Here is a 115,827-nt window from a genome sequence, read left to right on the forward strand (position 1 = left end):
TGACTCCACGTCGTCTCCGGGCGTCCATTGATCTCCCGTAGACACGCAGTATCAGCAATTAGCGAGCTCCAGAAATAGCTTGCCACATTCCAGAGCCGTGCACGCTCTATCAGCAGATAAAGCACACAGCGAAAGATGCACTCAGGAGAGCATTATTTACAAGTTTATTCAGCGTTGGTCAGAACAAAGAGAAAACATGACTGCCTGCTTCAGTGTCTCCGGCAGAGAGAGAGACGAAAACAAAGACACAACAGAAACATCCTGTGAAAACAGGAAATACGCAGACTCTGTGACTCAAAGCCTGCTCCCTTTTAAGGTGGAACGGAAATATCCTAACATAAACAACAAGGAATTCAACCCATTAATCACTTGTAGAATAATGGATTGAATTTATAGCCTACCTTCTTTCATCCAAGGAACTCAAGGTGGCACAGAAAGGTCTCTCCTCATTTAATCCCTACAGCAACCCTATAAGGTAGGTAAGGCTGGGAGGCAGTGACTGGCTTCCCAACTTCGTGGTGGAGTGGGGGATTTGAACCCTGGTCTCCCAAGTCCTAGTCCGACACTCTAACCATCACACCACACTGGCTCTCAATACAGAGGGAGTGATTATTTGACTCATTACCCATTAGCAGCTTCGTGTGTTTACATGGCCACTGAAACTTCCTGAAGGCTGTTTTTGGCGTGTGCATTGTTTTTTAAAAAAGTTCAAGAAAACAAATGTCCACACCCTGCGAATCCCTGGCCTGCCTTCATCATCTGTAGTATTTCTACAGCATTTCTTCTTTTAACTCTCTAGTTAAGAGGAAGCGGAGATAGAAAAGGAGGAACCTGCTGCTTTCTAAATTGTTCACAAGGTTTTGCTCTCGAATCAGCCACAGAAAACAGACTCCAATGCAGACCCATGGAGGATGGCTTTGGATTGTGCTGCTATTTCCCCTGACAGGTGAGTTCCGAAGTCAGAAACTTCACAGGATTGTAGGACATGTGCTTTCCAAAAGGCAACCAGCTCAATTCTTTTATCTGGCTGAGCTCTGTCTCCACACTCAGCTGCAGAACAGGAAGAGACAGGGACAGTCGTGGTGGTTTAAGAACATCTGACCGGCAGGAGGACTTCTATCATGGATCAGCACTTTGGGGTCTTATACCACTTCCCCCAAAGAATCCTGGGAAATACGCTGCGCAGTGGTTCAACACCCACACATCAGAGGGGAAGTGGAGGCAGCTGTGGAGGGAAGTGGAGGCAATGGAGGATCTTTGGGTTCACTGACTCTCAAAGGGAGGGAGCTGTCCAATCAGAAGGTCCAGAAAACACAGTCATGGGACAGGCGGGCAGTGTGATGACCTGTTCACTGGGCAAATCACCTGATTTGCTTGCAATGAAGGATAAAAAAGGCCTGCTTTCTCATGAGCACTCATTCTGGGGTTGGTGGGGAGGTTATGTATCTGAGCATCCTTCCTCACTTGCATACACAGAGATTATATGTCCTATTATTTACTTACAATGTTTATATGGTGCTTTTCAGGCAGACCTCACAAAGTGGTTTACCTAAGGTTGTTACAACTACAAGCACAGATTTTTTTATTATTATTCTTTTAAGTTGCACCAGAATGGAAGAGACAACTCCCACTTATGGGAGCTGGATGGCAACACTTCTGGTTAAAGTTGCTTTGGGTTCCCACAAAAGCGGATTTGTTGCAACAGAGTCCACTTTAGTTGTGCAAACCTAACTCGGATTCCCAGAGCAAGTAGCCATCTGAGAGAGTGCAAAGTGCTTTATGTGTAGCTGTTCATGTGGGAGTGGTTGATTAAACACCAAAATCACTTTGAGCAGAAGGGGGTAATTCTTTCAAAATTTCCCAGCTGGAATCTGCTTGCAAATTTAATTGTTTGTCTTTTAAAGATTTGCACCTTAAAAATGAAATAAGGTATAAAAAGCACTCAGCTTCACAACCTGATATTTCAAATATTGCACGTTTTCTCTCCTTTCCTTTAAAATGCCATGTGGTGTGTCTAGTTTTGATTTGATTGTCCACTGCTCAGGCCAGAGATTCCTCTGGAAAACCTGCTGCTTGGGGTTGGTTGTTTTTTTTGTTTGTTTGTTTGTTTTAAATTACATTCCATTTCATGCTATAAGCTACAATTTAAGAAAGGAGGGGGTAAAATAGGGCTACATTTAATGCACATTTAACAATGCACATCTAAAGCACATGCCTTCCACCAAACAATTATGGGAACTGTATTTTCTCTTCTCGCAGAACTATAATTCCTGGCAATCTACAGTTCCCAACGTTCTTTGGTGGACGCCATGTGCTTTAAACACTGGTCGTGCTTTAAATGTAAGGTGTGGCTCTGCCCGAAGACTGAAGATGATGGTTTTTCAACATGCCCTCTTCAGCCTCTTCCATATGCCTGGCTGGAATGAGATAGCAAACAATCCCAAACAAAAACGTTTGTGGTTTTGTGGGACTTCTGTTTTGTAACGGCAACGAACTGCAAGAAGCCCAGGCATGCAGGCCGGAGGAGATCGGTGCAAGAATAAAGGAAGCAACCCAAAGCCACATTGCTGCTCTGTCGCTGGTTCATGACATGCAGATGGAGCCAAATGGGAGCTGCCTTCGAATTTCCAGTTTTCCAGTATGACCCCCTGTGGCGTTTGCCCTCCTAGGTGGGTCATAAGGAAAGGGTTAAATGAGTGTGAAGTGATTGGCCAGTGGGAACCCAAGGGGAGGAGTTAGAGTTAGAGTTGGAGTTGTTGGAAAGTTGGTTAGGAGTTGGAGAAGGAAGAGGGAGGATAATTCTGTGGGTTGGTCAAGTTTTGATGTGAGAGAGTGAGAGAAACTGATAGGAGGAGTCAGATAGACAGTTGGGATAATCAATTAACAGTTATTAGGAAGGTATAGGCTGGAATAGAAACTAAGGATAAGAAACTGACAAGAAAAATTAACTGAAACCATAAACTTGTTCATGCTTATAAAATAAACTTGATTATTTGTTTTAATGTTAACAACTGTCTGGACTCCGTGTGTACCCGACGGGTTGGTGGCAGCAGGGAAGTGATCATAGTGGTGGCACAGGGATCAATAGACCATCAAATGTCCGGGGACCCGGTGTGATCGCCATACCCCCTTCCCCACACACTTAACAAGCACTTGCTAGAAATTTGCAAGTGGGGAGAAGAAAGGGGTCTTGTGCTCGGATCCTGCTTGCAGACCTCCCAGTAGAGGCATTTGGAAGGCCATTGTGAGAACAGGATGCCGGACTAGATGGGTCTGATCCAGCCATCTTCTAACACCCTTATACGGCTCACAAACTTGCAAACATATCTTCATTCAAACCCTAATGTGTAGAAATCTGCTGGTTTTTCCTTTTTTCAAATCCGAACTTCTCAAGAACTTTTCAAGAGCAATGGGGTCAATGGACCGCTGCTGCTGTAGTATTAGTGCTGAGGACAATGTCCTGCTTTTAGGTCTCTGTGTGTCGATTTGTTCCAGGGAAATTTCAAACAAATTTCAAACAAAGAAGCTTTAGAAAGCTGCATGTTCTCCGTGCAGCCCTCTTAGGAGTACTGGGTTATCTCTGCTTTGCATATGGGGAAGAGGCGAGGCTTTGCAAAGAACAAGAGTTGCCCTCCAAGTACGGAAATGTGGGCCCCCAAGTGGCCTCAGGATCCCAGGGGTGCTGCTCAAAGCAGGAACATTAAAGAGAAGTTAATGAGCCAGCTGGCAAAGCTGCCAGCTTTCGCTCTGCAAATCCCCGCCAATCCCACCTCCTTGCATTAAGATAGTTTTAATTGAGGTGAGAATATTCACACAGCTAATGTTCCAGGGGCTCCCCAGCACTCATTGTTTTCAGAAATAGCTGACTTGCGTTCTTGTAACAAAAGAGAATTGGGTACCAAAGAGATCCTGCCCACTTGGATACCCAGGAGAAAGATCTTGCCATCCCACTTTTGCAGGGACTGTTGCTTTAGGAAAATGGTCGCTTCATCCCCTTGAATTGTACAAGGATGGGCAGCCAGAGAGGGATGGTCTTCCTTGCCTGAAAAAGAGGGGGGCCGGCAAGCTAACTCTAGGGGGTCAAAGGCACCTTGGCCCCCTCAATATTTGTTTTAAGGGGGACCCCAGTCTTGAGGCAGTCCTGCACACAACACACATTGAGTGTTGCAGCTCCAATGTCCAGCTCCTCCAGAATCACAGGCACTTTGCACACACGCAATGCACATGAGGTAACATGTGCATGATGTGTGATGTGGGTGGATTCTCATGCACACAACGTGCGCCCAGCCCCCTCAATCTTGGGGGCAAACTGGCATCTCTGGCGGGGGGAGGCAGTCCCCTTGTTAGATCCCTACTCAGCCCATGCAGATGGCCAAACTGCCAACCAGCTCCCTCATTTTGGGATAGCTGAAGTGGATAGTATCATCCCTCCATGTGGTGAGGAGAATTTTTGCTGCACATCCAGTATGGTCGATCCGTAGAGAACCTTTTGATCATCTTCCTTGAGGACTCTAATTAATCTATTACCAAACAGGCAGTAACATATCTAGACGTTGTCACAAGTCTCAGATCTGCTATGACTATTAGTGTCTAGCTTGTCAAGTTTAATAATTAATATTTGGTTCTCCCGAGGTTGTGTTACTTTATATTTTGTACTTTGTTTAATGATCGGCCAGCCGTTTGGTTGGTGGATTGACTGGTTTCTACCACTGGTATAAACTCAGATGGAAACTCTCCCATATTCTCAGCTTTCAAAACATGGCTGAAGTTTAACATATGGGGCGCTGCCCAAATGTGTCTTGGGAATGCTGTGTGTTGTTATGGATCCAGTTATAAGAATTCTAAGATCTCAAACGTGGAATAAATGTTCATAAACCACATGTCTGAAATAGTACAGGAGTGCAATCCTGAAGCCATTTTGACTCTTCCAACTTGACCTCAAATATTTCTCTGCAAGGAGGAAGGAAATGGGAAAAGTTTTCCAATTATCTTTGGACTGTTGGAGCTCACTCTCTCTGCAAATACAGTCTGGCAAGTATATGTTAAGCTGGGCAAAGGATCAATATGTGTAAGAGATTCAGGACCAAAAGTATTTACCATCTCAAAGGAATGGCCAGGCTACCCAGAAAAGGCAATCAGATAAGGCATTATCAGGTATCCTGGCAGACAGGAGAGAAGCAACACTTAAATTTCTGCTGGAGACCACCTCCATCTGTGCTGTATGTATGATGTTTTGGGGGGTGGTCTTGGGGTACAGGGTGGGCAATTTCAAAAGCTTGCGCACTGTTGTTCGGGGTCTCTCCTACCTCAGGAGGGAACTCTGTTGCAACAGAAAAATAAACATCTGCTTTGCTGGGAGCTGGGGGCACTGCTATACAGTGGTTCCGTTCCTTCCTCCTGGGCCGTGTTCAGAGAGTGGTGTTGGAGGATGAGTGTTCAGACCCCTGGGCTCTCACTTGTGGGTGCCTCAGGGTTCCATCTTCTCCCCCATGCTTTTTAACATCTACATGAAGCCGCTGGGAGAGATCATCAGGGGGGTTGGGCTGGGTGTTCATCAATATGCAGCTGGTACCCAGCTCTACCTCTCTTTCAAATCGAAACCAGTGAAGGTCCTGTGTGAGTGTCTGGAGGCGGTTGGAGGATGGATGGTGGCTGACAGATTGAGGTTGAATCCTGACAAGACAGAAGTACTATTTTCGGGGGACAGGGGGCGAGCAGGTGTGGGGGACTCCCTGGTTCTGAATGGGGCAACTGTGCCCTTGAAGGACCAGGTGTGCAGCCTGGGAGTCATTTGGGACTCACAGCTGTCAATGGAGGCACAGGGCAGCTGTTTATCAGCTCCATCTGGTACGCAGGCTGAGACCCTACCTCCTCGCAGACTGTCTCACCAGAGTGGTGCATGCTCTAGTTATCTCCTGCTTGGACTACTGCAATGTGCTCTGTGTGGGGCTACCTTTGAAGGTAGCCCCACAATTAATCCAGAAACTACAATTAATCCAGTCTGCGGCAGCTAGACTGGAGACTGGGAGTGGCCACCAAGACCATATAACACCGGTCCTGAAAGACCTACATTGGCTCCCAGTACGTTTCCAAGCACAATTCAAAGTGTTTGTGCTGACCTTGAATGCCTTTGGACCAGTATACCTGAAGGAGTGTCTCCACCCCCATCGTTCAGCCCAAACACTTAGGTCCAGCTCCAAGGGCCTTCTGGCGGTTCCTTCACTGTGAGATGTGAGGTTACAGGGAACCAGGCAGAGGGCCTTCTCGGTAGTGGCGCCCACCCTGTGGAATGCCCTCCCATCAGATGTCAAGGAAATAAACAACTACCTGACTTTTAGGGAACTGTTTAGGGAGGTTTTTAATGACTAATCTTTTAATGTATTTTTGATATTTTATTGGAAGCCGCCCAGAGTGGGGTGGGGGTATGAATAATTTATTATTATTATTATTATTATTATTATTATTATCATCATCATCATCATCATCATCAAATCTGTTTTTAGTTTATTGCTGGTTTTTCTGTGTTTTGGACATTGTTGTTTTGGACAGTTTTTTCTGATAATTTTATTTGTTTTATTATTGTTGTAAACCACTCTGAGAGTTTTGGTTCTGTTTGCAATCAAGCAATGTTCTAATTTTATGAAACAAACGAACAATCAAACATTCTGCTTCATCAGAAGGCATATTCGAGACATCCCCATCGTTAACATTCCTTCCTTTCTTAATCTAGCTCAACAAGTAGAGGAATCAGAACATCCCTCCAAAGATGGCCAAACAAAACATCTCCAAGCTGAGTTTGTCAACACGACACAGCAACAAAACGAGTCCTTCACGTTGTGGCCAACTTATAATAGAACAGACCCCTCCAAGGGAGTCTTGGGTATCATCACTACGCTGCCTGACCCTACTGTAAAGAGCGAAACAGAATATCAAGGCAGTAAGTGCCAGATGTGTGTGTTGGAGACCCCTGATTCCCCTCCAAGAGCTACAATTCGCAGAGTGGTTTCACAGTAAATCCCTCTTCACAGGGAACTTGGGGGAACTGTCACTCCAAGAGGTTTATAGGGGCCTCCTAACAACTGTCAGTGCCCTTAACAACACTTGCCATAATTATTTGGGGGAAGCTCTGACTGTTTATAGAGTGGTACCATAGCAGTTCGAAAGCACATCAGAGTGCAAGTAGAGAAATAGGTGTACCGCTCTGGCGGGAAGGTAAACGGTGTTTCCGTGCGCTGCTCTGGTTCGCCAGAAGCGGCTTAGTTATGCTGGCCACATGACCTGCAAGCTGTATGCTGGCTCCCTCAGCCAGTAAAGTGAGATGAGCACCAAAACCCCAGAGTCGTTTGTGACTGGACCTAACAGTCAGGGGTCCCTTTACCTTTACCATAGTGTTTTAAATGTATGATGTGAATGTGGCCTATAGGTTGATGAGCACAAAGCTAATAATCTATCTCATCATACAGGAGAGTCTTATCAGTCACTAAATATTAGGCATTATAGCTAAACAGAACCTCCATTTTCGGAAGCAGTATATCCCTGCCTACCAGGTGCTGAGGGCATAATAACAATAATTTATTATTTATACCCCGCACATCATATCAGTTTTACCACAGTGCCCCAAGCATACATTGGGCATGGGCTGTTTAGAGGATTTCATGAAGTCTGCCCACTGTCCTATGTTGACATTTGGTCTGCTCCAGCATATCAGTTTTACCACAATGCCCCAAGTATGAAATGGATTCGTTATTCAAAAACAGCTCATATGATTTTGTCCAGCAGATAAAGTGACTGAATCTCCTTAATTTTCTCTCCCGAAGGAAGGCTGCTGAAGCCAGTCATCACCATCCACTCAGTGAATGGGACCTGCAATGTCACCTTGAACTGTGTGGGAACTGGAGTGGAAGGAGAGGACGTGACTTACGCCTGGTCGACTTCTGAAATGGGGACGGTTCTCTCTGAGGAGCCATCTCTACACATCACTCAGAAGCCCCCAGATCAAACCTGGGATTACACCTGCACTGTGCGCAACAAGCAGAGTCAAAACTCCAGCACCGTTTCCCTGAGAGATCACTGCCATGGTGAGGCAAGCTGCCATATTGAATTTCCACAAGGGAGAAGCACAGAAGCCCACATCAACACTGTGTTGTAAAGTGGGGGTGGGGTGGGGGCGGCAGTCTATTCCCAAGAAACTTAAAATCTGACTGTTAGTGGTTATATCCTGCCTGGCTACAGGAAATGCCACTCTTCCCTGCATCTCTTACTATTGGCTTAGTGGGCATGATGTCATGGAATGTTCACACCTGAGTGACATCAGGCACCTCAAAACCCTACCCCACTTGCCCCAAAACACAAACCCATATTTTGTTTCTGGATAGCGGGGTGGTATTTTAAAAATCCTAAAATTATCCTAGACAAGCTCAGGCTACCAGAAAGTATAGAGACTGCTTTCGCACTGCTTCTTTTCCAGCTCAAAATGGCCCTTCCCAATGAGGAGGCGACAATTCTGGATTTCTGTAGCTTCCTCATGTATTTCATCTGTGGATGAAAAAGCGGATTGGGGAGGGCGATTCTGAGCTGGGAAATGACCAGCAGGGACGAGGTTAAGCAGTCTCTTCCTTCCATCCAGCCAGCCAGCCAGCCAGCCTTCCTCTGTGGGAAGGGCTTCTTCTGCCTCCCGATAAATGTGCAACCAGAATTTGCCATTACAGTGGAGCCTTGGTTGTCGAATGTCTCCGTCAACAAACCATTTGGAACCCAAACACCATAAAGCCAGAAGTAAATGCTTCTGTTTTCGAATGCACCTCGGAAGTCAAACTTCTGAAGTCAAACACCCAGCAAATTTTGGTTGCCATATGTACCGTATTTTTCGCTCTATAACACACACCCGACCATAACACGCACATAGTTTTTAGAGGAGGAAAACAAGAAAAAAAATATTCTAAACGAAACAGTGGATGTATGATTTTTGTGGTTCATGCTGTGGCCACAGACATGTGATCTGACGGTGAGTTTGGGGTAGCCCAATGCAAAAATCCTGAGTATCCATGTGGATCCATGCTTTCTAACCACATTTTTGCACCACTGCGGCCCCAGGCAACAGTGGGTGCGTGATTTTTTTGGTGCAAGCTGTAGCCATGGACATGCTATGTGATCTGATGGTGAATTTGGGGTGACCCAGTGCAAAAATCCTGACGATCCATGTGGATCCGTGCTTTGTAACCAGGCTCTCTGTCCCTCTCTTCTCTCCACTCAGTGGCTCTTCTCCCGCTTTGCTGTAGGCATTCGCTCCATAACACGCACAGACATTTCCCCTTACTTTCTAGGAGGAAAAAAGTGAGTGTTATGGAGCAAAAAATATGGTAATCTGAAATTCACTCTTATTCACTCCATCTGTTACTCCAGATCCTTCAACTCTTGATCAAGGAGCACCGACATTCTTGTATGTTAAGTACTTAGTTCCACTTTTGCTCGTTCTGGTCCTGTTGCTGATCCTGTTCCTCATGTACAGAAGGAAGAGAGGAAGAGGTGAGACTTTCGCTTCATTTGCTCAGGAAAGAAACTTCATGACTTCCTGTCAATTTGTTTGTTAAGGGCCCTGAGAGTCGTTAGGAGGGCCCCTCATTTTCCTCCCAGAGCTGCAATTCTCAGAGTTTTCTCAAATTTCAGCAACACCCTGTGCAACACAAAAATTTGGTGCCCCCCCCTCCACCGCTCATCTTCAATTCTAGCTTATAGCTGCGGAGCCCCCTTTGATGCCCCGAAGGCTCTGCCTTAAGTCCACGACGTGGGTGGTGCTGTGGGCCTAGGCCACAGAGCCTAGGACTTGCCGATCAGAAGGTTGGTGGTTTGAATCCCCGCGACGGGGTGCGCTCCTATTGCTCGGTCCCTGCTCCTGCCAACCTAGCAGTTCAAAGCACATCAAAGTGCAAGTAGATAAATAGGTACCGCTCCAGCGGGAAGGTAAATGGTGTTTCTGTGAGCTGCTCTGGTTCACCAGAAGCGGCTTAGTCATGCTGGCCACATGACCCGGAAGCTGTACGCTGGCTCCCTCGGCCAACAAAGCGAGATGAGCGCCGCAAACCCAGAGTCGGTCACAACTGGACCCAGTGGTCAGGGGTCCCTTTACCTAACAACTCTTATTGCCCTTATCAAATTTCAGCTCCCAGAATTCTTGGTGTGATTGTGGCCAAAATGACCATCCTTAGGAAGGGTGGAGGTAGAAGGAGAGCCTTTGAGTTACAGAGCCCCCTGGTGGGTGGACATGAGCGTGTGCCACAACTCTGCTTCCTCCACACTACAACTTCCATTAGTCCCAACTAGCACAAGAACCACACTGGGTGAAGCCAACAGTTGCCAGCAAAAACATCTGGTGGGCATCAGGTTGACAGATATGCTGTGCTGCGCCTCCCAGGGTCAGAGAGTTCATCCTTCTTTGCAAATTCACAATGCCTTGGCGTGATCAGTCAAGGAATATCCTGCCCACCGCGCTATGAAACTTTCTGGCAGGTGAATAACTAAATTGATTCTCTTAAATTCTTCAAGGATTTAAAAATAGATACAGTCTATTTTTAGATCTTGCACTTCATCTTCCCTGTGCAGAAAATACTGCTGTGCACACACACAAGATTTATTCTCAGTATTACTAAATGAATATACACTCTCTCTCTCTCTCTCTCTCTCCATAGGAAGCCATAGCAGGACAGTATCTATCATTGAATCATCAGGTATGAAAATATCCATGCAGAGCTTTTTTAACAAGTCCAGTAGAGCCATGTTTTATTACATTGCTAAGCCTCTACAGAGCACCTTGAAATTTGTTCTGCCTACATTACCTCAACAACCTTGACAACAGGCTCCAAAGGCAGCCAGTATTTATATCCCATCACTGGAGATGGGAGATGCTCAGAGCTGAGGGTTGACTGCAGATCAGGTGTGGGGAAGCTTTGGGCTTTCAAGTGCCACTGAACTACAGCTCCCATCATCCCATGCCCTTGGCCATACTTGCTGGGGCTGGTGGGAGTTGTAGTTCAGTGACACCTGGAAGGCCAAAACTTACCCACAGCTGCTGTAGATAATTGTCAATCTTTAAATTTTGATTTGCAGATTCCGACTTTCCTACTGCAGAGGAGGCCACGCAGCTGAATCCTGAGGTAATTTGGCTTGATATTACCCCCTGGCAAGGAGGGACCCAACCACTGCTTCTTTTCAAAATATGGTAGGAAGGCATCCTAGCACTTTGTGAAAAAGAGCCATGTAGAAAAGGAGTAACGACACGAGGGGTGTTTGTTCATTTTCAAAACCCTTCTGTTCCAGTTTTCAAGCAAGACTGCCTCAAGAAGTGGTTCAAATCCATAATTATATATTTACGGACCATTTGTGTTCCAACATAGCCACAAGTGCCTCCCATGTTTCTAGGAAGGGGAATTTTATTGTTTCTGCTTTTGCATTCCTTTGTTCTCCTCCCCCCACAGGCCTTCAAGCCAATTCCCGAGGAGCCTCTGGAAATGGTGAAAATACCAACTATAAATGATAACGAAGAGGCTTCAAGCGCACAGGGCCACCAGCCAGATGCTCAGGCAAAATGTGGACTTCCCTAACCCAGGAGGCCCATCCAAGTTCCTTTTATACAGGGCAGCTGAAAAGCTCTTCTTTCCAACGCATTTTACCAACATATGGGAGCCTTGAAGCAGTTGCTTCAATTCATACTATTGATTTTAATTATGGCATGTGTTTGGCTTAAAGTAGGATTGGAGCCCCGCATGAGATCACACACACACGATTGAGGGGTCAATCCATGAGTGCAAGAGGAAGCATTTATTGAATTTTTGAATGATCTTTTTTAAAAAAGCCAGATATTTATAAACTAGCCAATGTGCCCACATTTTTCAACAAGTGCTCTTTCTTCAGGGACAAAAACACTAATTTATTTCCCCCAGCTACTGAATATTCTTCTTCATTCTAGCACACCTTCTCCACTTCTTCCTGAGGAGACGCAGCCCTGCTTTTGCCTTGGCTCAGAAAAGGTTGGCTCGTGGGAGTTGTCATTGGTCTCGATGATTGTACTCTCTTACCTGGCAGTTAGGTCTGCAGACAGCCGGTGTTTCTTTTTTATTGTTGCATTTTTATTATACACGAACACAAACTAAACAAATGCAAGTGTAACAACATCACTGGGGTGGCAATATTAAAATAAAAATTTAAATACAGTGGAACCTTGGTTCTCGAATGGCTTAGTTAACGAACAAATTGGCTCCCGAACTCCAAAAACCCAGAAGTGTTCCAGTTTTTGAACGTTCTTCAGAAGCTGAACGTCTAGTGTGGCTGTTGGCTATTGTTTCCGGGGCACCTGCGCCAACTGAAGCCCCAACTTGGTTTTTGATCATTTCGGGAGTCGAATGGACTTCTGAACCGGATTAAGTTCGAGAACCAAGGTACCACTGTATTAAATCCTGCTTTGCAGGGATAGATGATTCTCAGGGTCCCTTCCAACTCTGATTCTATGATACACTTTGGTAATAAGAATTAGGGATGGGACGGTGCCCCTCTGTACATGTATGTTTGGTGATATTTTTCTTATTGTGTTGATATTTGCAAAAACTTGTCCTTTTGAGTTGCATATGGAAGTGAGAAGGGGGACAAACTAAACATCTCCCTCTACCACTTCTACCCAACCTAAGTGCATAGGTCGGACCTAAACGATAATAGTAAAGTTTGTATAAGAGTGTCCAAACATTGATGTCAATATAAAGATTTTTTCCCCCCTGTGCAACTGACATGTACATAAATGCATATATATGAGCTTGAGATTCCACATGTTCACTATGAGCTGCAGCTAAGTGGGGTTCAGTTAATCCATAAATCCCATAAACACCTTAAAACTATTTGTGAGGAATTTGCAGCCAGCCCCAACTCCCACTGCACCTGGTAGCCAGCCCCCCACTGGCCACATCTGGCACACTTGAGAAGGGGTTCTGTATGCATATAGATGTACATGTGGGATTTCAAAATTCATCCTCGTGTAGGGCCCCCTCTCCCACTTGCTGAGCGCAGGGCTGGTGTAGTCCTAGGCATCAGAAACAACCGCCAAACCAGCCTTCAGGGCACAGTATGCCTCTGAATCCCAGTTGCAGGAAACCACAGGAGTGTTCTTGTGCTCATGTCCTGCTTGCAAAGCTTCCCAGAGGCGTGTGGCTGGCCCCTGGGAGAACAGGCTGCTGGCCTAGATGGGCCATTGACCAGATCCAGCAAGGCTCCTCTTAAGGTTCTTCAAATATTTAGCCAACAGAATAGAAGCCCTCTTGGATTTAAAAAAAATCTGTATGAGACATGCTCTTGCAGAGCAAGCAAACCAGTGAGTTCAGTAACATGGCATTCAAGGCTGCTCGGAGATCCTTGCAATTGCAATCAAGCTATTGTAAGCAGTCACTGGAGGGTGTAAAGATGTGTAGAAGCAGGAATTAATTGAATTTCCATTGTTTCGTGTGATAAGCAATAGATAAAAAGACTACTTTGACAACAGCCTTTTAAGGCTGATCCTAAATTCCTCTGGGGATATCTTTTTTCCAGCTTCAGTAAATCTGCCAGCATGGATGAGAGCTCTTTTCTTTTTCAACTCCTCCCCTCGTGCTTTTGGGTTTTGTATTATAAACCCTTTATTGCTGATATTATCACCAAAATTACAGTTTATTTAGCTGAAAATTAATTCCTTTCTGCGGGGCAAAACACCCCTGTTAAGTATTAGGCAAAAACCCCACAATTGAGCACTCATCTTTCAGAGCACAGGGCAGAGTAGGACTGGTTTGCACACTATTAGTATGCAGTGCACAACACCCTCAATTGCCACATTTTCAGTGCGCAGCCTTCGTCAGCCCTCCAAGATGTTTTAGACTCCCAGAACTCCCGGGCATGATGGCCAGTTTGTATTAACAGCTAGGGCAGACAGGAGTTGGGAGTCCAGACTATCTTCAGGGCTCCAGGTCAGCAAAGATTGATGTACCGTACTCTTGTGCTTGGCTTCAACTGCTGGAAGAGGAGAGAGCCAAATGCTAACACTTGAGACCAGTTTTACCTGTGAGATCACCTTACCATATGCACATTTGACTACTTTAATCTGTGGAACGGGAAATGATACGGGTGCCTAGGAATACCCATTACACATTTATAAGATGTTGATTTTGTTATAGGAATCCTAAACTTTGGAACTCCCTGCCTATTGACATCAGGCAGATCCTTTTACTGTGTTCTTTTCAGCGCTTGCAAAACACACCTTTGTTTAGACAAGCCAACCCAGATACAGTGGTACCTCGGGTTAAGTACTTAATTCGTTCTGGAGGTCCGTTCTTAACCTGAAACTGTTCTTAACCTGAAGCACCACTTTAGCTAATGGGGCCTCCTGCTGCCGCCATGCCTCTGGAGCTCAATTTCTGTTCTCATCCTGAAGCAAAGTTCTTAACCCGAGGTACTATTTCTGGGTTAATGGAGTCTGTAACCTGAAGTGTATGTAACCCCTGAAGCGTATGTAACCCGAGGTACCACTGTACATAGAACGTTTAAATGAGCTTCAATTTGTTTTTAATTAGTACTTGACTGTTTTATGTAGTTGTTTTCACTGATAATTTTGTTTTCTTCCTCTTTTAAACCACTTTGAGGTTTGTCGTTTTTTCTTTCTTTTTTTTTGCAAGCAAGCAGTATATCCATTTTATAAAATAAAACATCCCTTTTTTAAAAAAAGGGAATTCACCCAGCATTCTGTCTCAGATAGCAAAGAGACAGCGGACTGAACAGCGTACTCTGACAGCAGCAATTGCAGCGCAGCCACTGTGCTCAGTGAAGCGACCTTCCAGTCAATTGCTTTCCTGCTCCACCACCTCATCCCAGAGAGATGCACTCTGCCCATAATGGCATTTAATTAAGCCATTAATGTGCTGCATTTTGCCCTGAGTGACGGCAACAAGAGCAGTCAGCAGAAGCATTCAGAGCAGCCTGTGGCTTGGGGGAAAGAGTCATAGTTTGCTGTTGTGGATTTTAAGAAGCAGTAGGAACAGCTGTAACCAAATCAAACAAGGGCAAAATGGCAAAGGAGACTTCCACTCCCAGCCACTTGCTACCTAAGATTCAGGCCCACTCAGAACCCCATTTCTATCACAGTGATTTTAATGATGAACGAATCAATCAGAGACACCAGTATGTGTTGTGAATGGGGAACCTGAAATGCCAGTTCCACAACTAAACTCTTTGGATGTCTCTAGGCAGGTTATCACCTGCCAGCCTCTTATCTGTGAAAGTTGATTTGCGGTGCTGCAGTTATCATCCACTCTGAACAGTCCTTGATATTTATCAGGGGTCAGATTGGAGTTTCCACATTTAACTTGCAAAGGGGACTTCGGCTGAGCCAGAAACACATTTCAAACTCACACCTCTCCTGTAAATATTGGAAAGAGGGGGTGGGGAAAAAGGAATTTCAAAAGTTCCAAAAGGTGTTTATTTTATTTTTTTTAAAAAATGTACAGTTTTACTTCCTAGATTTATGAAAAAAAACCTTACTAACATTGCAATAATGCTTAGTACCACTGCAAACTGTAAAAACAAAATTTTATATATTAAAAAACAATTTTACATTTTACAATTTTCTACACGCATGCACAAGGTTTTTCCAACTCTGTCTTTAAAAAAGAAACAAAAAAGTATTTTCCTAAATTCAGTGTGTGTTTGAGGCAGGGGGAAAGAAGTTTCTATTTTACATTTTCAATACGAGAGGGGGAATGGGTGGTATTTCTGCCACTGAAACTATGTCCTCTTGCCAAACCACTACTTGCGATCAAGCAGGAAGGGTTTTGTCTGTGACAATGTGAAATGGCAGTGAAGTCACACCTGGAAGGCCAAGATCAGAGATACAAGCAGGGACAGGTTAAATCCGCTTTCCCCAGCTCGGCCAGCTGCTCTGGACTACAATTCCCATCAGCCCTAGCCATCACAGCTGTGCAATGTGAGCAGGACCGCAGAACGGCAGCCTGGGAGTGACAGGAATGGCAGGCCAAACCAGCAAGGGAGCACCAGGTTGGAAAGCCTAAATTAAATGTTCTCAACTAGGTAAACAAAGAGGAGAGGAAAGACCACCGTATGTGCAAGAACTCTCCACCTTAGTGGAAGAGAAACACCAAAGATGTGTTGCCACAAACTTGGTGCTTGCCTGGGCTTGTGAGCATTTTGTGACTTTCAGCAGCTCGCTTTGAGCTTTTGCCACGAAGCGGCAACCATCCCTAGGAGGATGCGACCAGCCACAGGCCAGAGAAAGCACATCACCCATGACAAGAGAATTATTACTACACAAATGGATCACTACATAACATGCCTGAAGCCTCTTAAGAAATGGGCTCACCTGCACACATGTACATACAGAACCAGCACTTGCTTCCTCTAAGACAGTGTTTCCCAAACTTGGGCCTTCAGCTGTTGATAGACTACAGTTCCCATCATCCCTGACCACTGGTCTTGCTAGTTAGGGATGGTGGGAGATGGAGACCCAAGTTTGGTAACCACTGCTCTAAGAGTAAACTAAGACTTCCCAAACTCATTAAACAGGTGCAGGACCCAACCCAGCCAGAGGCTACAGAGAACCCACCAGACTTGACCAATCTAGTGCCTGCCAAATGTTTAGGACTACAACTCCCATCAGCCCCAGTCCAAACCATCTGAAGGGCATCAGATTGATAAAGGCTGCAGTTGGGGTCCAAGAGGCTGCTATGTGGCTCTCGGGTCACCTTTTGGCTGCTCTGGTAGTGTTAGCACCCACCAGTGCCAGATCAAGGAGATCTGCATGTATCATAGGCTAAGCCATGGTTGGGGGGGGGGAGATGTTGCCATTAGTTTAAAGCAGGTTTATGGCGGAAGTGAAGCAGATATCATAGGTAGAAAAATGAAGGCCAAAAAAGGGGCAGGAGATGGCGCAACCAGAGGCACCATCTGCAGAGAAAAGAGGGGCAAATCTTCACCAGTACAACATGGGAGGGGGGAAAATGTCCCACTGATTCAGGTAAGGCCCCATTTTCAGGTTTCTGAAGGCCATTTCACAACCAGCAAGGCTGGGCTTCCCAATGGGCAGCGAGCTACAGCTGGCCCCAGCAAAGCCCCCCCCCCCCCCGGTTGCGACTGTAGGCAACAGATCACGTTTGCACTTCACATTTTCAGATGTGCCCTTTAAACCAAGATGTGCCGAAGAGGTCCTAAGCAGCCTCTATCAGGAAGTCTCCTGTTTCGTCATGTGGAATTCCACAGCAGGGAAAGAAGGTTCTAGAATGCTTACTCCCCTCACCCCCTGGCCCCACATGAAACAGATCCAACTTAAGGAAACATCTTTTCAAAGTCCTCTTTTAATAATTAAAATTTAAAAAGGCAGAATCCAGCCATAGCGTTGCACATTGGTTTCAACAGGAGAGATGCTGTAATCAAAGGGAATTATAATTGAGAAAGTGCTTCACCTTCTGGCTGGATCGTGCTCCAAATATATATATAAAAATGAAACAATAAAAAAAAAATCACAGTGAAATAAAATTTAAACATCACAGTGATACAATCTGACAGCCCTAGCCAGGCTGTGGCCCTCCAGTTGTTTTGGACTACAACACCCATCATCCACAACTAGCATAACTGCATGGGCTGAGGCTGATGGGAGTTGTAGTCTAAAATGGCTGGAGGGGAGGAGCCTGGCAGAAGATGCCATTTGAGATTTCTCACCCCAACATCCTTACCAAACCCCCCCCCAAGAAGAACCACCCACAAAGAGAGAAGGCTTGAGCGGCTCTCACACTGCAATTAGTCTGAGAGCAACCCGACACCTACTTTTAATAATAATTAATTTTATTTTAAAAAAACAACCCTAGGTAAGTTGAAACTGCAGCGCAGCTATGGAAAGAACCTCGGCAGAAAAACTCCTGAGGTATATTCCTTGTAGCAAAGGTGGGATGGGGGGGGGGGAGGAATTTCTTCCAGAAGAAATAGCCAGACAGAACAATAAACATTTAAAGCACAAAGAGGACAATGGGAGTTACGGCCCACTGTGACCTCATTAGGCTCTCGTGGGGGGGGGGGAGCCAATCAACATCTTTGTTCTTGGATTTCCCAAAAGGCATTGAGGCGGCTGGCGGAGATGCATGAAAGCTCAAGGCAGGGTGGATGGTTGTATGGGGAAACTAACAGGGGAGGAGGGGGCTCCTTTCTGGGATGATAAGATAACAGCTTCACCAAGATGTTCTGTCTCTCCACCAAAGCTGTTCAAGGTGGAATGGAGGCAAACCACCCCACAACACAGACAGAAAGCAGGCCTGCTTGAAGAGCAAAGCTACAAATTGCCCATTTCTCACACTGGAGAATTTTCTTCAGTGCAGCTGTTATAAGGGGAGAACCTGCTTTTTTAAAATAAAAAATAAAAAAACGTAACAGTGAGGATCTGGGGGAAAATACCCCAATGTGGAGGGAGCAAGGTTGCTCCAGAACTCTGAAATTCACGGCATTTTGCTGTGGTTTTCAAAGGTGGCAGGGTACGCTGGGCAGTTTCCCTGCAGAAGCCTTGTCAAAATGAACAGGAACGCGCCCCCCCCCCGCTCGTGGGGGCTGCCGTTCATTTCAAAGGGGCTTGTGCAAAAGAAGAAGCCTCTCACACTCCAGAAAGGGGAGGGGGGCAGTTTCTCAGCTTATACCCAAGTCCTACAGAATGTAACAGCCTTCTTTCAAGTCAAACCAAGGGTCAAACCACAGGAAGAGTCAAGGAGACAAGACCCAGCCAGGAGACAGTTTGGGTCACCCTAGAGAAGTCAACTATTTACAACACACAGGATGTCCTTTAAAAGAGAACAGCATCTTTAAAAAAAAAAAGTCACCATTTTAAAAACCTCACCCCATCTCCCCCCAAAATGTGTCTTTGTGTGTTTAAAAACTTGAGTCAGAGAAAGAGCCCAGAGGAAGTCGAAACAGGATGATTTTAGATCGGACTTGCAAAAATTCGGGAGAGCTGGCTGGGTTGGGGTTTGGCGGGGGTTTTTTGCATGTGCCACGGAATGATGGAAGATTACAAAAAATAGCAGCCACACAAGCCTACCATCCACAGGCATTTGCTTTCGTGGGACTCCTCAAAAGTCTTGTGCAAGCATAGAGAACGAGGGAAGATGGACGGCAACCACTACAACAGCATCAGGTGATATTTCCAAGGCCAGAACTGTGAGGTTAGAGTTGGTTTGTGTTCTTTTTTTAAAAAAAAAACCAAACAAACATTCAAGAAGGTTCCTCAGACCCACAACCGTGTTTGGAGATGCTGGTGAAGACAGTGAACGGAATTAGCCCTTAAAATTTGGCACCATAAATTTCAATCACTTCACTCGGGACCAGGCCAGGGGTTGGGGGAGGGTGGGGAAGATACCATCTTTTCCACTTTTGCACAGCTTCTGGGCTCCTGGGAGTTTTGCTACCAAAAAAATATGAAAAAGGGGGTACGAGAAAAAGGGGGCACATCCACCCACCCCACCCCTCCACTGGCATTGTGTAGAAAAGTCCATCGATGGCGGCATCAGAAGATGTAAGGTCTTAGGTGCAAACTCCCAACTCCAGGAAGGAAAACTTGGTGGAAATGCCTCTTTCCAAACCCCGAGCTTGGAAATCTCCTCTAAATTCCTACGAGGCAGGTGTTGTGCACCAGGGCTGCTCCCCGTCGCAAATCGCTCCTCTGGCATCCAAGCCCCTAAACCCCAGATTCAGTTCACACGGAGGTCTCTGACTGAAGCCGCATCACAAACTTGTGCGACTTGGGGTCCACAAACTCCTCCGAGAGCTTGAAGAAGGGGATCTTCTTCGTGCTCACCACCAGACTGAAGTCCTGGCGCTTCAGGACAAAGACCACACCGTCCTTCAAGCCGTTGGTCACTGGCTCCTCGCTGACGAGAGTCCACTGCTTAGCCAGCCAGCGGTCCTTGTGGTACTGGATGGTGGGCCCAGCCGTCAGGTATCGCTCGAGGAAGGCCTGCCGGGAGGAAAGAGAGAAGGGACAAGTCTTTAAGAACAGAGGAAGAGCCCAGCTGGATCCGGCCAATGGCCCGTCGAGTCCAGCATCCTGTTATCCCAGTGGCCAAACAGAAGCCCCCCGAGCAAGATCCGAGCACAACAACACTCTCCCCTCCTCTGGTTCCCAAGAACCGGAATTCAGAAGCATTGCTGCCTCCAACTATCATGGCTCATAGCCATCGATAGCCCTCTCCCTCCATGAATCTTGTCCAACCCTCTTTTAAAGCCATCAAAGTTGGTGGTCATCACTGCCTCCTGTGGGAGAGAGTTCCACAGTTTAAGTGTGAACTCCATGAAGAAGTACTTTTAAAACGTTTGACGTTATGTTTTTATATGTGCTGGAAGCTGCCCAGGGCGGCTGGGGAAACCCAGCCAGATGGGCAGGGTATAAATAATAGAATTATGATTAATACTACTATCTGTCCCAAATCTTCAGCTTCACTGAGGGTCCACAAGTGTTTCAAGAGAGGGGAGAAATATGTTTCCCTTGTCCTCTCTTTATATGCCCTGCATAATTTTGCAAACTTCCATTGTGTCATTAATAGACTTCTATCATGTCAAGGAACCTGTAATCTGGCTCTGAATGTAAGGGCAATATCCTACAATCCAGTATCCAATGAATGAAGCTTTACTTGAAGTTGAAATATGTAACCCCCACCCTCCAACTCCAGTTCAACTGCACTGCCTAACACATGGCAAAAACTAAAATCCTGCTTGAAAGAGCTTAGTGCTTGTTTGCAGGCTGCAAAAGCTGGGGAGACAGTCACCAAGAAGCCGCGTAGGCCAACTTTAACAGTACGTGCAATCATGCTTCATGCTGCTAGGGGGCGCCATTGGTGTGTTTTTTTTTTTTTTAACCCAACAGTCTCTGGAGCAGGTATCTTTAGCACTTTCAGACTTATAGCCCAAACAAGCATTTGGGAACCTGTTCCTTGACCCTTTACCATATATTTGAATGGTGGTAGTGCTAGGGCAAGCAGGAAGCTACTGCCCTCACTGAGACTTGACCCCATGACAGCACCCCTGTTAGGCAGGCCATCTGAATGAGGGCAAAGCGCTTTGGGCTCCTCTATAGCTCCGACACCTGAAGTCAAGTTCCGCACAGATACACAAGAGCCTGGAATGACTAAAAATATTTATATCCCACCGTTCTGCTGCACTTCAAAAGGTGGCTACCACATTAATTAACAAAGAATAAAAATCAAAATATAAACCCAGCCTTTCCCCAAGCCATCTGTCCCAGCCAGCAACAGCCAGTGATGATGAGAGAAAATAGTCCAAACAGACATTTGAAGGCCCCATAAGTTGGGGGAGGTTGCCTCTGCTCTTGGGCTTCAAAGCCTGAATGCCTAGGGTCTGGGTTTCCTCAGTGTTGAAGGGCACTTTGGAAAATTGCTGAGTATTATTATTTAAGCAGAAGAAAAGCCATTTTTTAAAGAGCTAAATTTGAACCTTCAACTTCAGAGGCAGTCTATCTCCGAATGCTGGCTGATAGGGATATGCAACTATGAGATGGGCTGCTGCTGTCAGGACACCGGACCAGGTCCAAGCCTTGTTATGATCCAGAAGAGCTCTACTTAACTATGCCAGAATGGCATAGCAACAACAGTGACTCTTGGACACATAGGTAAAGGCAAAGAGACCCCTGACCATAGGTCCAGTCATGACCGACTCTGGGGTTGCGGTGCTCATCTCGCTTTATTGGCTGAGGGAGCCGGTGTACAGCTTCCGGGTCATGTGGCCAGCATGACTGAGCCGCTTCTGGTGAACCAGAGCAGCGCACGGAAACGCCGTTTACCTTCCCACTGGAGTGGTATCTATTTATCTACTTGCACTTTGATGTGCTTTTGAACTGCTACGTTGGCAGGAGCTGGGACAGAGCAATGGGAGCTCACTGCATCACAGGATTCAAACCGCCAACCTTCTGATCGGCAAGTCCTGGGCTCCCACAGTGCCACCCGCGTCCCTCTTGGACACATACCCAACACCCGAATATTCTAGGTTGCATGCCATTATTAATCCTAATCAAGGGCCATTAAAATTAATGGGCATGACTCTCTTGGGCCCATTAATTTCAGTAGGTCTGCCCCACATATAATTTAGTGGGATACGATGCAGTTTCTGTAGAAGAATCCTATATAACATTAAGAGGACAGCCATTTATCTCGGCTGGCCCTCTGATCTCCCTTTGCTACCTTAGGCGTCATGTCGTGTGTGATGCAGAACTCCAGGTGCTGCAGGATGCTCTCCATCGTGTGGTACGGCTGCTGCTTCGTGGTCCTCAGGTACTTCTGCATGGCCCGGGCCATGGAGGCAAAGATGGCCTGCGCCGCCTCTCGCGGGTCCATGATCTCCCGCGGGTTTTTCTGGTCCTCCTCCTGGAGCCGTTTGATATGAGTGAAGGCCTCCTCAACAGCCACCACCAGCCTGTCAGGACAAGAGGGGCCCTGGGATATAGTAAGCCATGGACTGCAGACCCCTTCGCATGCTCACCTCTCAAAGCCACAGCGAGGGGAGAGGAGGGAGTGGAGGGAAGGCAAAGGACCAAAATGTATCAGAATGTTTGCAGAAGGAAGGAAAGGTTGCCGTGTGAATTTCATAAATGTGCAAAAACTGCACAATTTCACAAGCCATTATAAAACGAATGCATTTTAAACCGATGAAACAAGTTTAGGTTTGCTAGGGAAGTCAGCACTGCACTCCCAGAATTTCCATAGATTTCACAACTGTGCCTCGAGGAGTTTACAGCGCATAATGTCAACCTTAAGGACTTGGCAAGCCGAGCTCAGTTTCTTCTCTGCTGTGGGACAAACAGGAACACACAGCCACCCCTCTTTTGCGCATACCTTGCACGTCTCTTGCGCACCCTGCGCTCATGCTCAGCCTCCTCGTAGTAATACTCGTTGTGGCTGTTGTCCCTCCGCCGGGCCGCTGCAGCAATGACAGCCCGCGACTGGCTTGTTGAGTTGTTGGTTGTGTTTTCTGGAGGACGGGAAGAGAGAGGGGAGGTCAAGAAGGCTTGAAATTCTGGCCACCACCTTTTGCAATCACACATAGAGCGCTGAGAGTTTGTTAGGAGATCCCAATTCCCCTCCTACAATTCCCGGAGTGGCTTAACGATCAACCCCTCTTTTCCCAGGAAACTTTGAGAAATTTTACTCGGGGAGAATAATGGGGGTGGAAGACTCCTAACAACTCCCAGTAGTCTTAACAAACTACAGCTCCCAGGATTCTTTGGGGGAAGCCATGACGGTTGAAAGTTGTATCATAGTGCTTTAAATGTATGGTGTGAACGTGGCCAAAGAGGAGAGAGGAAACAGCAGTGAAGAGGCAAGCCTGTACAGGATGGTGGTGGGGGCGGGAACTCAATGGAAGAGCAGCCACTGCATGCTCAGCAGGGGTACCAACTTGAATAAAATATGCGGGGGGACAGGTAAGCCCCACCTCACATAATAAATGACATGACATGATGCAGGCACACCATTTGAATGGCAATGTCCATCAACGTGTGTGTGTGTGTGTGTGTTGGCTCCTATGATGCTGGGTTCAAACCCCAGCCCTCCCATTCAGAAGACTGAAGGGAACAGGCTAGAGCCCTAGGAAAGAGACTGTCAGGCTGAGTGGGTCAACGGTCTGACTATTTGCAAGACTGCTCGGCTGGTTAGAGCACAGTGCTGATAATGCCCAGGTGGCAGGTTCAATCCCCATATGGGAAAGCTGCATACTCCTGCATTGCAGGGGGTTGGACTAAGCGAGCCTCAGGGTCCCTTTCCAAGTCTACAGTTTTATGATTCAGAGAGCCAGGAACGCTCACCCTCGCCAAGGGAGTACACCTTGAAGCCAGACATCTTCTTGGAGAGAACAGACTTTGGGAGGTTGAGGAGGGCTGGGTTGTAGACCGGGAAGTCGTGGTAGTAGTTCTCCAGGATCCAGACTGCAACTCGCTGGATGCTGCAAGGAGACAGAGAAAGAAAAGGGGATCCTCAGATGAAGGGAAGCATAACTGATGGACTGATTGATTAATGGAGCCTCCAGTGCCCGTGGCCTGTTACTTATTTCATTCATTTTAATAATATAACAATATCAATGATTTCATTATTTATATGCCACCCATCTGGCTGGGTTGCCCCAGAGCCACTCTGGGCGGCTCCGAACAAAGTATTTAAAGCACAATAAAACATCAGCCATTAAAAACTCCCCTGGAACCATCCATTTTTCCATATTCCTTCACCACATTATAACTAATAATAATGAAAATTAAATAAAATAAAATAATAAATAATAAAAGATGAAAAACTAAAGGTATAATATACTAAGATAAAGATAAGGATAAGGTAGAGGGAAGGGATTTGCTGATTAAATAATTGAACTGGAACACAGAGAGGGGAGGTGTGGGGAAGTCCGGGAAACAAGCAAATGCAAGAAATATTATGAAAATTGAATTGTTTTTATTTGTTTTTATTGTTTGTATTTTCCTTTTTCTTCTTTTATGTGAAAATCTTAATAAAAATTATATATATATATATATATATATATATATATATATATATATATAAAAACTCCCCTGGAAAGGGCTGCCTTCACATGTCAACAACAAATAGTTGTTTACCTGTCAGATGGGAGATGTATTTTTTATTTATTTTTTAATCTTACTGAAGCCAATCAAACAAATCAATCCTGGCCTTCAGGACCCCAAGATGTGTGTTTTCATGCTCCACTCTATTCTCGTGAATGTAACGTGGCTGAACCTTTTTTTAAAATTTTAAATTGTTGTAACCCGTCCTAGGACGTGCTGGCGAAGGGCAGGTCATTGTCATCATCATCACCATCAAAACATGCTGTACTGGCAACTGTGCACCCTCCACTGCAGCCCTTCCTCACCTGAGGTGGCCGACGTTATAAAACCGGCTCGCCCCGTCGGTGGAACGGACAACCTTAAGGGTGAAGTGGGGCTGGAGCTGCCGCAGCTCGAGGAGAACCACGGCCAGGTAGTGGACGAAGAGAAGGGCGTCCACCAGGGAAACAGCGTACTGGACGATGCCCTGGTAGTTGGTGTCGTGAGAGTCCAAGATCCGGACGCCGTAGAAGAGCCAGTAGGAGACGACCAGGAGGAAGACGAGCACCATGAGGAGTGCGCGGAAGACGAAGATCCGCGGGAAGAAGGCCTTGGGGCGGCGGAAGAAGAGGGCCCAGCTGCCCAGCAGGAGGATGAGGAGCTTGAAGGCCACCGAGATGAAGAGCCCCTCGCAAGGCGTCCCACACGGCTCCAGCCGCTCCCCCCACAGCAGCTGGGGCAGCAGCATGAAGGCCAAGGGCGTGAGGAAGGAGAGGAGGGCCAGGGCCCCGCCCAGCGAGACGCCCAGGTGGCGGGAGCAGTCCAGGTGGGCGCTGTCCTCCATGTCCTTGGTGATGCGCGTGATGTCATCGTGGGAGATGCTGTGCTCAGACGTGCCCGTCACCACCGTGGTGGTCTCTCCCCAGTTGTCGTCCTGCAAAAGAAGGGAAAGGGCCAAGCAGGGGCAGGTGAGGGAGCAGGCAGACACCTCATGGTAGGACACCTTCTTGCACCAAGAAGGGTCAAGTCTTGGGGTCCTGAGCATGGCTTTCCTCTGCTACAAACAGGTGCCAGTAATGGCAGAGAGGAACAGGCCAGGTGGACGGACTCTGCCTTAAAGCTTCTTCATGTGTACTTCAGCAGACGGGTGCTGCTCCTCCCTTGTCTAGTCACACACCTGTGAGAGCCTGCAGGATCAGGTCAATAACTCATCTAGTCCATCGTCCTGTTCTCACAGGGGCCAACCAGATGCCTGGATGGGAAACCCGCAAGCGGGAGCTGAGCACAAAGAACAACTCTTCACGCCTGCAGTTTTCCAGCAACTGGGATTCAGAAGCATTTGCTGCCTCTGACCATGGAGGCAAACAGAGCAGAGCCATCGTGGCCAGTAGCCGTTGATAGCCTTAACATCCACAGATTTGTCCATCCCTCTTTTTAAAGCCATCCCTGCCTCCCGTGAGAGTGAGTTGAATAGTTTATGCGCCATGTGAAGGACTTTCTTCCATCTGCCCTGAACCTTCCAACATTCCACTTCGTGGGATGTCCCAGAGTTCTAGTATTATGAGAGAAGGAGAAAAACTTTTCTCTATGCATCTTCTGCATGCCATGCAAAATTTCATAAAGTTCTTTTGTGTCACACCTTACTCACATTTCCTCTAAAGTTGCAGATGCTGCAAAACCTTAGGAGCATCGCTCCAGCCCCTTGATCATTTTGGCCGGGCCAGATGGGACTATCTCTGTATTAAGTGTTTCATGTGCACCTCTGTCCTAATATTTTTGATTCCCAATAAGCCTATTGCCAAGGGCATTTTGATACATTTCTTGCTAACAGGTGCTTTTAACTTCAGTCGGAGCATGACGAAAGTATCTTATTGATACTAGGGCTAAACTAGAACCGTGGCCCTCATCCATGGGTGGCAAATTGGGGGGGGGGGGGCAACTCCTCATCCTGGCACTGTCAAACCGATCTCCCTCCTCTAAGTCTTCCCCAACACTTCCCCTTCCTTTGTTTTTCAGTTTATAAGCACAAGAATATGGCCCATATCCAACTTCCATAATAAATAAATGACTGACCACATAAAGAACATTTCCATTTGTTTATAGGATCCAGCAGCAGCATGGCACACAGAATTTCCCTGTCTGCAAGTCACTTTGGGTAGGAAACCTGTATCCAATTAGGAGACTCGCCAAATACAGAGCTCCACAGAATTTTAGAGTTGGAAGGGACCCTGAGGATCATTCTAGCTAGACTCCCTGCAATGCAGGAATATGCAGCTGTCCCATACGGGGATCGAACCAGCAGCCTTGGCGTTATCAGCACCATGTTCTAACCAACTGAGCTATCCAGGCTGACATGCAGGTTTGCCTGCCGCTGCTTCTCTCCATTACCGAACAAAGCACATGAAAGTTCCCTGGAACATTTGCCAGCCCAACCTCAGAATAAATCACTCACTGTTTGGGTGTTAGCTGGTTGGGAAAGCCAGCCAGGAAAAGGCGGGCAGGAGGTGTCGGCTACTGGCCCTCGCAGGGGGGCTTCCCTCTTTACTTGGCCACAAGCCACTCACCCTTTCGTCGCCTCGAGTTGACTCGTTGTCCAGCAGGGGCTCCCCAGGGGCCTGGATGGTCACCGACTTGTCCCCTCGACTCCCATCTCGACTCTTGGAACGGTGCCGCTCCCGTCGATCTCTGCAATGGGCAAAGGGGAGGAAGAGATGCACATTAAGAACCATGGAATGAAATAGGACACTCTCCTGCTCAGCACCTCAGGGCAGCTACAGCCCACCAAGTCCTCCATCTGGTCTTCACAGTCGCCTACAGACACAGCCCCACATGTTCTGCAATATATTGCCTGGTCAAAAACTATAAAACTGATGTCACGATATGAGCTTCAAACCGGTTTTGGACAATATATCAATATACTGCCCAGCCCTACTGTCATGTTTGCTCATTAAACATTTCCAATCCTTATTTACTCGAATGTAACACACATCTTTCTTGGTCAAATTCACTCACGAAAACTAGGGTGTGCATTAGATTTGATGGTGCTTTTGGTTTCAAGGTTTTGAAAATTGAGGTGCGCAGTGGATTCGATATGGTAATGTATAATTAAAGCTTATTGTCATCGTTTTGTAACATTGCAGCAATGGACAAATTTATATTATAACTTAATTTTGTTTGGCATTTATTATTATGACTTGTTTTAAATTTAAATTTAATAATAATAATAATAAGGCAGAGTGTACGAAGAACAGAGCTGTGTGCAAGAGTACTTCATGTTCCTCTTCCTAGACACAAGGTGGGCAGAGACAAGGGAACCCCCTGAATCCAAGTTGCTCAGAGCTTTGTACATTAATGCAGTCTCCCAGGGCATCCCCATACTGAGAGCTCACTACAACAATTTAAACCACGGTTTCCCAAACTTGGGTCTCCAGCTGGTTTTGGACTACAATTCCCATCATCCCTGACCACTGGTCCTGCTAGCTAGGGATGATGGGAGTTGTAGTCCAACAACAACTGGAGGCCCAATTTTGGGAAACCCTGGTTTAAACCAACTGCTCCCCCTGACTCACCTGTGCTTCCGGGAGCTGCGGGAATGCCCGGACTTGTAGGAGTACCCGGAATACTGAGACTCGTTGTCCATGTTGTCAGAGCGCCGCGCCTTGTAGCGGTCCACGTTGATGGACTTGGGTCTCCCAGGCCCCGGGACAGCCGCCAAGGCAGCCGCTGCCTCTTTCAGAGTGGGCTTCTTCAGGCCGAGGGGCACCTTCAGAAAGTCAACTTTCACCTTGAGGGACTCTATTTTGATTGGCTAGCTGGGCTCGTCTTAGAAGAAAAAAAGGGGGCACCTGCAGAAGGAGGGAGGCAGAAACTGCTTAATCATGCTCATCACGTCCAGCCCTCGAGACAAGTCGGGAGAGAGCATATGGTATGATCTGTAGCTGAAGGACTGGCATGCTTAATACATATTTATTAAGAAAAGACAAAGAAAACAGGACCCCGCATGTAGAAAAGCAGCACTTCAAGCTAGAACTTTTCTACCTGATATGCTAGCATTCCACCTGCAGGGTTTTGTTTTGTTTTTAATTGTGTTTGTGCAGAGGAGGGCGGGGAAGCTGGATATACCAGGAGGTCTGTGTCACACCTAAACTGACAATAAATCCAGGTGCTTCCTTCCTCCTTCCCCTCCACCCCCATCCCAAAGAGATAAAACACCAGGATCAGGGAGAAACGAGGCTTATCTCCAAATGTGAAGGAAGTCACCCCACTAACCTTTTTGGGGCAGCCCTCGGGGGCCCAAATGCCAGCGGTAGGTGCAATGAACTCACATTCACACATGCACACACAGCCCTGCCCAGTATTTAATCTGTGTAGATCAGCTGAGGAGAGTTTATCATTGCTTCCCCCTCCTTCCCCCTGAAATTATCGATCTGAACATTGGGGAAGGGGACAATGTGCATTCCCTTCAGGGTGCTGCTGAACAGAAAGATTTGCACCCAGTGCTGTGTCTACTTTAACTTTTTGTGTAAGGTATTGGAGGGGGGTTAGAAAATTTTGCTTTACAGTGGTACCTTGGTTTATGAACTTAATCCATTCCAGAAGTCCATTCTTAAACCAAGGCATTCTTAAACCAAGGCGTGCTTTCCCATAGAAGTGGGGGACTCAATTTACACTCAACAGGAAGCGAAACATGTTCTGCTTCCAAGGCAAAGCTCACAAACCGAAACACCTACTTCGGGGTTTGCAGTGTTCTTAATCCTAGTTGTTCATAAACTAAGCTGTTCTTAAGCCAAGGCACCACAGTATTGGGGTCAACAGCCCCCCATGACAGTGGTCAGCCATTCCCTGCCACCAATTCTAGTCTAACCCCCTGCAACATACAAATCTCAACTAAATCATTCTGTCCACTAGCTACTGGACTTCTTTCAAGGCATCTGCCCCAGTAAGAAACCAGCCCCTCCCCAGCCCAAACCACCAACTCTTACTTTTGAAGCCATTGTCTCAGAAATAGGAACTGTGGACCCAGAGATCCCGATTCAAAAAAGAGTGACACCCCCCATAATTTTCCTCAATACATTCAAGGCTTTTCTCCTATCCCCCCCTCAAAAAAGCTCTCTCCCCATCAGTGGCGTAGCGTGGGTTGTCAGCACCCGGGGCAAAGCAAGTAATTTGCGCCCCCCCCCCGCTGCACTGTCCCTCCCCCAGATAGTCCCTCGCTCTCTCTCCGCACCGCACCGCACGCCTGGCACCCCCCCCACACAGTGGGCGGCGACCCGGCGGCTCGGATCGGATTCGCACAGCCAGCACTGCAGTGAGAGAGAGTGAGTGAGCCAGGTAGGGGCAGAGAGCTGCGAGTGCGAGTGCCCCCCCCCCAGATGTTGCGCCCGGTGCGGCCGGCCCCCTCTGCACCCCCCACGCTACGCCACTGCTCCCCATCTTCATGCACACACAAAAACGCTCAGTTGCGTAGGCCAGATCTCAGTTTCATGAACAAGATTCCCTTGATACCGAAAGCCCTCGCCAGCACCACGTGATTAGACAGACCCGGTTATTAGGAGAATTAAAATGGGCCTGGGCCTCTAAATCCGACCGTCTGGGTTACAAAGAAGCTTCTCCTGGAAGCGGGAACATCTTACCCCAAACAAGAAAGGACCTTACTGTGCTTGCTCAGTTATTTCAAACAGCCCTGGGGAAGGGAGGCCGAGGCAACCAGAAGTCAACACATACACACAAATGCACAGTGCCACTTGATTATTACCAATGTTGCAAAATGACGAGCGTTTCACATGACTTATGCTCGCATTAATGTTCTGCTCCAGATATCGCTTGCCTCAGAGCAAGCCCAGGGTTGGAGCCAAGGCAAGGAATCAGCCATCCAAGGGAAAGGCGCCCACCGCAGGGCTTCGGGACTCTTGTCCGGGCAAGTCTGGCGCTCTGGGAGGAATCCCAGCCGGCTCGGCAAAGGGGCCTTCCAAAAAAAACCCAACCTGCCGGATCAGGTTCTTCCCCTCTCCCAGGGGAGGGGCCAGAACAGCAGAAATAGAGGCACCTCTGAGTCGCACCTCCAGATAAAAGGTCCACAGGGTGGCAGGAATGGGGCAAGGCCCCTCGCATGGCCTGAAGCCCTGCTGCCAGCCAGAGTGGGCAATGCTGGGCCAGCGAAGCAAACAGTCCAAGCTGGTAGAAGGTAGCTTTTCTGATCTTCTCCGCCTCAGATTTCAGAGACCCACTGCAGCCAGCAGGGTGAGGGTGAGAGGTCCTCGAAGCCTGGGGGCTTTGGGGCTCACGAGGAAATATAAGAGACGGTCGTGGGCTCCACAAAACAATCATAGAACTGTGGAGCTGGAAGGAACCGCGAGGACTATCTTGGCCAACCCCCTGCAATGAATGAATCTTTCACTGCCCTTGAAGACGACTCAGAAACTTCAACTGCCCAGAACTGGGGCTCTGTTTAGTTCTCATATAACCCTTATTTTTAAACACCTGCACTGGTTAATTTCTGGATGTTCATGTGTTTAAAGCCTTAGATTCAGGCCTCCTTTCCCTATGGACCCCCTCGGGTGTTAAGATCAGCAGAGGGAGGCCCTCCTGGTTCGGGTCCACAGAAGCTCAGGGGGGTGACAGCTAGGGAGAGGGCCTTCTCTGTGTCACCCCCTAAGTTGTAGAATTCCCTCTGCACAGAGATGCATCCAGCACCTTCATTATTCAGCTTCTGTCAAATGCTGAATTTGCATCTCTTTACCCTGGCTTTTGACACTTGAGATGCATATTTATTTATTTTTTTCTGTGGTTGTGAGTTGTCTTAAACTGTTTTTAATATTGCATTTTAATAGCTGTCACCTGCCCTGCAACCTTAGGGTGAAGGGAATTAATTATTATTATTATTATTAGCACCCAGTCAAGATCTGCATACCACATGCTGGGGACAATCAACAGATGGGGGTTGCTGCCTCCACCTGCAGCCTCCCTCAGGAGTGTCCTGGAAAACACCTGGCTGGCCCTTGCATCCTGGAGGAAATACAGGTTCCCATTACGACCAAGGAAGGCAGAGGCGAGATGCAAGCATGCCATTACAAACTCTGGCCTTTATTACACACAAGAGGATCTGAGGCAGCCTTCTTGTGTGCTCTGTTTATTATCTTATCCACATCCCTCCAGTGTCTTGAGGGAGAAGCCTGTTCTCCTTCTATCTCATTCCAGTTTGTGGGCAATCTCACCACCCTGGGGCCATCACAAGTACTTCTGTCAGCTCTTCACAGTCCAAATATGTGCAGTTTAGGAGGTGGGGGGGGGATACATTCATTCTGGCCTGAGCTAGTAAAGCCCTGCGAAGAGGAAGCAAGCAGGCCAAACAGGAGGGCTCTGCCACCTCCATTCCACGCAAGCCAAACAGCCCACCTCCTACCAGTAGCTGGTCTAGGAAAATCCCAAATGATGTCACAGGATGCTGGTCAACCTAAGCTACACCATTTTTCGTCACCAACCCTGTAACCTATTTAAACCAAATTTATCAACGCAAAAAAGGGGGACTTGCTCCAAAAACAAGCTGTACAGAGGCAGGTTTTTTAAAAAAGGGAAATGCAAAAAGCTGCATTCCTGTAGCCAAAGGTGAGGATTTCTCCTTCGCCCCACAAGGCAGCTAATCTGTGCAGATGTCTTGTTGCTATTTGTTTCTGCACTGTTTTATTTGGTGTTTTAATGTGTTGTAAACCGCTTTGAGATCCCCCCCCCCTAAAATATAAAGCGGTATAGAAATGAATTTTTTTGTTGTTTCATCGTTTAAAAAAGGTGACTAGACAATCCGTTGTGGAGACCGTAACTTAAGATTTAAGGTGCCATTTGGCAATTGGCTTATATATCTTGAGTTTCTAATTCTGCTACCAGTCTTGGGAGTAAGGAGTAAGATGTGGACCTGGCTGCCAAAACAAGCAGGAAACCTACATGGGCTTTCAGTGTTGTTCCTCAAATGGGTCACATGCCTCAGTGCAGGGTGCGGGTCCCTAAAGCAGGGGTGGGGAGCAGCTCCACCAGCGATGCTTTGATGGTGCCCAGCTGCTGTTTAATTACTAGGCCTTCCACTTCTCTCCTCTCAGGGCCTCCAGGTATGACTTACCTGCACCATTCCAGACTCAAAAGTGCAGACGTGTGCATGGTAGAGGGGGAGAGAAGGGAAGGGGGGAGCAACTGCAGGAACGAACAAGGCGTGTCCCACCACCCTCCCTCCCCGCAGGCCAGGCCCCAAAGGGAGATGGATTCAGCCACTTCTCTCCAGATTTTCCGAGAATCTGAATCACAGGTCGACCACCCCAGCGCACCTTGCCAGCTCACGCCCAAAACCACTGCCAAGGAGTCCCCCAGTTCAAAAGGAAGATAAGGGAGTATTACGTGCTCTGCGCAATGCCAGGGGATTAGAGCAAAGGCCTATTAAGTTTTCTGTCGGAGGAGCGCAAAAGGGGTTTTGCCTGTGGCAGGTGGAGAACTGGATCTACCTGCAGCGGGGCAAGTCAACAGCCCAATCCGGGTTTTGATCCAAAAACGCCCCTTTTACATGCAACACACCCCAGCACACAAAGGCAAGGGGGAAGGCCATGGACCAATTAAAGATGGCGGCTACGGAATGGATCCACGCCAAGTCAGCAGCACCTGCAGCTAGTTAAGATAAAGGCAGCACACCAGTGCTTCTTTGGAAATCAAAATGAGAAAGCCAGAGACAAGGGGTTGAGGAGAGACCTGCCACTAATACCTGATGGAGCCTTGGGCAAGCCACTCAATGCAAGACACACTACAGCAGCCACCCCCAGCCTGGGGCCTTCCAGATGTTCTTGATCACAACTCCCCATCAGCCCTTGTCGCTTGGGACTACAACACCTATCAGACTGATCTAGTTGAGACTGGATTAGATGACCCTTGAGGGTCCCCTTCCAACTCTTCAATTCTGTTTCTGTGATGGATCTGGTCATCCAAAACACCTGGAAGGCACCAGTTGGCAAAGACTATGTTCCTTTAAGGATGTCAGAAGTTACCGTATTTTTTGCACCATAACACTCACTTTTTTCCTCCTAGAAAGTAAGGGGAAATGTCTGTGCGTGTTATGGAGTGAATGCCTACGGATGGCGGGGGGATCTGCTGCAGTCGTGAGCAGAGGACCCATGGTTCCCCTTCCTTCCCTCCTCCGTGGCTCACTTTGAAACAGCAAAGCGGGAGAAGAGCCGCTGAGTGGGGAGGAGAGAGGGACAGAGAGCCTGCTTGCTTTAAAGGAGCAAAGCAGGAGAGGAGAGGAGCCGCTTACACGAGTGTAAGCGGCTCCTGTCCCTCTCTCCTCCCCACTCAGCTGGCTAAGTAGCAGCAAAGTTTTTCAGCAAGCCGGGGAGGAGGGAGAGAAGGAGAGCCTCTTCAGCATTATTAGCAGCATCCTTCTCCACCCACCCCACGCGTGCTCCTTGTCCCTTGAGTGCTTTTCCTTCCCTCCCCACTTAAAACGTGGTTACAAAGCACGGATCCACATGGATCCTCAGGATTTTTGCACTGGGTCACCCCAAATTCACCATCAGATCACATAGCATGTCCATGGTTACACCTTGCACCAAAAAAAATCACACACACACTGTTGCCCGGGGCCGTAGTGGTGCAAAAACGTGGTTACAAAGCATGGATCCTCAGGATTTTTGCATTGGGCTACCCCAAACTCACCATCAGATCACATATCTGTGGCCACAGCATGAACCACAAAAATCATACATCCACTGTTTCGTTTAGAATATTTTTTTCTTGTTTTCTTCCTCTAAAAACTATGTGCGTGTTATGGTCGGGTGCGTGTTATAGAGCGAAAAATACAGTACCTTTTACAAAGTCTGCCTTTTATTATCCCTTTCATAAAATTTATATGCCACTTGATTGGAGGGGGAAAAACCTCAAAGTGATTTATTAATCCATCTAGCTCAGTGCTGTTCTACACTGACTGCAGCAGCTGTCCAGGGTTTCAGCCTGGAGTCTTTCCCCGACCTCCCTGGAGATGTCACCTGGAATTTCTGCATACAGAGCAGATGTTCTACTTCCAAAGTACAGTCCCTTCTTCCCCTGGCTTGCCCAGAGCTCAGCAAACCCCAAAAACCCGAACACTGATTCAGAAGCTTTTTAAAAAAATCAACAAAAACAGCATCCCCAATTATTTGGGCAGCCCTTTATAATTTTACCTTTGATTTTAATCATTATTTGAATGCTTTAAACTGCTGCTTTTTAACTGATTTCATTGATATTTTATTCTTTTTTGAAACCACTTTGGAGGTTGTTTCTTGCAATGAAGAGGGGTACATAAATTTTACAAGATAAATGACTTTTTATTTTTAAAAATGACTTGTATTAAAAAAATTGGTTTTAAAAAACTGCAGACAGGCTTTTCCTTAGAAGAGGCCTTCCCCATTCACAGAGGTGCTGTGCTGCCACGTGTGCGAATCACCCAGAAGCAGGATACTCCTCCCCGCCTGCCTGTTTCAAAAATAATTGTTTTAACTGCATGCAAAGTCATGCAACTAACAGAACAGCTCAAGCCAATTCCCATTGCTCAACCAACACTGTGCTGATCGTGCATTCCCTCAGCTGAGTCCTCCTGACTACCACCAGCCCTTTTTTATTGATCTCTTCCTCCTCACGGTCTTCAGCTTCCCCCTCCACAAAATGGACCTCCATCCTCCATCCCCGAGTCTGGCCGGGCCAAAACACAACAGCAGCAGCAACAGCAGCAATAACAGACCATGCTGAGCCACCTCAGCAAAACAGAGCCCAAACACAAAGCGCCAGAGGCCCCCCTCTGGAACAGCAGGACTGCAAGAGGCTTCAGCTGGAAGAGTTGCCCCCCCCCTTTCCCCAGATTACAAGGGTTCCTTGGCAATAGTTTTATGGGAAACCGGGGGGGGGGGGGGAGGAGTGTGTGTGTGTGTGTGGAAAGAAAGGGAAAGCTAAGAGGAGAATGAAAGGAGAAATGTCCTCAATGTGCAATCAACCGTATGGCTAAGAAATAAGACCGCGGCGCTTCTGCTTTGGGCTTAAAGGCAGCAAAGGGACAGGCCAGCTCAGAGCAGGGATGAGGAACCACCAGATGTTGTGGGACTCCGACTCCCATCGGCCACAGGCAGCCTGGCCAATGGGAGTTGTAGTCCCACAACATCTGGAGAGTCCCCATGGGTTGTATAAACAGCCTGTTCTCAGCATGCTGAAGTTTCCAGGTCCTCCTCAGCTAAATGGAATCTGACATTTTTCTGCCTGATACCTCAGGAAGCTGCTAGGTGGGCAAATCACCTGGCTTGGTCTAAGGCCGGCTTAAACTGCAAACAAGACTGTCTACATGAGAAGGGTCTTCTCCCAACCAGGTCAGGCTAACTGGCAACCATGCAGAGCGTCTTCTTTGACAAGAGGTGGCTGTGTTTCACCAAGGACTCAGCCAGTTCTACTCCCCGATATCCTGTTAGCTGGAAATGGCAGGGGTTGAACATGGGGTCTTCAGCACACAGAGACATGGATGTAATTGATCACAGAGTCATGGGTGCTCCTAGCATGAGGGGTAAAAGCAGGCAGAGCACAGCATGGGCCAGCGACACCATACATTCACATGTATTTTCCAGAGACAATCCTGGATTTACGGAAGCCATCCCAGTTTCTGATTTGATCCCAGAATGTCCTGCTTTTCCTTAGGACATCCCTATTTTCATCGGAGAAATGTTGCAGAGTAGGGAGCTATGCAACCTCAGAGCCAAGGAGATAAGTAACTACAGTGGTACCTCAGGTTACGGATGCTTCAGGTTACAAGCTCCACTAACCCAGAAACAGTACCTCGGGTTAAGAACTTTGCTTCAGGATGAGAACAGAAATCGTGCTCTGGCAGTGTGGCGGCAGCAGGAGACCCCATTAGCTAAAATGGTGCTTCAGGTTAAGAAGAGTTTCAGGTTAAGAACAGACCTCCGGAACGAATTAAGTACTTAACCCGAGATACCACTGTATACAACCTTTAGAAGACATCCGAAGACAACTCTACATAGTTTTATTATGTTTTTTATATGTTGGAAGTTGCCCAGAGTGGCTAGGACAACCCAGCCAGATGGGTGGGGTGGGTATGTATGTATGTATGCATGCACATTATTATTATTATTATTATTATTATTATTATTATTATTATTATATAATATGAACCTATTTTCAACAGAGAAATGTTGGAGGGTATGCATTTAAAGAACTATGATACCACTATCAAGTCATGGCTTCTCCCAAAGAATTCTGGGAGGGGAGCCATTGTTTGTTAAGGGTGCTGAGAGTTGTTACGAGACCCCTGTTCCCCTCACAGAGCTACAATTCACAAGGTTCCCTGTGAGGAGGGAATTGATAAACCACTCTGGGAATTGTTGCTCCAGAAGAGGAATTAGGGGGGTGCAGCGTCTCATCACAACTCTCAGTACCCTCAGTACACAACGGTATGGTGGGGTTGTGGCACATGGGCAGGCCTTATCCCGCTCTGTTGCTGTGGGGTTCCCAATCGTGGGGAGGGCCTACGTGCAATCAGCAGACCTCCCCCTTCACAGAGCAGCCTCCAAAGTACAGGCAGGGAATAGGACTCATGTCACTGAAGGAAGTGGGGTGTGTGCTTAGTGAGGAGAAGAGATGGAATTTTTGCTCTTGTCCAAACTCTTTCACCTCGAAGAGACGAAATGGGGAATATGGGGAGAGGGGAAAGAAAGAGGACGAAGAACGGGCGGCGGCGGGGAGAGAGTGGCCTTTTGTGCAAGATGCCAGGAGGTTTTCTTGCACATTTATCACAAGAGGAAACAAAAGCTCGCCCCGCAAACATGCACACCCTGGTTGCCTAGGCGATGGCAACAAGGCCTGAGAGCTTGCAGGCCAGCATCCAAAGCGAACTAAATCAGAAGCGGGGGAGGAACTGGGGGGGGGGGAGTGTTCCCTTGCCTCCCCGCCTTCTCCCCACCCCCCTTCCAAGGTTTGTTTGGAGGGATTCAGAGGGTTTTCTTAAGAAACAATGCAGCAGAAGATGCGGGGAGGAGGAGGATGAAAAATTTAGAACAGGCCAAAGGACGAGGGGCCTCTTTGGAAAGAACCAGGGGTCGGGCATTGCATTTTCTCAATTTTATTCACAGTGTTATGCGGTGTCTCTGGGGGAGATTTATGGAAAAGAGGAAGGCATGGCAGTGGAAAAGCCAAAAATAAAAAACCAAAGACGCCCTCTCTTGTTCTCAGCACCCAGCTGGGATTGGGGAGGGCTCTGATTAGGAATCAGTCCCAAAGGATGTGCGGTGGAAAATTAAGCTACATTAACGTGATTCCTGTGAGGCCCCGGACTTTGGGGTGCAGCTCAGTGGCACTGTAACCGCTCTGCGTACAGAAGGTCACTGGGAAAATATCACTTGGTGAAGCCCTGGCATGCCACCGCCAGTCAGCATAAGCAATACTAAACCATTAATTTGATTCTGAATTGATTTTAGAATGCAGTGTTACTTTTACTGTTGTTAGCCACTCTGAGCCTGGCTTCGGCTGGGGAGGGCGGGATATAAATAAAATTTTATTTTTATTATTATTATTTATGGCTTATTCAAGGCAGCTTCCTAGTTTCCTAGACATGGGAGGAGGTTTCCCACTGCATCTCTGAATGAGCTGTTGTTCTGGTCCAGCCCTCTCCTGACACTGGGGAGCAGGCAGCTTCAGCTGCACAGGGTGTGCCTGCATGGTGCAGTCTGTCCTGAAGGAGGATTACCCAGACTTGGAGGAGGCTGCCTCTCTCCACGGGTCATTCTCTGGCCTAATTTCCTTCCAGCCAGCCTCCAGGTGGGGTGAGGAATTAATGGGTCATACTACCAGACCTCAACAATGCGCTACTGGAAGCAACCTAATAATCCTCTGTAGCAATGTGGCAGGATTACTTGCCCTCAGGAGATGTGTGCCCGGAACAGTGACTCATCCAGAAGCACAGTTCTTCACCCTACAATGCTTAACTTTCACCAGATGCATCAGAGTAGATACTACCTGCCCTCAGAGAAGGCCACACTGTGGTTTTGCATGAGCTGCTGATCTGGGTGTAAAGCTCCTGCAAGGCCCGGGGACTTAATTACACATGCTCTGCAACTGCAGAAAGTTGCCAGTTCCAATTCCCAGCGTCTCCCGTCAAATGGAGGAGAACCAGTTTTATTTAGCCAAGGACAGGAGATTATTTTAAGTAAACCTTTCAAGCCATGAATTGGCATACCTCTGCCTTGAAGTCAGAAAACAAACATGCTTCAGCAACCGGAAGCAGCAGTGGGGAGTGGGAGGGGAGAAACCTTTTCTGCAGAGCATCATCCAAAGAGAAAAAACGCCCATGACTAGTGCAGAAAATTGGGGCAGAAAACCCACTTTTAAGAAATACATCGTTTTTAAAAAAATATGAATTAGTGGCATAAAACAAGTGCAATGGAGAAACCTAGTCAAGTCTAAAATCACATTTGTAACCAACTGTTTTTCCAGCTAAACTTCCATGGAAAGTAGATATATTTTATGTGCATAGCTCTTAAGAACTGCTAAAATAAACATGTTAAATAGTTTTGAGTGACATTTTTACTTTAAAAACTATGAAAGGAAACATATACACTATTTAACAGTCACACTTTAAAATATATACAAGGAATGTAATAAAAATAATTTTGAAGTCAGGATTTCAATATGTTTGTAACATTTAAAAACCTGCTGTGCAGTCCTGCACATGTCAACTCAGAAGTAAGTTCCATTACACTCAGTGGGAGTAACCTTAAGCGTTTATAGGATTGTAGATTCAGGTAGGTAGTCGTGTTGGTCTGACGCAGTTGAAATAAAAAATAAAATAAAATAATTGTCCAGTAACACCTTGGAGACCAACTAAGTCTGTTCTGAGTATAAGTTTTCATGTGTATCTGAAGAAGTTGCATACACACAAAAGCTTATACCCAGAACAAACTTAGCTGGTCTCTAAGGTGCTACTGGACAATTATTTATTTATTTATTTATTTATTTATTTATTTGATTGATTGATTGATTGTAGCCTAAGTGAACTTTATGCTTTTCCTCTAACCCATGCAAACATTTGATCTTGGGTACTTTGGGTGAATGAAAAAACTTTGCAAATCTTTACATGAAACATGAAATTAATGTACATGCATGTTAGCAAACAAAAGCAAAATAAGTCAAATAAACAACTTCCGTCAGGTATCCACTGATTTTGAACAGTGGAAATTTTTTGTTTCTTTTTTTAAACCATATCACAGATTGGAAGTTTAGGAAACATTGAGCTAGGGCTGGCAATAGAACAAGCATTTTCGTTGGTGCCCCCCCTCCACACCCTGGCACACACAGCCCACTGAGTGTTAAGTAAACAAGGGAGGGAGGGTCACTGTCACCATGTCTGGAGGGTACATATTTACTAATGATGGCTGTACATTACTCCAGTATCAGAGGTGGTACCCTCTGAATACCAGTTGCTGGGAATCTCAAGTGGGAAGAGTCTTGTTGTCCTCATGCCCTGTTTGAGCTGTCCTTCCCAGAGGACTAGACAGACCTTTGGTCTGATGCAAGCACCAGGTTCTTCTTTTCTCATGCCCTCACAGCCCATCAGCCTCTCAACTCAACTCTGAAGCTAGGAGTCTCCTGCAGCTCCAGGAGTCTCCCCGCAAGGAAAAACCACATTCAGCTGAATATGAAAGTACAGTCATACATTGGTTCTTGAATTTAATCCATTCCGGGAGTCCATTCAACTCCCAAAATGATTCGAAAACCAAGGCGCGGCTTCCAATTGGCTGCAGGAGCTTCCTGCACTCAATCAGAAGTTGCGGAGCCGCGTTGGACATTTGGCTTCCAAAAAACGTCCGCAAACCGTAACACTCACTTCCAGGTTTGCGACGTTTGGGAGACGATTTGTTTGACAACTAAGCCGTTCAACTATCAAGGTACCACTGTATTCCCCTTCAGACTTTCCTGTTCAACATGCAAAGGTGTGAAGCTTAGGGAGCCCAGCACCACCCCTCTTGTCCATAGCACCGAAAGATTGCTTGAAGAGGGCTACAGCCAAGGAGCAGATAAAGGATGAACACAACTTGCAATCTTAGGCTCATGAGCTCAGCGCCTCATTCTGGGCAGAGACGTGTAATCAAGATTTATTTGGTCCTAGAGACATCCTCTCACTAACTGCCACGAGGTTCATCCTGACTAGCAGGACAAACCACAGCAAGCTGAAGACCAAACTCTCTTCCTGGTTCATGAACTCACTATTGACTTAAAAAACAAACAAACCAAAAACAGTAGCTAAGACAAAATGCACATCACACACACACTTCTCTGCCCTTACTATTCTTTTTAATCTTTCTAGGTTTTGGTTTTAATCAAAACTACTGTGAACAATAAATAATAATTGCTAATAAAAAATCCTCCTACCATAAGGATTTCTAGACCCTCCCAAGAAGGGCAAATAATATTTTAAGCCCAAGGGCCACAAAATCACATAATTGTAGAAATGGAAGGGACCCTGTAATGCATGAATCTTTTGCCCAACGTGGGGCTTGAACCCACAACCCTGAGATTAAGAGTCACATGCTCTACCGCCTGAGCTATCCACAGTCCCTTCTACATAGGCTTCCAAGAGCAAAATGCCAGTAGAGGGTAGGTCAGAGGTGTACGTGGTGCAGAGCAACTAATGCAGATTTCATCTCTGTATAATAGGCTAGTTTCTAAACACACTCAAATGCCTCTTCATCCTCCATGCAGGCAAGCAAGAGCATTATCTATCGGCATTTTAGAACACATTCAAACCAACCAGAAACGCCCAGGATGAGAGGTGTGTTCTGAGGGAGAGATCAGAGGGCCAGAAAGAGATGCCTGGAGGGCTACATTTAGCTCCCAGGCCTGTGAGTCTTCAACCTCCCACCTTCAAGATTTCAGCAGGTAGACACTTCTCTCAGACAGAAATGCACTTAAAAAAAAAAAAGAAAAGCAAATTCAGGACAGGGCAGAGACCATGAGGTCTACACTCCAAATGTGCAACCCCCCCAACCCCCGTCTTGCATTAAGCAATACTCACCAACTTGGTGGCACACCAAGGCGCAGTCACGGCTGAGGGTCCAGTGCCTTCCCCCACCATCCACTTAGTCCTGCAAGTGGCTGGGCATCATGGAGCCTTCAAAGCAGTCAGCAGCTGGGGTCAGACCCCCCGCCCCGTCCCACTCCGTGGGGAGAGCCCCAGCTTTCAACATCTACAACGGCTGCAATGCAGGGATTCCGGAAGCGAGCTGTGGAAAGACCAAACCCCAAATGAGAGATCAGCAAGCAAGAAAACAACCTCCACTGCGCCTGGGATAAGGAGGGTCACTCAGTGATTATCTTATTGCTGTTCAAGCCACTGGCCGTAAACAACCATCGTAAGTACACTAGACATGAGGAACGGAACACAAGGTGGGAGACAAACAAGCCCCCATTCGTGCATTATTGTGCTGCACTCTCAATTCGCGCCATGTTGACCCCAGGACTTCAGGGTACCTCAATTACCGCCTCTCCCCATAAAAACCGACCCTGGACTCTGCATTCATCATCCGACACCCTTCTTTGTGTGCCTCCTCCATGAGAGGTCCGGAGGGTAGCAACATGAGAATGGGCCTTTTCTGCAGTGGCACCCCTTTTGTGGAATGTTCTGCATTCTGTTTTTTGTCACCAGGTTAAGCAGCATTATTTTTGTCTAATACTTTACAGAGGTGGCTCAGTCTCACTCCTGGCCTGGAGGGGCAGAGTATAACCCAGCGTTTCTCAAACTTCTGGTCTGCAGCTGTTGTTTGACTACAACTCCCAGCATCCCTGACCACGGGGTCTTGCTGGCTAGGTATGATGGGAGTTGTAGTCCAACTACAGCTGTGGACCAGCGTTTCAGAAACACTGGTATGAACCCATCCATGCCACAGCACAGAAACTAAGGCACCAACCCTAGTACACTCCAGAGGAACTTGCCTATCCAGTGGACACGCAACAAGGGCTTCACTGCAAGGCAGGCGTAGTCAAATATAGCACATAAAGGTTTCCCTCCAGGGAACCAGCCGAAGAAATAGTTGTGAACTTGGAGGAGTCATTTCTCCTCCTCCCTTCCTTCTCTACCCCTCCAGGCCATCAATGCACAACAACAAAGAACCAGCCTTGGAAGTTGCTGGCTCCAGACACTTTATAGCCTAGCAATGTCTCTGGACTTATCTGCAAGACAAGGCGTGTCCAGACTGTTCCAAAAGGCAGGGAATCAAGTGTTTTGGCCCTTTGGCCCTTCCAAGTCACTGGTATATGAAAGACAGGGGGTGTCCACCAGGCCCCGCCCACCCACAACATCAGCTGAAAAGGAGGGGCCTGTAGCCCTGTGGACGATATGTCTCATTGCGCCGCTGTGGACTGATGAGATGTTTTTGAAACCTCAGAGTGGTTTACAAAAAGAACAAACAATGAAATCATTAGTAAACAACAGCTGAAAACAACTACAGTGGTACCTTGGTTTAAGAACAGCTTAGTTTATGAACAACTTGGATTAAGAACACTGCAAACCGGGAAGTAGTTGTTTCGGTTTGTGAACTTTGCCTTGGAAGCAGAACATGTTCCACTTCCTGTTGAGTGTGTTCCATTTGTAAATTGAGTCCCCCACTGCTATGGGAAAGCACGCCTTGGTTTAAGAACACTTTGGTTTAAGAACGGACTTCTGGAACGGATTAAGTTCATAAACCAAGGTACCACTGTACTTAAAACATTCAAAGAGTAATTAAAATTGGTAAGCTTAAAACACAGATTAAAACACCCGCCAGAGTTCTACATATCTGGGTATGTTTGCCTCAACAAAAATTTTTTTAACAGGGATCAAAAAGAGTAAACATGAAGCTGCCTTCCTGACATCAATAGGCAGGGAGTTCCAAAGTTCAATTTCTTACAAACACAGAATGGATATTGTGTGTCACTTGTAACATGGCATTCTGCAAATCAAAACAGTCAAACAGGCATATATGGGGTAAACTTGCAAGTTATTGTGGGTTAAGCTCAGTGTTTCTCAGACTTGGGTCTGTTTTTGGACTAAAACTCCCATCATCTGTAGCTATCACAACCAGTGGTCAGGAATGATGGGAATTGTAGTCCATCAACAGCTGGGGACCCAAGTTTGACAAACACTGTGAAGGTGTAGTCCAAACACCTGGAGAGCCCCAGGTTGGCGAAGGCTCACTTAAGATGTGATCCCCATTTGACTCAGCTTCCTTCTGCTGCCAAATAGGAATGAGTTCATCCAAATTGGTTTCTAAAGTAAGAGTAGATGGTTGGGGCTGGTTTCTTATTGGGGTGGTTGGGCGGGTGCCTTGAAAGAAGTAGATAGTGGGCAGGATGCTTTAGCTGCATTGCACGGGGTTGGTCTAGATATTCCTCAGGGTCCCATCCAATTCTATGATTCTATCACAGCAGTCTGGCAGCCAGCATATTCCACTATACCTTGTTACTCAGTTTCACAGCTCAACTATGAACAACTTCACACTTGATTCTTCTTGCAGAGCTAGTAAATGTGAAAGGCAAGACAGCCCAAGGGTCTATAGAGCTGGGACGATGGACAATTGACCTGCTAATTACTGTCAATTGACTGCCTTGCATTCGATGATAGCTGCCCTATAGCTGAATATTGCACAGTGCCGAATATGTCAAGCCTTAGAGTTGTACTGACCAGCTAATTGCTATGATAGTCAAGTTGAACCTCCACACTCAGGAGGCCAGACACCTCTATGAACCAGATACTCGGGATTGCTAATGCATAGGGATTGCTAAGACTGTCACTTGGCAGGCTGCAACACACATCTGGCAGGCAGCAAATGTCCTACTGGGGTTGCACAGCTATACCGTTACAATAAGCTGGCGGCCACTTGGCTTAAGAGATCCAACCGCTATGTCCCAAGAGCACTAAAATGGAACCTCCATGTACAGTGGTACTGTACCTCTGAAGGTCTAATGCCGAGGACACTCAGGTAAGGGCCATCATCTTCCATGTCCTGCTTGGGAGCATCATCCCAGAGGGGCCAGACTAGCCATGACCAAAAACAGAACAATTTACCTGATCCAACATGGTAATTACATTAAGGAACACAGGGATTCCAGGAATACCAAGTCTGACCATTGACTAGGTCAGTGCTGACTAAACTCCAGGGTTTCAGGCAGGGGGCATTCCCAGCTTTATCGGGAGATGCCACTGAGCCGCAGCCCCTTCCCTGCCAGTGCTCCAATTGGCACCCCAAGTGCCATCTAAAAACAAAAAATAGCTGGAGAGGTACTCTCTGGTTCTGTAGGAGTCTGGCCATTTAAGGAGACTGTTGCTCAGCAGCACAGCACATACATGATTTGCATGCAAAAGGTCCCAGGTTCAAGCCCCAGCATCTCTAATTAAATCTAATTAAAGGATCAGGTTGCCAGTTGACAGAGGAGACTTCCTTCTGCCCAAGACCCTCCCAATTGAAACGGATAGTCTTGCGCTGAATGGATGAGATGCCGAATCGAATACAAAGCATCTTCCGGTGCTCTGGGTAGCGGCACCACAACTGCATTTCAAAAACTAAGAATCATCCATATTTGTTTTTTTAAGAGCCACTGAGCTTGTCTCTTTGCTTCAATTCAAAGCAGTAATTTGCCACTGTTTTGGGGCTCTTCCCTGGTGCTCCAGAACCAGGAAGCTCAGACGAAGCATCTGGTCCCTCGCCCTTGGTTGCCGTCTGTTTGTGTCTGCAGAACACGGCTGGCTGTAAATAATTGATTGCAAGCAATAGTTTGGAATTTAATTACATGGTTTTATAATGGTAGACTAACTAACTTGGGGGTTTTCTTGGTTGCAATTAGCAGCCGCTTCGTCACCGTTCTACTAATTCGTCGATTTAAAGACCTGACAGTTATTGGTGCAACAGTTACCCAAAGAGGCGTAATTATTGTAGATCTGGGGGCGGGGGTGAGAGAAGCGGGTGGGCTCTTCCCCAGCTTACAAAGTGAAGCGGATCAGAACAGCTTCCCTTTCCGCCCACTTCCAAATCTTCCAGGAAGGCGAGAATCAGTGCAGACCCAGCCAAGGCAAAGAGGAGCTCCCCCGGGTGAGTGGGCGGGTTAGGAAACCCACATTAATACGACAGATGAACCAAACCCTTCCTGCATTTGCTGCACACACAGCGCAACTCTTGGGAACAATTTCAGATATTCTGCGCTCCAGGGGCTCTCGCCTGAATGCGACCACATCAGCAGGACATATCAACACAGGAGCCGCCCCTGCGGGGGTCTTTCCTCTGCATTCGGAACCCCACAGGGCCGAAGCTGAGCCAGCATGTGGGCAATTGATTAAATGTTTGGGGTTTAATGCAGGAAACCCACTTGAAAACCCCCATTTTGCAGAAGAAGGGAGAGAGAGGGTGGGCCCCAGCGGGATAGGATTACTACTACTGAGCAACTTCTCACATTGAGCAAGACCAATTCAGCCTTGCGAAGGCCAAAAAGAGAGAGCAGGTCCTCCAACAAAAGGATTTGACTCTGTGGCAGAGTGTCTGCTCTGACTGCAGAAGGCCTCAGGTTCAATCCCAAGCATCTCCAGTGATGGGAAAGATTTCTTCCTGCTCAAGTCCTGGCTAGCTAGGAATAGATAATGGTGAATACAGGTGAGCGGTTGATCAGTGTTAGAAACTCAGATATCAAAGCTAGGCACCAAATGGCTCCTAAAACCAGGGTTACACAGTCACCAAAATTGAATACAGTGGTACCTCAGGTTACATATGCTTCAGGTTACATACGCTTCAGGTTACAGACTCCACTAACCCAGAAATAGTACCTCAGGTTAAGAACTTTGCTTCAGGATGAGAATAGAAATCATGCTCCGGCGGTGCGGCAGCAGGAGTAGTCCCCATTAGATAAAGTGGTGCTTCAGGTTAAGAACAGTTTCAGGTTAAGAACGGACCTCCGGAACGAATTAAGTACTTAACCTGAGGTACCGCTGTACCTAGTTGCCATTTTGGGGCCAGCTTTTTGGTTCCTGAAATTCGTTCTGATTGTGCCGATAAAATATAATGGAAAGAATTCTACAGAATGTGTTGCTAGCGTGTGAAAACAGGCAAGATCCAAGGCATACAACTCCAGATGGTGGAGACATCTGGCACTATCCTGACACCTGGGCATCTTCACTTGGTTGCAAAATGTGCCTGGTGGATTTTGAACACGGCCAGGAGTAGATAGTGGCAAGGCAGGTGGGCTGTTCATCCAAGGAGTTTCCTAGGTTCAGCAGTGGAAAGAGGTTTCTCTGAAGGTGCAAAAGAAGGAACCATGGTACAGTCGTACCTTGGAAGTCGAACACCTTGCAAGTCGAACGTCTTGGCTCCCAAACGCCACAAACCCAGAAGTGAGTGTTGCGGTGCCTGCAGCCAATCGGAAGCCACGCCTTGGTTTCTGAACATTTTGGAAGTTGAAAGGGCTTTGGGAATGGATTCCGTTCAACATTTGAGGTACGACTGTATGGGGCATAAATTTTCATGGAATTCAACATTGCGCGATATAGCAACAAGTCTGATAGTTTCTTTCTTTTAAAGGAGTGGACAAACTCATGGAAAGAGGATGAACGCACCCAGGAAAATTAGGAGTGCTAACTAAATAGAATGCTTGGAGGGAGCTCTGAGTACAAGGTACAGAGGGCAAACAAGGAGGGAAGATGGCAGCCCTCACAGCCTGCCTTGGTTGACAGCATCTGCTAGGCCACTGCTGGACTAGACAGACGTGACTGAGAAGGCCTCTCCTTGCATCCTTGTGAAACAAAGGCATTCCTCCGCCTGCACCGTGAAGACAAACCAGAGCAAGACAACGCATCCCACAGCTCAACTAGGGCAGCATTTGACAACCTGGCTCCCACCAGGCATCTTAGACTATGACTCCCATCAGCCCCAGTCAGGAGCTATGATGGTCCTACAAGACTTTCTGGGCTAACTAGCCACGATGGCTATGTTCTGCCCTCCACGGTCGGAAGCAGCAATGCTTTGAATGCCAGTTGCTGGAAACAGCAGGAGGGGAAGAGTTGCTTCTGTGCTGGGGTCCTGCTTGTTAGTTTCCCACAGACATCAAGTTGGCCTCTGTGAGAACTGGATGCTATATTATTATAATAAAATTCATATGTGGCCCCTCACCCAAGGACCACAGGGTGGTTTACATTACAAAAATACATAACGTAAGAACTAGACTGGATGGGCCCATTGGACTGATCCAGCTGTCTCTTTGTGTTCTTATCTGTTAAGCAAAAGAGTTTTTTAAAAAATCTATTGTAGCATTAAGAAGAGAGGCAAGTCCACTGTGCACCTGCTGATGGGAGAAACAGGTGGGAGCCGTTTACAAAATCTGCAGCAACGCAGGAGCTCAGCACCTGCCTCCGCAGCTGAGGTGCTCATGGCTACACCCCAAACATGCGCGCACACACACTCTCCATCCTCTGCTTGCCGCCATCTGTAGCCATCAGGCAGGAGTGCTAAACGGCGCTCCCAAGCAGGATTTTCTCTGGCTTAAAGGAAATGAGCATGCCTAGCTGGGTTTGCACAATAGGGTCATCTTCGCCTCCCGTCCATCACTTTGCAACCAGCCCCACCCCCTGTGGAGAACGTGCAACACCAGGCCGGCCCCCCTTGCCACCAACCACAGGGGCAAAGATGTTGTTAGAGCAGTAGCAGGCGGGGAGAGAGAGATGGAGAAGAGAAGGAGAAAGTCTGAGGACTCCCAGACCTCTGCAGATAAGGCGAAAGCAAACTGCTCCCCTATGTCTCTCTCTCTCTCTCCCACCCCCAGCACATTCACAAACCACAACAAAGCTATTCCAAAAGGACAGGCCACCTCTTCTCTCTCCCTTAGGATGACACCACATGTTTTTAAGTGTATAAATATCTCTCCATATAAATGTCTCACCTTTTTCTTGCCCCTACAAGTGTGCGGCAAAGCACAACTCTGTTCAAGTATTACTCACAACATGGGAGCCTTTAGAGAGAAAGGTGTCAATTTTCCATTAGAAACTAAATTAATTAGACCAGAAACTGCTCGCCGGGAGGGTCTGGACTGTTTTCATAGACTAATAACCCACGCTGTAAGATTCGCTCAGTTATATTTTATCTGCACAATCAGAATGAAGTTCAGGAACCAAATTGCTTTTTCTGTGCAGCCTGAGCAGGAGCAGTTGCCGTTAAGAAAAAGAGGTTGGAATTGGCCAATATATATGTGGATTGTCCCTGGTTCAAGTGACTCGTCTTCATAAAGCTCTCTCAAAACTCAACCTAGCTCAAGGTAGTCATCTGAACTAGCCAGATGTGTAACTGAGAATCAAGCACAGAGAGTCTATCATTTGAAAAATAAGACTTACAGCCATCTTGCCCCCCAAATGGCAACTAGACATTCAGTTTTAGTGACTGTAACCTTGGTTTAAGGAGGCATTTGTTGCCTAACATATATCCCAGTTTCTAACACTGGCCACACATCACTGGTGGGCAGGCCAAAAGACAAAATTGGGCACAGCCAGAGCAAGAGGCAAGAGCCTCCCCTTTGTACAGAAAGTTACATACCAGCCACACAAAAGGCAGTTTCCCCATACATCCCCAACCCACTCATCTCTCGGTCGTCCGTCCAGTCAAAAAACACATCACAGCTGAAAGATGCATTAAAACCAAAGCAAGAACTCCTGGACGTGAGTGCAGAACAGGGCTGGTGAGAGGGATATGGCCTGAGTCCCACAGGTACACCAAAGGGGAGGTAAAGGCAGCAATTTTATAATTACAGCCAGTTCTAGAAGGGTAGCCTTGATGCAGCAGGGGGAGAAAAATAGTATTGTGGAACCTAAACGCCCAAGGGATTCAATAGTGCCTCAGCTTTTATGGAGGCATATGTGACCAAGTTGGTTCCAGTGTTTTTCTGCCACAATAAAAACTGTCTGTCTTTTAAAACGGCGCCGCAAGACTCTTGTTTTGCGATTAAAACAGAGAATAGTACAGATTAGCAAGCTGGCGTCGTGGGACCAAAAATTTCCTACTACTTTTGTTTCTCTGTAACCACGCATTGCAAAAATATCAGGCAGGCACGGCAGCTGCAAAGTTTTTAGCTTTGCTTACTAAATGTGAAATAAAATAAACAGGCTAAGCAGGATTGCTTTGGGGGGGGGGGGGATTGGACATTACAGTTAAAAGTTTTCCAGAAAACACACATTCACAGCAGCCAGCGATAAAAGCTAGTACCTTACATTCAGAAATGTCAAGTCCTGGAATTCCTCCTCCTCCCCTAATGCAGGCAGAATTCCATACTCCCCAACGACCATTATCTCCATTTCCAAGAGGAAAACACAAGAGCAGTTTTTGCCAGTGCAGCAGCAGCAGCGAGGGGGATCAGTTGCCCCCCTCCCCTGCCTCACGGTCATTTGCAGGCTGATCACCACAACAGGACACACCATCTGCAGCTCTGAGGTCTCCCACACAGAGCCAGCCCCCCCCCCAACCGCCCTCATTCCAACAGGCCATCCTAGCAAATGAAAACACTTGACTGAGGGGCTGCCGGCAACCACCTCATTATCTCCAGATCAAAAACCCCACACAAAACCCTTAAAATGGAAGGCCTGAAATGTGGCATGGCAGGCTCCCTGCTAGACAACAGAGACTGCATTCACACCGATATCATCACCCTAAAATGCCTGCCACAGAAACCAGGAATACAGCACATCTGCAAACCAAAGGGCCATTTCTCCCACAAGAGGTGGTTGCCTCACTTCATGACTGAAGGGGACCAGCTCACATGATGGAACGTTCTTTCCTGCAATAAAATGAAAATTCCAACACTCTGGGTTTTTTATTTTTTTTAAAAACAAAACATTGACCACAGGAAACTAGCAGATCAAGAAGAAAGGTTATTGCTTAGCTTTCTCCCTGACATCTTTCACGTGGGATTTTAAAAACAAACCTGGGGAGGAAGGCATTCCATGAGGTGACGCCTCAGCTTAGTGGTACAGCCCATACAAAAGTCAACCACCTCAATGAAAACCAGGCCAAAGTGGCTGCTATTTCCTCATAAATTACAGTGTCACACATAAATGTGCTGTGGTGTTCAGATCCTGCATTTGGGCTCCCCACAAAGCAGTGTTAGAAACTCAGATATATAAGCTAGGTGCCAAATGGCTCCTTAAAACCAGGGTTACAATTGCCAAAACAGAATGTCTAGTTGCCATTTTGGGGCCAGATGGCTCGAAAGGTCGTATTTTTCGATACAGCTTTTTGGTCCTTGAAATTTATTCCGATTGTGAAGATAAAATATCACAGTCAGAATTCTACAGGATGTGTTGTTGCTGTGTGAAAACAGGTAAGATCTAAGACACGCACCTCCAGAAGGTGGAGACGTCAGGTGCAATCCTGACACCTGGGCATCTTCACTTGGTCGCAAGTGGCCGATAGCCAGGTGCAAAATGCACCTGCCGAATTTCAAACACTGCCCCAAAGACATATGGGGCAGGCCACTGTGAGAACAGGATGCTGGACTCGGTGGGCCGTTGGCTTGGGCCAACACCCAGACTCTTTTAGACACTCTTATGGCAACTCTTACCAATAAAGAAGCACGGACTATTCTAGAGAGCAAATATAAACAGCCTGTAGCCTACAAAGTGTGGCTGGCCCAGAAGGCATAAGATGAGCCTGCTGGATCATGGCCATGGCCCTTCTAGTCACGAATCCTCTTCTCAGAATGGACAACCAGATGCCGCAACGGGAAGCCCACACACAGGTCCCAAGATTCCCACCAACTGGTATTCAGAAGTATAGTGATCACGGCTAAAAGGTAAAGGTAAATGTACCCCTGCCCGTATGGGCCAGTCTTGCCAGACTCTAGGGTTGTGCGCTCATCTCACTCTATAGGCCGGGAGCCAGCGCTGTCCGCAGACACTTCCGGGTCACGTGGCCAGCGTGACAAGCTGCATCTGGAGAGCCAGCGCAGCACACGGAACGCCGTTTAGCTTCCCGCTGGTAAGCGGTCCCTATTTATCTACTTGCACCCAGGGGTGCTTTCGAACTGCTAGGTTGGCAGGCGCTGGGACCGAACGACAGGAGCGCACCCCGCCGCGGGGATTCAAACCGCCGACCATGCGATCGGCAAGTCCTAGGCGCTGAGGTTTTACCCACAGCACCACCCGCGTCCCACTAGTGATCACAGCTAGTAGTCATCAATAGCCTTCTCCCACATGAATCTGTCCAATACTCTTTTAAAGCTATCCAAGTTGGTGGCCATCATTGCCTCCTGGGTGAGGGAGTTCCATAGTTTTAACTATGTGCTGTGTGAAAAGTATTTCATCTGTCCTGACGTTCACCTCCAACATTCAGCTCCATTCAACGTCCACAAATTCTAGTGTTACGATATGGGGAGAAAAACTTCTCTCTATTCGCTTTCTCTGTGCCATGCAAATTATATAAATTCCTATCATGTTGCCTTTTACCTGCCTTTCCCCCTAAACTATAAAGTCCCAAACGTTGCAAGCTTTCTTCACAGGGGAGTAGCGCTCCATCCTCTTTGGAATTTTGTTCACACTTTTCTGCACTGTTTCCAACTCAACCATCTTCTAATTGAGGGGAGAAGTTGCTGCCACTTCCCATGGCAGTAAAATTGGGGCTGGCAGGGGCACCGGCAGGGCCCCTGCACCACCCCGACCCTTGACCTCATCTCACCCCCCTGCCTCTTCCCAGTACACAGCTGTGGCAACACTCCCTCTCCGAGGCTGCTGCTGCAGTGCCACTCCTGCACAGAAGAGCTCAATGAGGTGCCCTCCAATTCTCGCTGAAACTATTAACTCCCATGGTGCCTTTGCCTGCGCTGGCAGGGGCTGATGGTACTTGGTGTGCAACAACATCTGGAGGGGAGCCATGCTGTCTTCTCCTATAGCAAGGTGCCTACGATGGGCAACATCTCTCATGAGCCTCAGCTACGAAGCACTGAAATGCCAGCTGCCTTGGGACTGGGCCTTTATCATGACAGGGCTTCAGTTTCACCTCTGCAGCCCAGCTCTCCAAGAGACCACAGTCATTATTTCAGGCATGTCCAACAGGTAGATCATGATCTACCAGTAGATCACTGGATGTCTGTGGTAGATCACTGGCTCCCCCCAAAGAAGCTCAACATGTTTGCCCTGCACCCCCCAAAAAACTCAACAACTTTGACCTGAACTCCCCAGATCGCAGTCTCTTGGGAGTTGGCCACCCTGATCTAGATAGAGGAGAAGAGCCATAGATCGGTACACCTGCCTTGCATGCAGAAGGTCCAAGGCTCAATCCCCAACAGGGTGGATTCATGTAGCATTCAGAATTTCAAGATTCTGATCAGCAGCATGTAGAATAATCAATCAACATTCCATCCCCTATAAGCAAGCAGAGCCCCCGCCCCCACTTTGCGCTTCCAGGGCTGGGAAATGGGGATTTCAGGCAAAGTAGAGACCCCACATCTCTCCCTGCTTAAAGACACCACTCCAGACAGCAGGGGGCAGAGAAACCGCAGCTCCCCCAATCGCCACCTAAATTAAAAAATCCAGATGGGTTTCAAGCAAGTCTTCTGCCTGAAGCTAAGTCACGGCTTAATTAAAAAACTCAAGAGAGCAGGATCCTGCACACTGACACACATCCTCAATGCAGGCACAGGTGCCAAGTCAGGCGAGAGCAGGATCAGCCCCAGAGCCAAATAAAAGAGTCCCAGCGCAATCAGCCAGGGCTCCTTGATTAAGCAGTTCTCCCTGTGCACCTTCTCAGCAATTACTATGTTCACGCCTGAAGGGGGAACCAAATAAAAAGCTCCAATGTGCACTCGGGAGAGCATTTTCCCATCGCAGAGAGCGCCAAGGCTGATCTTTGAATACAGAGAAGAACAAAAAACCCAGAAGGGCAACAAAATGCAACCCAGGTGTGAGGACCCATCAGCAATTCAATATTTCTCCGGGAGGAAAAGGGAAGGAGATACGTAAACACAAGTGATTTATGGTTCCATTCGCATGGAACACCAAGCCAAACCATGGCTTCAGGCAAACCCACAAGCTCCCGGAAAGGAGATTGCAAACTTTGCTCCTCCTTGGTTCCTGCTGTGTTGCTGCAAGCTAAGCCATGGTTTGGACTTAGCGTGTTATCCATAGCTGGGCTCATGGATTGTCTTCTCCAGACAAACTATCAGCCAATAAGAAACCTTACAGAAGGATATGAAAAGGCGATGGCAATCTCCTCCCTGGGAAGTTGCAGCGCCAGGGGTCACTAGTGCACTCAGGTCCTGCTTGTGGGCTTCCCATCTGCTTGAACACTGGGAGAACAGAATGCTAGCCTAGATAGACCTTTGGTGTGAACCAACAACTGGGCTAGTATATTCTTAAAAAACACTCTACAGCAATAAGAAAAAGGTAAGGGGTGGAAAAATAAGAGTTCTCCAGTTGTAAGAGTGCCATGTAGGAAGTGCACACAAAACAGACCATTTTCCTATTGCACACAGATGAAGCAAGAAGTGACCACAGCAGGAGAGTGCCATTTTTATTTTCGGTAAAGACACACACCTTGTCCTTGCTTGTGCAACAGAGCAACCAAGAGTCTAGGTTTCCCCTTGGATGTGTAAAAGGGTTTCTGCCTTATCCAGGGCGGGGAGGTTCTGGAATCCTTGGGAGGTTCACATTCACACTATATATTTAAAGCACAATGATACCAAAGAAGAGCAGTTATATGTTTGCCATGTATGTGATATGGGATCATAACTACATAACCTCCTCAGTCGCAGAGTAGCTGCTGGAATGGGACTGCTGAAAACAGTGTATGGCTGGAGAAACTGGCCTGCTAACAGGAGGAGATTCTGTACACACAGCTTTGTTTAGACATCAAACCATACAAGACAGCCCTTAGACTCCCCATCCCTTACTCAACAAGGTGGAAATGGAACAATGAAAGATGAAGGGACATTGTTTATGTATGGTCCATAGTGTGAATCGATGGTTTCAATAATGGGAGGGGGAGGATATGAATCCATATATATCTGAAGAAGCTTAATGAAGTTGTAGCCCGTGAGAAATATGTGCTACCATCACTTGAGGACTTTCTCCCAAGAGAGACAGGAACCAAAGTATTTACTAAATTGGATGCCTCAAGCAGTTTCTGGCAAGCACCAAATACCAGAGTTATACACCGACGCCATCTATCACACTCTTCAATGCTTGCCATTTGGAATTGCAACAGCTTCTGAGATTTTTCAAAGGAAGATGACAGAACTTGTCCAAGGCATAAAAGGAAGTCTTCATGGATGACATCAATCAGGTACATTATTGGAAGACAGATTGGGGACACAGGGGACAGTCTTGACTTAGATCCATGAATCTGGACTCAAGGTAGACAAGGAGAAATGCGTTTTTCACGGAGGCAAAGTTCTTGCAACAATTAAGACATGCCAGGTGAAGATAAATGCTATCAGAGGCTCAAAAGCAGAACTACTACGCTTTTTTGGAAATGTGAATTATCTTGCTTGATATGTGCAAGACGACCCCGCAGAAGCACATCCTCTAAACCTATTACTGAAATCCATCATGTCTTCGTTTGGGAGATCAGATTAGCAGGCTGCCTTTACAAAGATAAAGGACACGATCTCCACTGCCCCATGTTTGCAGTTCTATGATGCCAACATACACGGCACTTGTGCAAACAACTGCAAGCTAGGTAGAATACATGATTCAGAATGGATGCTAGCAACATTCTACTCCAGAACTCTTTTCAAAGCGGAGAAACATTACAAAAAAGCAAACCAAAAAAACCTGAAGTGCCTAGCTAGTATTTTAACACTGAAACCCTTTTGCAGATGCTCGTTCCAGGCTCCTCACAGACCATAAACCCTTGGTGACCTTGATTAAAAGGAAAATAATTAGACCATGACGACACCAATGTCTTCTCGCAAGAATGATAAGATTCAACCCAGTAGCTGAATACATCACAGAAAGAAGTTGGCCATACCATAGCCAACACCTGCCAACCCCCCCCCCTCAAAACACAAGCAGAGAGTTACAAGTTAGAGAAGATTGCTAAGGTACTACGCTCTCCCAGAACCCTTCCCTAGCAGCATCTAAATGCAGGTTTCAGTGAATCCAAACAACTACTTATGGAAATCCACAACCTTTTAACAGTCAGAGATGACTGTTAAGTACTTTGTTGAGAATGGGCCACCAAGTGAATTGGCAAGTCTAATAAGGGAATAAGGCTAATAATGTTGTCTATGAGGAAAGAAAAGGGCTGGAGCTGGGCAGGACATGAGAAATAATAGAATCTTATCCTGTGGCTATTACAGAATACAGTGGTACCTCAGGTTAAGCACTTAATTCGTTCTGGAGGTCCGTACTTAACCTGAAACTGTTCTTAACCTGAAGCACCACTTTAGCTAATGGGGCCTCCTACTGCCGCTGCCCCACCACTGCGCGATTTCTGTTCTCATCCTGAAGCAAAGTTCTTAACCTAAAGCACTATTTCTGGGTTAGCAGAGTCTGTAACCTGAAGTGTATGTAACCTGAGGTACCACTGTAAACAGATCAACATTGTGAAAGGAACCTTTTGTCTCTACACCCTGATTTTAGATAGACCTTGGAAAAGGTCCACAGCCGATCTAGGTGAACTGGGAGGTTGACACTCTTTGGTTTGTGGGGGGCACTACCCCAAGGTACAGCGAGATACACACCTTGTCTGACATTGCTCTGACATTGTTGCACAACTGAACAACACCCCAGTTCGCTTTTGGCCTACCAGGTGAACTCATGACCGACAGTGCAAAGCATTTTACAGCAGCAGAATTCCAGGCATGCTGGATGTATTACCATGTATTTTGCCATATTACCATCAGCCCTCGCTACCTTCAAGGAAATGGAGATGCAGAGAAAATTGGCACACAGGACAGGAAACCTTAACATGACCCAAACATTGCACTTTTTAACTACAGAACTTGGGTTTTGGATATGCCACTGGATTTGGATCAGTTATATTGCAAACGGGAAGACAAATCGGAACACCCATTCATTCCAACCTTGGGGAAAGTTGCTTCTTCAGTTTTCCAAGCTAACAGAAGTTACAACTGTATTTCTAGGGCCGGTTCAATTTGGTACAAGAACTATATTTAGAGTTTATACCAAACTCAGCGAACAGGCCAAGGCTAGGCTCCAGTTTCTACGCAAGGAGCATGGAGCACCCACAACATGTTCAAATTGAATGTGGAATACAAAAACTTGGGTGTTTATCCCTGAGAATGCAATTGGCCAAATGCAAGCTCACCTTTTCTGAGACACTACCAAAGCCATCTTGCAAGGCTCCCAGCAATGATACTTTGCAGACAATCACTCTCTTGGGTCAAGTTATTTGGAAATGTTTCAAGATTTAGTGATGAATGACTAACATCAATCAATGACCTGATGTTTCAACAGTGCTGACTTATTTCATTATTGTTCCTTTAAAACAAAGAGATAAAGATATGTGGATAGTGCCATTATTTAGTCTGGTCACTAGGCGGCCCTGGACTTAGTAGTATCTGGCTGCAGTCAGGAGTTTCTCGTCTTGGTCTAAAGGGAGACAAAGTTTTCATCAAGGATCCTGCCTGGAGTGGCCTCCAAGGCTCCCATGTTTATATATGCAAAAAGAGGAAGTACTGCCTGTCTTTGGAACTCATTGCCACAGGATGTTGCCACAAATGGCTATTTAAAGGAGTCTTGATAAATATACTGTGGGGTGGGGGTGGCAGTAAGAAAACTGCCTCAACTAGTGATGTCCAGCTACAATAGCAAAACAACTGGCGATGGAGAAAACTGCAAACAAGCTGCCGTGCTAAACAGGCCCACCCCCAAGTAGCTTTGGAAAAGGTGCTGGAACAGCCCATAATTCCCCTACCTTCCCTTCTGGGTATTTACGCCTGTTTGGAGGAACGGAAGATGCCCCTGGCGAGGGCGTAGCATCTTTCCATCGAACAGAAGGTGGCAATTCCTCCATTTTGGGGGTCTTTCTTGCAGCTACCCAATTTTCTCATACACACAGACACACGTGAGAAGCTTTTCGGAGTCTAAATAAAACAGGCGTTCCACCGTGACTACAGTCTCCCAAGTCGATTTGTGCGCTCTATCCGGGTTCCCAGCCAGGCACACCTTTGGCTTCGGAGGCCACCGCCGCTCCAACGGCCACGGCCAGGCAACAAGCCAAAGAAGCCGCCTTGCATTCCCATGACGCCTTAGGAGGCAGGCACAGAAACAAGCCGGACTTGCGCTTCAACTGCCCAGCCGATCACTCCGCCGGCTCTCTGGCGTTTGGGTCAGTTACTGTTCCAGCTACCTGGCCAAACAGGGCCCGTTTGCACAAGCGATTTGCACCAAACACCCCTCCTTAGGCACAATGCACTACACGAAACCATTCCAAACGTGGCCCTGGCGGAGCAACCGCGGGCTCCCAACGTCCGTTTCCCCACGCCCATGTGTGTTTAAGACTCTTATCATTCAGATTAAAAAAGCGGGGGGGGGGGATACAGGAAAATCAACAGCTCCCAGCTGTTTGGAAGCCCTGCAAAATTTCACCTGACCAGCCCACGCAGGGGAGCAAAACCCGCCCCCACTCCCCGGGCGCGCCACTTCCTCCAGTTTTAAAGATACGTGCTGGATGCAATTTAGTAGAGATTGGGGCGGGAGTGGGGGGGGGGAAGAGAAGTGGGGAAAATGCCAAATCAATCCTACAACCACCATCCACGCCTTTTTCGCACCCGCCCGCCCCCCTCCAGCGCTGTACGAGACCCGTTTCCCTCCCCCACCCGCTCCTCCCCATTGCAAAGATTTCCCAGGCTTCCCACCATCACCACCCCACACCCCCTTTGCAAAGCGATCGATGCCCCCGTTTCCCCTGGACAGGTTACCCAGGCAAATCCCAGGCTCTACAGAGGCCCATAGGAGCAGAAGGATTCAGCAGTCGTACTAGACGCCCTCCCCAGCACCCCCCCCTCCAAGTGCCCCCTCCTCTCAAACGAGCTCCTCTTAAGTCCCCTCCCGCACATCCACAGCTGAAAGCCGGGCGGGGGGGAGCGCAGACACGGAACGGCCCCTTCCTTTGCTATCCTTGCAAAACTCTGATTTCGCGGGGGTGGGGGTAGAGGAAACAAAAGGAAGACCCAGGCGCTCTTTCGATCCGAATTACCATTGCATCCAGCCAGCAGCGGCCCCGATCCTGCTGCTCTCCGGCTTGCGTATGACAAAGGCGGACGTAGCAGCTTCTTTTCCTTCCCTGCTTCGGCGGCTTTTGTTCGTTCCCGGCCCTTTCTCTCCAGCCACCCAAACTGCCTGCAAAATTCCAATTTTTTCTCTCTCTCGGGCGTCTCCTTCCGTTTTCCATGCAATTACAAAAAAGGAAGAGGGGGAGGAAATCCAATTCGAAAATGTGTAAGATAGAAAGGGGAGAGGGGAAGCACAAGGATTCAACAAGCCTGAGGTCCCTCGCCTTGGGAAAAGGCGAGAAGTCGTTGCAAACAGCCGCACCGCCCACACTGGCAGCTCCGGATCCACTCCTCTCCGGCGTCTCCCGGCGTGTGAACAGGAGAGGATTCGAACCTGTGGACGCTCCGCGGCTGTTCCCAGGCCCGCGCGCGCCTCCCTCCGGCGCTTCCATTGTCTCCGCCGCGAAGTTCCCAGTGCCTCCACTCTCCCGCCCCCCTCCCGCCCCAATTAGTTTTATGGTTTACTGTTAAAGGGAAAGGAAGACAGAAAGCAGGGTGGGCGGGGGCGAAATTTCGCCTTCTCCGAGCTTTTGACCCTTTCCAAACGCTTTTAAAATAAAAATAAAAGAGAAAGAGAGATGTCTAAGAAATAAACTGGAGACGACCTATGCAGGAGCCAAACTTAAAAAGCACCTAGGGAATTGCTCCTGTACCCTGTTTAATTTTACATAGGGCAGCTCCCAGAAATAAACTGGAGACGACCTATGCAGGAGCCAAACTTAAAAAGCACCTAGGGAATTGCTCCTGTACCCTGTTTAATTTTACATAGGGCAGCTCCATATATATACGGTATGTTCTTTTTGTACAGAGGGGCTGTTGGGTCCAAGTCTGACTTCAAGGTAAATGGACCATTAAAAGAGGAACAGGAGCCTTGAAATTACCTATCAATAGTTGGTAGCATTTGCTCAGCAGCCTGAGCAGGTGCCCCATCTCCTGGTGTCGATGGATTGTACTGTACATCTATTTCAAATATGGAACTCAAGCTCACTAGAGAGATGTAATGATGGCCACCAACTTGGACTGGTTAAAAAGAGGATGGAAATATTCATGGAGCAGAAGTCTTTCAATGGGCAATTGACCACAATGGCAGTGATATGCCAACAGGGTTGTGTGAATACTGGAAGCCACTGGAGGGGAGAGTGCTCTTGTGCTCAGATCCTGCTTGTGGGTTTAGCGTTGTAGCATCTGGTTGGCCACTCTGAGAACAGGATGCTGGACCAGATAGGCCATGGGCCTGATCCAGCCAGCAAGCTGTTCTTTCCTAACAGAGAAACACATTGAATTAATCAACAACAACCAGGTTCATTCATTTCGGTGGGTCTGCTGCGAGTAGGACCCAGCTGAATCTCATCAACAGTAAATTTGATTTCCAAATGTGTGCTGTATCTCTTTATTGCATGCAACTTTTATGCAGATCCGTGTTCTCTTTTCTGGCAATTTATAACTAGCTAACCTAGTTTTACAGCACCTGTTTTGTTTTTCCTGGGGGAGTAGAATGGGATTGCGAGGGGTGGAATCTGAAGGGGGCAGGCTTGGGAATCCAAAATTTTATTCTTAGAATCTCTCCCCCCCCACACACACAATTTTGCTTCTGAAAGGTAACACTAGAGGTGGAGGAGGGCGAGCAGAAAGAAATTTAATTTTATTATCATTATTATTTTTCAAGCCTCTGAAATAATGCTTAGCACCTGATCGCAATTCAGTCTAACAGTGTGATCCAAAAAGGTCATTTGTGCAGAAGTAAATCCCACAAGGTTCAGTGGGACCTAATTGCCAAATAAGTACAGCTATAGGAACACCTCTCCTGAATCAGAGTGAGGGCCTGCCTAATCCAACATCCTGTTTCCCAGTGACCAACCAAATGCCTCCAGAAAGTCCACAGAATGCAATTGCCCTCCCCTGCTGCTTGCCTTTGACAAGGGGGTTCCACAGAAAGCACCAGATTTGGGGTGGCGCGGCAGTCCCCCCTCCCCACACAGGGTGCCGAATCGAGAAAGTGCTAATATCCATAATCGAGAAGATCCATTTGGGGGCACCAAATTTTGGGCTTGCATGGCGCTCCATATTGCAAAAGATTGCCAAAGTCTGCCCCTGGGTTCTCATGGCTAATAGCCATGAGCAGCCCTGACCTCCAGGAATTTGATGGCTTTGAAAGCCAATACTATGCACAGTTTCTCCAGGAGGAAGCCCTATTGAACACAGTGGGATTTTCTTTTGAGTAAACATGCAGAGGATCACACTGCAAGCTAAACTATGTCAAGCCCGTGACTTACAGTTCAGCTGTGTGGCCGGGGGGCCTAGAAATGTTTACTCAGAAGTAAGTTAAACAGACCAACAGTTTATGGCAGGCATAGGCAAACTCGGCCCTCCAGATGTTTTGGGACAACAATTCCCACCATCCCTGACCACTGGTCCTGTTAGCTGGGGATCATAGGAGTTGTAGTCCCAAAACATCTGGAGGGCCGAGTTTGCCTATGCTTGGTTTATGGAGTTCTAGGAGCCTAGGAAGGCGTGTGACATATTTGATGCACCCAGCACCTCCTGCATCAGCCACCCGGGCCAGCTCTGTGTGATACAGCAGCAGCCGCCCAGCAAGGGCATCCTGGCCTGTGTGGGATTAACATCTAGCTGCCTCAACAGCCAGGAGATTCAGCTGCAGAATAGCACTTGGTGGAACACCAGAGAACAAAGTGGTGGTGCTATTGTGGCTGTTTTATTGTGTTTTAAATATACTGTAAGCTGCCCTAAGAACTTCGGTTAGTGGGTGGAGTATAAATACAAATCCTAAATAAATGAAATGCAGTCACCTGATGGCCTTCATTACCATCCTTTCGGTGCCAGGCAAGGTCCATTTGTGGTTCTGATATCCGGCTGCTGATTTTCTCCTCCATTTTCTTTCATGCTGTTCCAAGAACCTGCATTTTATTATATAATTCTGAGTATTGTCATTATAGAATTGTTTTAATTTTTTAAGGTTGCATAGATACTATGTTGCGGCATTTGCGTTGTCTGTTGTAAACCACCTTATCGTCTTCTGAGGAAGGACAGTATAGAAATAAATTCAATAAGTAAGATAAATAATAGCCATGCATGCACATGAACACTAAGCCTCCTGCAATGTACATCCTGCAATTTTTGCACAGCACCACAGATGCTGAAATATGGTACATTGGGAACTGTTCATATTTGGAACTGTCAGGCAATGATACTTTCCCAAATGCATTTTTTTAAAAATTTGAAAGCTCTCTTGGATTTTGCATCAGGCAACAGGTGACAATGAGCCATCAGCAATTTGTGGAATTGGGGGAAGTTCACATTCCCAAAGTGGTTCTTGGTTAAAAAAAAAATTGTGTGTTGTGAGCATGACCCTTTCCTGGTCTGTGAAATGCTGGATTGCAACACAGCTCTTCCCCCCACCCCACCCCACTCCACCCCACAGTCCAGTGGACCACCCAAGCTATCTCCAAGACGGAGTCATTATATATGTTTGGAATTTGCCTTACCCTGCCCCCTCCCTCTGCAATTTGCCCCATTATTCTAATTGAGGTTGAATTTTGCGCCTGGCGTTCCACAAATGCCACCCACCAGGGCAATGAGATAATTGCCAGGTTCAGGTTTGTGGTCATTACAGCATCCCTGGTCAAGTGGGCGGCCTAGAACTGCCACCTCTCATTACCTACCCTCCTGCCCTGAGCCCTGCGGATCATTCACCCCCTCACTCTGTTCAGTGGGGCCTTCAGGGGCCAGGGCAGGAGGGAGGATCTGAGGAGATTAGGCAGAAAGAGAGCGGAAACAGTGGGTGAAATGTAGCAAATGAGAACCTTGAACTGAGGAAGGAAAAGGAGGTCTGAGAGACCCCAAGGAAGACGTCTTTGCTGGCCTTGATCTCATGGTGGCCTGGAAGTTGGGGGGGGGGGGAGTCCTGGGGAAAGCACCCTGATCTTTTGCCAGACCTCCTCATTCAGAGATACAACACATCTCCTGTGTGGGTACTTTTAGGCACACAGGAACCTGTACACATCAAATTACAGTATTCTATTTCTTGAAGCAGGGACACGGGTGGCGCTGTGGGTTAAACCACAGAGCCTAGGGCTTGCTGATCAGAATGTCGGCGGTTCAAATCCCCACAAAGGGGTGAGCTCCCGTTGCTCAGTCCCTGCTCCTGCCAACCTAGCAGTTTGAAAGCACGTCAAAGTGCAAGTAGATAAATAGGTACCGCTCCGGTGGGAAGGTAAACGGCGTTTCCGTGCGCTGCTCTGGTTCGCCAGAAGCGGTTTAGTCATGCTGGCCACATGACCTGGAAGCTGCACACCGGCTCCCTCAGCCAATAAAGCGAGATGAGCGCCGCAACCCCAGAGTCGGTCATGACTGGACCTAATGGTCAGGGGTCTCTTTACCTTTACCTGTTTCTTGAAGCACGAAGTGAAGTGTGACCTTAAAGCATGGGGGGCTCACCCTTTTCCACCCTACCAGGGAAGCTGCCATTTTCTAATTGCTAGGCCTGGAGGGTCCATTTAGCCATCATAGCTGGAGGAACCCATTGATAGACTTCTTTTGATTAATCTGCTTTAGAGCCATTTAAGCTACATCTTCCGGCAGTGAGCTCCACAGGTAATATTCATGTGTGAAGTATTTCTTTAGACTGTCCTGTACTGGTTTGTTTGCGAATCCATTTCATCCAGTGACCCTGATTCGTAGTACTCTGATTTGAGGAGCAGGGTGAGGAAGGGAATCAAGCAATCCACTTTCCCTTGTGTACCACGCAGAATTTTAACAGACCTCTCACACATTTCCATCGCTTTAGCCATCTTCTTTCTAACCGAAGGCCACTTCCAGACAACCTTTTTTTACTGAACATTCATCCTTTGTTTGCAAGGAGATGAGATGACTGCCTGCTATTTATTGAGCATTCATTTCGATTTGTTTGCTTTAGTTAGATAACATTGCTTCAAAGAAGTGCTATCCCACCCTAAGTCTGATCTGTTGGGGAATTGGGTTCCTTGCGCAAGTCCTCCCAATCAGCCGCAATTGCGACACTTGAATTTGCCAGCATGTGACTGAATCCCACCCCAAAATACTCAAAGAAGCCCCAAGCACTTTTCCTGATAGAGGCATCGCTAGGCCCTTCACTCCACGGGGCCCATGAAACAAATCTGCAAAACTATACATGCAAATTTAGGCCTGCTTTCAAAGGGAAAGCCACTCTGTAAACAAAGTGGAAAAGAAAGAAAGTTTTTGAGGAAGAGGCAAGAGGGTCAGTGCAAAAGACCCAGAACACACACAAACACACCCTGCAACAATGCCCTGGAAAATGCTCCAGCACTTTGATTCTGTCAGCCTGCCTCTCAGCGTCAATTTCAGGCTGATGTCATGCATGCAAAAGTTTACAAGAACTCACACCATTGTATTGCTTGCATCAGAATGCCAGGCTGTATTTAGCCTTTCTGGGGGCGAATTCAGTAAGTGAAAACAACCGTAACAAACTGTTGTCAATTGCAGCTCTCAGCACCTACACTTCCCAGGGTTCTTTGGCCACAACTGTTGGCTTGGTATGATACTGGTTAAAATATATAGATACTAGTTAAAATACAGTGGTACAGTGGTGCCTCGGGTTACAGACGCTTCAGGTTACAGACACTTCACGTTACAGACTCCACTAACCCAGAAATATTACCTCGAGTTAAGAACTTTGGTTCAGGACGAGAACAGAAATTGTGCAGCAGGAGGCCCTAATAGCTAAAGTGGTGCTTCAAGTTAAGAACAGTTTCAGGTTAAGAACGGACCTCCAGAACGAATTAAGTTCTTAACCCCACTGTATGTTGGTTTAAGAACAGCTTAGTTTATGAACAACTTGGATTAAGAATGCTGCAAACCTGGAAGTAGGTGTTTTGGTTTGTGAACTTTGCCTTGGAATCAGAACATGTTTCGCTTCCTGTTGAGTGTGTTCCATTTGTAAATTGAATTCCCCACTGCTATGGGAAAGCACACCTTGGTTTAAGAATGCTTTGGTTTAAGAACAGACTTCCAGAACGGATTAAGTTTGTAAACCAAGGTACCACTGTACACATTGCACATGGCGCCTCAAACACGCAGGTAATGCCACGTGGAGTTCGGTCCTAAGAAACCTAAGGCGCAATGAGGCATGATCTGATCATTTCGCGATACTTCACAGAAAGAGATTCCAAAATGAAAATAATGAATGAATGAATAATATTAGAAACTATTCAGTCAGGGTATGTCACTTCTTTTTTGTTTTGTTTTTTTAAAGTTTATACAGCTTTATTCATCCGGAGTGGGGAAGTCACTTCTCTGAATCCAGTGGGTTTGCGCAGCCAGGCTAATCCTGGCCGGCCTTCGGAGGGGATCTATCGGGTGCTCTGTCGGGGGTGGGGGGTGGGGATGGCAAAGTACTGCATCAGAGGGACCGGGGTGGGAGCAGGCAGGGGACCGAGGCTGATGCTAGAAGACCTTTGTTCCCCCGGCCTCGGCTTGCAGCCTCAGTGGGAAGACGGCCTGACAAAAGAGCCCCTTTCCAACAGACTCCCCCCACCCCCGCTCTCCTCCCGCTTGCCTATTCATCCTTCAGCCTGAATTAGAGCGAGCCCTCCGCTCCCTTCTCACCCTCTCCATTCAAAAGGCAGCCCAGGCGAGGGGGCGGAGCCAGCCTTCCAAACGAGCCAATCCAGCTGCTCCGCAGGCTCCATTGATGGCGTTTCCCAAAGCGAGTCTCTTCTTCTTTTCTTAAAGGGGAGGAGGCGTCGGAGAGGGTGGATAGAGCCAATGAGCGACGCAAAGGGCTGTCAGCTTCAAGGAAGGGAATGCCAGCCTCCTCCTGATTGTTGGGGTTCCTCCTCCGCCGCCGCCTCCAAGTTTAACGTTCGTTCAGACTTGAGCAGGTCAATTCACATTGTTGCATCTCCAGGCGGTTCTTGCCTGTGGCATCATCAGGCTTCCTCTGCTGGTTTCTGAGAGGCGCAGTCCCGCCAGTCACGCACATTTGGGGAACTGGGGAGGTGAGGGGATAAGTTACTGCTTCACTTCTTTTCTCGCTGCCAACGCCGGCTTGAAAGCCGAAGAGACCCTAAGGCAGACATAGGCAAACTCGGCGCTCCAGATGTTTTAGGACTACAACTCCCACGATCCCTAGCTAACAGGACCAGCGGTCAGGGATGATGGGAATTGTAGTCCCAAAACATCTGGAGGGCCGAGATTGCCCATGCCTGCCCTAAGGCGGCTTTCCCCTGCCCCAAACTCAGATGTTTTGGACTACAACTCCCATCAGCTCACACCAGCATGGCTTTATGGTGCTGGCATAGTCCAAATTTCTGGAGGGTCCTAGGTTTGGGGAAAGATACTTTAAGGTGAATCGGGTGCTTTTAACGAGGCAGGATTTGCGCAAGTGCTCCCTCTCTTTTAGCTTTTTTAAAAATGAAACTCATTTATTGAGTTTGCAAGTTACAGGCAACCAGGCAGAGGGCCTTGTCTACAGTGGCACCTGCCCTGTGGAACACCCTCCATCAGATATCAAGGAGATAAAGAACTACTGTACACGACTTTTAGAAGACATCTGAAGGCAGCCCTGTATTGGGAAGTTTTTAATGTTTGACATTTTATTATGTTTTTATATGTGCTGGAAGCCACCCAGAGTGGCTGGGGAAATCCAGCCAGAAGGACATGGTATAAATATTATTATTATTATTACTACTACTACTACTACTACTACCCTCCTGCCTTTTTCTCCAATGAGCTTAAGGTGGGCACATGGTTCCCCACCCCCTCATGGTTCCCCATCCCACAGCAACTCTGTGGGGCAGAGTGGGCTGAGGCAGTGACTGGCCCCACATCACCCAGTGAGATTCATAGCTAAATGGTGATTTGAACCCTAGTCTCCCAGCTCCGACACTAACCGCTATGCAACACTCCTTCTAGTTCTTTAATCATTTGTTTCCTTTTTCAGGGTGTTGGAAGCCATTTGGAAGAGGGGTCCCTCCTTACGGTGTTCTCACCTGTCTCTTGCAAAGTTCATACCTGCCTAAGAACCTGGCTGGAGCAGACTGAGCTAGGCACACTTATCAGAATGGCTATACAGTGGTGCCTTGGGTTAAGTACAATTCATTCTGGAGGTCCGTTCTTAACCTGAAACTGTTCTTAACCTGAATCACCACTTTAGCTAATGGGGCATCCTGCTGCTGCCGCGCCGCCGGAGCACGATTTCTGTTCTCATCCTGAAGCAAAGTTCTTAACCTGAAGCACTGTTTCTGGGTTAGTGGAGTCTGTAACCTGAAGCATATGTAACCTGAAGCATATGTAACCCGAGATTACATATGTATGTAACTATATGTCCTAGTTTACAGAGGACATTATGTGAACAGTGCCCCACCACTTAAAAGAGCTTCCCAACAACCAGCCACATAACATAATTTATTGACCTAAAGCCATTTGCACATAACAAATAGGAGCCTACACAACACAAAACACTGCTGCTGTATGTAGGTTTTATTTTATTTGTTTTTTTATCTTATATTTTGGAAATGTGCATCCAGATTTGTTTTTCCTTTAATTTTTTTTGCGGCCCCCAAGAGAGTGGGGCCCTAAACTATATAGCTTGTTTAGCTTATACGTAAATCCGGCATTGCTTATACTGCTTTCAGCACTTTCAACATTCTGGCTACAGCCATCAAGGGGATGGGGCAGCTCCTCTATGATATATTTTTGCTAAAGATTTTACAAATGCGTGCATTGTCTCTTTTTTCAAGTTGCGTTTTCTACAGATCAGTTTCATTTGTTGTGAGACATTAGTGTTGCATACAGTGTTAGGTTAGGAAGAAAAGAGGGGGAGAGAGGGGGGGCATAGTGAGGGGTTGGGGTTGGGTGGCAATGCTTCTGTTCTTCTACTTAGTGTATGTGTGGGGTTTTGTGTTAGCATCATTTGTGTGGGTTCTATTACTATTTGCTTGTATTTCCTTGGTGGTGAAAGAGGTTGGGGGCAGCCTAGGGTATGGTTGGTTGTCTTTGGTTGGCTGTACAGTGGTACCTCGGGTTAAGAACTTAATTCGTTCTGGAGGTCCGTTCTTAACCTGAAACTGTTCTTAACCTGAGGTACCACTTTAGCTAATGGGGCCTCCCGCTGCCACCCCGCTGCCGTCGTGCAATTTCTGTTCTCATCCTGAGGCAAAGTTCTTAACCCGAGGTACTATTTCTGGATTAGCGGAGTCTGTAACCTGAAGCATCTGTAAGCTGAAGCGTCTGTAACCCGAGGTACCACTGTAATGAGATTTGTTGTTGTGTGTGAGTGGGGTATGTGTGTGTGTTTGGATCAGGTTAGCCAGATTGATTCATATGCTGTCGGTGGATTATTGTTGTTGTCTTGTTGGGCTGGGGGAACCATACCGGGGTGAAGGTGGCTTCTTCTATTTCTCCCCGTGTCAGTTTCAGTGTATGGCTCCTCAGTGATGAAAGGCTGCAATAAGCCAAGTAAGAGGTGACATGATAGAAGTTTATCAAATTATGTGCAGCCTGGCTAAAGTGAACAGAGATTTTGTTGTTGTTGTTCCTTCCCAGAACTTGTGGATGTCCAATGAAGCTGAACGCTGGAAGATTGAGGACAGATAAAGTAAAGGACTTCTTCACACAGTGCATAGTTAAACTATGGAACTCCCTGCCACAGGAGGCAGTGAATGGCACCAATTTAGTTGGCTTTTTTAAAAGATTAGATAAATTCATGAAGGATAAGGCTGTCCATGGCTATTAACTACAGTGGCAATGCTCTGCCTCCCTGGTTGGAAGCAGTAATGCTTCTGACTATTGTACCATGAAGGAAGAGGGCTCTTCTGCTTGGGTCCTGCTTGCTGGTTTCCCAGTTGGACTATATGGGCCATTGGCCTGATCCAACAGGCTCTTAGAATCATAGAACTGTAAAGTTGGAAGGGACCCTAAGGATCATCTAGTCCAACCCCTTGCAGTCAAGGTTACCAGACGTCCCCATTTCCTGGGGACAGTCCTTGGATTTACAAATCTGTCCCCATACAAATTCCATTGAAGTTGAAAAGTGTCCCCAGATTCATTGAAAAAAATCTGGTAACCTTATTTGCAGTGCCAGGATATGCAGCTGTCGCATAAGGGGATCAAACCTGCAACCTTGGCAATATCAGCACCGTGTTCTAACCAACGGAGCTATTCAGGTGTTCCGTTCTTATTTATTTTTAAAACATTTTAATTCTGCAATATCAGTTAGGCATGAAATTAAATGCCCACGGTTGCTAAAAGCCCACTTGATTTGACAGTCTATTAACAAGATTAAACAATAGTGTGGGAGGAGACATTAGCGTTTGGTCAAAAGTTTGCACTTCAGAAAAGTGTGTTTTTGTTTCTTCCACTAGATGGAGTTATTGTGCCTTTATAACCGCCGTGCAGCAACCTCTGTCTCTCTTGCATTTTTGCTGTCCACATTGTGGTTGTTGCATCCACAAGAACCCTCTTGCGAAACAAAAAAAGGTGGCAGTCCCGGGGACCAACCTGCCTTGGCTCAAGAATTCTGCAGGCAGATCCATGGCAATGGAGTGAGAGGTCATAGAGGGAAGGATGACATCACAAGATTGCTCCCGCAGAGAGCTACATCCAAGGGGCCTGGGAAAAACAGGGACTGAGCAGGGCTGGCAGGAGGGGCCGGAAAAAGACCACAGGTCAGTTGCTGACACCCTTTAAACAAGCCGTGGTAGAAGCAAGCGATGAGCACAGGCACCAGAGCGTGTCCTTAGACCCAATGCCCCATGAGTTGGGTTGCCAACTGATGAGGGGAGAGCTGGATCTGCTTTTGCAGAAGCCACACCTACAAGCTCAAGATCTACAGCAGGCATAGGCAAACTCAGCCCTCCAGATGTTTTGGGACTACAACTCCCATCATCCCTAGCTAACAGGACCAGTGGTCAGGGATGATGGGAGTTGTAGTCCCAAAACATCTGGAGGGCGAGTTTGCCTATGCCTGACCTACAGCTTTCTAACCTGATAAGGTCTGCAAATCAAGAGGCCATTAAAGGCACAGGAGCAGCAGTCAGTGGGAAACCTGGCAATCCTGCAAAAACAACTCACAAACTAGGACACTCAGGGAAGGTGAAGGTTGCCACCTTTTCCTCTCAGCTTTGCTCCTGTGCCTTTATAACAGTAGCCTGACACATGCACACATATACTTATCTGCTGCAGCCCTTAATTCTTGCATGCCTCTTGCCCCTCCCTGCTCTTGTTCTAACCACTAGTCTCTCACACCCCATGTAGGCCATGGAGCAAGGGAAGACGATGGAGGCGCCTAAACCACCCAGTCACATCGCCACCAAAGGCCTCTTCAATACAGCTATGGGGCCCCTCCAGAGGCAACTACGCTCCGGGGAGTACAACCTGTTCAAGTGTGCCACCATGTTTGAAAGCGACTTTGTCCAGGTACGGGAACCTGCTCCACGGTTTACATCCTGGGACTCTGGAAATTCCGGGCGTTGAAGTCCAGGGGGTCGGGGAGCACTGAGTCAAATATCCTTCCCCAACTCACATCCAGAGTTTCTCAAGAACTGGGCAAAACTCAGCCGAAGAGAGTTCCCCTTTCTCCGTTGCTGCAGAAACATGTTTGGAAAATTTGGCCCTGGCAGAATTCTCCCTGCTGTCACCACCCCTACAAATAGTCTGGGATGCTGATACGAGACATGCCGCCATGTCTAGGGCCTAAAGCAAGCACTTTAGGCTGCTGTTTTTCTGTTCTAGTGGCAGTGAGTTTCATGGATGCAGTGAGGATGTTAGCTGGTAACCTACATCTGCAGTCTAGCAAGTCTGGTAAGCCTGAAGTTAGTTTTCTGTGGAGTTAAAAGCAGGAGTGTTTTCCTATCCCTACTGGAGCAGTATGGAATTGCAGGCTGTGCTGTCAATTTTTGAGCACAGTTCAGTACATAGCTGTTAAATCTCCAGGAACATAGGGAGTGATGTCTGTTGTTTGCAGAGAAGTGAGGTGATGTTTCTCAGGGGGACTTTGCTCAGTCTGTGTCAGTGGAAGCAGACCCCTTCTGGGCAGCTATCTTCTTAAGCTGGTTTGTTAGGGGCCAGAAGAGGAGTTCATCTCTATCTCCTAAAGGCAGTGTCAGTTTTTTCTCCCAAGCTTAAAGGGAGGTGAAAAGCAGGGAGAGTGAGTCTTGGACTCTTGTTGGACTCTAAGCATGTCTTGACCACAGCAGTGGTGGATGTCTGTATATATTTGCTACCAATATGCTTTTATGCCTGTCAAGTATGCTTCTACACTTGATCAAATCTTTATGGCGCCCATGAGTGTTTATTGGCTGCTGTGTGTACCTTCAACCCTGAAGACACTTCCAAGGAAGGAGCTGCCTTGAGATGTCACTCTGCCGAGTATGGATACTGGCACACACACACACGTAGCCAAAGTGATGCCGGACCCAATCCTTCTAAATCATCCATCAGAGGTTGGTGGATTGATCCAACAGTCATCACATGGTAACTTCTCTTTGCATTGCAGGTCAGCAAGCGAGGTGGCACCTTGGACGTCCACAATCAAGTCCAGATGGTGCGGGTTGCCATTGCGGCCACCGGCCCAGGCCTTCAGGTCCCCAACGTGCTGTTGCTGGCCCGGCCAATATTCCCTTCCCGACAGCAGCCTCAAAGCCTCCAGGCCGCCCGGTTACACCGCACTTCGATGAATACGAGGTTTGAGCTGACCAGGTGAGGCCCAGCTTGCCCATTTTCACACCAAGGCAGCACCCTGCTTAAAAAGGCCACATTCGCATGATTTAGAGCACTATGGTCCAACAGTCAAGACTTCCTCACAAAGAATTCTGGGAGCTGTAGTTTGTTAAGGGTGCTGAGAGTGGTTATGAGACCCCTATTATCCCCATAGAGATACAATTTCCAGCAGGCCCAGCCCACCTATGGGTCAAAATGAGGTGACTGCCTCAGGTGGCAGGATCCACAGGGACAGCAGATCCTAATACAGTGGTACCTCGCATTAAGAACTTAATTCATTCTGGAGGTCTGTTCTTAACCTGAAACTGTTCTTAACCTGAAGCACTACTTTAGCTAATGGGGCCTCCTACTGCCGCTGCCCCACCACTGCGCGATTTCTGTTCTCATCCTGAAGCAAAGTTCTTAACCCAAGGTAATATTTCTGGGTTAGCGGAGTCTGTAACCTGAAGCGTATGTAACCCGAGGTACCACTGTATAGGTCTTTATTCCCTTGTTCCTGATGTAGATTTTCACTCACCCCTTCTTACCTGGTGGGGAAGGGGGCCCCATTTTGTGGTTTACCTCAGGTACCAAAAATATATTGGGCCGACCCTAATTTCCAGGATGGCTTAACAATCTATCCCTCCTTACAGGGAATTCTGGGAACTGTAGGCACTGGCTCCCAAATGCTGGCAACCACAATGGGAAGCCCACAAGCAGGACGTGAGTGTAGCAGACCTCACTTTGTTTCATTCTAAATTCTCTTGCTGCTTTCAGAGGTAATTTTTAAGAATGGCTGTGCTATTTCAGTGAAAGTTCCTAAATCTTGTGTATGCCGTTAAAAAGTCTTAATAAACAAAGAGGGTGCAGATTGTGGTGTGATGGCAAGTCAGTTCATGGACCCCATTTTGTGCTCCCCCAACAAACACACATACAGATCTTTCTTCTTTCACTCCCCATCTCCCTGCAGGCTCCTTCCCTTGTGCTTTGTCAAGATCTCCATCCATGACTTTGATAAGCAACAGCTCCGATTCAAAATGTCCACCGGCCGCACTTTCTACCTCCAGCTCTGCCCACTACCAGATACACAGGAAAGTGAGTTTGAGTCATGGGTCAAGGTTGTCCACCTGCTGCGACCCCCCTCGGACGTTAGCCTGAAGAAGGAGCCTGTTGAAGACCTATGGAAGCCAGGCCAGCCTGCTCTCAACGCTACAGCTGTGAGTTCCTTTGGGGTGATGGAAGTGAAGCCCCTAAAAGTAGGATACCCGGAACCTTGGGAATGCAGGGGGGATGTGGGAAGGAAGGTGAAAATATTGGCAAAACCTACTGGTGTTTCACAACTAGCAGAGCACACGCAGAGTTCACGAAAGCAATTGGCAACTTGGCTGCAGACAGGATGGATGAAACAGGAACCAGGAACTTGTAGTTAGGTGTTTATTATATACAGTGCCTATTTACAGGAACAGAACAGAACACGGATCTTTAACTTGCTCTCTCATACACAACTCACAACTCCTACACTGACACTCGTACATTCTAGTTAGTAGGCCTGTGAGAGAGCTTGACCAATCAAGAAGCTGTCTCCATGCCTCTGTATCACCAGGCAGACTTACTCCTTCACATTGCCTTGGCTATCTGCCAAACCTTAATTGGCTCTGTGTGCATAGCTGCACGTATTCAGATTCCCAACAGAAAATAGGGACACACCTATAGTTAACACACACTCCTCCCACACCAAAGATTACTTCAGAAGACCCCAGCCCTCTCCATTCTCACAGATGGATGATCTCTACCATTTCGGAGATGGAAGTAGGGTAATCTTTGAGGACTTCCACCATCCCTGCTCTTGCACCAAGGATTGCTGTTTGAGATGTATTCTGCCATCCCTTCACAGATACCCCACTCTTCTCCAGCACTTCTGACACCAGTGTTGCACACATCCCAATCTCTGAGCAGTGAGAGACTCCAGGTGTCCTTGCTCTTTCCCAGGGTTCAGTTTCTTTGGAATGAAGGTCAACTGAGACTGTGGTGTCTTTATGATATATGGTTTTCTTGACACATATATTCAACCTGAGCATAGGATGGAGGGGCTCACAACATTAACACCAAAACGGATATTGCCTCCCCATTAGAGTTCCAGGGAAGCCCAAAACCTTAGCTTTGGAATCCAGCACCGAGCAAAACATGCCTCTGAGTCTCCAGCTGCCAGCATTAGCAAAAATTCTCTCACAACTTTCACATACACAGTCTTGTCCTATTATTCTCCATCCTAGGATGATGTGGCATATAACCAGAACAGATGGGGGGGAAACTCACCCACATGTCTCTATGGGAACAGAGCTCACACTTTTAAGATGTGAATGACAGGTATTTATTTAACTGAGCAGCTGAGGCCATTATCTTGACAAATGAACTGGCCTAATTGGTTCAGCAAGCTTCCTCCTATAGATTCTAGCCTCCCATACACAGGATCACTGGTCTAGATTATACCCACAGGTATAATCTAGACCCCCTCAAATCTATAACAGTACATTGAACTGGTCTTAGCTGTTTAAAAAGCGGTGTTCTTCAACCTTGGAGTCTCAGATGCTGTTGGACTATAACTCATCCAGCATAGCAGTTAGTCTGGGATGAATGATGGGAGTCCCAGCCCAACAGCATCTGGGGAACCCCAGCTGAAAAAGGTTTAAAGGGAATTTGCATAGCAGAGCTGGGGTGGAGTGCAGTTAGATTGAGAAGTGCTTGGTAGAGCTCTGTGTGTTCTGAAGTAGATTAGTAAAGGTTTCTGAATACTAGTTGTTCACATTGTTTCCTCTCCGTTTAAATAAGGCTGCTAAAATGAAGTAAGTTTGGAGTAACCATGTGTGTGTATGTGAGAGGACTGTGAGCTCCATTCATTTCAGGTTCTGAAAACGTCAGCCTAGCCTCAGCCTGCGCTCAAAATGCACTATTTATTTCTATCTTCTGTACCTGGCTTTGGTTGGCTGATCTGACAGTTCTAGCAAACAACAAGCAAAGTCAGCCTGACAAGCCTCAAGTCTGTCCATCCCTACAACATATTGCAGGTATTACTACTGCACAGCTTGAAGCAATAGGGTGGATAAAAACTGACTCCTCTTGGAATAAATATTGTCCAGACCCAAAATATGGTTCCAAAGCTTTACTAATAGAACTTTCTTCAAACAAATAATGTTGCAGTCAAATAGTTGTAGAAACTTCAGTGGCACCCTGTGCAAGCCAAAAATTAGGCACCCTCCCACACCTCACCTTCTGTTCTGCTCAGTTCACTATGTCATAGTTGTGACGCCTTACGGCACCCCCTAGGCTTGGCACCCAATGTGGGGAAACTGGTCGCGCTGCCCAAAATTAGGTCCATGCCCATTGTTTCCCATCCACCCAGAATCCTGCGCCCCAGCTCCCTGCGGACAGAGAGTACACCCTTGCAGAAGTCCTAAGCACTTTGCAAGAAGAAGAGGACAAGAGGAACCCAGCTGAGCCCTTGACGAATCAGTATAGCATCCTTGAACCCAGCAGCAGCCCATCTCCAACTCCCAGCCAAGGGATACCAGCAGAATCAGAGAGCCTCCCACCTTCAGAGGGTCCAAGTTCCAAAGAGCTCCTTCAAAGGTCCTCCAAGGGCGACAAGAAGGACAGGAGGCATAAGGACCGCTCGTCTGGAAGCAGGTACCAGGGAAATTTTGTGCTGGCAGCCAGAGTGGGGAGCTGGGATTTGAGACTGACGGCGAAAGGGTTCAACCCATCCCACCCCAGACAAACATATGCTGACAGAAAGCTCCAGCTGGACATTATGGCAAGCTAGGTGGTGCACACATACACCAGATGTTTTTGAACTCCAGCTCCCATTACCCCCAGGCAACATATCCAATGGTCAGGGATGATGGGAGTTGTATTCTGACAACGTTGGCTAGCCATATGGTCATTTGGACAACTAGTTCCCAATATCCTATAGTATAAGAACAGCCTGGCTGCTGGATCACACCCAAGGCTCATCTTGTGCAGAATTCTGTTCTCACAGTGGCAGGGGTGTAGCGTGGGGGGGCTGCAGGGATGATCGCCCCAGGCACATTTTTGGGGGGGTGTTGCTCACGCCGCCCTCCCCAAGCCAGCCCTGTGCTGCTTTGCGAGGCTGGGATCTAATCAGATTCCAGCCTTGCAAAGCTGCTGAGAGAGGGCAGCATGAGCCTTGTGTTGCTTTGTGAGGCTGGGATCATTGCAGCCTCACAAAGCACCTGGGGGCTGATGTTGTTCAGCAGCAAGTCCTGGGCAGGCTCAGGGAAGGCAGAGTCAACAGTGCCCCCTCCCCCAAAAAATACATCCTGTATCTGGTAAACCCAAATTTTCAGGAGAAAAGCAGTGAGATTGGTGTTGTTTTTAGGGTAATATTATGTAAATTTGTGCTAATTAAATGGGACTGCAAAAAGCGGCAAACCAACAGTAAACTCCAGTGTGGACAAGCCCTAAATGTGAGCTGGGGGGGAACCACACCCACTTTCTGATTGTCCTCATGGTGAATGGGGAATGGAGGAGGTGGGGTCTCACGGGGACATGGCAGCCATTCTCACAGGTGCTCTTCCTGTTTCAGAAAAAGCAGCAGAAGGAAAAGGTCAAGCAAGTCACGCCGAAGCCATTCATCAAAGAGAGGTAAGAGCCGCTCTGGCCAGCTTCTCAGAGCCCATCCCCAAACACACTGGAAGATCCATGCCACTGTAAGCATCTCAGGGATCAGCCGTGCTTCTGCCTGTCCCTCCGCTGAATCACAGCAAACATCAATTGGGTTTTCCGCAGGGTGGCATTTGCTGCGGTTCAGCAGCAAAGGGCGGGTTTTCCAAGGAAAGCGGTGGCGCAAATGAAAACTAGTCAGACTGTGCCTAGAAAGCATTGGACAAGCAGAAAACCTATTGGAGCTGTGCTTTCTAGGCACGGGCAAGCAGAAGCCCTTAACCCATGAATCTCCGTCCACCCATTAATCCAGGGATGCCATATTGGATCAACATTTCCAAAATCAAATGGATTTGAGAATTGTGGCATCTGAAAATAAGGCAATGGAATAATTGAACTGTCAAATAGGAAGGCACCCTGAGGGTCATCCACTCCAACCCTCTACAGTGCAGGAATAAAGTTATTGCATGTTTTGATGATCCCCAGCCAGCATGACCAATAGTCAGGGGGATGTTGGAGCTGTAGTCCAGCAACAATGGGGGTGGGCACGCTTGTCTACCCCTGGCACAGCCAAAGATGGGTAGGGGCAGTGCTGCATGCCTGTGCTCATGGAGGGGAGGGGCAGCAGGTGAAGGTGGTGGGAGCAGCTCCGCTGACTCCTCTCGGGGTCTCTCCTCCTTTTCCTCCAGCTGCCAGCCGGAGCCCCAGCAAGATCTCCTCTATTCTCATGGGTTCCTTCTCCAGCACCAGCCACAAACACCACAAAGGAAGCAGAAAGGAGGGCAGAGAGAGGAGGCATTGAGAGTGGCCCAAGAAGCAGAAGAGGCCCCAAAGGGACAGAGATGCTTTCCCCTCTTTTCCAACCATCTCTGACTTTAATAATAACAATGGCTAGAAAAACCACACCGTTGTGAGTCTTGGGCCAAGAGGCACAGGGGAGAGGGGAGGCTGGTGGGGGCAGGAGAGGGGAGGGTTAAGAGGGGTCTGGCCAAGGGGAAGGCATGACATCCCATGAGGAAAGTTTGCAGCGTTTGGGACTTCTTAGTTTGGAGAAAAGGCGAGTAAGAGGTGACATTATCAAAGTTTATCAATGTATGTCTGGCATGGAGAGAAAAAAGCTTTTCTCACTCTTTCACAACACTAGAACTCTTTGTACTATGGAGACATTTGATTGGAGCCATAAAATGGCTTAAAGGTAAAGGTAAAGGGACCGTTGACCATTAGGTCCAGTCGTGACCGACTCTGAGGTCGCGGCGCTCATCTTGCTTTATTGGCCAAGGGAGCCGGTGTACAGCTTCCGGGTCATGTGGCCAGCATGACTAGGCCGCTTCTGGCGAACCAGAGCAGTGCATGGAAACACCGTTTCCCTTCCCGCCAGAGTGGTACCTATTTATCTACTTGCATTTTGACGTGCTTTCAAACTGCTAGGTTGGCAGGAGCTGGGACCGAGCAACTGGAGCTCACCCCATCACAGGGATTCAAACCGCCGACCTTCTGATCGGCAAGCCCTAGGCTCTGTGGTTTTACCCACAGCGCCACCTGCGTCCCCCCCTAAAATGGCTTAGGTCCCATTTAAAAGCAGTATATCATACCCAAGGTAAGGGTGCAGCAAGTGACTAGGACTAGCTGGCGATAGGCCTTTCTCAGCTGCAGGGCTCTGAGAAGATTCTTGGCCATGCCTATCCCTAGGGCCAGGCCTGTTTACAATAACTCTGCTAAGTTTATTCATGTAAGGGAGCACTTTGTAGTACAGTGGTACCTCGGGTTAAGTACTTAATTCGTTCCGGAGGTCCATTCTTAACCTGAAACTGTTCTTAACCTGAAGCACCACTTTAGCTAATGGGGCCTCCTGCTGCCGCGGCGCCGCCAGAGCACGATTTCTGTTCTTATCCTGAAGCAAAGTTCTTAACCTGAAGCACTATTTCTGGGTTAGCGGAGTGTGTAATCTGAAGCATATGTAACCTGAGGCGTATGTAACCTGAAACATATGTAACCCGAGGTACCACTGTATTTGCAAGCTTTTGAATGGTCCACAGCAACTGGATTAGAAGGAACAAGCTACCAAACTATTTACAAAATAGAAACTAGCCAGGTTTTCTCAGCTTCTTTTCCTGGCTGGTGTCAGCCAGAACTCATTCCACGGTTTCTAAATCACTGTAGTTCCTGCTCACATTACAAGCTTATTTGTTCCTGGGAAGGCTGGGTTTGGACATGGCCAGGGCAGTTCAGAGTCTGAACCCAAGGATGCTCTCTGGAGCAATGTCCAGCCTCATTTCTCCCCAACCTGGCTTAAATGGTGTGGTGTGGCCTGCAAAGGTTGGACGCCACCAAAGACCACTTCCATCTCCCCATCAAGAGGCTGCAGTCATGTGAGCAACAGGCAGAGGGCAGTGTGAATTCGGCTGGCATGGCTGTGATGAGGAGAGAGAGAAGGAAGAGCAGCTGCCCCTGGCCGCAGCTGTTAGGCAAGGACCATGGAAAATCGCAGCAGATTCCCCCTGAGACGGAATCCATTGGGATGGTTCTAGAAAAGACTGGGAATGGAGGAGAGGATGCCATTTGACCGTGTAGCTACAGCCTGGTCTGAAAGCGCACGATGCTTTGCTTGAGAGGCTGACCCCTTTTGAAGGTACCTTTGCGTGCCTTCGTGGAAGAAAGCGGGGCTGTCAAAATGATCAGCAAACCCCACAAAGGAAGAAGCAAGCTTTTAAGTTCCCCAGAACTCTTCCTCACACTGGATGTTAAGTCCATGCGGCTCCTTTCCTCCCGGGAAATCCATCCTACTGGAGTCCGGATCGTATCCCTGCTCCCAAATTGGCCAATGGTGGCAGGAGTTAATGGGCATTCCCCTGGGCATGGGACCAATCGACCAATAGCAGCCCTTGGCACCAGCGCCCAGGGAAAGTTTAAATGCCCAGCCAGTGTGGCCTTTCGGCTTTTTTCTTGCCGGTTTTCCTACCCTCCCTCCCTTCAATTGGTTTTTGTTCAGGTACAGTTTGACCTTGCTATTGGACAATGTCAGGTGCCTAATTTTCAGGAACCGGGTAGGAATTTTCCCCACTTGGCCATTTGGATTTTCGCCTACCTCGTCACAATCATCACAACTTTGTAAGGCAGATAGGCATTGGCTAAGCCTAGTCATGGTTGGAGGGGAGGTTGTAGCCTCCGCCTGCCCCTCCATGGATAAGGGTATCCTGTTAAAACAATCCAGGAGGAGTTGCTCCTGTCCTATGGCCAGACGGGGGCTAGGGCCATACCACTCCTCCTAGGGGAACTGCTTGGGGGACACCCCAATCTGATGTAGGTCATAGGGCGTCAACCCCTACCCATCCACCATCAGCTTCACCCTTAGAAACACTCCCAGTGGACAGACGGGTGGGACATGCGCAGTTGCTTACCCCAATCCGTATGGTCAAACCTCCATCTGTAACCAATAAAGTTGTGGTCTTATTTGATCCCAAACTAATATCTTGTGTTGTGTCTAGTTATTTACACCTTAGGGAATAGGGGTGGGGGGACACGGGGCCTCAATACGCAAGCAAGAAAAGGGCTGGATCGTAATATATATATATATTCCTGGGTGTGGTGAAAAGAAGCTAAGCACCTAAAGTGGAGTGTGGGAGATGATTGTCACCTATTAGGGGAAGGGACATGGATAAGTGCTTTGCATGCAGAAAGTCCCAGGTTCAATTCCTGGCACCTCCAGGTAGGGCTGGGAGGGACCCTACACACTCACACCAGAAATCCTGGTGAACTGCTACCAGTCTGTGTAGATAATACTGAGCTAGATAGACCAATGGACAGACTGGGTATGAGTCAGCTTCCTTAGTTCCATTCTTAAGATGAAAACCAGGGCATTGGTGTCCCCCTCACATTCCTGGCCTCACACTGAGGATCACTGCTAAACACCAGCACGCCTTAACCACCATGGAAAGTGCTTTTCTGCTTTCTGTTTCCTGCATTCATCAGCTCCTTGCCTGTGCTAGCTTCAGAAATAAGAGGTGTTTGGAAACTGCCCATCACCGTGTTATTTAAAACCTAAGCATGTTTAATCAAACCAACGCACGCAGTTTGATCAGATGCATGTTTGCTCAGGGGTAAACGTGTACACAATTGCAGCCTTTGGTCAAAATGGGAGGTGCCATCTCTTACGCCTCCCTTTCACTCCAGAATAGTGCTACGGTGGCTGTAAACTTATGCAAGCTTACTCTGGAGTAACTCCCGTTGAAGTTGGTGGAATTGCTTATTTTAAAAATCCAAAGAGGAACAGTGCCACTAGACAGAAAGAAACAGACCAGTTGGTGCAAGAACATAGACTTTACTAGGTCACATGGTCCTGGGTGCAAGATTTTGCTACTGGCAGAAATAAATGGTGGCTTTCTTTGGAAAATATTAAGGTAAGCAGTGAAGAACATAAGAAGAACCCTGCTGGATCAGGCCAAAGGCCCACATAGTCCAGCACAACTGTGGCTAAACAGATGCCTCTGGGAAGGCCGCAAGCAAGACCAGTGTGCTACAGCAATTCTCCCCAATTGTGATTCCCAGCTAGCCTTATTTTCCATGAATTTTGTCTAGTCCTCTTTTACTGACATGCAAGTTGGTGGCCATCACTTCATATTGACATAGCACATTCCAAATGTCATATTGTGAGGGCAGCACTATTAAGAAGGTGAGAAGATACAACCGGAACAGGGTAGTGTAGGGGGTGGGGATCCCACTAAGCCAAGTTCAGTGGGTGATGTTAAGCCAGTCATTCTCTTTCTCGGGCTGCATCACAGGATAAAATGGGTGAGGGAGGGACAGGACCCTGTGTTCACTGTAGGAAGGCTGAAATGATGGAAATGCCCCAGTTAGGGGGCTCAGTCTACCAAGAGGGGGTATAGCAAGAAGATCCAATCTTCCCAAAATACTACAAAGGAAGGCTCATTTGGGGTTTTTCTTAATGCATTAAAAAAAACCCCACACCTGCTTCCTGTAAGACAGATTCCAGTGTGCAGAGGCGCCTAAAGCACTAGTAGGCTAATTGTGACAGAAGCTGAAAACTGATGCTACAGCCACTTTGTTAGGCATTCCATGTGTGCTTTGAAGAAAGTGCCTCAATCCTGTGTGGCTATTGTTTCCTGTCTACATGCATGTGATGATTATTATTGCCTGTGCATGTGCTCAGAACCTGCCAGGAGTCACAGTAACCTAATATGTTCGTGCATGTGGGGTCCTTGCGTGCAATACGGCTTGCTTTCTAGACAGAAAACAACATGCACTTGTGTCAAAAGGATACTCCTCCTGACAGGACTCTGGTGATGAAAATAAAAAAAAAAGTGAAGAAGGCCTTGCAAGCTACAGAAGATATCTTGGTCTGTTAAGTCTACCTGAAGCTAAACACAAAGGAGCGAGTGAGAGATTAAAGGAGGAGGAGGAGAAGGAAGCCCAATCTGTCAAGGGGGACCACAAGGCCGGTGCGGGTTGTTGCCTCGTGTGAGGCAACAATGGGGTCCATATGTCGTGGGATTGGCTGGCAGGCGTGTAACAATGGGCACTGCAGACGGGCTGGAGAAAGCGACAGAATGTTCACACTTTCATAACGTGATTAATTTGTCTGGGCTCCCGTCAGGCTGCCTCGGCAACCTCCACCCCCCAAAATACACACGCAAGAGGCGGCAAGGGGAGCAGAGGAGGCCGTAGTGACAAGGCCAGCCTCATCTAGGCCTTCTGCCGAGTCTCTTGAGGCCTTCCAAAAGGGCCCTGTGACTGAACTATTTAATTATTATTAATGATGATGATCGTTGCTGTTCAAATGCAACAGCACTTGGGACATTAAGTTGTACTTGACTTTGGGGCTGCAGGCAGGCCTCCGAGCCCTGGCCGACGGTATCGGCTAATTTGGGGCATGCATGACTGGAAATGGACTGATCCATCCCTACACCCAGCCCTGATCATAGCTCCCCTTTTTGTGGGAAGTAGACACTATTTCTGTGGGCTTTTAAATAAAAGGCAATGGTGTACATCTATAAGGGGCAGAAATCAAAATCTGTATGAGGGCAAGGTTTTTATTAGGTCACCCAGAATGTTTTGTCAGGACACTTTGGTTGGGCTGATAAAGATATTGCCCTAATATGGTTTTTAGAAACCTCCTTCAAAAACTGAAGGACATCATCCTCTTTCTATTATCCTCCCAATGGAAGCATGCAGACAGGGACAGATATACCCCTGCTTTCAGGCGTTTACATACTGTCCTCTCTTGTACAGTTGTTTCTTGGAAGTCGAACAAAATCTTTTCCAAGAGTCCGTTCAACTTCCAAAACGTTCAGAAACCAAGGTGCAGCTTCCGATTGGCTGCAGGAAGCTCCTGCAGCCAATCAGAAGCAGCGCTGGACGTTCGGGTTCCAAAGAATGTCAGCAAACCAGAACACTCACTTTCGGGTTTGCGGTGTTCGGAAGCCAAAACATTTGACTCGCAAGTCATTCGTCAACCAAGGTATGACTGTATATTATTTACTCCAAAGCTCAATGACTAAGCTCTTTAGCAACGAAACATCGGATTACTGGAACGACGTCTGAGCACTGAACCACTTGTATATCACAAGTGAGGTCTTTATTTACTGTGTTTGCTATTGTTTAAGATAAAACCTATTTGGGAAACAAACTACCTTTGCCGTTTTTATGGACTTTAAGTGTTTGTTTACAGATAGTTGCTTTGGTGATAGTATCTTGTGTTGATTGACATATGAGTCAGGCATGAGCTGCAAGGTCCAAGCGAAGAAGGGGAGCCAGTGGCAGCTTAGCCTGGCCTGTTTGCCCCCCTTCTGGGATCCAAACTTCTGTCCTCCTAGTGTGAGAGAGGCTTGGCCTTCAAGGATAATGTCAGGCTACATTCACACAATACATTTAAAGCACTGTGACACCCCTTTAAACAGTCAAGGCTTCCCCCAAAGAATTCTGGGAGCCGTAGATTGGACAGGGTGCTGAGAGTGGTTAGGAGACCCCTATTCCCCTCAGGATTAACAGTCAAACTCTCACAGGGAACTCTGGGAATTGTAGCTTTGTCAGGGAAACGAGTTTCGTTTCCCTTCGAGGGAAGCTATGACTCATTTTAAGGGGTATTATTGTGCTTTAAATGTATGGTGTGAACGTGGTTTGTTTCTAATCCCCCCCCCCCCATCTTAACTTCATTTCTACATCTGTTTGCAATTTTTCTTGAAGTCCATACAAAAATTCACCGGTATTTTAGTGTGCAGTTCTTTGAAACACACGTTTGTACAAATTTTTGCCTAAAACAAAAATGTCGCAAACCATTTCTCCTAATATCATGCATTGACATTCATATTTTATGCTTGGTTTCCCCAGATTTGTGTACTGTGGCGCACATTATACACATTGGGGAAAAACAGATTTGTGCAGATTTGAAAGGAGAGCTGCATTTCAATCTGCATATTGTTTTTGGACATGCAAATAAGGTAGAGTCGTGTCAAAATGTGAAGCGAAGTGATTTTTTTCCTCCGTTCTGATGTTGTCTCCCGCATTCCTAGCGCCTAGAGTGTATTCAGTCTCTGAATTATGTCGACCGATTTTAACTGAACTCTGTATTCTGTCAATTTATTGTGGCTTTTCCTCCCCTTTGCGTTTTTACGCAAGTGTCAACTTGTCTTGCGATCAATTAACATCAGGTGGTATGCCTACAGCTTTCCCTGTGGTACAAAAACATTTAGACTTGGCTACCTCAGAAAAAAATAACACACAAGCTACGTGTTTCCAAAGGTGCAGTCTGGTGGGACTTCATTTTGTATATTTCCAATTCAGGTGTGTGAAATTCTTTATCTGCTCTGTGCTGTGAAATTTAGTTATCTTAAAACACTGTGATATAATCAGTCTGACACTATGAACCTGCTGTGCCCCCTTTTATCTAGTTTTTTAGGGTTTTGTTTTTTTAAAATGAATCATATAACATGTACATTACATATAAAAAGCGCAAAAAACAAATATGAACACATATAACACAAAACCATTAGGAAGCAAAACTACTATAAGGGTACCAGCAACTAATGCTAATAAAAAAGGGAGGAAAAAATTGAAGGGCACCAGAAGGAGACAAACGGCCAAAGAAAACAAGGCAATTCATCATGTGAGTGTTCATACAGGTCAAAAAAGGCTCCCATGTGGTTATAAAATCTCATGGTACAGCAGAGCCCTTAGTGCCTTAGAGGGCATGATGCTCTGCTTCTTTTTGTGTTGCTTTTCTTGTATGTTTTGTTCTTTCTCAATAAACTCTAAAACTGCAAAAAAGGTGGGAAGCACCATTTTCAAATAAAAAACAACAAAACGAGTTGATGACACCAACTGCTCCAAAACTCGCCCTCCTGGCTCAAGAGTTGCTTGCCCACGTGTGACCCACAACCTCAAGCTGTCCCCCCCCCCCCACTTCCTCTTCATTAAAGCATGTCCAGGCATGTCCTCTTGAGCCTCGCTCGGTTCTCCTCTGGTCTCACTGGGGAAAAGCACACAAATCCATAATAAACAGGGGAGCAGCTGTTTCCACGGCCGTGAATCAGAAGCCCTCACAGCTCTTTAGCCTACGGAGGCAGGAGCTGGGTCAGGGCTGTTGGGGGGCGGTGGGATGCAACAAGATGGTGCTACTGTGCGGTGGGAGCGAGAACTAGTCAGTGGTAGAACACCATTTTCAGTTGTGATGCAGGAGGAAATGCTGGGGTTCAGAGGAGTGCCCACCATCTGCCAGGAAAAGAGACCCTGGATCCTTAATTCTAAGTCTTCACAGAGTGAAGGTGCTCAGAAGCAGGGCTGTAGTGATCAGTTATGAGGAGCAGCAGCTCGTCATACCAGTCTTCATAGCCACATCCAAAGGGAAGTCCAAAAATGCAGGCAGTTGAACAGAATATCTATCATCTATCTATCTATCTATCTATCTATCTATCTATCTATCTATCATCTATCTATCTATCTATCTATCATCTATCTATCTATCATCTATCATCTATCATCTATCATCTATCATCTATCATCTATCATCTATCATCTATCTATCTATCTATCTATCTATCTATCTATCTATCATCTATCTATCTATCTATCTATCTATCTATCTATCATCTATCATCTATCTATATCTATCTATATCTATCATCTATCTATCATCTATCATCTATCTATCTATCTATCTATCTATCTATCTATCTATCTATCTATCTATCATCCAGTGGCGTAGCGTGGGTTGTCAGCACCTGGGGCAAGGCAAGTAATTTGCGCCCCCTAACCCATGGATTTGCGCCCCCTAACCCGTGGATTTGCGCCCCCTAACCCTAACCCCCAGATGTTGCGCCCGGTGCGGCCGGCCCCCCCTGCACCCCCCACGCTACGCCACTGCTATCATCTATCTATCTATCATCTGTCGGTCCAGACAGCCTCATCCTTCATCTAAAGCTCTCCTACACCTTCAGAAGACCCAGAACTGCCTCCTGGAATGCCTCTGTGGGTCCACCTTCCCCATTCTCATAATGCACGTTTTCCCTCAAGTCTTTGGCACAGCACATTTTTGACCAACATCCACAGTTTTGCAAGCAATTTCCTGCAACGTAACAAATTTTTGTATGTTAGTTTCACTATTATATTAATTTTCATGCACAGTTTCCCCTAATAGAATGCATTTTTGTAAACACTGGTTGGATAACTACATCGCAAAATTCGGATAAGTGCAAATTGCAAAAGATGGCTGTGTTTCGGTTCTCATAATGTTTCAGAAAGTACAAATTTACTAGATTCACCTTTAAATGTTTGCTGCTGGGCCAAGTTCAAGGTGCTAGTCCTAACATACAAGACCCTAAGCAGCTCAGGACCAGGTTACTTGAGAGACCGCCTTATCCCTTATACATCCACTGCGTTGCTGTGATCTGTGCAAAGGTTTCTCCTGATTCCTGCAAGTTCCTAAGATATCAAATCCCCCTCGGCAGTAAGTCAGAGAAGGGTTTTAGTGTGGCTGGCCATGTGGAACAGTATTGCAATTGAGAGATGAACGATGCTCACTTTCTAATGTTGTACACCGCCCTGAGATTTCTTGATAAAGGGAGGTATATAAATTAATAATAATAATAATAATAATAATAATAATAATAATAATAATAATATCATCTTTACTTTCGGGAAACAGTTGAAGACATTTCTGTTCCTATAGGCTTTCCTTGCAGAATAAATAGCACGAGTGTCTACTTTGTATGTTTTTCGTGTTGCTTTACTGGTAAATCTATTTGCTGTTTTTGTGCTTTTCAGTGTTTTAAACTACCTTATGCATAAATCACCTTGAGACAGTTGTTTAGAAGATGATTAATAAGTAATAATAATAATAATAATAATAATAATAATGTGAACTGAATCAAATTGCTCCCCTATATTTGCTCCCTTTCAGCGTTCTGCATCTTGCTCCATCGTTTGGAGCCTGGGCCAAGCAGTCACGAAGCCTCTCCATTTTCATCACCCTGAGGAAGAAGAAAGAGTCAAAGACTACTCTGAATTAGGACTCAGCAGGGATGGAACTGTCACGCTCCTGCTTTTGCCTTTGCATGTCCATTCCCCCCACAAATGTGTCCCCAGCGGGCAGAGATTCAGCCGAATCCAATCGATTATCCGAAGAAATTTGGAGCAACTTGTGAACACCTGCAACCGGCCTCCCATCCTCTCCTTGGGGAACCCCACATGTTCTGAGGCAAAAAGGAAAACAGAATTTGCTGCCAGGCTCTGTGTCTGCTTTCTTGGGAAGACATGAGGCAAGGGGGGGGGGGGAGAGAGAGAGAGAGAGAGAGAGAGACTGAAAACAGGAAGCAAGACTTGAGTTAAGTCTGCCCCATAACCTGCAAACTTAAAAATGGTAAGCGTAATGCTGGTGGTCAACAAAAGAGGTTCAAAGACTCTCTCAAGGCAAATTTTAAAAAAATGTAATATAAACACTGACAACTGGGAAACACTGGCCTGTGAGCACTCCAATTGGGGAAGAGCCTTTACCAAAGGTGTCATGGGTTTTGAAGACGCTTCAGCTCAGGAGAAAAGGGGGGGAAACGCTAAGAGGAAGGCATGCTTGGCAAATCCTCACCATGATCAACTCCTGTCCGGAAACCTATGTCCCCACTGTGAAAGAACATGTTATCCAGAATTGGCCTCCACAGTCACTTTTAAAACCGTGTTTATGGAAGACAATCTTACTCGGCTCTGAGTGGTCGCCAAAGAAGAAGAAGATACCCTGCAAAAGAAGGATATTAATGATGATTTGAATATTGTAGGCTTTGATTTACCGCACAATTGAAATGTTAAACAGCAACGTCCAGGAGGAGAGGGGTCAATGACGGGTCTCCTTTCCACACTAACATGGTGGTGTCAATAAAGGTCCGGCCAGGATGAGAACCTACATGGAGGTTGATCATGTACAAAGCAGGAAACAGTTCTATGGTTGTGGGTGAGGGTTTCCAAGTCAGGGCTCTGATCTCATTTGTACTGTGTCGTGCCACTGGTTTGCATAGCCCAGTTCTGGACAATTTGCCACAGCAATCCAGGGCCTCTCATAGGCAGAGGGATTTTGTCAGTCCTGACATTGGAGTTGCTACTGGGGGATGTAGCCTAGGACCTTCTGCTCTGCCACTGAGCAACTGCAGGTCAGGAAAGTCCCAGGACAAATAAGAAAAACTGACCTGGCAAAATTTTAACCTTTACTGAGCCCTCTTATTCATCCACCCCCTCTAAAAGAAGCAGGGTCCAAGGAGGACTGCCAGAGTCTCACTCCCTAGCAGAGTGGCAGGGAATTTAAAGGGGTGGTACTTTATCTTGGAAACCATACTGTACCATAGCATGGGGTTGTGTGCTTCTGCCTTCTCCAGCAAAGGAAGGAGAACCATCTGTGGTGGGTGAGGCAATTCAGAACCCTCTTACGAAAGTCCCAAGCTTCCAGTCCCAGGTCCAGAGTCTAGTAAATTTCCCTCAAAGGGGAATTAATCCCATCTTGCTTTGGCTGATTCCAGGGTTGTGAGATAACCCCATCTCTAGGTTGTCACAACCTAGTGTTCTACGTGGGAAGGAATCAGGCCACATCTTTTTCCTGTGGCACTTCTTCAAGCATTGGGACCCGGCCTCAATTGCTGACACCTTATTTACTTTGTGGTTTGATTACCGTAGTGCACTTTAAATGGGAGTGACCTTGAAGACAGCTCGGAAACATCAGGTTGATTCAAAATGCAACAACCAGGGTTTAAACTGGAGCATCCTGGACAGAACATAATACTTCAATATTGCCATCACCATTGGTTGGCAATTGTTTACAGGATCAAGTCAAGGCTGCAGTTTTCTCCTGTTACAGTCTTGAAAGGCCTGAGGTCAGAGTATCTCAAGAATTGCCTCTTTCTATATGAATTTGCCTGAAACCCTCTTCGTTTTTCTGGCTTTCTGAGTCTCCCAGTTGTCAGAAGTACAGGCAGGGCGTATTTTTAAGGAAGGCACCCAAAATTTAGAAGAGCCACCTTAGGAAAGCAACCCTGGCTATTTGATCTGCATTTTTAAACGGTCCTAATTTCCACCTTCCTAACAGACTAATGTGGGATGCGGGTGGCGCTGTGGGTTAAACCACTGAGCCTAGGGCTTGCCGATGAGAAGGTCGGCGTTTCGAATCCCCGTGACGGGGTGAGCTCCCGTTGCTCGGTCCCTGCTCCTGCCAACCTAGCAGTTTGAAAGCACGTCATAGTGCAAGTAGATAAATAAGTACCGCTCCGGTGGGAAGGTAAACGGCGTTTCCATTCGCTACTCTGGTTCGCCAGAAGCGGCTTAGTCATGCTGGCCACATGACCTGGAAGCTGTCTGCGGACAAACGCCGGCTCCTTGGCCAGTAAAACGAGATGAGTGCCGCAACCCCAGAGTTGGTCACGACTGGACCTAATGGTCAGGGGTCCCTTTACCTTTTAACAGACTAATGTATGAATTGGAACAGATATCCTTGAGGTCATGCGCCCCTCTGGATTTTGCAGTACAACCCTCAGCTAAATGTATCCCACCATTGGTGGTGGGATGATGATGAGTGATCAGAGGAAGGAGAGGCAGCAGACTGGGAAGAGGAGGTGTCAGGAGCTGAAGAGGTAACAGGGTTTGGTGAGCAGGAAGAGTCTGGCTGAGAGCAGTCCAGAATCACAGGCAGAAGTGGAGGCTGGAGAGAAGGCAGGCTGCTGAAGAAGCCAGAGGGTGCCCTCCCAGAACCCAAAGAGGTGTGAAGAGGGCGGAGCAATGACAAGCAAGACAACAGGAGCTTCAGTTTGCTTGGGAAGGAAGCGGGGGAGGAGGAGACTTAGGGAGCTGTGGGAAGATGGGGACCTTCAGTCATTGCTTCAGCCTCATTGGGTCAAGATCTACCAGGAAGAGTTGATGTGCTCTCCAGGCTTGGCCTCCTGAGCAGTCTTTTTTCTTTGAAGAAGGAGTTAACTTCACTGATGCCGTGTGAGTTATTGCTAACCTGCTCCTGGCACCCACTCCTGACAGTATCTTCTAACAACTCTCAGCACCCTTAACAAACTACAGCTCCCATAAACCTTTGGGAGAAGCTATGACTGTTCAAAGTGGTTTTTGAGTGCTTTAATTGAATGGTGTGAATGTAGCTTCAATCTTGCTGCTTGAGATGCACATCCTGGTGACAGTCCTGAGGCTGAGACCCAACATTTGATCCTTCTGTGCACCACTGTGTTTTGGGATAATGGGATAACACCCCTTCCTGAGATGGTCAAACATTTTGCAGCTTCAGTAAAAAAATCTGGCTGATGCAGTTCATAATAATGCCCTTTTTATGCCCCCCACGTCTATCACCTGTGTGTCCACCTAATGGTAGGACTGGCCCACCCAATGGCTATGATGCACTGGGGCAGTGAACCAAACATTCAGCCTTCCCATTGACTGGAGGGGGGGGGGCTTAAGAAGGGGGAGGCCCCTCCAGCAGTAATCCTCCAGCCTTCCACCCCACTGTGATCATTTCATGCTTTGGAGCGTAAGATTTGATTAGGCTGATCCTAACAGGCGGAGTCCGTGACCAGCAATTACCGCTCGTGAAATTACCCAGCTGCCACCCAAGGCCACATGAGGCGGGGATTTTTATTTTAATTTATTTAAAGAAAGAAATGGACACATCATTAATTTCCCCCTCCTTTCTCCTCCAGATCATTCTCATCTGAATGGAAGAATTTAATATCTTCCCTTCTGCTTACAAAAACAATAATAATAATAATTAATAATAATCATCTCTTGTCTGTTCTAAACCAAATAACAGACACACATATAAATACACACACACTTATATAAAGACACACCATAAACAAGGTTTCCCCAGCCCCCCTCCTCCTCCCAAGTTCTTTCCCTTCCAAAAAAGTGCATAAACACTGCAAATAAATAACATCTTAAAAAATAAATACATCAAATAAATAAATAATAAAGGAATGCTGGTTGTGGCACGCAGATGTTGTTCAAGACATGAGAAGGGCCTTCCATCCTCTCCAGCCCTGGCACTTGTCCGTGTCTCCTTCCGAACCAGGAGCCAAATCACATGTTCTGAGAAAAGTCAGAAGCTCCCAAGCTTTTCTGAGTATTGTGCAAAGGGACTAGGGTGGGCTACAACAGCTCAACAGAACATCCCATTTCTAGAGGCAGTAGACTGGGCCCGGGTCACACCAAATGCAGGGGGAGCAGCAATAGGGGAAGTCCATCACCTCTGTGCCCAGCATCTAAGCTTCCTGGTGTGTGGGGCAGTGGAAGGACCATTTGCAGGTCCCTCTTAGAAACAGAATGCTGGTCTGGGTCACTGGTCTTCTGCTGGTGGTTTGAGAAATACAAGTGGGCCATGCAGCAACCCGAAGAGGAAGGGCTGCTGCTCAGGAGTCAAGCACAAGCTCAGCATCAATCTCCAGCATCTCCAGACAGGGAAGAAAAAGACCAGACCCTCCAAGTGTGCCTATTTTCCCAGGTACTTCCTTGATTTAGAGAAGCTGTCCCAGTTTCTGATTTGACCCCAGAACGTCCCGCTTTTCCTTGGGATGTCCCTATTTTCACTGGAGAAATGTTGGAGGGTATGGAGTTTTCCGACCCCGGAGCCACCTGAAGGCAATCCTGTATAGGGAAGTTTTTTTTAAAAAAGTTTAATGTTTTATTATGTTTTTATATATGTTGGAAGCTGCCCAGAGTGGCTGGGGTGACCCAGTAAGATGTGTAAGATATAAATATGTGTATTTATAAATAGTAAAATTATCATTATGGAATGGGACATCCCTATTTTCATCGGAGAAATGTTGGAGGGTATGAAAGACCCTCATCTGAAACCCTGGAAAGCTGCTGCTGGACTATTTGGAACCAGCCTTCCCCAACCTAGCAGTGCCCTCAAGACTCCAACTCCCATCATTCCTGGGCGTTGGCCATGCCAGCCAGGGCTGATGGGAGACAGAAGTCCAAAACCTCTGGAAGGGCACTAGTTTTGAGAAGGCTAGTTAAGACAGTATTCTGAGCTAGACGGGCTAGACCTACGCCAGCGGTACCACTGCGTTGTGTCTTGTGATTTGGAAAACAAAAGAGGGGCAGTGACCTGATACAAAGGAGAACAGGGATCTTTGCTGTTCGTTGGTGCATAGGAAGCTCAGCTCTTCTCAGATGTGCCTGACAAGCTGCAGCTCTGATGAACAAACAAACAAACAAACAAACAAACAAAACCCTGTTATGAAATTATGAATAATATAGAAGCCTGACCCTCAATAGCATCTGGATGCCCTAAAGAGAGTAAAAGTAGGAAAAGGAGAGTAGATTGTGAAAAGTATAAATGAGTCCCTACTCTGGATATCAGGAATGGGTCATCCATCCAGCACCAAGACAGTTGCTCCCAATTAACCTCCGTCTCCAGAGGTTGCCCCCCTGGAGTCTCAGGGCCTGGGATGCTCCTGACCTAGCAACCCCAGTGGTAACATTCTTCTTGCTCTGGCAGGATGACCACAAACCAACTTTCCTTAACCTCCAAATGTTTTGGACTACAGTTGTGATTGGCTGGGGCCTATGGGACTTGTAGTCCAGCAGCATCTGGTGGGTGCAGATGGGAGTCATAGTCTAAAACATAGCAGGGGTGGAGGATGAAGTTGAGAAAGACAAACAAATGACATACAAAGCAATCCATCAGATCTGCACTCTGTGGTGGTGAGCGGTTGCTTTGTAGTTTGGTATATGTTCCTGCTTTGTTCCTGCTCTGGGTTCCTTTGGGAGGGAGGCTAGGATAGAAATAAATAAATACATAATTTCCATTCAGAGGCAGTGGAGTGGAGTGGTTAGAGTGTCCAACTAGGACCATAGAGACTTGGGTTCTAATTCAGACTCAGCAACGAAGCCCCCTGGGTGGCCTAATCACTGTATCTCAGCCTAACCTATCTCAGAGGGTTGCTGCAAGGATAAAATGTGGGGAACAGTGTGTACTGCCCTAAGTGTGTACACACTATACTTTTAAAGCACATTCTCTCCCTCAAAGAATTCTGGGCACTGTAGTTTATCCCTCAAGGAGTTACAACTCCTAGCAACCCTTAATAAACTACAATACCCAGAATTATTTGAGAAGAATGTGCTTTGTTCATAGCCCTGAGCTCCTTGGTGGAAAGGTAATGTAATAAACAAATAAATCCAGCCCAGTCCTGTAGTGGTGGGGATGCCCTCAACCAATCCTATTGCAGCATAGTCCGCCATGCCGGTTTTTAGGGGTGTGGCACTATAAACCAAAAAGGAACATTCTTTACGTGGTTTTTTTTTGTGCTAGGGAGAGGGGATGTGTGGGGAAGGCACCACGCAGATGAAAATGTGCCGATTTCTGCTATTATCGACACACTGTTGATGAAGCTGGCACCATAGAAGGATCTGCAGGGAGGAGAGCAGCTGCAATTTATTTATATTGGTTCCTTCCTGTGTCTTCTTATTTGTATTTCTGAGTTTGCTTCTGTGTTCAGACCTCTGTGACAAGCTGGAGGGTGTGGTGAAGAATGCTCCAAAGTAGGATAGAATATTGCCCCTTTTCCACATGTATGTGAACATGCCAACTGAGTGAACATGTGCCCACTGAGACTGCGTTTAAACAAACGAATGAGTTATGAAATCCAAATCCATACTAGGGTGTTGGGGTTGAATTCAAAGTTAGTCCCACTCAGACATGCCCATTCATTTTTATGGGTCTACTCTAGGTGTAACTAAATTGACCGCAACCCAATATAAAAAAAGTTGTAAAAAGGTGTGCAAGCTTTTGAGTTCTCCAGAGCTCTTCATCACCAGCAAACTATTGCTCTCTCCCTTTGCCCTGTTGACATTTAGCCTGATGAAGAGTCCTGGCAAAGTTTGCACACTGTTTTGTAACATTTTGCTTGATTGGCCTAATAACGCTACTATGGTTTTTATATTTATCTGTGACTATGATTGTTTTAAAACATGTTTTAATGTTGTGACCTTTCCTGGGACCTTAGGGTGATGGAAATGTAAATAATGATGATGATAATAACATTTTTCTAGTGGGCCCACTTGTGTGTAAAGAGAAGTGTAGAGAGAGAGTGAGAGTGAGTGTGTGTGTAAACAAACAATACCCCAGGGTGGTTTAGACCTGGGCAAGGAGATGTTCCAGGCACAAAGTATTGAGGCACCCCCTATTTCCTTGCCTGCAGCTGGAGGGCAGTTCAACCACCATGTCGGCCACCCCAGTGTGGGATTCCTGGAGAATTTAAGGATGGAGAATTTTAGCATCTGTAGGCCATTCCTCCAGGCAGAGAGCTGGAGGAGCAGGTCCATCTGGCTGGCTCCACCAGCTGCCCCCCCCCCTAGCTATATCTACAGTGGATCGAGATCGAGCTATACATATATTTTCCCCTGAGGAGGTGAAGCAGGAAAGCAGAGGCAGGTTGGAGAGGAGGAGGAGGAGTGTGGGCTCCTCCGGCCAGGCCAGGCCCTTCTCAGACGTCCAGCACGTGGTTCAGGTAGGAGATGTAGCAGATGGCGAGCCGCAGGATCTCGATCTTGGAGAGCTTCTTGTCTGGGGGCAGCGTGGGCAGCAGCTTGCGGAGCTCGGCGAAGGCCATGTTGAAGGCCTCCACGCGGATGCGCTCTCGCGTGGCGTGCGCCGTCCGGTACTTGGCCGTGGCGCGCCGCCGCCGCCGCCGCTCCTCGCGGCTCAGGTGCTGCAGGTCTTTCTTCAGAGGGTCGCCAGGCTCAGCTACCCGGGACTGGCTGCACAAGCCCAGCCCGCCGCCACCACCGGCTTCTTCCCCCGCGAGGCCTCGGCCTCCGCAGTCGCTGAAGACCGACTCCGTCTCGGAGTGCGTCGGCTGGAGGTCCAGCTCGGTCTGGTCCGAATTGAGCATCATGGCCCAAGGCAAGGCGGCCGAGGTAGGGAGCGGGGCAAGGGAAGGGGGAGAAAGGAGGGCGAATTAGAGCGGGTCGGGGGGCAAAGGGGTGGACGGGTGGGGCTTAGGGTCCCGGCTTAGGAGGCCACCTCAAAATGGCACACTTGGGTGGCGGGGGCTCCAGGGCGATGGCCCCCGCTTAGGCCATGAGAGAAATAAAGGTTGCTGGTCTTCCCTCTGGGTCTGTGCCAGGGCTGAGTTGTGGAGAGAGCCAGTCATCCGACGAGAAGGGATTTCTTAACCGCCGAGGGAGGGAGAGCGAGAAAGAAGAGTCCTTAACCTGTTGAAAGGAGGCAAATGGAGCAAATGAATATATCTAAAAGTTTTTTAAAATACAATAGGAGCGTTCAGGGCACCTCCGCGTTTGCGCAGGCCACAGGGCGGGTTGCGAGGAAGTCAAATGAAGATGCAAAGAACCCATAAAATAGCGCAAACCGTGAAGACAAGAACTTTAAAAAAGAACTGGGAAATTTTACAACTTACTTAGAAGACCATAGTAAGCAGATAAAAACATTAGCGGGATTTTAACCTCATTTGTAAGGTAACAAAAACTATGGATAACTCAGATGGATAAAAAAAGTAGATAACGGATTGATATGCAGTTGTAAATGTTGATATTAGGACCCATGGAAGGGATGGGAGGAAGTATTGAGATTCAGAGTAATCTCTATATATGGATGTGCAATTGATTTTGTTGTACTTTTTTTAAAAATCAATTAAAAATTATTATTATTTCAAAAAATGCAAGCCATAAAATAACTGTGCAGTTGTTGTGTAGTTGATTAGTCGTGTCCGACTCTTCGTGACCCCATGGACCAGAGCACACCAGGCACTCCTGTCTTCTACTGCCTCCCGGAGTTTCGTCAAATTCATAGCAAATCGCAAAATAGCAACTGCTAATAACAGCAGCAGCAATGAATCCTTCAGACCTTTCCTGCAAATTCCCACCAAAAAAGTGGATAATGTGAAGTTAGGGGTACAGCACCTAGAGACAGTCAAATTGTGCATCCACCGCACTGACCAGAGGAGGAATGACCGCTGGGAGGAGCGCAGAGAAAAGAAACGACATGCTGCAACTGGATGCCTTCATCCTCTCTAGTTGCAACAAATCATGTCTCTCCCATATCGGTCTCTACAGTCACAGAAGGCGCTGCAACTTTCCAACCGTTTGACTTCACCCACAAAAGTGCATGCCGCTTCACTGTGTCCTGACACAGATGGAGGCCAACACGGTTGCAGGGACTGAAGGAAAGTAGCTTAGACAGCCTGTGGTTTTTATTGCTGTTCAGATGGGATTCTGTAGAAAAAGAGGCTGCAAAAGGAGTCAGGCAAGCCTAGTGTGGTGTAGTGGTAGAGTCCAAATCCAAGGAAAGAGATTCCACCACTTCTTGTGGGAATCTGTTCCGCTGTTGAGCAGCTTTTGCCATATATTATAATAATGATGATAATATTAATAATAATAAATATTCCCACTCAGCAATGAAGTTCACTGGGCGCCTTTGGGCCAGTCACTCCTTCTTAGTTTAACTTACCTCACAGGGTTGTTGTTAGGATAAATTGAGGAGGAGGAGAAATATGTAAACCACCTTGAGTTCCTCGGAGGAAAGGTAGGAGATGTAATAAATACATTCATTTAAGCTAATCACTCTAGCTGAGTTTGTCAAGTATTTCATAGTGTGAGTCTATAGTCTGTGGCAGCCTGTCACCGGTAAAGTATTAGCTGGACATGCTTCTAGAAGGCAGGCTAAACCGAGCAAGATACCTGAAGGAAACAGGGGTGGGGTTGGTCCAGAATCATTTGCAAAGGAAAGAAAGCAAGAAAGGAGATGGAACATTGGTGGGGGGGGGGGGAGAGAGATCCAGGTTCGTTTAAAAGAAAACGAAGTAAGTTCTGTGTAAAACCAATCGAAGAGGTGAACATGAAACCAGGAGTGTGGGGAAAGGTTGCGAATGAAAGGAAACAGGTGGGAGGATTAAAGAAAGTGCAGTGTGAAAGAGAAAGTGGGGGGGGGAATGGAAAAAACGGGGAGAGCGACTGAATGTGGTAGGTTGGGGGAATATCTGCCGAGTGACAGACGGCTTCAGTCTGAAAAGAGGGAATTCTCTGGCAGATGCTCCTACATGCTGCCTGTGGGGGAAGGAAGGCCAGCGTGCTCTCCATCCCAAGGCCCCGGAGGGAGGGGGAGGGGGCAGACTTTGGAAGCCCCTTGCCTGTTCTGTTCCCTCCTGAGAGGTGACAGGTGGCGAATGGGAGAGGAGGGAAGACAGGCCCGTAGGGTCGGGAGAGAGGAGAAGAGCCCGCCTGTCTCTGGAAAAGAGCCCTTCTGTTGCAGAAATCTGGTGCCTGGGGCGTGCGAAAGCCAGCTTATCCCAATGGCCGGGAAGGAAGTAGGGCTCATCAGCCTGCTAGTCCTCAGTGCTTAATTTTTAAAAAATGGGAGGAACTGGCAGCCCTCAAGTCTGCCTGAAGACACACCCTGGGAGCCTCCTTAGGAAGGAGGGAAAGGCACCCTCGTGGATGATAAGGCCCTCAGTGGCTACCAGCAATGATGGCTATGCTCTTCCTTCACAGTCGGAGACAGTAATATTTCTGAATCCCAGTTGCTGGGGACTCCAGGTGAGAAGAGTGCTCTTGCATTTAAGGCCCTCTTTGCTGAGGCATCTGGTTGGTTACTTTGAGGAGAAGATGGCACTCTGTCTGTGCTCAAATGACACTTTGCATGATCAAGAGGAGAAGCAAGACCCTAAGCAGTAATGAATCCATTACATCCAGGGAGTACCCACATTTTTTGGATTGAGGAAAATAAACTGCTCAACTTTCTTTGAAACATTACTTCTCCATACTATGCACAATTAACCCAAGATGCATTTGCTGCTACAGGATGGGGTGATAGTCATAGGCTTCAATGCTTTTTTAAAAACAAAACAAAAAACAAAACAAAGGTACACTTACAGAGGAAAAGAAGCCTATCAATCATAATGATACAGAGGCAGAACCTTCAGTTCTGAGGCAATCTACCTTCTTGATGTCAGGTGCTGGGGGCAAATAGCATGGGAAGGCGGGCATGTCCTGCTTGTGGGGTTCCCAAGAAGAAGCATTTTGACTAACCTGCTGGAAACAAGATGCTGGATCGATTCTGCACTGACCCAGCATGGCAGGGCTCTTGATTTTTGAAAGTTGACAAAAAAAGGGGCACTTTTCAACACAGCATCATGTGGCACAAAACATTCTTGTTCCACTCCCTGCCTCCCCCTGGCCTAACCCCCTGGGTATCAATACACCGTTGTTTTGCTAGTGACTTTGGGTTATCCAAACTTCATCCAGTTATCAGAAGCTACAGCAGAGTTCTTAACCAGTGTATGAAAACATGTTTTGAATAAGGAAAGGAAAACGGGTTCTTGAGTTCCTCTGGGGGTGGCTGAGCTCCTAATAGCTTGTTAGCACGCAACTCGTCTTCAGGGCTCACCCCAGGAAGGGAGAGAGATATGCCTTCCCTCTGTTGCACACCCATCGTGAACATGATGGTGCCACAAGGTGCTGCTATTTCACATGCTGGAGTGAACAAGGTGCTGCTATTTCACATGCTGGAGTGAGGCTCATTTTTAGCTTCTGACAAGACACATCCCTGACTTTAAAAACCAATCGTTTGTTGCAAAATCAGTGGACAGTGCAAGGGAGAAGCCTTCAGTGTGAGATGATGGGAAGCAGGGCACTGGAGTGTGGCAAGCCGATCCCTCATTTCATCAGTGAATGTTGTGGGGCAGATGTTGCCTCCCCAATCCCAGATCTGTGTGTCGGTGGTTTGGTTACAGAATCACACTGCACAAGTTCAGAGATGTCTCCTTCGTGGCATGAAAAGCTCCCAGGACCGAGCTTTCAAGGCTGAGCCAGGGCTAAATTAAGCCCCTGTGAAGTTGTCAAACAAGGGGAAGCTGGAGGGAACATGGATAAAAAATGCCACAGTATTTGGGGAGCAAATGCAGCTAAAGGAACTGTCTCATGCTTAATTTCTGATACACAGCACCCTGAGGCACAGACACTGCCCTGCAAATGACACTGAAGGATCCGTCTTCTGGGGGTGTGGAAGGAGGAAAGGCACTCTACATATGCTCAGAGGCACCAAATGCCTTTTTTTATTACTGCCTGCTCCTCTGAGTGGCACCTGGAAGTATAAGCAAGGTTTTTGGGCTAAGTGCAATCAAAGCCAAATATTGTGAGATTTGCCCCGACTCTCACTGTGTCCTGTTCTCATGGTAGCTTTTGGGAGAAGGGCATTTGCTCTGCATATGGAAGATTCAAGACGGAGATAAATTCTCCAAGCTGGTTTAAATGAATCTAGTTATTAATTCTCAGGATTGCTAAGGTGTGTGATCGTACGTTGAGCATTACAAAAATGAAAATAAAACCAACATTAGCAAGGGACACTTCATTTAAAGAAACGACATCTAAAATGTACAATGATGTTAAGCCAAAACCACATGAATTCAACACTTAAAACTTTGCCAAACTTCTCACAGAGTTGGAGTCAGGTGGGAGAACACCAGCGCAAGATCCTCACACATCTGGAGGGCAAGGCTCAAACATAGATGGGCACCAGGCATTTCCCACCTCAGAGGACCATAGGAAACTGCCTTCTGCTGAGCTTAGCCCATTACTCCCTCCAGCTCAGTACTGTCTGCACTGACTAGCAGCAACTCTCCAGGGTTTTAGATAGGGTTTTCCCCCAGCCTTACCTGGAGATGCCAGGAAGTGAACTTATGTACAGATTTGATGCTCTGCCACTGAGCCGCTACCCTTCAAAAATGAAAAGCGCAGGAGCAGAATTTGCGGGGACACCCTCAGGAATACTGGCGTATCTTAAGGGCTGCCTTGCACCACACTGGGTTCTTCCAAACTTCCTGGAGAAAGCCCATCATTCAGAGCACATGCAGAGGCTGGATTTAATCCCCCACATGAGCAGTTTTAAAAGGATCTCGGAAGGAAGAGATAGGAAAGGTCCTTCTCTGCCCACGTTAATATTGGCAGATGCCGTGGGCTCAGGCTGCAAGGGAGCGAAGAGGCTCATTCTCACGGAGCGCTTTTTCATTTGATGCTGAAGCCCCGTCCTCCAGTTGAAGGCTAGTCAAAGTCTGTGCCTGTGCATCTTTGGGAAATATTGCAAGACTTCTCTATCTGGGCTGCCTTTCAGGAGTTAGAATTAAGTGGGCAGGTAATCTCCGTCTGAGTGCCCTTTCTGCTTTATCCATGGGATGAAGGAAAGGGACCGGCAGCCCCATCCCTCTCCCATCCCCACCCCCTCTGTCCTTGGACATCACCCTGCAACCCAGTCAAATGGGAGGCATTCCTATTACTATTTGTGCTCCACCCAGATCCAATGGCTCCTCTGAATCTGCCTCTAACAAAACTTTGGCTTGTAATTCTTTACGGATATCATGGAAATGAAGACAGCCCACTCTTAGACACAAACCTGCCTCGCCCTTCTGGCAGGTTTGCAAACTTTTTTTTTAAAAAAAGAAAAACACCAGCCTCAGCTCCTTTGCCTGATCTGCTGACACGAGCAGGTAACAAGGTTTATCTCCTGTGTTGTGAACAGTTGAACATGAATGATGTCTACAGAACATGTTGCTCTAAAACATAACAAGACCAGACCAGGCTGGTCACTTGGCAATCCCGTTCCAGAAAGAAACAAAACAGGATATAATTCATTTCCTTCACAGCATGAAATGCGGAGAGGGAAATGTTCGTGAATCAAGACAGTAATAGGGAAGTTTAGGGAAGTTTTTAATGTTTAATTATGTATTGTGTTTTAATATTCGGTTGGGAGCTGCCCAGAGTGGCTGGGGAAACCCAGCCAGATGGGTGGGGTATAAATAAATTATTATTATTATTATTATTATTATTATTATTATTATTATTATCATTATTATTATTATTATTTAATAAAAGTGGTTTGCATCCATCCATCCATCTGTCTGTCCTAGACATTGGAAGTAACAGGCAGAAGAACCATGGTCTATAAATGAATGACTGACCAAGGCTCTTGATATGATAGAAATGGGTCAGCAAACAGATGTAGTTCATATAAGCCATGGGATCTCTTCTCCTGTTTTGTTAAATGGAGACTATTTTTCACACACTATTATTTTGTGATGTTGAACAGATAGATAGATAGATAAGATGACTGATACATAGATAGATAGATAGATAGATAGATAGATAGATAGATGATAGAGATAGAGATAGAGATAGAGATAGTTGTGATAGATAGATATTTGTGATTCAGTTAAAAAAAACAAAAAACAAAAAAAAATTCCTCTCTAAAAGGTTCCCTTTCTTCCCCACTTCCTACAGTTTTCCCCAGGTGTTTGTTCTTTCTTTCTTTCTTTCTTTCTTTCTTTCCTATCTACACTTCTCTGCCTACTGATTGTGGCAACATCATTCAGCCGGGTACCACAAATGTGCAAAACTAACTTCCAGACAGGCCTTTTTTAATTTCCAAAAAACCACACACAGTAAAAAAAAACCACACAGGCCAAGACACACGAGAAGTCTTACCCCTGAGTAAAGGAGACCCTTTCCTTCCCAGACCACTTCTTCTTGGAGCGCTTTTTCCGCTTCAGAGGCAGTATCCGAGTGGGAATCCAGGTAGAGCGGGCCACTCCATTCATCCCTTGATCCACTCATGCATCCCATCATCTGCAGGCAAGAAAGTTTGCATCCTTCTGCTCCCAGCACCTGCCTCCTTCTGGCAGGGGTGCGGCTGCCACATGGGGGCCCCCTGATCCGCCACACGCCCAGGTGCTCTGCACTGACACCATGGGCGCACCTGGGGATGCCTGCCCCAACCACTATATATACCCAGCCTGGCCGCATGCTGTGTCCATCATCGGGCTTCCCATTGGCCGCTCCAGCGCCCCCCCCTCATAAATATTAAAAGCCGGGAGCAAGGATGCCATTGGCTGGGAAAAGAAGGGCAAGCCCCTGGGACAGGAGGAGAGGGGGGGCCTGGAGGAAAGGGGAGGGAGGCAGGGGGAGGGGGGAATGGGGTGTGGGCCCTCAGGGAGTTGGAGACATCTGTTCAGCATGCATATTTCATAAAGAAGAAATAGAGAGAGAGGGAAGGGGAGAGGCAGAATGAAAAAGGGAGACAGAAGCCGGCACGCGTCGCCTTCACATAGGAGGGGAATCATTAAAGCTGATTTAACAGAGACAAATCCCCCCCACCCCGAAGACAGCCTTGGCATCACCCTGAATTCTGACAGTTGGTGCAGCGGACTTTCCACTTAGGCTGTGTGTGGAATGGGAGGCCGCGTGGGCAAAGGTGGATTTGCAAGGGCCAGCAGCCAGTGGTCAAGATGTTTTGAGTGGGGGGGGGCCTCTCCCTGAGTCCCCCTCCTTCACGCCCCCCACTTGCTAGCCCCTGGGCCCAGTCAGCACCTCCAGAGGATGAGGCGTGAGGAGGTGACAGCTCCTTCTCCCAACTCCTCTGGCTGCTTGCATGCAGTTTGAGCAGAAGGTGCGGCAGGCAGCGTCAAGATGTCAGAAGAGGCTGGCTGCAGGATTAGGCCGGCCAGCCCAGCATCCTGCTGTCACAGGGGCCAACCAGACGCCTGCAGGAAACTGGGGAGTAGAAACTTGAGTGCAGCAGCGCTCTTGTGGTTCCAAAACAACTGCTATTCCAAGGCGCACTGCCCCTGGCAATGGTTTGAGAACATATCTTATATGTAGCCACGGATAACCTTATCTTCCGTGAATTAGCGTGATCCTCTTTTTAAGCTGTCCAAGTTGGTGGCCCTTGCTCTACACCGTTTTGGAGCGAACCACAGAGTTTTAACAAGAAGCTGTGTGGAGAAGTACTGTACCTTATTTTGCCTGCCCTGAATCTTCCAACATTCAGCTTCGTTAAATGTCCTTAAGATCTAATGTTATGAGAAAAAGCTATTCTCTATCTACTTTCCACACACCCTTCAAAAGAATCATTAGCATATGCCCCCATATGCGCCTTTTTTCTAAACTAAAAAGCTGTAGCAAAGACAGGAGGGTTCTTGGGTCTACTTTGGTCGCTGATGGCCCTCAGCCACCGTCTGGTAGTGCCACTGCCAGCTCCTGGCACCTGTCTTGCAACATGAAGCAAGCACACACTTATAGGGTGAGGTGCTTTAAAGTATTTGATTCTTCCAGTTTATACAGTGGTACCTCAGGTTAAGAACTTAATTCATTCCGGAGGTCCGTTCTTAACCTGAAACTGTTCTTAACCTGAGGTACCACTTTAGCTAATGGGGCCTGCCGCTGCGCTGCCACGCAATTTCTGTTCTCATCCTGAAGTAAAGTTCTTAACCCGAGGAATTATTTCTGGGTTAGCGGAGTCTGTAACCTGAAGCATCTGTAACCCGAGGTACCACTTATAATACTTTTGTGTGTTCAAAATGCTTTGTTGGCATTCTCTTGTGCTTGTCCTTATAACCCCCTGCAAAGTTGCTTTTATATCACCTGCAGTAGGTTACTGCTTTTATACTTTTCCCAGAAAAGATACAGATTGCCACTTGGGGAAACTTTGGCCCACCTGGTTCTTCTGAACTACATCTCCCATAATTCCTGGCCACTGGCCATGCTTCCCATGGCTGATAGCAGTTCTTATGTTCAGGGCAGATCCAATGAAATAAATGGATATGTTAATCATGGCTATGAAGTTTAGTGGCTTACTCTAAGTAAGGCTTACTTGGATACAACCCTTTGCCATTTTAATGCTTTGTTCTACATCTGTTTTTACAGTATAATTGTAATACTATGTAAGCTGTCCTGAGAACATTTATTAATTTTTATTTTGTGGATTTATATCTCACCTTTCACCCTATAAACAGTTGCCGGGCAGGTCACGGCATAAGCATCACATCAGTTCCATACAAAGAAGCCAGCCTTACTTAACAAAAAAAAGATTTAAGTGAATACACATGTTCCTCATTTGCCGAAACATTTCTTTACTCCTCAACCTCAAAAGGGTTGACAAAAGGAGGAAGATGTTAAATAAAATGCAGGGACGAGGAACTAGAGGGTAGCAATGGGAGTAAGATTATGGCAGAGGAAATAATGCTAACACTACAAATGATTAGCAGATTAAAACATGAGTACAATCACATGTAATATAACCATAAAATACAAAATCAACAATAATCCAAATACTAGCTGCGGTGAGATACAAACATCAAATAAGCACATGGGTAAAATGTTTAGTTCAGTGTGAGTCTGTGTGGTGGGCAGAGCAAAAACAACCAGAATCCCTTCTGCTTAACTTGGGTCCAGGCACTGAGCAATGCCAGAAATCTTGATGACGGCCCCCAGAATATGGAGCATGTCGTTAACAGCACAGATTTTGCCACACCTGTTGTGGATTTTGTTTCCTGCTTCTTTTAATGTATAGTTTTCATTCACCCCCCCCCTTTCCCCCACCAGCAGCTCAATTTAAGTATGTTTTCTCTCTGTTCGGAGGGGGGCGGGAAATGTAATTTTCAAAACAACTTTATAATTGGGTTTTCCTCCGCTGCCCCTCCATTTAATTGGAGCCATAGACTTCCTGATTTGTAGTTTCTTGCTGGATGCTCTGCCAGTTGCATAAAAGAGGGAAACTTGACCAGTTGCAGCTCGTCCTCCAGGGGAAAGGGAAATGCCCTGCTTGTCCGCACAGTGTTCCTCCCTGTAAAAGGCACACAAGCCCCAGTGTCCTCTCTGGGTGTGATCACACTGCTAAAACTAGGTTCTGGAAAGGAAGCCATCCATCATGGTTAGAGGGTCTAGGACCTGGGAGGCCAAGGCTCAGATTCCCTCACTGGGTGATCTCAGACCGATCACTGCCTCTCAGCCGAACCCACCTCTCAGGGTTGTTGTGGGGGATTAAATGAGGAGGGGGAGAAACATGGATGCCACCTAGAGCTCCTTAGAGAAAAATGTAGGCTATAAAGGCAGTAAACAAAAAGAAATGACAAGTAACCCATAAAGTCAATAAACATCTGAACCAGCCCTGGTCATCCTTCCAGCTCCACTTGATGACTGGGCAGGTTCAAGTGGTCAGCTGCACCTTTGGTCAGCAGCAGAGCAAGTCGATCAGGCGCCTGGGGTAGGGCGTGTGCCCTCCTCAGAGGCCCCACAGAGCGTCCTGCCCCGGCTCGCTCTGTCCCCGTGGGCAGCTGGTCCGGCCCCTGGGAGCAGGGACCTTCCTTCTTTTAGCTTCTCCGTCGCACCTCTGCGACAGATGCCAACAAGTGCACAAACGGCGCAGTCATCAGCAAATTAATTGTACCTGAAACCCCTAGCAAACACCCCTTTTGTGCCTCGGATGTTCCCTTTCCAGAAGAAGAGACCTCCTTTTGCAGAATCTGAGCAAATCCAGGCCGACTGTTCCCAGGCCTAGCTCTGGACTGAGTTGCTATGGGCACAGCGGAGGCTGCTGTGAGTGTGTATTTTACGGGGGGGGGGGGGGGAGTTGAGCGGGGAAGGCAAATGGGAGCCATGAAAACACCAGAGAGGCAACATTTGGCAAGAGGCAAGGCGACATATTGTACAATCCCATGGGGGACCTTGGCTGGCCTGTTCTTGTCAGGCAGAGCAGACGGACTTAACCCTTGAAGGGCCGGCGGAGTGCTGCTGCTGACTCCCTCCATGCTTTATTTTAAAGTGAGGAGCAGAAGGAAGATCAGCAGCTGAGAGATAAACCATAGTGGCCATTATCGCTATCATATTAAAAAAACCCCCCACACCAAATCTTCAGCAACTGGGAAGGGACTCCTCCCCATTAAAAATAACAGCAACCTTGATAGGCTTCTTGGCTTAACTTCAACTTCTGGGAATTTCTTTGAAAACAGAATTGGCTTGGAATTGTCTACAAGAAACGAGGGCGATCCCCAACTGCTACAAAGCCATTGCTAGGAACCAACCACCACACACGCCTTCAATGAAAGAGGTGGGTAAAAGGACTGCCCTGGGCTAGAGGCCATAGATGCTGCCATAGGAGAAATCCGCCCTGACTTGGAAGGCTGGACCCCAAATGGAATTATAAATCAGTGTCCTGCTGTAGGGTCTGACAGCAGCCTGTCGTGGTTCCAGCACCGTCCAACATCTTCATTAATTATGTGGGTGAAAAGGCAGAGGGGGAAGCTCATCTGAACGCTATTTTAGGCTTACATCCTACGATTTATACACTGCTTGATTGTAAACAAGCCTCAAAGCGGTTTACAAAGGAATAAAACAGTGGAATTATCAGTAAAGTTAGAAACAGCTATTTATAACATGCAAATAATAATAATAAAATTGGTGATATAAACATATGAAAACATACATCAGTACAGTGGTACCCCTCAAGACGAATGCCTCGCAAGACGAAAAACTCGCTAGACGAAAGGGTTTTTCATTTTTTGAGTTGCTTCGCAAGACGAATTTCCCTATGGGCTTGCTTCGCAAGACGAAACGTCTTCCGCCTTTTTTTTTAAACCACCAATGCATTCCTATGGGAAACCGTCAATACACATTGGTGCTTCGCAAGACGAAAAAACTCGCAGAATGAATTAATTTCGTCTTGCGGGGCACCACTGTATTCTGCATACCTGGACAGCCTTGCCTGAACAAAACGTTTTTATCAGGCACCGGAAATTGTACAGCGAAGGCTCCTGCCTGACGCCAACAGGCAGGGAGTACCAAAGTGTAGGTGCTGCCACACTAGAAGTTCAGTTTCTTAACAAACGCAGGACAAATATCATGTGGCATCTATAACACGGTCAGTTTTGCAAATTTAAGCGGTCAAGTGGACGTATATCACATCAGGCGATCTGCAAGTAAACTGGTCCTAAGTTGTCCAGGGCTTTATTTACTAATAGTAACAACTTGAACTTCGGCCAGTAACAAATTGGCAACCAGTTCAGAACTTTGAACATTTATGTATTTAAAACTGGATTTGATCCTCACTATGGTTGGTGATTGGGAAGCCACCTCAAATGTAGGAGCGATGAAGCAGACTGTCAAAATTCCTAACGAACCATTGTAGTCTGCCCAGGAAATGCCTAGCATTTGCTAGGCTATGTCCCAGAGCCTATTGGAAACTCTGCCACTTGCACCTGATCACAGGAAGCACCTCCTGCCCATAAATGTTCGCGGAGGATAATGCTATGAAATGGCGCACCCTCGAATGCCCATTGTTGGGAATCACAAGTGGGGAGAGTTGTTCTTGTGCTGGGGTCCTGCTTATGGGCTTCTTGCAGGCATCTGGGTGGCCACAGTGAGAACAGGATGCTGAACTAGATGGGTCATTGGCCTGATCCAGCAGGACTCCTCTCATGTTCTCATGCTCCCAGTTGCCTGTCTAGAAAGTTAATGTTGCTCACTGTGTTTGATGGCTTGATCAGCAGGACTCTTTTCCAGAAGCATTAGTGCCCCATTCAGGAGCATTAGGAAGGGGCCAGAAGTTTGATCCATCTACCTTAGTGTTGTCTACACAGCCTGGCCCCAGCTCTCTGGGATTCCAGATCAGGTACATCCTCACCCTTACCTGGAGATGCCACTGGGGGTTGAAACAGGAAAGGTGTGCATGCTCTACTGCTGAGCTACAGCCCTTCCCCAAACACTCAAGAGACACTCACTCCTAGGCAGTGAGCAGAGGGGAATGCACTGCAGAGCATAGCTGTCAACCTTCCCTTTTTTTGCAGGAAATTCCCTTATTCCAGCACCGTTTCCCGCTGCTATCCCGGATTGTTAGATATCCCGTAGACTGTCCCCGGGACAGGTGAGGCTGCTGATCCCTTATTTTCGAGGCTGCTGATCCCTTATTTTCAAATCTGAAAGTTGATAGCTATGCTGCAGAGTACATGCAGGGTTGGAACATGTGGGCTCAAAAACGACACAAGGAGAGTGCTCTCTGCAAAGTCACACATGCAGGGAGAGGTGTATGCCTCTGACTCCGTGCAGCATGGCAATTTATTCTGTGTGCGCAGCGTTGGCTCACCCTGGCACGCTCACCGTCTGTGCCTCCCTTGCCAGGCCGCCTGAGCAAGACCCCTCCGCCCACTGCCTGGCCCGGCCCGCTCTGCTCCCTCCACTAGGCCTTCTGCCTGGTTCACCTTATTTCCCTGGGGTTTGCGTGCAGCCCCTGACAGAAGGCCTCGCTACTCAATATCACCACAATCTGTTGCTGCTCCTGCTGTCAGATCTGTGTAAAAAGGACACACACAAACACACGGTCTTGTTCCTGTCCCCGTTTGCTCCCGGCTCCTCTGTGGCTTTGTTCCCTCGAAAGCCAAAGTGTAGCAGAAGCTGCCGATCATAATATGGCCCTAATCGAGTCTGTCATAATCGGATCCAAGCTAATTATGCTCCGATCCCTTCTCTTCGGCGGGCTCTATTGCCTGTCCATCTGTCCCCCCTTCTCTAAACTGCACCCTCTGCCATTCGCGCCTTTGTGTCCGTCCATCTGTCAGCTGCAGGCCTTCGCCACCACCTTTGCCTGGGTCCCTTCCCGGCAGCAGCTCTGCTCTTTCCCTCTCATTGGCCTGCAGTGGCTCCATCTTTCTCTCTCCAAGGCCTCTCCATCAATCCACTTAGCTGCTGCCGCGTGGCTCTCCACCTCCCCTGTCCATCTGCTCCTCTTTTCCCTGGCCCTCTCCTCTTGGGGAGGCCCCTCTTCTTTCTCTTCTCTCGCTCTCTATCCATCTTGATTAGAGCCAGCAGCTCTGGTTAAAGCTGCCTCCATGCTAGCCAGCGGAGAAGGGGGGAAGAGACGAGAGGTCGGAGGCGGAGGAGCAAGAAGCCATTGGGGAGGCCGGTGGCATAGCACCTTTTCACCTCCTTTTGCCTGCAACCACTGGATTCTCACCCCTGCAATGCTGCTAGGGCGTGATAGACCTGCCCCATCCCCAGCCCCACAGCAGCCCCAAAGCCCAGGTGCAAGCCTTCCAACTAAGCACAGGTAAATTGCTCAGCACAGTTCCCGGGATCCGTGCTCAGTATCGGAAACTGCCTCCCATGGGGCCCAGGCCATTGGGCCCCATCTAACTCAGTAGTCATTCATTTTCCCCCCTCCCACCTTTGCTCCAAGGAGCCCAAGGTGTTGTCCTACATATTTCTCCACCCCACTTTATCCTCACAGCTCACTCCTTGAGAAACACTTAACCTGGCCAGTCTGACGGGTTCATCGCATTCCCTCTGACAGATTCTAGCCTCACATATGCAGGATCACAGGTTTGGCCTAAAAGAGAGATTGTTTAGCAGAAAGTGGAGAAGACGGCTGCTCACATGGATTGAAAGCTGTAAATCTTAAACTGCCTACAACATCAGTGTCTCACATTGAACATAACTGATTTGTAGAAAAGACTCCATGACCTGAAAATAGAGACAATGCACGTACTTATGTAACCCAAGAAAATCTTTAATTTTTTAAAAAGTAAATTTTTTTTTATGTAAACAGGCGGAAAAACAGAAATTCCTCTTTGCATTTTCTGCTAATGTTTTTCTGTAATCTGTTTTCTTTCCCTCTTTCTCTTTCCTTTCTTTTTTCACTCTTTCATCCCTCTCTTATGTCTATCTTTTTGATTTCTTTTTGTTTTTCTCTTTCTGCTTTGCTTATGCTTTTAATCCCCTACTCTGGGTTAGCAAACAAACTAACCGCAGGTGAAGGTGATGGATGGTTAGCCAAGGAACCTGTGTGAGAGGCAGGAAAGTGAAGATCTCCCAGGGTGGGAGGCTGGGAAAGGGAAGGGAAGCTCCCAGGTGAGAGCTGGGGGTGTTCACCTCTCTCTGGGTGGGGTAAGAGTTAAGATCTACCTACGAGAGAGGACTTTGCATTTTTCTTTTTCGTGTGTTTATTTTTGTTTAGATGAATTTTTTATTGTATTATGAGAAGTCTCTGTAAAACTTAAAAAAAAAATAATGTTTGGAAGAGTCCCCAGATTGACATCCCACCAAAAAGACCTACAAGGAAAGGAATACCAAGTCAGACCACTGGTTTATCAAGCTCAGTACTGTCTACTGCATGGGTAGGCAAACTAAGGCCCGGGGGCTGGATGAGGCCCAATCGCTTTCTCAATCTGGCCCATGGACATTCTGGGAATCAGAATATGTCCCTTTATTTAAAATGCATCTCTGGGTTATTTGTGGAGCATAGGAATTAGTTCATTATTTTTTTCCAAAATATAGTCCGGCTCCCCACAAGGTCTGAGGGACAGGGGACCGCCCCCCTGCCGAAAAAGTTTGCTGACCCCTGGTCTACTGCACTGACTGGCAGCAGCTCTCTGAGGTTTCAGACAGAAGAGATGCCATTGCGGTTTGAACCTGGAACCTTTCGTGTGCAAAGGTTTGCATGCGAGAAGCAGATCTTTGCTTGGCCCCAAGGAGCAGATCTTCCCTTGCTTCTCCCCAGCTTTTGGAACGGCCCCACCAGAAGCTTAGCTTGCCTGGCCCACTCCCCAGGAAGGCCCTTTGCACCTCCCCGGAAGCCAAGGATGCCATGGGAGGCAGCCAGCTCCAAAGTGGGTGATGACAGCTCTGATGCCGAGCTCTGTCGCCAGACTCGCTCCCCAGCTTGGCGCTTCGTCTCCCCGCTTCTCCCGCTTAGCAGCTTTTAAAATTTAATAAGCAAATAATGAATTTGATGGCGTGCTGGATTTGGGAGGGCAGTGTGTGTGTGTGTGTGTGTGTGTGTGTGTGTGTGTGTAAAACGCTGCCATTTCCAGCCGCAAAGGGAGGCTGCAGCCCTGGCGTTGTGCTGAGCCTCAGTTGACTCCCTCCCAGCTCTTCCAAAGCCAGAAAGTTCCCAGTCTGCGAAGCCAGGATAGGAAGATGCTCCATTTATTAACTGCTCCCATTTCTGCCTTCCCGGCTCACTCCCATATGTTTCCCCTCAGGGCGGCGGTGGTGGGGCAGCTGCAGTTCTCCCCACCGCACCCCTCTGTCCCGCCCCACCTTTCCTCTGACCCAGGGGAAACAGCCGAGTTCAAAGGTTGGGAAATGCCGCCCCATTGTGCTCCTGGCCCCATGCTGTGCCCAGTCAGGGTGTGGGGGAAAGAAAGGAAGAATTGAAAAGCTGAGAGCCAGGTGTGAAAGGCCCTTCTGGGCAGGCTTGCAGGGCCCTGTTCTGTTTCTTTACTAGATCGCTGAGATCCACCAACCAGAATCTGCCCATCCCTGCAGTCGAGTTCAGGATTCCTGTCTGCATCTTGAACAGGAGCATGGAAAGCTGCTAGAGACTGAGTCAGCCTGCTGCAAAATTGCACAGCTGCAATGTTGTTTTCCCAGCTCCTTTATTTTTCCTCCCCACCACAGACACAGACCCCTGCCTGCACTGGTCCAATGATGTTGGACCCCACAGAAAAGGATGTGAGGCTGGTCAGAGGTTCCAGCACCATGGAAAGCTCCAAGCAAGCAGCCCCCCTCCAACCAAGTTTGAAAGCAACTGAGCCTTATCACAGCTACTGCTCTCAGGTTTCACACCCTTGTGAGTAAGGTCATGGCTGGTGCAACATACATTTAAAGCATTCTTATACCACTTTAACGGACGCGGGTGGCGCTGTGGCTTAAACCACAGAGCCTAGGACTTGCTGCTCAGAAGGTCGGCGGTTCGAATCCCCGTGACAGGGTGAGCTCCCGTTGCTCGGTCCCTGCTCCTGCCAACCTAGCAGTTCAAAAGCACGTCAAAGTGCAAGTAGATAAATAGGCGGGAAGGTAAACGGTGTTTCCGTGCGCTGCTCTGGTTCCCCAGAAGCGGCTTAGTCATGCTGGCCACATGACCTGGAAGCTGTACACCGGCTCCCTCGGCCAGTAAAGCGAGATGAGCGCTGCAACCCCAGAGTCGGTCACAACTGGACCTAATGGTCAGGGGTCCCTTTACCTTTATACCGCTTTAACAGCCTCATCCTGAGAACTGTAGTTTGTTTATGGTGCTGGGGACTGTAGCTCTGTGACGGCTCTCCTACCAATTCTCAGCACCTTCAACAAACCACTGTTCCCAAGATCCTTTGGGGAGAAGCCGTAATTTTTAAAGTGGTGCCATAGTGCTTTAAATGCATGATGGGCATGTGACCTAACTGTGGATTCTTAAAAGGGCCAAACCCCCATCCTGAAGACAGGCACCTTGATCCCTAGATTCCTCCTACCTGGTGCACTTGCAGCTGTCACTGGTCTACTCAGCTCCTGGCAAGGCATTTGGCTGCCTGGGGGGAAGTTCCTGTGAGGGTCCTGACTTTGGCCCTGCAGGTCTAGGGTGGTCTCGATTGGCTTGGGACCCAAATATCTGCAAGAATGCTTTCTCCCTTACCAAACTGCCCCTGTGTTCAGACTCAGGAGATGAGTCTTTATGTTGCTTGATGTGTTTGTCTGGCAGATATTGTACCATCCACTGCAATCAGATCCATAGCAAGACTAAACATCCCAGTCAACGTTCTTAAAGCATGAAGACCAAGTTAATATTTGGGGGGCAGGCGGACAGGAAGTGGCTTGAACACTGTACTGTATTTTCAGGGCAGCCAAAGTATGTTCACGCCATTTCTGCTGTTGCTCCTATGTCTGTCTCCACTCTGTGCTTTTAAAATAGCAAATAAAATAGCAAATAAATAAAGTGGGCAATGTACGGGGGGGGGGGGGAGCCATGTACCCTCAGGTTATGATCTGAAAATAAGCACAACACATGACCCTATTTTTGTCCAGAACATGTTGGAGGGGATGCTACCTGATAGTCAGAGCCCCCTTGGGGCCAGGCAGCCCCTCCTCCTCTCCCTAGACCCCACAGGTGAGCACATACCTTGTTTATTTTCAGGTAACATTTGCCAAAGGTTGCATCATAGCCAAATGCCCTTTGGTGGAGGTTTGTGGAGACAGCATCTCAGGAGGGTTTGTCCCCACCTCTCCCATCCCTCTTTCCACTAATTTCTCCTCGAGTTTCACATCATTGTATCTTGACTTGGTCTCCAAAAGTAGATATTAAACTTTCCGCTAATGTGTTAGGCTGAAATTAGAGACACTTGTGACATTGCTGATTTATTTGGATAAAGGATAGGCAAGGTATTTGTAGTTTACTTGGTTTAAATCATTGAGATTATATTGTTTCAAACCTTGGCGATCAACATCAACTCTGCCAGTTACAGAGCTGATCAAGATGTTTCAAATGGTAGAAATTGAGCAACTTTGAATTTTAGTTGAACTGGGAAGGAAAATGGACTGCGTTAAGTATTTTACATGGAATATTTATTGCAATTCTATAAGGCTAAGGAGGAACATCTTCTGCAGAGTTATAGTCTAAAATAAAAAAAAGTTAAACTGAAAACAATTTGAGGTTTTTTTAACATACAAGAGCTGATTTATTTTCTTTACATCCCTATCATGATTCATAAAACCACTGCTTTCTTATGGAAGAGAAAGATTTCGTTCACTAAATTCTCTTCCAAATAAGCATGGTATGTTTGTAAGTTAAAAAAAAAAATATTGAGGGAAGCTAACGCCCTCCCAAAAAATTGGGACCATTTTCCTCACATGGGTTGCTTCTGTGGTGTCACAATGGAACACAGTGAACACAGACACAGGATACAAAATTGTGGACACATTCCAAACAGCACTCCCCCCTCCCAAAGTTTGCAAGCGTGTGTGGGTCCAACTCCTTGAAATGCAAATCTAAGCAGGGGAGGACTGTTTTTCAATAACTGGGCCCTCTCCCCAGTTTAAAATTTGTGGAAATCATGTGGTGTTTTCACTGACGTGTGCATAACTTCAGCATGACTTCAGGATCCCCTCGTAGAGGTCCATTTTATTGTGGATTGCTCATGATTCGTGCTCATGACGCTGTGGGGGCAGTCATACGCAATCACGCTTTCAGTACTGCTCTTCTGCCGGGGTGGTCATACCGCTTCGTTTCCAATCAGTGTGTGTCCTATAACTTCCTGATGAAAGCCTGCAACTTTCCATACAACCAACATTTTTTAGGGGCAGGGGTGTCTTGCCTTTCTTGCGCAATAGCCCCTCCAGATTGCAGAAGCGTCGGAGAAGCATCACAGAACGACTAATAAAACAGGTGTATGCAAACAGCCCATCGCTAAGGCACTGTGATTGCATCAAGAACATGTTGCAGACTACACCTGCCAAAAAATCCACCAGTATGAAAAGGGGAGGGTGGGGAGGCAGGATGCTGGCTCTTTCTTCTCCCCAAACCATAGCAGGCACATATTTTTAAAGCTGCAAGGGCAGCTTCCGAGGCTGCAGCCCCACTGCAAAGAAAATTGTTGACTTTCTGCCGGGTTTTGTGTGATTTCCCCTGCTGCCACCACTAATTACCAAAGCAAAGCAAGCTTCAGTGAAGGGAATTCTCCCATGAGTCCAAATGCCGGGTCACAGAATTGTAAGAGATGGCGAGACGGGTAGAGATGCTTTGTGCAGAAAGCAAGCTAAATTGGACGGAGCGCATTTATGTGTGTGTGTGTGTGTGTGTGTGCGTGCGCACACTTGTGTGTTTGACGGTTGCCTGACATGCACAAAAGTATGTTAGTCTTTGAGGACATCGACTGAAAGCTAAATCCAAAAGAAGGAATGGCATTGGATTTTGCATGGTTGTTATAATTGCAGCAAGCTTATATACCTGATGAACATCAAAACACAAGCCGTATATTATTCTTATTCTTATTACATGATAATAATAATAATAATAATAATAATAATAATAATAATAATAATATCTGTATTCCATCCTTCCTCCCAAAGGAGCCCAGGGCAGCAGATAAATATATTAATTTAATTATAAGCTAATTAATAGTTTTAACAATTCTGTAGCCATAACCCTTAACAACCACCAGAACCATGGGAGGTCATGGCCAAACAATGGCGGCTGCATGGAACAAAATGGCTGGCCTGGTGGACCTTGATGATGGGTCAGAGGTCCCAAACTAAGGGTTTGGGTAACAAAGCCAGAGATGGTGTGTCTGGTGCGTGAGAGGTGGGGGGCAGAGCCTGGCTGCGCCTGGTGCTTCAGGTGGAGTCCTAATGCCTGCTGGATCCAGCCAATGGCCCATCTACTCCATCATCCTGTTTTCACATTGGCCAACCAGATGCCCCAAAGGAAAACCCAAAAGCAGAAGCTGAGCACAAGAGTCCTCTCCTTCAGAGAGAAGGCAAGGCTAGCATCTGACACCCCAGGAGCATCATCTCTAGTGCTGGAAATACAAGTGGTACCCCCTGGCAACGGTGGTTCTTTGGAAGCAGGCCACATTCGCACCATACACTTAAAGAGCTATGATGCCATTCTAAATAGCAATGGTTTGGGAAGCTGCAGTTTGTTAAGGGTGCTGAGAGATGTTCCAGGACCTTCTAAATGTAAAGCAGATGCTCTATTACTGAGCTGCAGCCCTTCCTCAGTTTCAACAACGGTCAGAAGACGTTTTGCCAAGAGAATTGCAGGAACAGGTCTCGGCCTTTTCAAGGTCTAGCTGACGCTGGGTTCCCGCTTGCCCCTCTGTTGCCGTGGTTTCGGCAGCCAGAGCATCAGGGTGAGGACTTCTTGCGTCCTCCGCAGGAAGGGCCATTGGCTACCCGTGGAGCGTTGGGAGGCAGAGACAACAGTGGCAGCTGCACCTTCGCTTTGCCAGCCATCGGATCCAAGGGCTGTGGGAGAGAGGAGGGAGAGGAGGAGAGCCGATAGAAAGATCTGCTGCTCTCATTCCAAAAGGGGGAAATTACAGAAGGGGAGAAGAGGAAAATTCCCTCCACCCCTCGTCCAACAGAACGGAGAGGAAAAATGGCCAAAATTCATCAGGGGCCTGGAGCATTTTCCAATGGGCTTCTCAGTTGGGGATGTGGGGAGAAAGTGACTGAGAGGAACAGAGCGTGAGATCTCCATGGCACTGTAATAAAACTTGAAACAGAGCTTCATCAGTCCAAGGAAACTGATCTGACATCAGATTCAGGAAAGACCAAAAGGTTGCAGCACAGGAGTCACTTACTGAATCTGCTGCCAGAGCATGTGGAGAGGGCCACTCGCTGAGATGGTGTGAGAGTGGTGTGGTGTAGTGGTTAGAGTGGTCCCGTCACTCACTCTCAGCCTAGCCTACATCACAGGGTTGCTGTAGGGAGAACCATGCATCCCACCTTTTGCTCCGGTTTCCCTA

General features: G+C 47.3%; 4 protein-coding genes across 8 annotated transcripts; 2 read left to right on the forward strand and 2 right to left on the reverse strand.

The window, feature by feature from the left end:
• Positions 1 to 798: 798 nt before the first annotated feature.
• On the forward strand, positions 799 to 15,286 carry LOC310666497 (uncharacterized protein). The gene is made up of 8 exons (XM_083417421.1): positions 799 to 946; positions 6,731 to 6,937; positions 7,818 to 8,078; positions 9,403 to 9,525; positions 10,686 to 10,724; positions 11,104 to 11,150; positions 11,472 to 14,298; positions 14,545 to 15,286. The coding sequence occupies exons 1-7, from the start codon at positions 895 to 897 to the stop codon at positions 11,595 to 11,597; spliced, it is 855 nt and encodes a 284-aa protein (XP_083273547.1). The 5' UTR covers positions 799 to 894; the 3' UTR covers positions 11,598 to 14,298; positions 14,545 to 15,286.
• Positions 15,287 to 15,458: 172 nt separating this feature from the next.
• VANGL2 (VANGL planar cell polarity protein 2) lies at positions 15,459 to 59,279 on the reverse strand. Of its 5 annotated transcripts, none has more exons than XR_014505922.1 (10): positions 58,819 to 59,279; positions 41,679 to 41,886; positions 28,174 to 28,449; positions 27,169 to 27,289; positions 24,931 to 25,538; positions 23,864 to 24,000; positions 22,896 to 23,031; positions 22,245 to 22,476; positions 16,114 to 20,008; positions 15,459 to 16,066 (listed from the first exon to the last, which is right to left on the reverse strand). XR_014505922.1 is itself a non-coding variant. In XM_083417373.1 (9 exons), the coding sequence occupies exons 3-9, from the start codon at positions 28,242 to 28,244 to the stop codon at positions 19,748 to 19,750; spliced, it is 1,566 nt and encodes a 521-aa protein (XP_083273499.1). In that variant the 5' UTR covers positions 28,245 to 28,449; positions 41,679 to 41,886; positions 58,819 to 59,260; the 3' UTR covers positions 15,459 to 19,747. The 5 variants fall into 5 exon arrangements, 3 of the variants coding, with proteins under 3 accessions (XP_083273499.1, XP_083273500.1, XP_083273501.1); XR_014505923.1 differs by lacking the exon at positions 58,819 to 59,279 and adding an exon at positions 49,875 to 50,086; XM_083417373.1 differs by having other exon boundaries at positions 15,459 to 20,008; positions 58,819 to 59,260.
• A 10,167-nt stretch (positions 59,280 to 69,446) lies between these two features.
• On the forward strand, positions 69,447 to 77,191 carry LOC310666488 (Golgi-associated RAB2 interactor protein 4-like). Its single transcript, XM_083417401.1, has 7 exons — positions 69,447 to 69,576; positions 70,166 to 70,327; positions 71,406 to 71,608; positions 72,579 to 72,825; positions 75,009 to 75,292; positions 76,212 to 76,270; positions 76,978 to 77,191. Exons 2-7 carry the CDS (start codon positions 70,169 to 70,171, stop codon positions 77,088 to 77,090), a joined length of 1,065 nt encoding a protein of 354 aa, XP_083273527.1. The 5' UTR covers positions 69,447 to 69,576; positions 70,166 to 70,168; the 3' UTR covers positions 77,091 to 77,191.
• Positions 77,192 to 90,115: 12,924 nt separating this feature from the next.
• NHLH1 (nescient helix-loop-helix 1) lies at positions 90,116 to 94,671 on the reverse strand (the record flags this gene model as incomplete). The annotated part of the gene is made up of 1 exon (XM_083417432.1): positions 90,116 to 94,671. The coding sequence occupies one exon, from the start codon at positions 94,669 to 94,671 to the stop codon at positions 94,261 to 94,263; it is 411 nt and encodes a 136-aa protein (XP_083273558.1). The 3' UTR covers positions 90,116 to 94,260.
• Positions 94,672 to 115,827: the final 21,156 nt, after the last annotated feature.

Source organism: Podarcis tiliguerta, assembly GCF_965153285.1.
Source record: "Podarcis tiliguerta genome assembly, chromosome: 16".
Lineage (NCBI taxonomy): Eukaryota > Metazoa > Chordata > Lepidosauria > Squamata > Lacertidae > Podarcis > Podarcis tiliguerta.

Bases quoted from the DNA above. Each gene is read 5' to 3' on its own strand.
- VANGL2 (XM_083417373.1), bottom strand. From the start codon at position 28,244: ATGGACAACGAGTCTCAGTATTCCGGGTACTCCTACAAGTCCGGGCAT. The intron at 24,001-24,930 runs GTGAGGAAGGGC...GTCTCCTTGCAG, and splicing joins TATAACGTCGGCCACCTCAG to CATCCAGCGAGTTGCAGTCT. The intron at 20,009-22,244 runs GTAGCAAAGGGA...TCCTCCCGGCAG, and splicing joins CACACGACATGACGCCTAAG to GCCTTCCTCGAGCGATACCT.
- LOC310666497 (XM_083417421.1), top strand. From the start codon at position 895: ATGCAGACCCATGGAGGATGGCTTTGGATTGTGCTGCTATTTCCCCTG. The intron at 8,079-9,402 runs GTGAGGCAAGCT...CTGTTACTCCAG, and splicing joins CCTGAGAGATCACTGCCATG to ATCCTTCAACTCTTGATCAA. The intron at 10,725-11,103 runs GTATGAAAATAT...TTTGATTTGCAG, and splicing joins ATCTATCATTGAATCATCAG to ATTCCGACTTTCCTACTGCA.
- LOC310666488 (XM_083417401.1), top strand. From the start codon at position 70,169: ATGGAGCAAGGGAAGACGATGGAGGCGCCTAAACCACCCAGTCACATC. The intron at 75,293-76,211 runs GTACCAGGGAAA...TTCCTGTTTCAG, and splicing joins GACCGCTCGTCTGGAAGCAG to AAAAAGCAGCAGAAGGAAAA. The intron at 76,271-76,977 runs GTAAGAGCCGCT...CTTTTCCTCCAG, and splicing joins AAGCCATTCATCAAAGAGAG to CTGCCAGCCGGAGCCCCAGC.